We start from the raw sequence: 121,896 nt of genomic DNA, 5'->3' as shown, positions 1-121,896 counted from the left end.
ACATTTTTCTTGCTTACCGGGAGTTCCTGTTTGTCATTTTTATAAATCAGTGTTTATTGGCCTAATTATTGTAAATGCAGAGCCCAATAAAGGTGACTGTGATTGCAATATCTGATAATGAATTTTATAACAAACCTGCTGAGCCTGAAAGCTGCCAGCAGGAAAGACATTATGTCAGGTTAATGACAGAGAGGAGAAATCCTCCTCACTAAGCTTTTTTCCAAAGCATGAAGGATCTCTGCTGGAGGGTGCTGAGGGTCCTGCAGGGCTGGAGCACCTCAGGCTGGTGGGGTCTGACCCTCCCATGCAGCACCCTAAAGTTTTTGGGGCTCCTTTGCTGCTCCTCTGACGGGGAGATGCTTTAGGCACGCAGGATGGAGGGCTCTGAGGAGGTTCAAACCCTGCTCTGGGTGTGCAGGATTCAGGCACAAGAGGTGCTTGTACCTCTACTGCTGCTCCCCCATCTGATTTAATCCCCCCATGCAGATGCTGAACATGAGGCACAGGGAAAGCAGCTTAAATAGCACCTAGAGCTAGCTCAGCTCCAGCTCTGTAAAGAGATTAATGCAAAAAAGTCAATTTTGCCCTGCAGGGGTGGGTTATCCACAGAGATGCTGGTGTCTGCTCTAACCTCATGCCCTTATGGGCTCCCTCAGGGGGTCAGAATCCCCTCCCTGCCAAGCAGGGGAAGCAGCTCCCCTCCTTTTCTCAGTGTGCAGGAGCTGCCCCTCTGTCACCCAGCCTTTCCTGCCCATGCTGGGCACGGAGGGGATGTTTTCTGGGAATGTGCTGCTCCTCCTGCAAGGCCACAAGGGTGGTGAAGGTGTGGGGGACCTGTGGGCTCACCTGCACAGCCTGGTGTGCTGGCACTGCAGGTGCTGCAGCCCCAGCTCGAGCTCCAGTGAGGAGCTGGGGCTGTGCTGGTGTGTGGTGCCTGCCTTGGGACCCCAGGCTCGTGCTTTGTCTTGTGATGGTCCCAGGCAGAGACAGGAGGGTTTGGTTTCATTCACTTGCCTGCAGTGGGAACTGAGTGTGAAAGAATAAAGACTAGAAGAGAGCAGGTTTTCTCTTAAATAACGCAGAGAAACCCAGTGGAGGAGGGTGTACAAATGTGATTAAGCCCTTTGCCCTGTGTTATTTGCTGCTGCATCCCAGCTGTGTCTCGGGGGCCAAGGGAATTGTTTGTCCCCTCAATGGGTGATGCCCACACGGAGCCTCCTCTCCCAGACCACGAGCAAGGGGCTGGAGCTGCTTTTTGTGTACCTTGAGTGTTTGACTGGCAGCCACCGTGTTCGATGTGACTCAATGCAAGAGCAAATTGGATTAACTGAAACATATTTACTGGGATAAGCAGGGGAAGAAAACCTGCACAGGGGTTGTTTGCAGACACTGGCTTCTGCAGATGTGGCTGGAGCCTCCAGGGACTCCCAGCACACAACAAAGGAAGACCCTGGTGTGGAGAAGGAAAATGAGGACAGAGGGAGGGTTGAAAGGGCCACAAACTAGGTGGCCCATCAGGGTCTCCATGGCTGCAGTGTGAGCCAGTGATTTACTGGTGCCACCTGCCACACTTACAAAAATGCTCTTCTTTAGCAGGTAACACTTCCAACAGCACAGTCAGGAAGGGCAGCACAGGGACAACTTAGGAGGTGTTTGCTTGGGTAGGTAAAACCAAGCACTGGACTCATCTCACTGAACAAATCAAGCTGGGTTCAGTGCTCCTGATCACAGTAACTTGTCTCTGCACCTGGAAATGACCCTCGCTTGCACAGGAGGGGACCAGGCAGAGGAAAGGTGCAGGCAGAAGAAGTTCTTGCTGCTAGAGGCAAAAGGTTGGGGCAGAAGTTTTGTGCCTGGTTTCCCTGGCTGGTGCTCAGCTTGCTGCCAGGGCAATATCCTGCCCTGCTCCCTGTTCAGCCCACAGAACACCATTATTTCATTAATCTCGTGTCATCTCCTCCTTGGCTGATCCAGCTGCAATTCTGCAGAAGTAACTTCCCACCACTCCCTGAGGAGACTTCAGAGGCCAGGAGAGCTCTTCCCTCCCTTCCCTGCCTGCAGTGGGCTGTGGGCCCCAGAGCTGCCAGAAGCTTTGAAAGTCTTTGATTCCTTCTAACTCCTCCAGTCAGGGATGCATAAAAAGCAGCTGACACAAAAAAAAACCCTAAAAACCCCCAACCAGTTATTATAACCATCAATCCCTTCAAAATCCCAGGGAATTTAGCAAGACCTGGATGAAGCCATGTCCCTTTCCCAGGCACCAAAACGTCACCTGGCTTTGGTTGGTGCCAGCAGATGCTGTCAAGCAGTGGTGCTGTGGATCATTCCCCATTCTCTTTGTGTACCTGGATGCCTTCTCCCCAGCCTTCACTCCTGGTGTCAACCCTTACTCCAACTCTTAAAATACCGTTTTAATGCAAAATACATGTCCTGGAGTCAATCTCTGTTTCTGTTTAAATGTGGGGGACGAGTGCCCTGCTGAATTTTAAGCACATTATCACAGAAAAGAGTGGCAGTGCTGAGTGAGTGACACATCTCATGAACACAGCAAGGGGAGCAGGGCTGGCATTGCCACCCCCTCGTGCCAGGGCAGCCTCTGTCATCTGCTGGGGAAATGTTTTTCCCAAGCATGGGAGTGACAAATTACGTGATCAATACGTAGGCCGATTGTGGTCTAATCTTGCTTAGCCCCAGTAAGCCTGGGATTGATCCAGATCTAATCTTGCTTATCCTGGACAAGCCCAGGAGCAGATCCAGATCCTAAGGAAATGCATCCTATGCAAATCCCGAGTGGCTCCATGGATTTGCTGGCGTGTTTGGGCAGGCTGGGAGGGGTTTATCGGCGTTATCTCCCCTCAGTGTGTAATGCAATCAAAGCTGCTGATGAATCTTGATGAACTCTTGGCAGTGAGTGTCAGCAGCTCTGGCTGTGGTGCCTGCTCCATCCTGAGGCCACTGCAGTACAATAGAGGGAGGAGGCTGAGCGCTGGCTGGCAGCCAAGGCACCCCCTGCTCCCATTCCACCTGAGCTCAGGGACATTTTCTTTGCTCTGAAAGGTGGCCATGGAGCCACGGATGCCTGCCAAAGCTGCACTCTGTGTCAGCGAGGTTCCTGCTCCCACCTGAGTGTCCTTGGCTTTGTCTTGGGCCCTGGAGGTTTCCAGCTGTGAATTTAGGGAGTAGATGCTGTGACATGTGATGGTTCCCTTGCTTTGCTGCATTGCCCTGCGAAGGCTGGTCCTGCAGCCCATGCAGCGAGCTCCAGCACACACGGGGATGCTGCTCCTGTCTTCCAAGCTGCTTCTGTTGCAAGGCCTTCCTGTGACTCTAATAATTTCAGGAAGGAAAAAAAACCAGAAAGTAATTACCTTCTGGGGTGGAATTTCTCCGGCCTTTACTCAGCCCACTGGGGAATTTGTCAGGAACATGGACTGTGGTTTTGTTCAGCAATTCCTGAGTTATACCAGCACAGGGAAAATGGCATGTCTTGCAGCTTGATGTTTTTGTGATGTCTTTCTTTGCTCTCAGGTTTGAAAGAAAAATACCAGACCCAAAAAAAATCTCTCTTCAAAACATAAAACTTGCCCTTAGCTTAATTCAGTGGAGACTTGAGCAGCTGCTCCTGCATCTCAGAGAAAAAAGGCCTCGTGCTATTAACATGTCTAAAGAAATTGGATGTAGAAATATGAAGGTCCCTCATCTTTTAAGAGCTGCACTCCCTGCCTGGGGCTCCTGCCTGAGCACAGCAGCGCTGTGGGATGCAAATAGGTTTCAGGAGATGACCCTGCTGGGCTGAAAGGGGGAGTGTTGAACCCCAGCCCTTTGAGGAGAGCTGATGAGGGGCTCTCTTCCATCCTCCAGCTTTTGAACCCCCCTGCCAGGTGTATTGTCAGAGGCTGTGAGACTGAATCCTGGGGGCTTGGTGCCAGAGATGAGCTACAGCTGTGTCTGCAGCCTGGACCTGTATTTTTCAGAGTGCTTTGATCTGAAAAGTGCTTTAGCAGTGTAAATATAACCTAGAAGGCTCTCAAATGGCCCAGAAATGTTCTCCAACAAAATATGTTGCCTTTCCCCTTCCTTTCCCTCGAACGGGAAATAATTCCAAATTCATCCAAATGTGCTTTTCTAATCAAAGGGGCCACTTTGTACTTCTGAATCCAAGGGGAGGGGATGGGAACAGGCATAAAACAAAACTCCTTCTCAGCGCTGCGTTTGTGAGCTTGATCTCCCGTGGCTAAATCCATCTGTGTTTCTCCTTTGGCAGGAGCGGGGGGATGTTCCCCCTGCAGCTGGGCTCTTCAGGGCTGCTGCACGGGCAGGAGGCAGTGCTGGAGCAGCCCAGGTTCCTGTGGCACTGTGTGCAGCAGCCCCTCTCCTTATCCTTCCAACTTGATCGGGAGAAATCGCTTTTGTCAATTTTCATTTCAGCTGAGCTGAGCAGGATAAACAAAGGGAGGTGCAGGAGAAGCAGATGGTTTGTCACAGAGCACGGAGCAGTCAGGAAGACTCTGCAGCTTTTTATAGTGTATAATGGCCTTTCCTTACATCTAGTTATCCATCACCATGTAATTCCCAAAATAAACCGAGACTGTGCAATATACGTGAAGTAACCCGAATGTCACAGCAGGTCTGGAATATTCAGCCTGCAGGAGTTTTGGCAGTGGTTGGGAGCATTCACACAAAACCCTTTTGCTGATGGGTATCGGCTCCTCGTTTGGAAAATCCCTGTGGTGGCTGCTGATCCCACAGCAGGGGCAGGACAGCTCTGCTAAGCCTGCTGAGATCCTCTGCAGTCTGGGAGATGTGGCAGGGGCACCAACACTTCACATGATAAATGGGAGCTTTCTGTCTTACCCCACAGTTCTCTCTCCTGATTTCACCAGCCAGGGTCACCTCAGACCTCCTGGGGCAGGAAGGAGATGGCTGAAGCAGCAGGGGAAGGAGACATCTCATGGCCCTGCTCTGCCTTTCCTTGCCTGCATGGGAGCCTCACACTGGTGGAGCTTTGTTATCCATGCAGGAATTGTTGTGGGTGGAGAATGTGTGCTTGACCTTCTACCAGGGCTTGTGTGCTCCCACCACGGGGACAGTTTTGGCCAGGGGTGTCCCCTCTTGCCCTGTGGCATGGGCAGGGCTGGCAGGACGCTGCCTATGGCCCAGGTGCTGCTGTGGCAGGGTGTCCAGCCCAGCTGGGGAGATGTGCTGTTTCCCAGAGCCGCTGCTCTGGGGTGGTGACGCACATGGTGGATGTTTGTTTCAACAGGAACCACGCTGCTGTTTGCAAACCCTTTAAAATCGCTCTCAGCGAGCGCTGCTGCGTCTGGAGCAGTCTGCTCGCAGCAGAAGGGGAGGTCTGGGGCGGTGGTAGGAGCCTGAATCCGTGCCAGGTTTCCATCCCGTGGAGCGTGTCGGGGCTGGAGCAGGGACGTGCTGCAGCTGCCTTGGGCAGGCTGTCCCTGCTCCAGAACATCCCCAGTAAAGCATCCCTGTGCAATGTCAAATAACGAGCAAATATGAAGAAAATCAAAGGATGTTTGAACTTCGTTAATGAACAGAAAGAGGGCTAAATGTTTCCAATAAGCTGTTTGCTGCAGATTTGCTGAATGCCTAAACCAGCCCTGCCCATTCCAGCTTGGCTTCTGCAGAGCCCAAAGCCACGAAAATCTCAGTGCTGGAATGACAGGAGCGGCCAGAACCCACTGGGCAGAGCTGCTGCTGGTGGCTGTGATTTCTGGAGATGGGGGTCTTAATCCAGCTCCCAGGAGGAGTGTTCCACTTCCAGGTGCTGGCAGGAACATCCCCTTGGGGAGGACAGCAGGGGACAGCCACCTCGAGCTGGCCTCGGCAGCAGCCAGGAAAGGGAATGCGGTGCTGGGCTTGGGAGGAAACAGAGCTTAAAGGAGGCTCCCTGGGTGGGCAGCCAGCTCACACTAAAGAGGATGGTCCCCATGGCATTTGTGTGTGCTGAAAAAGACCTAATTAGTATTTATTTGCTTTGATTTGTTCTTTAGAGGAGGCTGAGCAGTGTGCAGTCCGCGGCAGTGCGCGCAGAGCTGGGACACACAGCCCAGAGCAGCAGCCAGCCTTCTTTGCCGAGGCAGATGCAATTTCAGTGAGCTGTTTGCATTCTTCAGGGCTGGAAACCTGATCTTGGTCACGGGCTGGCTGCTCAGGCGTTCCCCCATGGATGGGCAAGGACAGCTGAGCCCTCCACCTGTGAGCTTAACTCCAGCTTAGGGGTGTCCTGAGAGGGGCTGTGAGGGTCTGTGGCTGGTGGCTGGCTCCACTGGGCCCCTCAGCTGTCACCCAGTGCCACCCCTGGCTGCCCCAGCAGCTGACAAACCCACTAATTAAAGTAAACAGTGGTGACAGGTAGGGCTGTGCAGCAGCCCTGCCATGAAGGGCGTGTTGGCACGCAGTGGATCGTGTACTCTGACGCAGGCCCGTGGCTGGAATTGCTGCTTTTCCCTTTGAACGTGGTGCCTGCCTTAACTTCAATGGTCACTTGTTCCCTGGCTGCCCTGGGGCTCTGTGCCCTGCGTGACAGGCACAGCTTGGCTGCAGGAGGGTCCTGGACGCTGCGTGGAGGACCAGGGAGTCACAGAAAGGCTTGGGCTGGAAGGGACCTGAAAGCTCATGTCATTGGAACCCCCTGCCATGGGCAGGGACACTGTCCACGGACGGTGCTGCTGCTTCCACCCAGGTCTTGGGTACTTCCAGGGATGGGGCAGCCACAGCTCCTCTAGGCAGCCTGTGCCACAGCCTCCCCACCCTGTGAATAAAGAAATCCTTCCCCACATCTAATCCAAGCCTTTCCTCTCAGTTTAAAACCGTTTCCCCTTGTCTCATCACTACCTGCTTGGAGAAGAGAAGTGTCAGGAAGATGCAGAGGGAAGGCTGCAGGCAATGACTTTCTCTGGGATCCTGCAGTGATCCCCACTGGTGCCAAGCTGTGTCTCTGGTCCAGCTCTGCCCAGTGCCTGTGTGTCTGTGGCCAGGCTGCTGCCTCCCTCTGCTCCTTCCCCAGAGCTGGGGTGATGGCAGTGCTGTCTCCTCGCTCCCCTGCACTCCTGAGTGTGTCACACACTGGAGCAGGTGTTGCTTTAAAGGCAGCTCCTCCACGGGGTGGGTGCTGGCCCTCCCCACGCTCCAGCCTCGCTGCCAGGGGTGACTCACGGCTGCAGAAACACCAAATCTGCCTCAAACAGCAGCCCAGTGTCTCGCTCTTGTTTACATCACCCGTAAACAAGATGAACCCAGGGAACAGATGCACCTTTTACTGTTAATAGATCAAAATTATAGATGATCACAAAATAACAGTGTACTGAATGCTTAGCTGATCTAAATTACTTTTCCCCTCTATTTCCTTCCATTAGCCAGCAGCCATTTACCCCAGGCAGAGCTCTGTCCCAGGGAAACACCCAAGCTGGATGTGGAGCAGCAGGCTGGGTAAGTGCTGGGTAAGATAGCAGTGCTGATGGACTGAGATGAGATGAAGTGTGAAAATCAGAGGGACTGGGAGATGGGAGATGCTACCTGTCATATTATCTCTATTTCTTATGAAGAAAAAGGCAGAAAGCTGTTTCTGTCTGATCTGTGGTCTTTTGTTCAGGGTATCGCCTGCTCCAGGACAGGATTTGGCCTGCAGAGCAGACAGGAAAGTTTGCAGCATTGGCAACAACACTGTGTGATTCAGGAGCGAGCCCTTAAACAAGATTATTACTCATTTTACCAGGCACAGCTATCCATTATGGTTAATAAAACACTGCATAAGTGATTCTCAGCCTGATCCAAACAATATATCTTGTGGCCCAGCTGGGCTCACTTTTATCCTGAGCCTCACAATCAGGATCTGTTGGCATCAGCAGACACTGAGAGATTGGTACCTGATGGCACAGACAGCCAAGATCTGCCTCTTCCTTTCCAAAGGGATGAGTGATGTGAGCTGCTGGACGGGCTCTGCTGCCACCTCCCTAGCACGTCCTTCTCTGAAGGACAGGGTCCTTGCTGGCTGTGGTGGCACGTTGTCCCAGGGCTCTGGGGAGATCCTCCCCAGGCTGGGCACCCTGCACCCCTGCTCCAGGGCAGATGGGTGGCCTCTCTTTGTGCTTTTGCCCTGCTGGAGCAGCAGCTGCTGTTTTGGGTGCCCACACGGGGATGTCTCATCATCCCAGAGCAAACGAGTGCTGCCTGCTGGGGAAGGGGAGGAAAACCAGCCTGGGCTGCAGGAGAAAGGCTTGGTCATGGCACTCCTGTTGGAAATGAGGCCCAGGGACTTGTTGTGGAGGTGCACCTGATGCAGGGGTGGTGACAAGGCTGCCTGCACATGCCTGTGCTGCAGGAGGTAGAGCCAGCAGCCCTGCCTGCACGCTGCCCCTTGCATCCACACTCCACCTGCTCTGCCAGGCACTGGCAGCAGCTCAAGGAGTGCCAGGACAGCAGCAGGAGCTGGTCCCTGCCAGCATGCTGTTACCCCACAAATAAGGAGCAAGCCCTTGCTCTGCAGTGTTCTGGTGGCTAGCTGGGGGGCTCTGCTCCAGGCCATCCATCTGGCATCTTTTTGAGACACTGTACTCATTTTCCCCACCATGCCAAAACAAATCCTTGCAGACTATTAATCACTGCCTTGGAACAGCATCCACCCAGGTTCAGTTGTGATAAGATATGCCAGCCCTTGTCTGACATGGTGTAGCCATTTCAAGAGGACATAATTACAGCACTTGTTAGCCATTTTTCTAGCTTTTTCTGCCTTCTCTCACAGGTACTGTTATGTGACAAATCACTTTTCCTGACGACCCCAGCTCAAGCACCGCTGCTCTGCTGGCTGTGCTGCGGTGCAGGAACATCAGGCTCACTGCAGACAGTGCAGGTGAGGAGCCCTAACGTGTGCATCTCAGTTTGGCAGGTGAAAATGACCCACGTGGCGATGCTGGGGGAGCGCTGGGGCTGTGATGGGTGCATCCCACAGCGTCCCTGGGTCTGCAGCTCAGGGGATGGCAGGGAGGAGGGAAGTACAAACTGGTGCCTGGGCTGCCAATTGCTGGGTGTGGGATGCGGGCAGGCAGCGTTGGAATGCCCAAAATCAAAACCAGAGCCAGATTCCCTGCCGTGGGCACCTTGGTGGGATGGAGCTGGAGCCTGGTCTCAGCCCCACGGCTGCTTCTCAGCTGGTGCTGGATCTCCATCGGCAGCTCTGGAGCCAGGACAAAGCACAGCAGCTGAGGAATGCTGCTGAAATGCCCCAGCTGATGCTCAGTGCTGCAGCAGGAGGCTGTATAACCCAGAAATGCATCCTGCTCTTGGCCTGCTGGGAAGGAGGCTCGTGGCTCAGGGGTTTGGGAGCTGCCAACATTCTGCCAGTGAAGGTATCTAGTTTGTGCTGGAAGAATTGCAGTGTCTCTGACCCCTTGCATGGGGTCAGCAGCAGACTAAGTAGCATGTAGGAGCAATAAAGGGGGAGAAAAGAAGAAAGAGAAATGCAGAACAAGTGATTTAGTTCTGTTCATGAGTGTTTTGAAAGATGGGATGTGTGTTGCTGGAGCAGCTGTGAGGAGCTGGCTGAGCTCTGTGTGTTATCTGTGGAGCTGATCAGACCTGAGACACTGCACTGCTCTGTTTCACTAAATCACTGTCTTTCCCCAGGTGTCTTTATTCCCCGACCTTCACAATCTGTTTGTCCGCGCAGGGGCCCGCAGACTGGATTAAGATGTGCTGCTGGTAAGCAGGGTAGAAAGAGCAGAGATTGTCCCATCACCTGGGATAACCTTCACCAGCGGGAGGATCTCCTGCAGAGAGAGGCTCGGCTGCCTCTTAATTCATCCGTGGCATCGCTGCCTTGTGAAGCCTGGGGCTGTCTGTTCCTCACGTGCAGGGGAGGAAGAGCTGGGACAGGGAGCAGGGATGGGGAGCAGGGACAGGGAGCAGGGACAGGGAACAGGGACAGGGAGCAGGGACAGGGAGCAGGGACAGGCAGCAGGGACAGGGAACAGGGACAGGGAACAGGGGACAGTGAGGAGGGACAGGCAGCAGGGACAGGGAGCAGGGACAGTGAACAGGGACAGGGAGCTGGGACAGTGAACAGGGGACAGTGAGGAGGGACAGGGAGCAGGGACAGGGAGCAGGGACAGGGAACAGGGACAGGGAGCAGGGACAGTGAACAGGGACAGGGAGCAGGGACAGGGAGCAGGGGACAGTGACCAGGGACAGGGAGCAGGGACAAGGGAGCAGGGGACAAGGAGCAGGGACAGTGAACAGGGGACAGTGAGGAGGGACAGGCAGCAGGGACAGGGAACAGGGACAGGGAGCAGGGACAGGGAGCAGGGACAGTGAACAGGGTCCATACCGAGCAGGGTCTGTGCCGCAGGCAGGCAGCCAGGCCTGTGTGCAAGGCAGCTCCAGCACCGTGAGCTGCTCCCTGGCTCGCCTCCTGCACACATCCCCATCTCCTTGTGCTTCATTTTCTACCCTCCCTCCTCGCTCCTCCTCGCTTTTAATCTTTGCTTAACTTGTTGTGCAGGCAATTGCAGGGCATTTAGCACACGGTGATGTGTGTTTGGGGCCTGAGCTGGAAATACGGCTCATTACCTGGAGTGGGTAATATTAAGCACTTTTCTCTGTTGGCCATTTGATCACAAGGTTATCCTGTTTGATGGTTTTATACCCTGGAATTGATTGCATGGGAAATATTTAGCCAGCATGGCTGGAATGTGTGTTTCCCCACAGGCTGCCAGGTGCAGGTGAGCTACTGCACTGTGGGGAGCCACTCCGGGGTGATCAGCAGCCCTCTTCAGACCTTCAGGTCATCTTTTCTTGCAAGATATGAGATTAAATCAAGCAAACTGCTCAGTTTTTGGTGTGATCCTGCAGCAACCAGCAGGACACAGCCCAGTGGGGTGGGGGAAAAGGCTGTATCACTTACTGCAGCCCCCTGAATCATGCAGTATTTTTTGCTTCATGTCTCAGTTCCAGGGAGACCTGAGAGCCCCTTGCAGTACCTAAAGGCACTACAGGAGAGCTGGAGAGAGATTTGAACAAGGGCATGGAATGACAGAGCAAGGGGAAATGGCTGCACACTGACAGAGGATAGATTTAGGTTTGATATCAGATAGAAATTCTTCCCTATGAGAGTGGGGAGGCCCTGGCACAGGTTGCCCAGAGAAGCCATAGGTCCCCATAGATCTCTGTGGGTGTTCAAGGACAGCTTGGAAGGGCTTGCAGCAACCTGGGCCAGCGGAAGGTTTGTGGGGAGGTTTGGAACCGGAGGATCCTTGGGGTCCCTTCCAGCCCACACCATCCTGTGCTGCTGGCTGTCCTTGCCTTGCTCTTGCCCCGTGCAGGCTGGCGAGAGGCAGCTCCCTCCCAGCTCCTTGCTGTGCCCTGTGCTGCTTCTGTTCACACAGGATGTGCCTGCCTGGCTCCTCAGGTTCCTTCAGAAAGCACCATCCCATTCTTTCTCCCCTTCCCCAGGTTTTGCTGCCAGGCAGGCTGTGTAAATTGGGAGTGGGTCCAGCGGGCTTCCTCTGGACCGACACCAGTGTTGGAGCAGAGAATTAGCCCTGCACCTGTCACTTTTTTAATATAGGCTTTAAATCTGATTATGACTGCCTGTCTGGCTCTGCATTATGTGCTTCATGATTATTCAGCATTATGTAATCTTTGATAAAAGATGCTGCATCAGTAAAAGTGAATTAAACTATTGAGTGATAGGAGTTTATCGAATTCCTCAGAGTGATGTTGTCCTCTCTTTGGCACTTTAACCTCTTCAGTGGAAGGAGTGTGCCAGACGCTGCCCTTGCTAACAGCCAGGAAACCCTGCTGACTTGGGTGGAATTGCAGCAGTACAAATGAAGTTAGATTTCAGCTTAGAAAGACAGTTTTTTATAGTCTAAAGACTCAATATTTTACAGCAGCGCTCTCTTATCTGCATTATGTGCAAACTGCTCACAGAGTTACACAGACAGATGTCTGCAAGTCCTGCAGATGCTCGATAAAGTTTGGCTCTCAGAGGGTGGATGGGCAGAGCTGGCCAGGATCTTACTCCAAACCCTCTTGAGAACAGGCACTGAATTCCTGCAAGATGAAAGGAAAAAAAAGTGTTTCAATCTAAGCTAAATACTTTGTCTTATTTTCCAAACACCCCCCTAAATATATATAAAACTTGTATTTTTCTCTGTTTAGGGCTTCCCTTTCTCATCACACAGTAGATGTTTCATGGCTGAGTGGTCTAGGGATTTTGCTCTGAGTTTTCCAATTTTTTCATTTCCTTTTTCTATGCTACAGGTTTTTTCTTTTTCTACTTCACCGTGATATTAGAAACATTTCTAGGGGAAGAAAAACCACAAACCTAAACTGTAACTCCTGACACTAGATACTTTGAAAAGCTTTCAAGTTGTGCAGAACTGGATAAGCAAAGAAAAGAAAAAATAAACCTACATCATTTATTTTACTTCACCTAGTAGCTAAAAGAAAAAGGTGCTGGAAAGGGGGAAAACAACACTTCAGAACTGAGAAACTAAAAGGAAGGTTCTGAAAAATTAAAAAGATAAAGTTCCTCTTTGATGTTTAAAACAAATTTCAAATTTTCGAACTATTTTGTGTGTGTTCTCTCCAGTTCTGCAGAGAACTGGGGTGTTGGGGCATGGCTTTGGTCCCCCCTGGCTCCAGCAGAGCGTCAGGGCGGGTTTGGGTCCCAGCTGGTGCAGGGAGCTGAGGGAGCCTTGCCTAGGGAGGGATGTAAAGCAGAGACTGAACCCCAGAGCTCACCCTCCCCTGCAGTCCCACAGCCCAGGAGAGGCAGGGATGTGAGCAGGAGCTGCTCAGGCAGGGAATATCTGTGAGCAAGGGCCAACCCCCTGCTTGTCCCTTTCCCTCATCCCTGCACAAGGAATGTTTCATAAAACCCCCGGGCTTGCCAGCCCGCCGATGCCGTGGTTTTAAATATCCGTGTTTCAGATGCTGAGATTTACTTTTTGACAGGCATGAGAGAGACACTATAAATGCTGGGCTGGAGAGGAGTCATCACATCAGTGCTCAAAGAAAGGGCTGCAGTCTGCACCACTTGCTTATAATTCAAAGCTTTCCTTATTCTACAGCGTGTTCTGGTCAGGATCTCTGTCCCGTGCTGGCCAGCCCCAGCAATGAGGTGGGTGAGGACAGGTCCTGGTGCCATCCTGCTCCTCAGCCTCCTCCTGGGCCCCCCTGGGCCCCCAGCCTGATGCTCCAAGGGGATGATGCAGCTCCCCAGCAGCACATGAGCTGCTGCTACCAAACGGGCTTGCAGGGACAGCTCCTGCAGGGGGTTTGGCCAAGGGGAAGGTGGGGAGCACCGTGTCAGCAGCTCCCTCCCTGCCAGCCAGGCCACCAGGCAGTGATGCTGAGGGCATCATCAGGTGCTTTGCAACAGGGCTGCTGGGCTTTGCTAATTGTGTTGCAAGGAGTGGAGCGAAGCTTTTGGATTTCAGAGCCAACGTGTGGCATCTTTATTAATGTGCCTACTTGAGTTCCCTGGGACACGATGTTTTCTCCTTACCCTGGCCATCCATCTGAACTGATAATAGGACTATTAATCCATTTTGTTGACAGCACGCACAGACCTCCAGTGAGGCAGGAGATGGGGAAGAGGTGGGGCTGCATCTGATGCTTGTTTTGCTCCAAAGGGATCCCGTCACAGCCTCTGCCAAGCTGTGAGCATTGGCTGGGGTGAACAAATGGAGTGTTAACCAAGGTTACAGGTGCTCTGCTGCTGGCCAGCTGTGGCCTGGCTTCTCCTTGGTCAACTGGAGAGCATCCTGCAGAAAAGCACTGAGAGATGAGATGTTCTACAGAAGCCAAACCTGGGGACCTTGTGCTCCAAGGCACGTCATACTGTTCAGGTTCTACACTCAGCAACCAGTTATTGTTACAGCTCAGCAAATCAGTTATTCACCCACTTCTGATCCTCCTTTATATCTGTACGGAGGTGAAGTTTCTCTGATTCCAGGGCATTTTTAGCCCTGCCTGGCTATGAGGTGACTGGCACAGCATCCATTGTGTCAGTGCTTTCCTTTATAGCAGCAGAAATACATATATGCAATAAATTTAAAAAATGCAGGTCTTTTATAGGTGTGATCCATAAAGAAATACTTAATGGAAAAAGAGCTGGGAAATGAGGTGCATCCCAGCCCAGCTCTTGCTCCTCTGCACGGCCCCTGACAGTAGCTGATCCCAGGTGCCTTTATATTCAGCCTGATCCTGTCTGGTTTTAAATATCTCAAGCCACAGGACTTTTTCCCTCCAGGGAACCACGTCGCAGCCTCATAATTTTCGCTGTCAGCAGAGGGGATTTTTCCCCTGTGACATTCAACCTAAATGCTCCATTTCTTCATTTCCTGTCATCCCTTCTGGTGATGCCCCTTGTACTCTATTAAATAATTCCTTCCCTCCCTCTCTATTTACTCCAACCAGATCTGTAAGGCTCTTAGTTTGTCTCCCCATGGACAGCTCTTAACCGAGCAATATATATATTTAAGCCTTTTAATCTTCTTTCAGAAATCAGTCTCCCCGTGCCTTTGATCATTTGTGTGGCTTCCCTCTGAACTGCCGCCAACACGTCTGTGCCGAGGGACCCCCGTGCTCGGGCTGCAGCCCCACCTGAGCCCCCGGCCCGTCCCTGCCGCCCCCGGCCGAGCGGGACCCGGGCACCGGGGGCTGCCCCGTCCCTGCTGCCCTTACACACAGCAGCTCCTGCGTCCCCCTTGCTGGCCCCTGGCCCCGGGCCTTTCTCTGGGGCGTTGCTCTGGATCTTGGCGTGGCTTGGCTCGGCTCAGCCATCGCTGCCTGTCCTGCTGTCGCTCCGACTGGCCTTTGCGTCCCAGCCGCGCCCGCTCACATCTGTCCAAGGCACAGCTCCTTTCGCTGCTTCCTGCCCATATTTCTAATCTCACTAGGCCCTTTTTGTGTTAATTTTCTATGCTTGCTGGAGCTCACAGCACCTCCCAGTATAGCATCATCTGCCAAATTCATTAATGTGTAGTTTACTCCCTCTTTCCAGGTCATTAATGAGGGTATTAAATGAGAGCAGCCCTAACCTAGATCCCTGCAGTACCCCATAAACACCTCCTCCTGCTTCTAATTACCCTTTGTTTATGATCCCTCAGCCAGGTTTTCAATCCACATGGCACAGTTCAAGTCATCAGAATTAATTTTTTCACGGAAGACTTCGACAGGGCTTTGTCCCTTCGTGCCATCCCCACCTGCCACCCCTGCATGTCCCACTGCCGCTCCCCCGCGGGCCACAGTGACCTACGCTGCTGCTTTTCGGAGAGAAACACCTGGCAAAGGCTTTTTCCTCTGCCGCTTTTGTCCCCCTGGCAGCAGAAATGGAGGAGCCCTGCGGGAAGGAGGGGGCTCCCCGCGGCTGTCCTGGGTACCGTCCCTCCCCGGGCGGGTGGCAGCTCACGGGGCGGTGTCGGCGGGGGATGCTGTGCCGGGGGATGCAGGCAGTGGATGGATGCTGGCCGGGACAGGTGCCGCTGGTGGCCCCGGGCAGACGCTGTGGCGCGGGATGGGATCACGGGGACGGTGTCTCTGAACGGTGCTGTCCCGGGCACGGTGAGCGGGGATGGATGCTGACCCTGGCGACAGCTGCTGTCCCTCCCAGCCGTGTAGGGCCCGTGGTCGGGCCGTGCCGTGCCCTAGAGGAGCCCCGCCCGGGCCGGGTGTCCCCGTGTCCCGATGTCCCCGTGTGTCCGTGTGTCCCGATGTCCCCGTGTCCCGATGTCCGTGTGTCCGTGTGTCCGTGTGTCCCGATGTCCGTGTGTCCGTGTGTCCCGGTGTTCCCGTGTGCCGGTGCCGCCCCCCGCGCGGCCGCGAGATGGCGCCCTTGTGCCTGGGAAGGCGCGCCGGGGCCCGACGGCGCGGCCGGGCCGGGCCGGGCCGGGCGGGACCGGGCGGGGAGGGCTGGACCGGGCCAGGCGGGACCGGACGGGGAGGGCCGGGCTGGACCGGGCCAGATCGGGCCGGGCCGGTGCGGGGAGGACCGGACCGGGCCACACCGGGCCGTGCCCGCGGGGCGCGGCTCCGCCGAGACATCGCTTCCCGATGCCCAGCACGCAGTGGGACCGGCAGTGGAGCGGCAGATGCGGCGGAGCCGCGCCCCGCTTTCCCCGCCGCCGCCGGACCGCCACCGACCGGCGGGCTGCGGCGTGCTTTGCGGACAGCCGGGCCGGCACCGGCCCCCTTTAACCAGGGGAGGGGAACGGCGTGCTGGGAGGTTTCCGAGCCGCGACCCGCCGGGGCCGCGCCGCCTCCCTCGCGGTGAGACCGTCCCCGGTCCCCTGCACAGCCCCCGGGACCGTGCGTACGGCGCGCACGGAGACAGGAGGTAAGGCACGGGCACACGCAGACGGGAACGCTTTATTTCATTGTTAGGAGGACACGGTGCCGAGGTGCTTTCCCCGGGGATCAGCACGGTGCAGCGAGCGCTGCGGGGCTGCAGCCTCCCGGGGGCGTTGGGCGGTCCCGGGCCCCTCGCCGGCTCCCGGGAGCACTGCCCGGCGGGACGGGGTCCTCCTGCCCCAGAGTGCTCAGTCTCTACTGAACGGACTCGGAGCGCTCCGCGGGACCCGGTGGGATCCGCCACCGCCCGGTGCGCACCCGCTGAAGAGGTGACCACCGGTGACCGCGGCCGCGGAGCCAAAACACCGCTGCGTCCGCAGCTCGCGGGCAGCGAGACGGGCTGAGCGGCTCGGGGCGGCAGGGGGAGCAGGGACAGCCGGGATAACGGGATCCCAGCGTGGACAGCGGCTCCGGCCCGTCCCGCTCCGCTCCGTGCCCGCTCCGCGCCCGCTCCGCGCCGCCCCGGCGGCCCCGCCCCGGGCCCGCCCCCGGCCAACGCAGCGATCCCATTGGCTGCTGCGCCGTGCCCCGGCCCCGCCCCCGAGCGCTCATTGGCTGCGGCTCGGCGCCGCCCGCCCCCGCGCCGCCCGCCCCCGCGCCGCCCGCCGGCGCTCCGGACTGCGGGCAGTGGCGTGCGGCCGCCGCAGCGAGCGCCGGCGGCAGCGGGCTCGGCACGGCTCGGCTCCTCGCTCCTCGCTCCTCGCTCCTCGCTTCTCGCTTCCGTACCGCTCGGCTCAGCAGCCCGCTTCTGCTCCCGCGCCCGCTCGCCATGCCCGGCCCTTCCGCGGCGCCGCCGGCACGGAGCGCTTGAGCGGACGGCGTTGGCGTGTGCGCGGGGGACCGCGGCTCCGGTGCCCGCAGCCGCCCGCCCGCCCTCCGCCGGGGCAGCCCGGCGGGCGCTGTCCGCATGAGCGCGGCGGGCCCCTGAGGCGCGCGGCCGTCGGGGCGCGGCGCGGCGGGCGGAGGGCGCGGCCATGGGGGCTCTCCCGGCGCTGCTGGGGGCCGCCTTGCTGTGGGCCGGCGCCGGGGCCCTCGTCAACCTCAAGTACTCGGTGGAGGAGGAGCAGCGGGCCGGCACGGTGATCGCCAACGTCGCCAAGGACGCCCGGGACGCCGGTTTCGTGCTGGACCCTCGGCAGCCCGCCGCCTTCCGGGTGGTCTCCAACTCGGCCCCCCACTTGGTGGACATCAGCCCCGGGTCCGGGCTGCTGGTGACCAAGCAGAAGATCGACAGGGACCTGCTGTGCCGACAGAGCCCCAAGTGTGTCATCTCGCTGGAGGTGATGTCCAGCTCCATGGAGATTTGCGTGATCAAGCTGGAGATCAAGGACCTAAACGACAATGCGCCCAGCTTCCCCACCGACCAGATCGAGCTGGAGATCTCGGAGACGGCCAGCCCTGGCACCCGGGTGCCGCTGGAGAGTGCCTATGACCCGGACTCGGGCAGCTTTGGTGTGCAGAGCTATGAGATCACCCCCAATGACCTCTTTGGGCTGGAGACCAAGACGCGGGGTGATGGGTCCCGTTTTGCTGAGCTGGTGGTGGAGAAGAGCCTGGACCGTGAGACCCAGTCCCACTACAGCTACGTGATCACGGCGCTGGATGGTGGCGACCCACCCAACTTTGGCACAGTGGAGCTCAGCATCCGCGTCATCGACTCCAATGACAACAACCCGCTCTTCGAGGAGCCAGCCTACACCGTCAGCGTGCCTGAAAACGCCCCACCGGGGACGCCAGTCATCCGCCTCAATGCCTCTGACCCGGACGAGGGCACCAACGGCCAGGTCCTCTACTCTTTCCACAGCTACGTCTCTGAGCGGGCTCGGGAGCTCTTCCAAATCGACCCCCAGAGTGGCCTCATCACGGTGAGCGGTGCCATCGACTATGAGGAGGGTCACGTCTACGAGCTGGACGTGCAGGCCAAGGACTTGGGGCCTAACTCCATCCCCGCCCATTGCAAAGTGACCATCAGTGTCCAGGATGCCAACGACAACCCGCCCCTCATCAACCTGCTCTCTGTCAACAGTGAGCTGGTGGAGGTGAGCGAGAACGCCCCGCCGGGGTACGTCATCGCCCTGGTGCGCGTCTCGGATCGCGACTCCGGGGCCAACGGGCGCGTGCAGTGCAAGCTCCTGGGCAATGTGCCTTTTCGACTCCAGGAGTACGAGAGCTTCTCCACCATCCTGGTGGATGGGCGGCTGGACCGGGAGCAGAGGGACCAGTACAACCTCACCATCCAGGCTAGGGATAATGGCATCCCTTCCCTGCAGGCCACCAAATCCTTCACTGTCAAGATCACCGATGAGAATGACAACCATCCCCACTTCTCTAAGCCCTATTACCAAGTCATCGTGCAGGAGAACAACACCCCGGGGGCCTACCTCCTGTCTGTCTCGGCCAGAGACCCCGACCTGGGCCTCAATGGCAGCGTGTCCTACCAGATCGTGCCCTCCCAAGTCAGGGACATGCCTGTTTTCACCTATGTCTCCATCAACCCCAACTCTGGAGATATCTATGCTTTGAGGTCCTTCAATCATGAACAGACCAAGGCCTTTGAGTTCAAGGTCTTGGCGAAAGATGGGGGTAATCCCTCCCTGCAGAGCAATGCCACTGTCAGGGTGATTGTCCTGGATGTGAATGACAACACGCCCGTGATCACGGCCCCGCCGCTGGTCAACGGGACGGCGGAGGTGTACATCCCCAGGAACGCGGGGGTTGGCTACTTGGTGACGGTGGTCAAGGCAGATGACTATGATGAGGGTGAAAATGGCAGACTTTCCTATGAAATGGTGGAAGGAGACAGAGGATTTTTTGAGATCGACCAGGTGAATGGAGAGATTAGGACCACCAGAGCCTTTGGGGAAAATGCCAAAACAGCCTATGAGCTCATCGTGGTGGCTCATGACCATGGGAAAACATCTCTCTCTGCTTCTGCCTTGATTTTGATATACCTGTCTCCTGCCCTGGATGCCCAGGAGTCCATAGGATCTGTTAACCTCTCCTTGATTTTCATTATTGCCCTGGGGTCTATTGCAGCCATTCTTTTTGTCACCATGATCTTTGTGGCAGTCAAGTGCAAAAGGGATAACAAGGAAATCAGGACCTACAACTGCAGGTAAAGATACCTTTGTTTACGTGCAGCTGCGGGGCTGCTTTGATTTTTGCCATCGCAGTTACTTTTGCGTTTGGGGGTGGTGAAGAGGGGTGGATGGATTCGCCTTAGGAACAAAAGTGAGGTTCCCGTCCCCGTAAGAAAATTTCTTGCTAAGCTTTAAGAAATTGCTCTCCGCGAGGAGAGCGGAGTAACGAATCGACTTAATTGTGCGGCTCGACAATCTGTTGCAGCATCCCCGATTTTCCGTGCTCCATCACAAAACGCGGAGGAGAAGGCTTTAACAGGGGCACGGCTGGTGCCCGTGGGCATCGCCCCGTCCCCGGCACAGCTCCCCGGGCTGGCGAGGGGGGGAGAGCCCCCCGGCCACCGCAGCATCCCCGCAGCAGCCGGTGCGAGCATCCCCGAGGCCGGCTGGCCGTTCAAAGGAGCTATTGTGTGCCCGCTGCGGCTCCTGGGCACGGCCGGCCGCGGGGCCAGCGCGGAGAGCGGCGGCAGAGCCCCCCCGGCCGCCCCCAGCGCGGCTCCGGAGCCAGGCAGAGCTGCCGGGGATGCTGCCGGGGATGCTGCCCGGGCTGCCGGGGATGCTGCCGGGGATGCTGCCCGGGCTGCCGGGGATGCTGCCCGGGATGCCGGGGATGCTGCCGGAGATGCTGCCCGGGCTGCCGGGGATGCTGCCCGGGATGCCGGGGATGCTGCCGGAGATGCTGCCCGGGCTGCCGGGGATGCTGCCGGAGATGCTGCCCGGGATGCCGGGGATGCTGCCGGGGATGCTGGGGATGCTGCCCGGGATGCTGCCGGGGATGCTGCCGGGGATGCTGCCCGGGCTGTCGGGGATGCTGCCGGGGATGCTGCCGGGGATGCCGGGGATGCTGCCGGGGAGGGTTTCTGCGGCTCCGTGCCGTTCTGCCCCGGCTGGATGAGTGCTCCGGGCTCCCAAATGCCGGAGGGGAGGTCAGCCCCGCGCCTGGAGCGGCTGAAAGGCTGATAGGGGAAATCCAGTCCCCTGAATATGTAACAGCCCGGCGATTATTGTCTCTCTTTTACTATTCTCTGTGTTACACAAGTTAGGAGACAAATGCTAACCACACATGAATATCAATCAGATGCCATAAAAGAGCAGCTGCAATGCCTCATAAATGGTTTAATCCTGTTACTAGTGAAATAGCCATGACTTCTCCATTCCTTCGGCACCGAGTCGTTTCAGAGAGGAGGGATGGAAATTAATTTTGCTCTACCTTGGAAACGCACGCTCGCCCCTGGCGATTCAGCGGCGCGGGGGGATGTGCGGGCTTTAAAGTTTTATTTACGCAGAAATAATGCCGGAGAGTCGGGCCATTGTACCCCGTTTTCACAGCGGAAAGTGCGTATATAAGCCTTTTTGCTCGATGGGGGAAAAATCATCTGCAAATAAAGGTCGGTCTGTGCTGTATTATGGGATGTCTAGCTTCAAGTGAAAGCTCACAGAGCAGATTTCTTGCCAGCTCGGCCCATTAAAGGAGGATAGGACCTGAATGGATAAAAATCATGTTGTGGTGGTGCCCCAAACAGCTTCTCACATACGTATAAGCCCTGGGTTTACTGTGACGGCTTAGGGATTAATGAAGTGCGCTTTAATTAAATAATTGGTCAATAGAGAAAGGACAGCAAAATGAATGCCTGCAGGAAATAATTGGGCTCTCGCATTGCCAAACTTAAACATTTAGGTAAACAAAACAATTAAAGCTTCATCAAGCGTTGTTAGACGAGTCAGCAGCATATAGATTGTTGGCACAACAGAGATGCCTGCCTTGCTGTGATTTATTTGCACGCTCAGGGGGGTGCTGGGGCTGTTATCAGTGTGTGTCTGAGCAGGAGTCAGCTGCAGAGGTGGGGAAGCACCAGGCAGGCTCAGCAGCAGCAGTGACCATGGGGCACCCTCTCCCCACGCCTCCAGGCTTTGCAGTGCCTTGTTTTAGAGATTCCTCACAGGAGCTGCTGGAGAGTCTTCAAAAAAACCTGTTAATTTATGAGGCACATATGAGGGCTGTTGGACTTTGTGGCCTTTTCCTGCTCAGGCGATTAGCTTTCTGGAACAAGAATATTTGTCCAAGATTTGCCTTTCCAGATAAACTGTATTATTAATTCATCCCATTATTTCTGCTGCAGCTATTGGATTTTTTTTTTTTTTTTTTTTTTTATGCTGTTAACATAACAAGAAGAGGAGCAAAATCCTGACTTTCAAATGTGTATTTCTGACTGTGCATAGCATTTGATGTGCTTCCCTGGGAAACACCGACTTGCCCAGTGCTGTGCATGTACAGATTCGTGTCAGGGACTCTTGTGGTGCTCAGTGTGGGAAGATGAGCCACAGTCACTCTGAGCTGAGCAGACCCAACTAATGCAAGGTGCAGAAAATTTGTTGTTATTTGCTTGGGTGGTGTTCTGCAGTAACTTTTTTCCTCTGGTGTTTTACAGAAGGCAAACAAGGCGCTTCATCATTCGATTCTTTTGGCAGGTGGGAAGCAAAGAGGGAAGGAAAGGCAGAGAAAAACAAGCTTGCAGTAAAATAAAAAGGTCAAAAAGGATCATTTTTCTTTGCAAAACACACGGTTGTTGTTCTCTGATTTCTAGAAGGTGAAAGCATTTCCCGGCAGAAGGGGATGTGCGTGTCAGGGCGAGGGAGGAATGGAATTGAATTGGAGACGAGATCAGGTATGATCAGGAGACAGTCAAAACACCAGCAATTTAGATAAAGCATTAATAAACAAACAGCCTTTGGAGTGTGAGAGAATTGAGCTTGCCAGCTAGGACTGCTTCTGGGGCTGCTTTATTTACTGCTATGGAAAATGAACTGGGAAAAAAAAAATCTGCTATTCCTTTTGAATTTTCTTTATGGAGACCAAATTAAATCACTTTTAAAATCCTTATTATGCATGGAAATGAATGCAGGTCCCCTTTTCAGTTCACGGATTTTAACATCTCCATTTTACTCTTCTGCAGACTGGACTTTACTTCTACTAACTAAATATCAGCAATTACATACACTAGATCAAAACAGAAGCATTCTTCCTTGCCATTTTTTTTACATATTTGACCTAAAAACATTTTGCATATGAGAATAAGCTGAAGACGGTGTGGTGCCACCAGACCCAAACCGTGACGTAACGTGCATGACTAAGAAGCCCACACGGAGATGGGGGCCAAGCCCTCTGGGTTTCTGCGTCTGTTTTTAGCGGGGCAGGGTTTAGGATGCTCTCAGCTTCTCATTTTCCCTCTGTCCCCCAGAATCGCAGAGTACTCCTACGGGCATCAGAAGAAATCGAGCAAGAAGAAGAAAATCAGCAAGAACGACATCCGCCTGGTACCGCGGGACGTGGAGGAGACGGATAAAATGAACGTTGTGAGCTGCTCCTCTCTCACTTCCTCCCTCAACTACTTCGACTACCACCAGCAGACCCTGCCGCTGGGCTGCCGCCGCTCCGAGAGCACCTTCCTCAACGTGGAGAGCCAGAACAACAGGAACGCCGGCTCCAACCACATCTACCACCACACCTTCACGGGGCAGAGCCCCCAGCAGCCCGACCTCATCATCAACGGCATGCCGCTGCCCGAGGTGAGCGCGGGCAGGAGCCGGGCACCGCGGCTCTGGCGCTGCTGGCACCGAGCACGCTGCCACTGCTGGCCTCTGGCTGCTGGACAGAGCACACGTGGGAGGTTGCTGGGTGTCTGACACCCCAGGGGGAGGCAGGGATGGAGGATGGGCTGCGGGAGCAGCTGGCACTCGCCTGTGGGTTCTGGGGCAGCCCTGATGCGTGGCCGTGGGTGGATGTGTCACCCCCATGTGTCATGTGTCACTGCAGAGACCCTCAGAAGTGGCCAGTGGGGCTGGGCCAGGCCAGGCTGTCTCCACACGCCCAGGAGGCTGGAGGTGGCTGCTTTGCAGGTGTGCTCTGGCTGTGGCCATGCTCAAGGAGGACACACTTGCCTTCACAGAAGTTTTTTTCAAAGGCTGTTGAAAGGGATGCTGGTGGCTGCTCCTCTGGAGGCAGCTGGCTGTGCTGGGGGTGCAGACAGTGCAGGATGCCCTGTTGTGACCTGCTGCACACCTGGCACAGTGCTGTCCCTTCACTGTGCAGGACCCTGGCTGCCATGGGACCGATGTGTGGTACCTGCTGGAGACAGGGAAAGGGACTGCTCTGATCCACACCATCCTCATCAGTTTCTTCTAATTCTTTGGCTTTCCTGTACATCACAGGCATCATTTAATGTTGCTTGTTTGTCTCTCTTTGAATTATTGTTTGGTTTTAAGCAAAACAATCAAAGGTTTGTCATGTTTCATGCTTTGAACAGAATAACAAAGCTGAAAAAGCAGCTGAAATATTTATGGCTCACTCTGTTTTGTGTTCAGGATGGTGGTGTAAATGCAAAATGCTGCTGCTGAAGGCAGTGGAGCTACTTCAGATTCATCCTGGTCCTGCAGAGAGCCGAGCCTGGCCCTCTGCAGGGCTGCTGCCAGGGGCCTGGTCCTGCTGTGGTGGTATTGGCAGAGTGCTTACTGAACCCTGGTGTTTGACTTCCACTGAAGCAGAACCAGCTCTGGGAGGTTGTGTACCAGTGTTGGCCCGTCCCAGTGACCATTGCTGTTGGCATGCTGGTCCCTGGGGAATTCCTGTCTTCCTGGAGTGGTCTTTTGGAGAGGATTCTGGAGTGCATCTCTGGCTGGTGCATCTTTGGGCACGGGAGCAGTGGAGCATCCTGTCAGCCTGTGATTCACCACCACCAGTCACAAAATCCATCACATGCTGGCACTATCCAGAAGTGCATGCTGGCACTGGGAGGTCTCAGGTGCCAGGGAGGATGGAGGGACCATCAGGAGCATCAGAACTCAGCTGATAACAGGCAGCTGCATGCACAAGGCAGTGCTGCCTGTGCTTCTCTTTGGTAGAGCAGCTGGGCTGGGGTCTCATGCAACGTGCCCTCCAGAGATTTCCCTGCCTTGTTCACGCTCCTGTGAGGGAGGTGGGATGCTGTTCCCGTGGCTCCAGCTCGCCCCGTTTTCCCATCCCTTGTGCAGGTGAGATGCACTGTGAGGAGCTGCTGGCTTGCCTGGAGAAAGCAGTTTGTGTGTTGTAACGAGTGGCCAAGTGGCAGTGGCACATTTCCCCCAGGCAGCTCACCAGTCCCACAAGGGATGTGCGAGGGAAACACGTCCTGGTGGGATCTGCTCGCTCTCCGGAGGTGCTTTTGGGCAAAAGGGCAGGATCAGGGTATGGTGTGGAGGAATCCCAACTGAAAGCTGTTTGAAGTTTAGTTCAGGGTGGGAACGTTGATGTTTTTTGGCAGAACCCCAGTGTTAGGCTTCCAGCCGTTGCAGGTGAAGCTGTCTTGCTGGTGGTGTGGGTTCTATTGGCTTCTGAAACTCCCCGTGCCCCCGTGGGTGAGGCTGTTCCTTGGTGCTGGAGTGACAGCCCTGTCCTGGCACACAGGGTGACACAGGAACTCCACAGAAGTTGTTTCCTGGGAGGATCACGGCAGCCCTGAGTCCCTGCAGCCGGTCACTGCTGGAGCAGGCTGTGGAGCGATGCTGTGGCTGTGCAGGGTGCTACTGGCACAGCCCTGGGTGCTGAGGATTTCATAAACAGTCCCTGCCCAGAGTTTACAGAGCCAAACCATTCCCTGCAGTGTTTCCAGTGCTGCTTTGCCTGGGCTGGTTTGAATGGCTTCCAGCGATGAGGCCGCCGTTGTTTCCCCTGGGAGGCTTTATGAGGTGTCAGCATCGGGGAGATATCATTGCTGCTCCACCCAGGAATGACTTTTCCTGATGGGAAGGCAAAGCATGGGTTGGTAGCAGCTAAAATATGAGGTAAACACGTCTCTGGCAGTGTCACTTGGCATGTGATGGTTGTGGCTGGGGGGAAGCGATTGCCTCTGCAGACAGACACAGGCTGCCCCAGCAGCGGAGGGTTTGTGATGTAGCTGGTCTTTAACGTGAGCCTCATTTACTTTAACAGTCAGGAGCCTTGAAATAAAAGTCCCCAAGGATGGCTTGTTTGTGGAGCTTCAGGAAATGTTTCTTCTAATGCGGTGGCAGGTCTCAGGGCTGGGAATAATTGGGTTTGGTGGTGCGTCTCATCTTTCCCTGGTGATCTGGAAAGGATTAAAGGGTGGTGTCTGTGGGGGCTGCAGCCCTGCTCTGAGGGTGCAAAAGAAGTTTGAGACCCTGTTGTGGCCCTGCAGTGATGTCCTGGATGAGGTTGTGACCCTGCAGTGATGTCCTGGATGATGTTGTGACCCTGCAGGGATGTCCTGGATGATGTTGTGACCCTGCAGTGATGTCCTGGATGATGCTGTGACCCTGCAGTGATGTCCTGGGCTGTTGTTGTGACCCTGCAGTGATGTCCTGGGCTGTTGTGGCCCTGCAGTGATGTCCTGGATGATGTTGTGACCCTGCAGTGATGTCCTGGATGATGTTGTGACCCTGCAGTGATGTCCTGGATGATGTTGTGGCCCTGCAGTGATGTCCTGGGCTGTTGTTGTGACCCTGCAGTGATGTCCTGGATGAGGTTGTGACCCTGCAGTGATGTCCTGGATGATGTTGTGACCCTGCAGTGATGTCCTGGATGATGTTGTGACCCTGCAGTGATGTCCTGGATGATGTTGTGACCCTGCAGTGATGTCCTGGATGATGTTGTGACCCTGCAGTGATGTCCTGGGCTGTTGTTATGACCCTGCAGTGATGTTCTGGGCTGTTGTTATGACCCTGCAGTGATGTCTTGGATGATGCTGTGACCCTGCAGTGATGTCCTGGATGATGTTGTGACCCCACAGTGATGTCCTGGGCTGTTGTGACCCTGCAGTGATGTCCTGGGCTGTTGTGACCCTGCAGGGATGTCCTGGGCTGTTGTGGCCCTGCAGTGATGTCCTGGGCTGTTGTGACCCCACAGTGATGTCCTGGATGATGTTGTGACCCCACAGTGATGTCCTGGGCTGTTGTGGCCCTGCAGTGCTCCCGTGGGTGCCCTGGTGCCTCTCAGGGATGCCTGCCCACAGGCTCTGGGTGTGAGGCTGCAGGCAGTGATGGCACAAAGCGTTTGTGAGCAGCTCCAGTGATCGTGGCTGACAGTGGGAGGCTCGGCCCCTGTTAGTGTTTGGGCTTGTTTTGCAGCAGGGAGAGTGGGACACGTTGGAGCTGCAAGGGCATTGCTGCTCAGAGGCTTTGCTGCTGCCCAGAGCTCTTTTTTATCTTCCTTGTGAGCTGGAGGAGAAGTCAGCTTTGAAACCAAAAGGGCTTGTTGTCAGGTTTTGCATGTATATTGCTGGGAGTTGTACCAGGAGATTAAAAATCAAAATTAATAGGAGCCATTAGGCAGCTTCCTTGATAAAAATGCGTGTTGCATTGGGGTGGTGTGGAAAGTGCTCTGAATGCCCAGCCTTTTCGGATCCAAGGGACATGACTTGCATGTAGAGCAGCCACCCTTGGGTAACACTTCCATGCCTGGATTTTGACTTGTTGTTTTACAAGGTAAACAGTATGTGTGTGATGGCTGTATCTGTGTTTCAGAGGCAGTTCTACGTCCCAGATTTGCACTGCTTTGGGAGGTGACGTTTGTTTGCTGCTCCAGGACGGGAATCACCCTGGGGCCAGCAGCTCGCTCTGTCCCCAGATCTCGCCTGGGGCCACCGTGGTGGGCAGCCCAGGGCAGGCATTCCAGAGGAGGTGTGACACAGGAGCAGGACAGCCCTCCTTGAGAGGCTGGGTGTCCCAGGGTGGAATTAGCCCGGAGTTCTGGGCTGGCTCTGGGCTCGGGGGTGGCTCCATGGTGGCCGTGTTGGAAGGGGAGTGGCAGCACTGCTGTCAGCAGAGCGTGGATCAGGCCTGGTCCTGCTCTGGGGCTGCTTTGGTGGGGCCCTCTGAAGAAGAAGGTCAAGGTGGAGCAGCCTCTGATCCAGCAGGACCCGAGTCCCCTGGGAACCCACACGGCCACCAGCTCCCAGAGCCGTGGCCACCCGCCCCTCCCGAGCTGATGGCCACCATCAGTAAGATGGGGAATTACTGGTTTTAGTGATAATCCTGGTCTAATCCCCCAACCTTGATACACTCCCGCATAATCCTCACTCACACTGATTTAGCTGGGGCTCCTGGTGGCTGCAGGGATTATTTGAGGGAGCAACAGTTGCAGGATAAGGCCCCCTTGGTTTCAGGTCTGCTTTGTACTACCTGGAAAGGGTTCTCCTCGCTGTGGGAAATGGTTTTCTAAGCACAATAGAGCAATTTTCGTTTCAGGCAGCACCGGCAGCTTTTGCTCTGGCTATCTGCTGGTGTTAACTAAAGCACATTTCTACAACACACAAAGATTTTTGTTTTGTAAGAAATGAAATCAGCGTGGCTGTTTCTCTTTCTCTGTCATTTCTCTACTTGTCAATTCTTTCTTCCCCTCCAGCTTATCCTCCTCTTCTCTGCTAGCCTTAAAAAGCCCCCAAAGTGTCTGTTATAATCACATTTTGTGTGTTACAACCAGAATGAATGTACTCACTTTAATATGCTGGGTTTGAGGAAATCAGTTTCTGTCTGGTATAACAGACAATTTGTTATAAACCATGCCATTTAGAAGTGAAGGGCCTTGCTTTAGTGCAGCGCTGGGGAAACGTCATGATACATAATTGGAAGGGATTTGGCTTGCTTCTGAGTAATGCTGTGAATAGAGCAGGGGAAAGGGGAAAAAAAGGAGCTGATTTCCAACCCGGAGAAAGTTTGCGGTGTTGAGACAGGCCAGGCTGATGAAATGAGGCTTGTTTTCAGAGCTATAATAATTAAAGCATTATCAGAGATGATGTTGCACTAGTGGGAAGGCTGACTTCGCAGGCAGCGTTGCCAGTCTTGTTTTCTCCTTGGGAGGTCACTGTAACTCAGCACTTTTTTGTGCCTGCGACGTGATGCGCACCACGGCGGGTGAGCGCGGGTCACGGCTCTGCCCGTGCCCTGCCCTGCCTCAGCAGCCCCAGCCCTCATCCTGCAGCAGCCCCCCAGACAGGAGTGATGCTCTCAGCTTCAGCCATCCACCGGTTATCCCCTCCCTGGGGACCGCTCCTGGTCCTGCCTGGGCGGCCAGCATCGCTCTGCATCCCCAGCGAGCAGAGCTGCTGGGGTGGGGACCCCCAAACCTCCCTGTCTGCTGTCCCTGCGAGCCCCAAATCCCAGCAGATCTCTCTGCTAAACTACTCCCAAAGTGCTCTGTGTATCGCTGGAGGTTCCCTGACCTCTCTGAGCGTCGGAGCTGACATTATGGAAATCAGCAGCTCTTTATTCCATTCTGAGGTCAGCCTAACCAAATTATACATCTCTTAATGTAATCGCTCCAAGCTGTTGTATGGAGAAATTCACTTGAATACCTTGCAAGAGAGATAAATATGCCAGCTCCCATTCATGTTTAACCACGCCACGCTCCCTGGGTCTTAGGCAAGCCCTTAGTTCAACACTCTCTGGCTTTTCCTAAGGTCATCAGATCATTTAGGTTGGAAAAGGCATTTAAGACTGAGTTCAACTAAGAACTGAACATTGGCAGGTTCCCCAGTAAACAACACGTTTTGTATTGGTGATTTGGGGCTGCCTCCCCATCCTGGCAGCCCTTTGGGCTCTCCCAGGGTTTTCTAGCCCATGGTAGGGTCCTGGCTGGGAGGGACCAAAGGGGTTTGCTCCAAGGATCAGTGGAGGATTAGGGCTGGTGTGGCAGTAGCTGCTTGTCTGTAACAGCAAGGCCTGCCTGCTCCCATGGGTATGATCACATTGTTATTATGACATACTGTCTATCTCGTATTTGTGATGTACTACATAGAATCACAGAATCATTTAGGTTGGGGAAGACCTCTAAGGTCATGGGGTTCAAACATTAACACTGCCATGGTAACACTTGTATCCCTATGCATACAAAAAGTGTGTATGGAATTATTACATATTGCACCTAATTATGTGAGTATATAATATGTCATATAATAAGATACATCTCATTTGTTTTTATGCTACTGCTTTGGATTTTATGGTTCACTTTTACTGGAAGTGGAGAAGCTCCTCTTGTTTTCACAGATTCATAGAATGGTTTGGGTTGGTAGGTTCCTTAAATATTTCCTCTTGGAAAATTTGAAATTCTGATGCATATTTCTAATGCATAACTCGTGAAGTCTATAAAAAAAGCTTTTGCGACTATATTTACATGGCAGATCAGAATTTTCTCTTAAACTGGGAAAGATTTCTAGTAAGCTTTTTTAAAAATTTCATCAAAAGGATAGTCTTGCATGGTACCTTATGGGCTTTCTTACAGCAGTATCCGAGTGAATTTGTGTTGTATGGAGTGATTTGAACCGTGTGGTTTCTCCCTCTCCTTTCCTTCACGTATAGCACAGCAGAGGCATCACTGAGGCCAAGTGCAGTAGCCTTTGAATAACCTTGTGTGCATCTGCTTGGCTGGGTGGAAGAGCTGTATTTTCCAGCTGCCATTTCCTGAGGTCCCTCCTGAGGGCTTTGAGCTGGAGAAGCTCCTCAGCCAGGTGCCCTTCCAGGTCCTTGGGCTCCTGCCCTCCCTTCCTGTGCCCTGCTCAGGTCTTTACTGAATTCCCCTCAGCCAGCAGGGGCAGAGCCATTGTGCTTCCATCCCCAGGCTCTGCCTGCAGGCTCTCCAGGGATCAGCCTCTGTCCTGGGATCAGCCTCTCTCCTGGGATCAGCCTGGGTCCTGGGATCAGCCTCTCTCCTGGGATCAGCCTGGGTCCAGGGATCAGCCTGGGTCCTGGGATCAGCCTCTCTCCTGGGATCCCTCTCTCCTGAGATCCCTCTGTCCTGGGATCAGCCTCTGTCCTGGGATCAGCCTCTGTCCTGGGATCAGCCTCTCTCCTGGGATCAGCCTCTCTCCTGGGATCAGCCTGGGTCCAGGGATCAGCCTCTGTCCTGGGATCAGCCTCTGTCCTGGGATCCCTCTCTCCTGGGATCAGCCTCTCTCCTGGGATCAGCCTCTCTCCTGGGATCAGCCTCTCTCCTGGGATCCCTCTCTCCTGGGATCCCTCTCTCCTGGGATCCCTCTGTCCTGGGATCCCTCTGTCCTGGGATCCTCTCTCCAGTGATCAGCTTCTCTCCTGGGATCCCTCTCTCCTGGGATCTCTCTCCCCTGGAATCAGCCTCTCTCCTGGGATCAGCCTCTCTCCTGGGATCAGCCTCTCTCCTGGGATCAGCCTCTCTCCTGGGATCCCTCCCTCCTGGGATCCCTCTGTCCTGGGATCCCTCTCTCCTGGGATCCCTCTGTCCTGGGATCCCTCTCTCCTGGGATCCCTCTCTCCTGGGATCCTCTCTCCCAGCCCCTTGCCCACTCTGGCAGCAGCTCCTGCTCTTGTGTCAGGGCTCAGCAAGGTGGGACCCCCAGCCCTGCCCACCCCCCCTCTCCTGCCAGGCTGCTGGTGGGGCTGACATGGCCTTGCTTCAATAAATTATTAGATATTGTTCCCAGTAGAGGCTATAGTTGAGTTCCAATCATTTTCTGTTAATTAAAATACAGGATGGTCTTATTTGTAGCATAAATAGTTGTAATCTGTGTACTTAAAAGTGTAATTATAATTCAAATTCGAGCGTGCTCTGAATTGTCGATGGGTGGGGCGCTCTGCAGGCAGCAGTGCCCTGGCAGGGCTGTGCTGGGTCCTGTCCCCTGGGGCACAGTTCCTGACCCTGCTGTCCCCAGGAGAGCATCACCCAGGGCTCTGCAAAGGAACACTCAGGCTGTTGGCAGCTCCAAATTCCACTGTTCCTTCCAGGGCAGAGCCTGTCCGTGGCCCCTGTTGGAGGCTTTGCTGGAGAAGACAGCACCACATCCCTGCTCCAGTGTCTCCCTCTAGTTCCTTGTCTAAACTCAGAGGGAAGTAATGGCTTATGTCAGCTGGACAAGTGATTAGTGCTGGGCCTTGCTGTGTGTCCCTGTTGAACATGGAATTACAGAGAGTTCTCGCAGGTCTGTGAGGGCTGGAGCGCAGCTGGTGCTGCAGCAGGCAGGTGTGTGACAGCTTTGGCATTTCCTACACCCTCTGATGGAAACTGAGCCAGCCCTGCTCCACCTGGCACCAGGACAGACGGGTCTGGTGGAAACTGTGTAGGGAAAAGTGTGTTGGAGCCCTGTAGGTGAAGTCCTCACCTCAATGAAGTCCTCATTTCCCACCTGTTGAGATCTGGGTGTGAATCCTCCACGTTTCTCACGGGGATCTGGAGCTTGCTGGATTATACCATTGTTTGTAATGGCAGGTGTATGCCACAGGGCAGGTTTTAAAATTCCCGTGTTGGTGGATTGCATTAACCCATCCTAAGTCAGGTATGTAAAATTCCATTAAGTGAAACCCCTCTGGCATTTTCTCACCCGTGCTCCAGCTCTGCAGGCTATGCTAATGCAGTGTGTTTGCTCATCTATTAGAAGGATGATGGCTTTAAAATAATAACATTTATCTTTGGCAACAGACCTACAATAGTGCACACAGAGTACAATTTTGTGAAAGGCTCTGCAGATGTTGCCTCATTCAATCTGGGTCAAAAAGAGTGCTTAGAATCATAAAGGTTAGAAAGAGATCAAATAATTCGGTGATTTTATTGCTGAATAATGTACTTGGAAAATATCATTCACCATTATTAGACTAAGTGAGTACAGAAAACACAGGACTCAATAGTCATTTCTCAGTATTGGCTGATTTTACTGTTTTTATAATGTAGCTAAATTCTCTGTTATTGATTCTAGCATCGATTATCGATCTGGAAATGTAAATGTAAGTGATGGCAGGAGCACACGGAGCTTGGACAGTGAGGGAATCAGGCTTGCTCTTGCCTGCAGTGCCTGGTGGTGGGCAGCACATGCTGCAGCAGACTGGTGCTGGTTTGGGGGAGCTGGCAGGGTTTTGGGAGCTGTTTTCACAAGCAAAGATGAAAAAACAGGAAAACACCCATTCTGTGTGTTCTTTTCCGTGCCTGAGAGCTTATGTAAACTTGCTGAGACAAACCCAGATGGGCTGGGACGCCGGCAGCAGGATGGGGCTCGGAGCCCGCGCCTGCGCCTCTGTCACCTGCTCCCTCCTGGACTTTTCATATTCAGATTCACATCTGGATGCTCTGGCAGGGACCCAGCTTTGGCGACGTTCAGCAAGCAAATCCTCACTGGCTGGTGGCTCTGATGCAGCAGCCGGACCTGTGGGCCCATGGAACACTTCTCAGGCATTGGGGAGTGCTTCCCCTGCCTCCTTGCTCAGCCCCAGGGTGGCTGTGTGGAGGGGCAGTGCCTGGGCTGAGCTCTCCCTGTGCAGCTGGCTGGGGGGATTGGGTCAGGGAGAGAGCAGTAGTGTCCTGTCCAGGCTCTGTGTCCCGTGGTGAGCCCCAAAGCAGAGCTGGCAGCATCGCTGTGGGAGCCACAGGGCTCCTGCCGGGCTGGGGCTTGCTCAGCCACGCCGTGGGTTCCTTTGTTTGGGGAAAAAAACCAGATGAATTTTGGAATACGTTCATCTCTTGTTCTCTGCACTTAGTTGTTGTCAGCATTAATATGCCATTAACACATGCTCATTAGGAGGAGAATGATTGTACCCTGCAGAGTATGGGGGAAACCTTCATTAGGCACTAACATATTGAACTGAGCTGCAGACTTCACTTGGGAAAACTGGGGAATGTTCTGCTCAGCATCAGGTTTCCCTCATTTCTCCTTTTGGTCTGATAAAAGCACCTCATCTTCTGGCATGTACTTTTGGCTACAAATGGGGAGGATGTGCAGGTGAGCCCAAAATCCTTTGGGGAAGGTGCCCAAATCCTTCTGGGACCTCAAATCCATCTTTCCCCAGATCTCAGACATCCTCATCATCGCTTATTTTGCCATGCAGAGAGAGGACACAACCCCATGTCCCCCCTCCAAGGGCTGTGTTGGCTCTTCAGCCTTAATGAGATGAATTCTTCACGGAGCTGGGCGATGCTCGGGGAACAGATTTGTTGAGAAAGGAGGTGTCATTTCTACATCCTCGCTTTTCACACTGTAACGACGTTTTAAGCGTTCATCTGGCCTTGCTGCCTCCAGTCTGCAGCCATAACCTGCCATGTGTGACAGGGCAATTGCTCGCCCTGGTAATGATTACAGCAGAGCCCGCCGTTGTTCCCTTGTTTGCTCGGCGCGTGGCAGCTCCAGGCATGTGCATGGTGCTCTCTTAAAGTCAATCAATAAGAATAATTGCCAGTCCAGGTGGGGGTGAGGGAAGAGGGGGCTGCAGCAGACAAATATTTGCTGATTAAGACCCTGTTTAGGTGCAGTGCCTCTGATAGGTAGCAAGGGATGGACAATAAGGGCCATATGTGGTATTTAATTAGAATTTATTCTAAATGGAGTGATTTCATGGATTTCCACAGAGCTGGCAGCTGTCCTCTGTGTTACAACTGGAGGTCCTGGCTCTGTCCCTGCCCCACTGCCCTCTGCCCTGGGGTTTTGCAGGGTTTTTCAGTGTCAGTGCAGCGTGGCCCCATCCTCTCCTGCCTCTGTGTAGGTACAGCCAGAGGAAATCCCACAGGTGGCTTTTCACCAATAAACCTCAGCAAAGCTAAAATGACATTTGACCAGCCTGGGTTTGCTGTTGTGAAGGTAAATGAGGGCAGAGCACAGGCAGGTCCTGCAGGAGGAGGAGGAGGAGGCTCCTGCAGCCAGCAGCAGCCTCAGCAGGATGGGTGCTGGGCTGAGCAGTGCCCCCAGGACAGCCCCTGGCTGCAGGGTGTGCTGGAGCTGCAGCTCGCTCTGGAGACACCCAGACTGTGAGCTGGAGGCCTTCTTCCTGCAGAGGTGAGGACAGACAGGGCTGGGACCGTCCACCCCAAGCTCACCTTGCCTTTGGTGATCTAACCCCCCTTTTGTCATTGATCCTAAACCTGATGGAAGCATGCCAAAACCAGACAGGGGATCCACGATCCTCAGTCCTTGGCAGGGAGGGAAATGAGGCGGTGAGGTGAGAGACCAACCTGTGACAGGTCAGGCTTGGAAGCTGTTTGGTGTCTCCCAGTGTCTCTGTTAGAGGAGCATCTCCCGCGGTGCCTGCTGGCCGCGGTGCAGGAGGTGTCTTGGTGGCTGTCCTAGCTCAGCCCAACCCATGGCTCTTCCTCCTCCGAGCTCCCTGAGGTCTCCCTCTCACCCTGCCACGCTGTCTGCAGGCAGAGCAGCCACGGGCTCCCATCTCAGCACAGCTCTCCGTGCTGGAGACGTGGCTGTGTCCGTTTGCTGGGTGCTGCCTGACTCGTGTAATCACCATGAGAAATGCATCATTCATAAACTGTTTAGCGTGACCTTTTGTACAGTAGCACTAATTATTATTATCACAGAAGCCCAGTAAACTAGACTAGTAATTATCAGGGATTTATTTGGATGGACAGCTAAGCTATTCTTGGCAAGTTAGTCAAAGCAGTTGTCATGACAGCCACGCAAATGTGTCTTATGAATTGGGTTAATTAGGGTAATTAATAACTGTTGTTTTGCCCTTTTTAACAAGGTATTGCTGAGACACTATAAAAAATAGTAATTGTACCTAACAGAGATGGTCTTCTTTTAGCAGCAACCTTCACATCGCAAAATAAAAGTAGTAAATACCTGTTGGGTTGTTGTTTCACAAAGAAATGTGTCATCCAACCTTGTCTTTGAGGAAAAGCAGGGGTTTAGAGGCTCTGCTGTAATTTTTCTGCTGTGCTTCCTCTCCTGGGCCGTATTACCAGGAGATTGATCATCAACATTACTGATATTGTCATTATTTATTGTAATGCTGTGCTGCACCGATGGGTTGTCACGGAGAGGTCTGTGCCATGCCCGTGCTGAGGGCAGTCCCAAGGTGCTCCTGTCAGTCGGAGCAGGCTCCACAAGGACTTAAAGCCAATTTTAAAGTTGTGACCATAAATTACAGCCGTTCTGCTGATGCATCGCCACCGTCGTCATCAGGACAGCAGGTGCCAAACCGCCGCGTCCTCGCTCGGCAGAGCATCTGCTTCCTTTGAAAGGAGCCTTTTGCTGAATAAATGCATTTGGTGTTTGCAGAGTCGTAGAAGATCCTGAGTTGAAAGAGACCCACAAGGATCGTGGAATCTGATTCCTGGTTCTCTCCAGAAACAAAACCGTGGCTGTTGTGGTTGTTGCTGATACTGAGTAATGGTGGTAACTAACTGCTAATAGCCAAACAGCATCAAAAAGCCTCAGAAGGAAGGAAAACATAATCCCCATCTCCAGGAGCAGCCTGGGCACCCTTGGTGGCCTTGCAGGCTGTGCTGGTGATGGCCCTGTCCCAGTGGGCTGGCTGCTGTCCAGCACAGAGCGCTGTCTCCCCAAGGGCTGCAAGATTTGGTGCTGATTATTAAAAATGACCCAAGATTATGGATGCAACTGAGGAATATTATGTAATTTTTGTAGAAAAATGACCTGAATAGATGAGTGAAGGCTCTGGCTGGTTCTTCAGCTGCACTGAGCTCTATTTATATCACCTCTGGGCTTTCGAAGCCTTCTTTTAACTAAAGCTCATTTGATAACACATGTCTTTTAGAAAGAAAATAATAATAATAATAATAAAAGAGGAATGAAAAAAGAAGGAAAGGGAAAAAAAACCCTAAAGAATAACACCTCTATGGAGAAGGTAGGGTTTTAATGAAGAAATATTTTATACTATTCTCCTACAACCTTAGGGCTAATAGCCTGGAACTGGTACTTTGGCTCCTTAAAAAGCCCAACAAGACAAGCCAATTACGGCCTCTGAAACATTTTTATTTTTAGTTCCTTGTAATAGCAATTTATCCTCGGCTATGGTACATTAACTGGAAGGAACAAGAAGTAGTAAGGTTTTGGCATCTTTGTAATAACCAAGGGGCTGTGTTTACCAGGCTGTTAATAACGTGGGGTGGCTGTGGGCAGGGGAGGGGGCAGTGTGGGGATGGAGAGGGGCATCCAGCCAGTGCCAGACTGAGATCCCCATATCTGGTGAGCACTTCATTGTCATTCACTGCCCTGCAGCCTGTTCTGGGAGAGCACAGGCTCCTGCTAGCTTGAGTTCCTGTTTCTGCTGGCCCAGAGCTGGCAGCGTGGCTCAGAGGGGAGGAAGGGCTGTGCACAGGCTGCTGGTGTGTCCCCAGGGATGCTGGAGCTGGTGGCACCTTGGGGAGGCAGGGGGCTCTGAGCGGGGCTGAGCTGAGCAAAGCCAGGCTTCACATCCCCTCCCCGTGCAGGGTGAGACAGCGATGGCAGTGGGAGGAAGGCCTGCTTCAAGCCTGCTCAGATTTGCTGCCTGTCTCATGGCTGCAGGGTAATTTTGTGGGCTGGAGAGCTACGTTTTCTTGCCCAAGTAGGGAAAAAAAAATTTAAAATAGGGGAAAACTGGTTTTGATACAGAGTTTTGTTGTGAGCGAAATCCCCTCGAGGCTCAGAGTGGGAGCTGCCTGAGGCTATCCTGATTGTGAGCCTTCCCCTGCAATTCCAGATAAACAATGTGAATGATAACACCATGAGCATGCAATACAGCGTTTGTCTTGGTTTGATTACCTGCCAGAGTGGGGGGATTTGAGCTGAAGGCAGGCAGGAGCTGCTGGTGCCCATCACCGTGTGCCAGGGGCACGCCTGGGACCAGCTCTGGCCTCTGGTGATGCTGTGGGAGGAAGATGACTTTGGGGAGGGGATGTAGCTTGGGAAGCTCTGTCTGCTTGCCCAAAAATCAGAAGAAATGGGGTTTGCACTGGAAAACGGGGCAGGGCCAAGGTGCCTGTGCCCCCTGACTGCCCCAGGGCCTGTGCATGCTCAGGGTGCAGCCCCGATGTGCAGAGCTGACACCTCACGCCTTCCCTATTTTTAACTCAGATGCAGTGATTTTGGGTTTTTTTTTCTTTTTCCTTTTTTTTTTTTTCTTCTTCTTTTTGCAGTGACAAATCTGTAATTTCTCCTGTTCCCTACAAAACGCATTGGTCTGACCTGCCACTCCAGAAGGTGAATGACAGGGAGTTTTATTTAGCCCTAGAGATGGGAACATGTAAAAAAAGGTTCTTCTGTTACATTTGTTTTCATTCCTAATGGCAGGAGGCAGGGAAAGGACAGTTCTGGAAGGTTTTTTAACAAATCTCTAAGTCGTGCCCCATCACCCTGGGCCTGCTGATTAGATCCAGATTGTTTCTCGCACTGCTGAGGGAGGGGTGTAGTCTGTGCTGGGAGCTGCGTGTGTGGATCCATCACACAGCTGAAAGTCCCAGGTACAGGTAATGGGAAAACCCCCTTGTATGAGGTTTATTGGCTGTTACACCCCTGCAGGGAGTTTTCCTTGGCATATCTAGGCAGGATATGATATGTGGCAGAGGCTGTGCCCCGGGGACTGGCGAGCTCAGCCCCTGCCCATCCGTGGGCACACGGGAGGGAGGCACTGCCCTGCTGCCCCCAGATCCCTCCTGGCCCAGCCAGGGGTGAAGCACTGTGTGGCTGCCAGAGCATCACCAGCCTCCTGGCTGCTCTTGCTCCATGTGAAAACATGTTTGTATGCTCCTCCCTGGAAAGCCTGCCCCACTTTTGGGTCAGGATTTTGCTTCTCAGTAGGTTTTCAAGGGTGGTGCCAAGCAGGTTTCTGCTGTGATGGTTCCATCGGAGGGACCCCTGTGCCACGTCCCCCCAAGAAGCTTTGGGGCTATAGATACCATGTGAATGTAAGGCAGGTGTTTTAGGATTGCATTTTTGCTCCTCATAGCCATACTGTTGATTTCTGATCTGCTGACAAACCCAACGGGGTGACACAGTTTGTGGCTTTGAGTGGTGTAATTTTGGCTTTGTTGTGTGTTGCTGCTCCTGGATTCAATCTGGGTTTTTAATCCTACACTTTTTTTTCAAAATCACATCTCAGCAGCAACTTTTCTCTTGCCTCCCATCCATTTTCAAACAAAAAATGACAAAGCCTGCATTTATTTGGGGAGGGGACAGGAGTTCAGCATGGATTAGTGGGATGCTTGCATTGTAATACAGTCTGACTTGATAGTGCTGCTTAGGCTGACGAGAGGAGTGATGCTAAGGGATGAACTCTCCCAGTGATTTCCCTGCAATGCTTTTTATTTCATCAAGAGAAAATGGAGGATGGACTCACTGAGTTCCTTCACTGTTTAATAATGTCCATCATAACGAAATGTCCTTTATTTAAGCTGCAGTAGTAATTAGAGGCTTGGTGGTGTTATGTAGCCATAGAGTCTGGCTCTGAGGAATGTTCATTGTACCTCATTAAATTTGGAATTACTACTTAAAAGGCCAGAAATAAATATTCTGTTTATATTTCGGGGATAGTAAATCTAAATGGATGCTGTGTTTGCACATCCTCGTCTCTGCCTGTTCCTGCTGAAGCGAGCGAGGCACTGCTCCAGTAGGCTTAGGCAGCAATCAGTGTCTGCAAAGCAGCCTAACCCCAAACCAACCCTGGTTTCATTGATCAGGTGCAGGAAAATGATCTGCTGTATTACATCTAATTATAAAACATCAATATCAGATACTAAATGCGCTTGCTTTCTGAGACGTTGGTTGGTAGTTCACAGTTTGCAGTCTCCTGCATGAGAAGCTCTGTCAATGAGCTGGGTGTGGGGAGAGGCTGCAGAGGGAGATGCCAGAGGTCAGGTCCTTTCAGCTCTTCCAGGTGACTGCCTCTTACATGCTCTTCCAGAGCTGAATTGCTTCGTGCTTTCCTTCTGTCTTGCCTGGGGCTGTTGGCAGCTAGAGGTTATCCTCTGGTCCTCTGCCCTTCCCCTGGCTTGTGCTCCAGTGCCCGTGGAGTGGCTGGAGCTACTGATGGCCACCCGTGGCCAGGTGAGTCCTTTCCAAAGGTGCTGGCCCTGCAGGGGTCTCAGAGGCACAGCTTGGCTGGCAGGGGACAGGCTGGTGGCTTCCTTGGTGTGACCTGGCCATCACTCCCCGCGCTGTGTCTGTCTGTTTGCCCATTCTCCCCCGTGGGGGAAGCCCCAGTAGTGGTTTGGGTGGAGTTTGCACTGGTGTTTAACCCAAAGCCTCAGGCTGCTGCTGCTCTCAGACCTCTGGCAGGCACCATGCCAGGAGGAGCCGGTGTGGGAGAGTCAGGACCTGGGAGATGGGGCTCAGTCTGGCATCTCCCCAGCTCTGGATGCTGCAGGTGCCGTCCGTGCCAGAGCAGGGCTGTGGTGAGCAGGGAGAGGAGAGGCAGAGCTCCTCGAGTGGGTCAGGCACTGCCTCTGGTCACAGCTGCTGGCCCCTGACCTGCTCTAGGCAGCCTTGTCCTCACTGTCCTCCAGTAACACGGGGCTAATTACCTTCCATCCCACACTGGGGGGAACACGGGGCTAATTACCTGCCATCCCACACTGGGGGGAGCACAGGGCTAATTACCTGCCATCCCAAACATGGGGGGAACATGGGGCTAATTACCTTCCATCCCACACTGGGGGGAACACAGGGCTAATTACCTGCCATCCCAAACACGGGGAAATCCCTCCTGACGTCCTTCGTGATGTGCTCCCAGCCCCAGCTGGGTCTGCTGAGGCTCCTGCTGGTGTGCAGAGGGACACCAGCCATGTTCCTGGGTGTGAGAGCATCAGTCCCAGCCATGTTCCTGGGTGTGAGAACATCAGTCCCAGCCGTGTTTCTGGGTGTGAGAGCATCAGCCCCAGCCGTGTTCCTGGGTGTGAGGACATTGGGACACCAGCCATGTTTCTGGGTGTGAGGATCAGCCCCAGCCGTGTTCCTGGGTGTGAGAGCATTGGGGTCCCAGCCGTGTTCCTGGGTGTGAGAACATCATCCCCAGTTGTGTTTCTGAGTGTGAGAACATCATCCCCAGTTGTGTTTCTGGGTGTGAGAACATCAGCCCCAGCCTGGCTGTTCCTCTCAGGCCCTGGGGCTCGATTCCAGTGTTCTGTGGGGTTTCCTACTCACCTGCCCCCCGTGGGAAGGAGCCTCAGACTGCTTCCTTATTTCCCATGGGCTAAATAAGCAGCTTGCTAAATGATAATGGCTTTCCCTCATTGCTGATGCGTACTTCATTTGACCTGGTCCCTACTTTGAAATTTTCGCTGTTTCCCAAGTGCAGCTGGAGCGTCCTTATTTAATTTGCATGAATTCTGTATCACCCACAATATAATTCAAACCATGAGAATTAAATGCTGGTGAGATCTCCTAATAGGCAGCATCAGTTCTATTGCAGATGCTGGAGCCTGTGGTTGAGTGGCCCATGGAGAACAGGACTGAGGATACAGAAGGACCAGGAGAAGCGGTCTTACAAGCCCTACCCTTCCCACCAGGGAGGCCCAGTGGATTTTTGGGAGCAATTTGCCATTTCTGTGTTTCCCAGTGATGCCTGCAGCACAGAGGGAAAGGCAGGAGGCTGGTGCTCCGGGTGGAGATGTGCAGCTTGATGCAGAGGATGAGGAGCATCGCGTGTTTCTGGAGGATTTTGTGAAACCCAAAAGGAGAGATGCACATTGCAGCCTTGGAGAAAGGTCCGCTTTGTTTTTTAATAATAAAGGGTGACATGCAAGCTTTATTAACAAGGCACATAGGGGGAAAAAAGGCTCAAGGGATAACCCTGAAAAAGTGGTGCTAAATGTGTCATTTTTATGAAGCTGATTTTGTGAAGAGTCCCTACATGCTTTGGCAGGAGGTTGCAGCAGGTTTACAGTAATTTGTGGAAAGACAGAAATGTTTTCACCCTGAAGTGAGAAGAAGGGCACAAAGCCCCTGCGTTGAGATGCTTTGGAGCTGTCTTCTGAGGCAGATGGATGGATGCCTGTCACTTCAGGTCGGGAGAGATGGGCCCAGCTCCAGACAACCGTGGACTTGGCTGGGGGCTGATGTGTGGACTGAGGAACCAAACCCTTTGTCGAGAGCCTGGATCCACATGCTGTGGAGAAAGCTGGATTTTCACCTCTGTGGAGTTTGGTTTGAAAAATAGCCCACATCTGAAATTGCTGAAAAGAGGGAAGAGTGCTAAAGAAGCAGATGCCAGACGTGTCCTGGGGCTCGCAGGCTTCAGGGACAGGGCTGTGCTGATCCCAGCCTGCTGGCATGGCCCAGGACACGTCCCTCCTGTGCTGGGCACTGACCCCAGCCAGCATCCTCTGCCTCTCCAGCACTCCACAGAGCTGCTGGTGCCCGGAGTTGCTGCAGCCCGCTGACCTTTCTGCTGGCACTTGCTTTAGTTCCTCTTAAACCGCCTTTGGATCCGCCAGGGTTTATTTCTGTTTCTGAGGCAGGGAGTGAGCAGTCGTTAGAGCAGTGCCCTGGTGCTAACAGACCTTTTGCTGTCAGGGAAGTCACCCTGTCGATATCCAGGTCAAGAAGAGTTGTACTGACGTTTGTACATCTTTTCTTTATTTTATTTTTAATTTAATGGAATTGGCAGTCCTCAACCAAAAGCAACCGCTAGGGGAAAAAAAAAAAAAGTTTAATATTTCCCTCCTGATTGCTCGATTCGGAGTGTGTCTGTTGTTATATTTATGTTTGTGTTGCTAAGGCAGTGGTTCAAAGCATTTTTCAAACTAGGCAGTGGTAAGCTGTATGCCAAGCCAGGGCTCTTTTTGATGGCATTGACACCAACACGTCAGCATCTGGAAAGCAAATCCTGGGCCTGGAGGACAGCAGGGTGTCTCTCCTTCAAGAGAAACGCAGGCTGAGGGCACAGGCTTCATGCAAGGTGTTACTCAGCGTTCCCAGTGTCTGGAATGGATTGTTTATTCATGGCACGGAGGCTGTGGGGCTGATCATGACGAGTGTGAGCATCCTTTCTTCAGTTACAGCGAGCAGGAGAAAAGGGTTGGCAGCGTGGCTGGGAGGTCCTCGCTGTGCCTGGCTCTGAACATGGAAAGGAGAGGCTGGACTTGGGGCTGGGCTCCCCTTTGATTTCTACAGGAGTGATGCTGATTAGTGAGAAAGTGACAGTTCATTTGCTTTTGCCAAAATAATGAAGAAGATGAGGGCCAGCCTCTCAGTGATGCACTTGATGAAGAGCACACTTTCATCGGTGCCAGCCAGCCTTGCCTTCTCCCTCTTTTTTGTGCTTTGACTTTGTTCTTTGGGTCTCATTAAGAGAGGAAGCAGATCCTTTCCCAATTAAAATGTTGACATGTTGAAGACATTCTCCTTTCCCATCATTTTGCCTCTGTTTGTAAGTGGTTGCACCTTGCAGGATGAACTAGAATTAAATCAAGTGAACTTTGATTGAATAATGCAAGCTGTAAAGCAACCCTTCTCCATGAAAACTCTGGTTTCTTTTTTCATTTTTCTATTGTGATCCCCTGCTCTGCATGGAGATGACCTTGACAGATAATCCCATGGCTAAGTAAAGAAACTGGGCTGGAGGGAGTGTGCTAGTGTGGGAAGGATGGGCAGCCCAGCCTTGTGCCAGCTCTCACCTCTGAGGGTGCACACCCAGGGAAGAGGATTTCCCATCCCTGTGGCCCTGTCACTCCTTGTTTTGTCTGAAATCTGGGAGTAATTATCATCACTTGTGCTGTGTCCAGTGGTGGGGAAATCCCCAGCCTGGGAAGAGATGCTGTGCCCAGCCCCTCGGGAACCCTGGTGTTCTGTGTGGATGCCGGGTCCCATCAGTGCTGCAGAGCATCCTGAGCAGGGGCACACAGGGAGCAGGGAGTACCCAGGAGGGACATTGCTCCAGTCCATCCAACACGAGTCACGGCAATTTCCTCATCAGTGAACGAGTTGAGCCAGGATATGGTCGCTGGTTTTGGTTTGAAATCAGTAGCAAAGCTCCCAGGGATGTTGGTCCAAGGGGGATTTAGCACCAGCTGTGTTCTGGCCATGGCAGTTTGATGGCAGCACGTGTGGTGTCTCCTCAGCCTGGGGATTTTGGTGGCAGTCTTTCCCTGTGGATGACCTTGGGTATTCTGTGGCCCCTGAAGCCTTGGTGATGCAGTGTCCATCCAGAGTGGACATCCAGAGTGTTTTAAAGCTCTTCAGTGTACCTGTAACTATTGAAATTTGCTATCTGCATCCTCTCAGCCAGCTGTTCCTCTCCTGGTTTTCCCAGAGCTGAACTGTGCACATGTAGGGGTGGAGGTGATGGGTGCAGGGGCTCTCCCTGCTGCTGGGTGTGCTGGTGGGGCTGGGATGCAGGGACAGAGCCAGCTGGGGCTCTGGGCTTGTGGGAGCTGTTCCCAGTGCTGGGTGACAGAGGGGGCTCCCACTCTGTCAGGATTGTGCCAAACTGGCTCCCATCCCTTCTGCCCTGCACTGCTTGGCTGCTCTCAGCTCATTTGCAGGCTGGGGTCTGCTGTGAGGCTGCCTGGGGGGAATGCTGTGGGGTGGCAGTGAATGCTGGGGATGGCAGTGCTGGCACTGATGGACGAGCACAGCATCAGGTATTTTCTGTGCTATTTAGGTTCTTGGCTATCATATGCTTTGAAAATGTGTGTGTGTCTGTTTGCTCCTGAGCTGTAAGCATCACAGGCAGGAGCACGGATGCAGGAACTGCAGGGACCAGTAGTTTGTGCAGTAAATCTCCAGCGTGACTCTCCAGCAGTAATTACTGTGTGAAAGTAATAACTGAGCTGTGCTGAGTGCTAGGCCAACTCCCCCAGCTCGCTGCTCCTCGCATGTTTCTCTCTGGGAGGTTCCTGTTTGGTAAATTAGATATTGTGCTGTATTCCAGAAAAGGTTACACTAAACCAGAGCTGCCTCTGCTTTATTATCTTGGCAGAGCCCTGTAACCTCTGCCGGGGTACGATTGGATTTCGCATTGGGCTCTGCTGCAGTGGCCCCACTCCCTGCATCCTGCCATTGTGATGACGTTAGCAGCAGACTCTGCTTGCCTTTATTTATTGAGACATTAAAGATGCATGCATTTATTTTTACCATGTTCATAATTGCCATAAAAACAGGCCATAGTATCCCAGAGCGACTCTTTGGGAAGGAGAACAGCCACAGGCGAGGAGCAGCGTGGCAGAGGGAAGGCAGGGCAGGGCTGTGGTGGGGCAGGTGGATGTTCCTCATTTGTGTCCTGGAGGAAGGGGAGCAGAGCACAGACTGCTCCTGCTGCTGCTCAGGAGGCAGGGAGCATCCCCAGGGCCAGGGGTGGGGCTGCTGGGAGCCCAGCTGGGATCTGGGGGGACTTTAGCTGGACTGGAGGGACTGACTTGTACAAGATCCTGCATCCTCAGGGCTCCCTGAAGTGCAGGAAAGGTCCTGGCCAGGCTGTGCAGATCCCACCATGTTCCACCACTGTGGTTGACCAAGCATCTCCCATCACATCCTACCATGCACCTGCCACTGCATCCTCTGCACAGCTCCCACCCTGGTCTCCTGCTGTCCCCCTGCTCTCTCCTCTACCTTCTGGCTGCTTCTCTTGGTTCCTTACCTGCTGCTGGTCCCAGAATGCCAGGCCTGTGTAATCTGAGGTTAAAAGACAGTGTTTCAAGTGCAGAACGAGTTAGTTTTGCTTGCAAATAAAAACTCCTTTGACTTTTCTCCCCTTCTTTTACTCCCCTCCAACTTTTAAGCGTGTCACCCATTGTTTGCTTTTTTATTAATAATAGAGCCCACTGTCTCTGCAAATGAAATGATGTAAAACAGAGAAAAGTGCCCACATTAAATTCTCTGGCAAGGGATTACCTTGCTGGCATTTACATATCTGTGCAATAAATATTTTAACATGTTAATTATACACTAATAAGAAAAATACCTTTTGAACTTTCAGTCAAATTGACACACACAGAACTGAGTCCATCAGGGAATTAAAAGCAATTAGTTTTGTAACAGAGCATAGTCACATTGTTTCTTTTCTGCAAATTGTTCTGTGGTCACCAGCCAGCCTTTTTTTGTGGTGAAAGTTGGTGGAAAGACTGACAGGTACTGGAGTTTTCCATGCCTGGCTCTGTCCTGCTTGCAGGGGCCTGTGCCATCGTGGGATGCTCCTTCCCTCTCGCAGGGTTTCATCCTGGCCCTGCAAACCTGACTCTTCCCAGTCATGGAGAAATCAGACTTGTAACCATCTCCCTTTTCTTTTCCTCCTTCCAGACTGAAAACTACTCCTTTGATTCCAACTACGTGAACAGCAGAGCTCATTTAATAAAAAGGTATGTAGGCTTGCTTGAAGGGCTTGGCTTTGCCCAGCCAAATCCCAAGGGTTTAATGTTCTTTCATACTGTGTTATGTACAACTTGCTTATTTTAATATGCAAAACTTTTCAAGAGTAATAATTTGATTTTAAAACAGTACTTACTTCCCATTAAATCCCATTGCTCATGGTTTGCAATAAAGGAAATCTTTTTTTCCTTCTCTTTGGATTCTTCTCTCTGGGAAGGTGCAGTAAGTGAGGTGGAGTGCTGTTACCCTGACAACTTTCAAATTCTGGGAGTTTATTCCATTTGAATGCACAGGAATAAAAGGATAGATTTGGGTGGTGAGATCTCCCTGCCATGTGAGGCAGGGAAAATTAAAAAGCCAAGTTGTTTGGGGGCAGGTAATTTGGTTGGATGCAGCTCACAGTTCTAGCTCGCTGTTTTAGTTTGAATACCAAGGCAAACAGCGCTTTGCTGGGCTGACTTTTCCATGTGTGAGAGGAAACAATCAGTTCAGCTGCAACCTGGCAGTTACCCCTGGGGAAACTGAACCCTTTGGGTTGAGTACTGCTCTCCTCAGAGCCTAGCAGTGGTGAGGGAATGTCTCTGGGAATTTCAGGTCGGGGTGACCCAGCTGAACCCCCCGGGCTGAGGGGTTCAGCTCTGAGCATCACCCCAGCAGCAGGAGGCTGGGAAGGGCACTCACACAGCACCATCAGTGCTCCTCAGCAGGAGGATGAGGATTGGGGTGCAGGATGGGCCCAGCAGCTCCTTGCCCATCTCCCTCCTCTCCCCATGTCCCGGCCGAGGTGTGGGGAGCAATCCGTGCCCAGCGGGGCTGCACTCGGCGGCTCTGCAGAAGCCACCACTGAACCAAGGGTTTCACAGACAGCAGAAGCCAACCCTGAACTGTTGAGATCTGATCTGAGCAGTAAAAATATCCAATTATCTGCCTGGCTGAGATCCCATTTGTTTACATCTCAAAAAGCTGAGCAGTGAGGGAGCTGCGAGCGCATTGTTGGAGCCGCGCGGGTTCAGCAGGTGTATTTGCCTGCGTGGCTCCTGGTGTTTAACCATGCTAATGTGACTGGGAGAGTTGACTGGCCTGTGCCACGCTGCTCCTCGCCAGAGAGTCTTCAGGCACACTGAAAAAACCCCAAATCTATTAATCTTTCCTCGTTCACACCTAAGATAAAGGCAAGCAGCGCTCCAGCCTGCCGCAGCGGGGCTTGCTCCGAGGCTGTATTGTTTGGGAAATGCTGCTGCTGCCGATTCCCCCAGACCTGCCCATCCTTTAGAGAAGTGTCAGCCGTGGAAACGTGTGGTGTGGCTGCAGCATTACGGTCTGGCTCACTGCAGGGAAGATAAATGCCTTGTAACACGGCTTGCATTACGAGCAGCAGCTCCGTGTAGGACAGCGGCTCCCCTGGCTTTCTACCTTTGTCTTGTATCTTAAGTACAACGGGTGCCAGGAATGCTGTGCAGACATCTGAGAACAAAAAATATTTTCTGTAACATACTGTGGCATCATTTTCATCCTTTGCCTTTATGAAGATGCTGTATCTCTGCTATCTTTGGTGAGTGAATCTTCTCAAATCCAGCACTTAATTAATCTATTTGTACTTTTCCTGTGTTGTCTGCTTGCCTCTCTCGCTCATCTGCACACACACACACAAATGAATTGTAGATTTGTAGTGCTTTCTTAACTTAAAAATCTTTGATGTCAGCTGGAATCAAAGTCAGCGGCTTCAATAGGGACATCTTTATTTAAAAGGTAATGTTTGAAGGTTTACCAATTTATTATATGTATTTCAGAGCTCCCCCCTCGTGTGCTTTTGCAGAGCATCAGATGGTAGGTGGTCTGCTTGGTTTCCGTGGAGACACAAAAGGGCTTTTCAAAGTAATAAAAATCTCCAGCTCTTTGGGGCTTTGAAGCCCAGGCTGTGTCTGTCACTGACGTTTCACACCAAACCAGCCAGTGAGAAAGTTTGGGGAAGTGGGTGCAAGTGGATCCTCCCAGTGAGTGCAGTTTTCCTGTGCCAAGGCTGGGAGTGGAAGGAGCACAGGGTGGGTGTCCCCAGGGACGCCCTGAAGGCTGTGCCACCTGGGCCAGGTGTGTCTCAGGGTGTCCCTGCTGCTCACAGCACTGCAGGGTCCTGGGGCACGGCCCCTCTCAGGGGGCTGGGTCCCAGTACAGCCAGAAATGCAGCTCTTCAGAGAATCACAGAATGGGGTGGGCTGGAAGGGACCTTAGAGATCACCCCCATGCCATCCCCTGCCATGGCAGGGACACCTTCCACTGTCCCAGGCTGCTCCAAGCGCTGTCCAACCTGGCCTTGGGCACTGCCAGGGATCCAGGGGCAGCCACAGATGCTCTGGGCACCCTGTGCCAGTGTCTCACCACTCTCACAGGGAAGAATTGCTTTCTAATATCTAAATCTCAACTCTTTTCTTCCAGTTTAAAACCATTTCTCCTTGTCCAATCACTCTCTGCCTGTGTAAAAAGTCACTCCCTCTTTTTTGTATGTCCTATCACTATTTGCACTTGTAAAAAGTTACTCCTTTTTGTAAGTTCCCTTTAGGAACTGGAAGGGGCTCTAAGGTCTTCCCAGAACATGGTCCAGGATGAGCAATCCCAGCTCTCTCATCCTGTCTGCATAGGAGCTGCCCTTCTTGCATCCCTCTGGCCTGGGGCTGCCTTCCATGCTGGGGCTGCTCAGCTCCTGGGGGAAATCTGGGAGCAGCTCAGTCCTTGGACATCCTTGCAGAGGCTGTCAAGGATGTTTGGCTGTGTATCAGATTTCCTTAAAGCTGCATGAACTTGGACCCAGAATCGCTGGTTTATTTTTAAAAATAAAAATGCATCATCATGATTAAAAGACATTCCTGTTTCCGGGAAGACTTTTGTTTTTAAGCTTTAAGTGATTAGGATTTGGCTTATAACCTAAAAAACTGGGCTTTAGATCTTGTGTAACTTCAATATGAGGTAGTACAACTCGGGAGAGCCAAGATGTGGAAACAGCTCATTTAATGTATATTTTTTAAATTTTATTTCAAACTCTGCTTCACTCTGAGCTTCTGTAAGACCTAGGGCAGCCTGAGGGCACCCACAGGCTGACCCCACACCAGGGGCAGGAGCAGTCTGCTGTGTTTTGGGGCTCAGAGGGGTGTTCCCCACTCTCTGTGGGTACCCCTGGCTGCCGTGGAGGGCAGGGAACTCCCACCCCAAGGTCTCGCTGCAGCGCTGTGCTGGGGCCACCTGGTCCCACCCAGTATGTGACAGCTGTGTTTCCCCAGCAGCTCCACGTTCAAGGACTTGGAGGGGAACAGTCTGAAGGACAGTGGCCATGAGGAGAGCGACCAGACGGACAGCGAGCACGACGTGCAGCGGGGCCTCTACTGCGACACGGCCGTCAACGACGTGCTCAACACCAGCGTCCCCTCCATGGGCTCCCAGGGCCCCGAGCAAGGTGAGCCACTGCTGTGCCCTGGGGGTGCCCACTGCCCCCCACACTCCCACTGGGGCTCTGCTGCTGCCCTGCTGGGGGTGTGCAGTGAGGATGCTTAGTGCCCGCTGGGGATAGCGCCGTGCAGAGTGCTGGGGAGGTGTAAATTAATCTTCACACCACACCTGTGGGGTAAGGGAACAGCTGGGATTATCCTCTATGCACAGGCAGAAAACCCAAGGCCCTGAGCATCTGCCTGAGTGAGCGCTGGAGTTGGGATTAGGGCTGGAATTAGGGGTGCAGTGCCCAGGGCTGGTCCCTGCCCATCTCCCCTCCCGAGCACCGATGGTGTGTGCCCTTCCCAGCGCTCCTGTCCCAGCCCTGGAGCTCTCAACTTTCCCAAAGGTCGGCAGAACACGTAGACAATTAGTCAGGTGTCCCACAGGGGATTAGCTCAGGCTGGTGGGTGAGGGTTTGCATCTTTTCACCTGCACAGGTGGCAGCTTTCAGCTCTTACCGTCCCCACGTGCAGGGATGAGGTCCTGCTCTGAAATCAGACTGGTGTTAGCTAGAGGAAGGAAGTCAGGGGAGTTCAACTGAGCCCGAGTGTCGTTTGTACTTGGCCATGAATGTCGCTTTTAATGTCTGAGGGATGCAAACATCCTATGCAAACATCCTGTCTTTTTCAATTAGGAAGCCTGAGTGCGGTTTGGTGCTCCGGCGCGGGGAGCCTCGGGGCACTTGGCTATATCTTGAGATAAGCTGTAGCTGAGGCTCCACTGGAAACCCCACTGCTAAAAGACTTAAGGATATGAAAACAAAATGCTGTGATTATGAACTGGTCTTCAGCTGTTTAATTCAATTCATGGTAAACATCATTAAAAGCCTTTGTTTTGCTGTCATAGAAGAGTCAAACGGGGGAGAGAGAGTTCTTGCCATCTGCGCCACAGAGTGTGGGATTTTTCTGGAGAGAATCTGATCTCTGTATTAATTCTCGATAGAGTCTGTTAAATGGCCATAGTTAACCCTGTGAGACTCCACAAGGAGGGGAACACAGAGGTCACCTACACATTCCACGCTGCCAGCCACACTAATTGGAGAGGGATGGCATCTGCAGCGATAATGTATTTCCAGACAACCCTACTGTGGCCAAAGATGAAAAAAATTAAACATTTATATAACTGTACAGTGGCAGTTTAATTCTCTGCGGACCAGCACCGTGTCAGAGAATGCAGGCTGATAGCTATCATTTATTATTCTTCTATTACAAAGAAATGCTTTTTCATTTCGATCAGGAGAGGGTTTCCTAAGATGCATTTGTAGTAAGGGATGACTGTAGAAGCAAAAATGTTCATAATTGATTCCCATCCTGGTGAATGGTCTGAGCAACATCTGTTAATTTTTTGTCACATTTCTTCAGCACAAAACCCAATCTCAATGGGCTGCAGATAGAGTTTTACAGGGATTACATTTCTGATAAGTCTGTGTGCTGGCTCTGATAACAATGCAAGTAAGTTAGAGAGGCTGAGTTGGAGGCAGAGCTCATCGGACGAGTCAGGTGGAAGTAAAATGGTTCAGTCCACATGAGCTCCTCACTGCATGTAAAACACACCCCAAAATCAGGTGTGTTCCAGAAGGTGACTTCTGAAGGCAACCTGTCTGTCTCCTGATCCTGCAGTGGCCAAGGGGCTTGGTGCTCCTGGCTCTGGTTTGTTTTTGGGAGGGAAGCAGCGTGCTGGTGCTGCACCTGCAGGCAGGTGTGCTGCACCTGCAGGCAGGTGTGCTGCAGCCAGCTCTCTTGTCCTGTGGGACCCTCGTGAGGAAGAGCTCGGGGTAACCCTGTGAGGTGGTCAGGGTGCTGGTGGAGCGATGAGAGGAGCAGTGCAGGCGGGGGAGTGAGTGGTTACTGTCACAGAAGCTGAAAAAAAGGTTAAAGAGAGTGTTGCCTGAGCTGATTTCTCAAACAGGAACTGCAGAAAATAATCAGGAAAATCAAGAAGCTGAAATGATGGTGATAACAGCGGTTCCCACATGATTAAAGCAGTGGTTTGGGCTTGGTAATTTTTACCTGATTTTGGGGCAGAGTGGCAGGATGGGGAGGAAACACAAGAAATTCATTGACAAGGATGTGCAGGACTATTGGCTGACTACTGCTCTAAACACACAGTTCTTGTCTGAAGAGCAGCATGGCATCTCATGTACCCGTGCTCTGCTTTTGCTTGTTGTCCCTGCCCAAACTGCATCTTGTGTAATCCCAGAGAAATGGGGTGGGGTTTGCACATTGATGGTAATGATCTCTGCTGTGGTTCCCCTGAGGCCAGCCTCTGCTGGACACGGACCTCAGCTTGTGGCACCACGAGTCCTTCCTGAGTGGCCAGCCCTCACCTGAGTCCCAATAATTTGTGAGTCTTTATCTGCCCGGTGGGTAACCCCGGATCTGCCAAGGCTGGTTGGCAGGAGTCCTGGTAGCTGGGTAGCAGGGGATGATCCCTCTGTGGTGGCTCAGGGTGGTCAGTGTGGACCTCTCTGGCCAGCCTTTGCCCACTGGGATGCTGCATTTCCTGCAGAGGGAGGTGGGCTTGGATGGGTGTGAGCTCCTTTGTCTTCTGAAACCAGTGGCACCAGTGGTGAGTGCTTGGGTGTGAGAGCCCCGGTTTCGCTTTGCTGGTGCCACTCTAGGGTGGGAGTGACACCACCTGCCAGTCCCGCTGGCAGGAGCCCTTTCTCCTCCTTTGGAAATGACTTAGATTTCCAGAAAAATGCCAGACCATAGCATGGAGACCGTTGAGCTTTAGTGGGTAGCAGCAGGTCATCAGCGATACTGCCTGGAGCTCAGCCACGTCGCGTATTTTGGGAGCAGGACTTCTGCCCAGTCCCTCTTTACCTCAGGATCTTAATTATTGATTATAAATTCATCTGATGAAAAGATGGCTTTAATTGCTCTAATATGTGCCCAATTTGGAGTTCATTATAGCCCAGGATTGTTTTCCTTCCCTTGCTAATTGACACCGAATGGGATGCAGAGGAAGGCGGGCGCTGGTGCCGTTCCACCTTCCGCGATTGCCTGGCTGCCGGTTAATTGTTTGTTTATTTGTGGAGGTGTTAAGCGCTGCTGGAAGTTTATATGTGCTGCTCTCTTCCTAACGACGGCCTGGGCTGAACTTGCAGGCGGATTTCTTTGAGAGAGGGGTGTTTTCAAGCGGCCGTTGGATCTCCTCGGTGTTTTGGGATGGCTGGAGAAGTCTGCTGGAGGATGGGGTTAAATCCCGGGGTCCCCCCTCGTGTCTTGGCGTGTTTCACCTCAAGATGGGGTGGATTTTCTCCACGTCCTGGTGTAGCCATGGCTCCAAGTGCAGCCCTGGAGGAAGGCCTGGCTTCCAGGAGGAGCTGAAGCCGTGTGTGCTGGCGGGAGCGCTGCCATGGGGCTCTGGCACCTGTTCCTCCCAGCAACGCGGGGAGAACTCAGCGGGAAATGTTCCCCAGCCCTGCAGACTGTGGTGGTGGTTTTCCCTGGAAATGGCAGCGTGGACCAGATGTTTCACAGGGTAATTGAAAATTCCATTTTATCAGAAAGCGTTTGCTGTCAAAAAGTTTTATCTTTACTTCAACAAAGAGGTTGATTAGATCCCTCAGGACCTGAATTAGCATCTTTGAGGCTGGATGCTCTGTTTTGTGATTCAGGTAGTTATTCCTCCCTTGGTTTTGCTCGTACTGGTACTTTTTTCTTTAAATCCCTCTGCCCTCTTCCAATCATTGTGTTTGTGCAGGTCTGGCTTGTTTTCTTTGTGTGGATGTGCACAAGCACCTAGATACACTTAAATGTATTCTACTGCCTTTTTCACCTTGCCTTGAGCTAGAGCCATTCTTGTACTCTGTAAGTCATAGGAGCTCTTGCCAGCACAGAAATCAGAAAGGAAATACTTGGAATATCAGTTTTTAATGTTAGAAGCAACAGATTTCACACTTGTCTTAATTCTCAGTGCTGGCCAGTATTTTAGCCATCAATTACAGAAAGAAAATCATTGTTCCAATGAAGCAGTGATTCACTGTTTAAGATAAAAATAAAAATAGAAAATACTAAAATAATAAGCACACACTAATCATAAAAAAGGCAGTGTTAGAAATAGTCACCACAGCCATATAATAGTGAAAAAGCTTTAAAATCAAAATGAGAGGGTTTTAAGCAATGTCAGTAATGGATCTCTACAGAGAATTGCTTCTAAAAGCATCACTTCCACTTTTCTGGTGCCAGATCAGCAGTAAAGGTTCACGTGAAATGTCATCTGCAAAGACCTGATCCCGCATACATTTCCACATCTGTGTAACTTTGCTCACAGGGGAGATTTAATTGTGTCTGAGACCCATAAACTCCAGCAAGATGAAGGGTTCTTTGAATAGAAATGGGTTATATTTAAATAGTTATGTTAAGTCTTCTTTATACTATCGTACAGTATAGAAATAAGATTTGGATGTAAAGGAGAAATGGGACCGTGATATTCACTGAAACTTTTCTTGCTGGTTGCATCCCAAATTATTTAGATGTATCATCATTTAGGGGATCAGGTTTTATCTGGAATATTCCAATTGGTTCTTAGGCTCATCTCCATAGTATCTGGGTGTATTTCAGTTGTGACTTGAGAACATGACTAATGGTATTAACTGGAGGCAAACACAGGTATTAGAAACCGTTGAATTTTTTGTAAGCTGATTTCCAGCAGTCGTTCTACCTACATCCCCCTTTCACTCTGCAGAAAAGCCTTTCTGTAGAGCAGCATGTACATAAAGACCTAAGTGACATATTCTAGGGCTTTGGAGGCTGCATTTCTCTGGAAGTTTCTACAAATTAATAAAAATACCTACTGTCTTGTATTCATATATGCAGCACAAGACACAGAGTATAACACTGGTATGTGAGTGACAGCACATCCCTTAAGATGGATAAATGCTGTAAGCTTTCTTTACGGGGCAGTGTCAGTGATTACAGCTCCTCTGATTTCTGTATTACTGCACAGCTCTGGTAGAGCAGCCTCAGTGAGCTCAGTGCTGCTCCTGCAGTGGCCGGCCTGGAGGGAGCAATCAGCTCCTCACAGCTCTCTGAAAGCCCCGAGAAGGATTTTTTCTGACAAGTGGGTAAGCTGGTCTTTGGGAAGAAGAGTTGATTGTCTTATGATTCCCACACTCTTAAATGATTGCGTGTTGAGCATCCAAGTCAGCTCCGTGTGGACGTTACTGATGCTTTGTCCACGCTCTCTCCATCCTCCCCAAGCTCCTGCTGACCTTCCCTAACCAGGATTGTTGAGGGGCATAATATCTTTAGTTAGAGCACTGAATGTAGCTCATCTCCTCCTTCAGAGGGAGATGTGGGTGGGCAGAGCTGGGCAGAGGGACAGGCGGCCCCGCCGTCGAGCTCAGCTCCCTTCACCCCCTGCACGTCGCAGCAGAGCAGGGCTGGGGTGGCTCCAGGAGGTTTAATCCCTGCCTGGCACAGACAGATCCCTTGTGCTGCTCTCCCTTAGCTTCCCAGTAACACAGCTTGGAGAAGTCCTTGCTGGAAAGGGCTGGGGGGCAGGGGTGACACTGAAGTCATCTCTAGCAGTAAGTGAAGCCAGTCCCTCCTTGCAGCAGCAGAACTAAATAACAAACAGATGTGCAACCTCCTTTGTTTGCATAGGAAGCATTGTCCTGTATCCCACGTTCCTGGCACTCTTCCTTCAGCTTTCAGGTTCCTTCAAAGATAGTTCTTGCAGAGTCTTCATCACTGAAATTATTCCATTCAGGGTCATGGGAGTTATAACCTTTAGATCATCAAGTTTTTTCCACCTAAGCACAGAGAACATTCACCAGATGTGAACATTTTGGCAACTTGGAGAGGAAAATTAAAACTTGAATCCATGCCCTGCTGTGTAGGTTTGTAATGGATGAATGATCAGCCCAGAAATTTGGAGAGTTTCTACTGTTTTATTGTACATTTTAATGAGATTTTGTCAAATTCAGTCATTGCTTACCCATATTTTTGCTGGGTGACTGGAGAGCAATTTGTAGGAGATATGAAGAAGAGGTATTTCAGATTAGACAATTTCAGCTTCTATTTCTGCTTGGCTTTGTTAACTGTTCCTAAACTCCAGCCCAAGGAGAACCTTTGCAGAGATCTTTGTCTCAGGGTTCAGCTGGAGATGGGATGGTTCTAACCCTGGCTCTTCCAAAGCCTCCTTTTCCAGAACCACTACCCAATACTTGGATTTTAAGATATTTTAAGATAAATAAACAGTTCAGGCAAACTTGCCACTTCCTTTTGCCTTACAGACAAGCCAGAAAAAGGCTCATGTGGCCTCTTTTCCCCCTTTGCCAGTAACTTCTAAGGAAACCTTTAACACTTTCCTTCTCCCAGCAGTTAAGACTGGCAAAGTGGTCAAGGTAATGGCCATCAGATTTAACAGTAGGGAAGGTATATGAATAAAACCAAGCCTTCTGCTAACACAGCAAGCCAGCACTTCCCAATCTCCTCCTGTAATCAATCCACATCGTTAATGACTCTGAAAACAGACTGAACTGCTGGGGCTGGCACCAGGAAACTTGCATTACAAACTAACCATCTCTTATTAACCTTTCGGTGTTTCCTTCACAACACTAATTAGAGCCAAATAAAACTACTGTTTGTGAAACTCTTAAGTTAAAATATAATTTTCAGAGAAAATATGGTAAACTCCAGAGCTCCTGTTTGCTTGGCCTTTCTTTTTAATTATGATAGAGGATGGCTGTTACTTGTTTAACAGAGGCTTACATGATTAATGCTGCAATGTTACTGTAATTAAAACAGCAAAAAAAGATGTGATTGGGACCCGTATAATTTACAGACATCTCGGCATTCTGGTGGCAGAGCTACTCTAAGTGTTGCAAAGAGGAATCATAAAAATTTCTCCTAATTAAAATTGCCAGATTGACTAAACAACAGGTGACTTATGTAACTTGAGCGACTCGCGCTTGGGGTGAGAAATCATCTGAAATCAGTGAATTATACAAAGCTGCCTATTATTCTGCTAAATGGGAAAGTGTGTGCTTACCATGGCAACCTGCAACAATTTTGCAGCCGCTGGAAAATACAGGGCCCTTTATTAAAGGAATAATCAGCAGCAGCAGCGGGGTGACCCTGGGCAGGTTTGGGGTGCCAGCCCTGCCTGGGGGCTTCAGGTGTGAGCAGCAGCTCCAGAGCGGCTGACACAAGTGGGGTGCCTGTTGTTTTTCCCTCCAAAGCGTGGTGCAATTCCATTTATATGTGTGATGATGATAAATTATGTGGACCTCTGTTAATTAGCTGTGCAGAGCTGTAGGGCAGGGACTGTGTCTCCCCTGGGTGCAGGGGAAGGACCAAAATATGGTGGTGTGGGTGAGTGGCTGAACTGCTCCAGTTCCTGCAGAAATCTGCTGAAGGGAGACACACCACTGCGTTTGTATGTAGGTTGTTTTACTAAATGGTCTATGTAATAATATATAAGTCAAAACTCTGTAATAATTGGCACCAAACAGCAAAGAGAACTCGCAGCTTTTATCTGTCTTGAGGGAAGTGCTGCCACTCAAGACTCGTGAGTGCTATATTTTATTTCTCATACAGCATATATGAATGTAAGACTAGATGGTTTTAAATGGGTCACAGAATTATGAAGAAGTTTGGCAGCCTTTCCTCCCGGTGCACGCAGGTACGTGGGGAGCAGGCGGGCTGGGGAGCAGGAGCGTGGGCTGTGCCAGGCTCTGGCTGGGTGTGCTTGCCTTTGCACAGTCATTTCCCCTTCCAGCCTGCATTTAACCCCTGTGTCTGTTTGGAAAGTAAGTTTTTTGTAGCAAGTGTTATATTATAGATCTGTGTTAGTCACCACGTGTATAATCACAGTACACACAATGTGGCCAATGTTTTTGATGAGTATCTGTAATGGTAGTGATCCCTTTCCCCACTCTCAGCATTAGCACTCCTAATGTTTTTGTTTTTCAGCAGAAACCCCTTCTTGTTCCATTTTCCTTATTGCATTTCACCCTTTTCCAGTTGTGAAGAGCAGCTTGCTTTGTAACCGGCTTCTCGTTGTGTTCCATCACCAACATCCCCAGCTGGCTGGGAGTGCTGGCACACGCCAGCAGGTGACAGGTGGTCACTGCTGTGCCACCTCAGCTTTGGGCAGTGACAGCCACCCCTGGGGCAGGGCACTGGAGCTGGGTGGAGATGGGCCAGGCTGGAGGTCTGGGTGTCATAAACAGGGGGACATCTGGGTGTGTGGAATGAGTGGTTGTAGTGAAACCAGAGCTTTAGCCCAAAGAAATCCTGGGGTAGCGTCAGTCCCTGCAGGAAAAGGAGCATAAATTGAACCACAGGGAAAAAAAAAAAAGGAAAAAAAAACAGATGAAAAACCCCCTCTCTGAATTGAAGCAATAGGAAATGAAAATTGCTGAGATATACTGTCATGTGGGTAGTGGAGCTACCAACCTTGTGCTGCAGTAATTACCTCTATGCATGCAATTTGTGCTCGGCTACGACTGATTTCCCACATCATCCAGTGCCCAGGCTATATTCAGTCAGTCCCAGCTGGAGAGAACTATCTTGGATCATTGGGTGAGATTTCACCACAGATGCTCCCTGGCATCCCGGGAATGCAGAGCTGCCCTGGCACACGGCTGGGCAGTCCCAGGACACGGCTGCCACGTCCTGGGGGGCACTGAGCACCTGCAGCTGCTGGGGGTGGAAGGCAAGGAGCTTCTGGCACTTCCTGGGGAGCAAACTTGGCTCTGCTGGGTGCGTGCTGGAGAGGGAGCAGGTTTTGTGGCTGTTCTGCACTGCTTTCTGTGAAAAATGAAAGAGTGACGAGCATCGGTTGGAAATTTTTGTGAGAAGCCAAGGGAGGTGGGTGTCCTCATCTCTTGCAAACCAAAATAGGTCGAGCACTTGATTCCTTCTGACTGCTTTGGAAGTGTTGGCTTCAGTAAAGAGACGAGGCAGAGGAGGAGCTGGTGCGAGCTCGACGCACGGCGTCTGCTCGGGCACGTTCCCAGTCAGAGCCTTCAGCAGGCAAAGGCGAGGAGCCTCCGCACCTGCCCCAGGAGAGGAACTTCCTCAGCTCAGCTACCTGTGATCCTGGCTCAGCTACAGCTTGGGGAGAGGTTATAAAGGGGCAGCTCTTGTGTGGGAAGAGGAATTTGGCTAGAAACCTGAAGTTAAAATTGTGCGTGGTAGTAATACAGGAGCTGTCAGAGAAGGTGTTTTTTGGGATCAGTAGCTGCATGATTGGAGGGTGTAAATACCTTGGAGAGTCAGGTACACTCAGGTGTGTCCTGGAAGGTCAGTATGTGTGCACTGGGCTTGGATTTGTTTTTTACTCTCTGTGTTTGTCAGTCCATCATCATCATCACAGAATGCTTTGGGTTGGAAGGGACCTTGTGGATCATCTACTTCCAACTCCCCTACAATGGGCAGGGACACCTTCCACTATCCCATGTTTCTCAGAGCCCCATCCAGCCTGGCCTTGGACACTTCCAGGAGTGAGGCACCCTCAGCTTCTCTGGACAACCTATGCCAGGGCCTCACCACCCTCCCAGTAAAGAATCCATTCCTCATGTCTTGTCTCACCTGGGGGTCTAAAGCTGTTCCCCCTTGCCCTGTCACTCCATGCCCTTGTCACAAGTCCCTCGCAGCTCTCCTGTAGCCCCTCTGCACGTTCCAGCAGGAGCTGTGTGCTCAGGATGTCCTGCTGGTGTGCAGGGAGCCAGCCCTGCAGCCCAGGAATGCCGACAGCCTCGTGGGTGAGTCCCTGTCCTGCATCTGTTCTGACAGGAGCCGCTCTTGCAGCCGCTCCCTGATGAGCTTTGGTCCCTCAGATGCATTGATTTACAGACCTTTCTGTGCAGTGCAGCTCTTCTCGATGACAGGCCATGAAGCACATGATAACTCAGCAGCCTAAATTATTCAAGCAAATTGAATGTGTTTGGCTTGTTCCAAACTTTTGTTTCCTTTCAGTGCTGTCAGGAGCACAGGTAGCCCTGATGCTTGTATTGCAACTCATTCAAGTGCCAAGGAGACACAAACAGCTCGAGTATAATCCATGTTTTACCTCGTTTGTCGCTTACTTCCACCTTGTCGTGCTTTTTCTGGGCACTTCTGTGCCTCATAAAAATGTTTATCTTGCACCTACTGATTGCTCCCCTCTGGTACACTGCAGGGTTCTGGGAATTCTCTGCGTCATGTCATGGAAAAGCCCCTGTAAAATCCAAAAAAAAATTCTGTGTCTGTTCCACTCTTTAACGGAAGTTTATTCACTCATGCAAATATTTTGACCCATTAGTCATCACTGTAGGATCCAGAAACCTCATCTTAATGAAGACAAGTAATTAAAATTAACAATTCTACCTGGCAATTCCCTCATTGGCTGACCTCTGCTTTGTCAGTCTTCCTCCATTGTTACTAGGTGGATGTGTTAAATTAATTCACTGTAAAAATCCACACAAGCCCTTCTTGGGGCAGCCTTGCCTTGCAGAGCTGTGGCAAGCAGATGGAGATGCCTTGTCAGTGCAGACATGTCTCCTGGCCTTCAGGACACTGTGCAGGAGCTCCTGGGCATGGGTGAACAAATTGGCTCCCACCCTCCAAACACGTGTCTGGACATTTAGGACCTCACTCAAAGCCTTTAGAATCCACCAGGATTCTTTCAGCTGAGACCACTGGGCTTGAAATAGGACCCGAGAGAGATGGCATCCTCAGGGGACGTGCTCTGAACCTTGCTGGAGACTTTGGTCATCTGAGGCTGTGTTCAGAAGTGAGCTGAGGGAAGAGGAGATCTCTGCTGCTGAGCATCTCCCTAATTGAGTGAACAAGACAGAGCCTTGGGAGATGGAGCTTTGCCTTGGAAAATTCCAGCTGCAAATGAGATGCATGATTTTAGGAATTAGAATAATTACCCCCTGGAACAGGTTCCCAAGGGATGTGATATATTCTGTATCACTTAGAGTCTTTAAATGGCATTTGCATGTTTTTCGGAAGAGCGTGCCTAGTCACTCAGAGCGAGGGGCTGTGCTTGAGCAGCGTGACAGGGCTGAGCATCCCGGGCTTGCAGGGGAGCAGAGCAGGGAGTCACGGTGCTCCTGCATGGACTGGGCTCTGCAGAGCCCTGGGGCACTGGGTTCTGGCACATCCTGGGGAGCAGCTCAGCACTGTCCCCTTGGCCGGTGCAGGAATGTGCAGAACTGAGCAAGTAACGCTGGGGATGATTCAGGAGCCAGCTCCCCCAGCCAAAATCTGCCTTCTCTTTCCAAACACACGCAGTCCCTTCCTCTGAATCAGATGTCCCCAGGCGCTGAGCAATCCTGGCTGTATCAGTGTTTCCAGGACCTTCCCTCCCACCACTCCCTGAGTGATGAGAATATTTTTGAAGATCTCATTTCCTGGCCTTTCCCTTTCATCTCTCAAAACAGCAAGTAAATGAACAGCCCTTTAGTTTTTAGTTACTGCTCTGCACCCAGTGAGCTATCAGAGGCTGTTGACAATGACTTTTCTCTTTTCCATGCTCCTGCCTGCAGGATTTGGGGAGATAATTCATTTGGTCCTGGTGCTTTGTCAACTTTCAGCAGTTGTAATTGCCTAATGATCAGTGCTGATGCTGTTAAGCCTGTTAAAACTTTGTCCTGCTGAACAGCCAGCCTGTGCCTGTCTCATCATGTTGTGCCTGCTGTGCTGACTGGGGCTGCCTTTGATGCTCTCACCCTGGCCCCAGCTTTGGTTGCTGCTTCCCACCCACCCCAGGCGATGGATGGATGCAGCAGGGTGCTACCCACGCTAAGGAACTGCACCTGCAGTTACAAATAGCTGAAGAATAATCCCACAGAGAGTCAGATGCTTTCCAGGATGAATCCCCTCTCGCCTGTGCCGGCCCCAGGCAGCCTGGAGCTGGTTGGTGAAGGTGGTCTGCTGTCTGTGCCCTGGTGAGAGCAGCTCTCTGGAGGAGGTTCTCACTGGTAGGGCACTGCTGTTTAGCAACCTGCTGCCATTTCTGCTTTTCCATCTCTCTTGTGCCTTTTCCACCCTCATTACCATTTTTTTATTACTCTAATTGGCTGCATTTCACCCTCTCGCCTCCTTTGCTGCTCATCCGAGGTGCCCAACTGGCTGGTGCCATCCCTGGAAGCCCCTGTCGCTCATCCTCGCCTCTTCCAGGGCTGGTTTTTAATGGCACACACTGAACATTAGTGCATTACCATCCCTTTTCCAAGAACAGTCTCCATCCACTCTTCTCTCGTCCCCCAGTGCCTCATCCAATTTAATTAATTATACTTAGTATATTACGCATCCTGTCAAAGTTTTTCCTTTCCGAGGTTTAATGGTTTTTTAATTCTAATGCATGCTGCATGTGTAAGTGTTTCAGCAATGAGGCGAGCGAGCAGTGGCAGAGAGGCAGCATTACATCCCTGTGCTGCAGACAGCCAGGGTGGGTCCCTGTAGAGAGGCTCCAGCAGAATTGCTGCAGGACTGTGCTGCCTGCCTTCCCTCTGCCTTCCCCGTGCTCAGGGGGAGAACCAGGCTGGCTCTGGTGCAGAGGGGCACGTTTGGGGTGAGCCCACTCGCTGCTGGGGCATCTCTGTGGAGCAGGAGCCCAGCGCCGGCTGCAGCCCCGTGCTGAACTCCAGGCTGATGAGCCTGACTCTTCTCCTTGTGCTGACTGTCTGAAAGCACCAGTGACATCAGGCATTTCAGCCTTGCTTTATCCCTCTGAAGGAGGGTGGTGTTGAGGATGCGGTGGGGACCAGACTAATCAGGTAACGCCGGCTGGGGCTGGTGCCTATCGCTCTTTATTTCCCTGTGACACTTAAAAGGTTTGGTCAGGAAAGTGGTTCGGGAGGAATGACTTTGTGGGGTCCTGTGCTGACTGGCTTTGGGTATTTCCAGATAAAACCTGCACAGACTAAGAGGGTTGTGGGTTGGTGGTTGTTTTTTTTCCTGCCTGTCAGTGTTGCAAAGTGCTTAGGTTTTGAAAATCCAGCTGGGCTGTGTCTGTCTGTCACACCATCACTGGGAGTAACGATGCTGTGGTGCAATTTAGCTGACAGCCCTGTGAGCTGGGGCCAGGAGCCAACACAATCCAGCCTGACCTCGGAGCAGCGCTGCAGGAATGTGCCTCGGGAAACCAGAAATGCTCGGAGGCTGTGCTGGGGCAGAGCCATCTCCTCACCCTGGGGAACAGGGGCCTCCCACCTCTGCATTGGAGCCACAGCAAGGGCTGTGTGGGACCATCCCAGAGGGGTGTGCAGCCCCCCAGGTTGCACTCAGAGTCCCTGCCCAGGTGCCCATGGGTTGGCAGCAGCTTGGCCAGGAGGGCTGGAGCTGTGGAGCCCGACTGCTTTCCTTGCAGTGCGTGTGCAGGCCATGAAAACACAGTTATTTCCCATTCCTGTTGTTCAGCAATCTCCCTGTGGCTCTGCATTGACACCCCCAGACATGCTCCAGGGCTCGTTCTCCATCTCACCCCCGTGGCTGTGGGGCCCACAGAACAGGGTGGGGTGGGACAGGATGGGACCCCAGCTGGGCTGCTGGAATTGAGCTTGTCCGTGACTCACAGGTAAAGTCATTTCCCCAAGCTTATAAAGAGGTTTTACATTTAACTATTGACCTTACAGTAGTTTTACATGCACGTTTGTCTGCCCTCTGGATTAATGAAGGTAAACTTAATTGCCAGAACAAAGTTTTATCTAATTAAATGGATCAGATTCTCAGACTTTGGCAATTCTGTCATCTCTTCTGCTAGCCTGGGGCCAGTGTAACCCACAGCTGGCATTTCCCTGGCATTGCCTCGTTGGTGTGGAGCTGGATTTGAGCCCTCTCTGTAGCTCCATGGCCATGCAGAGAGAGCAGGAGAGTCACCCAGGCACTCCTGGGTGCAGGACAATATAGAGCAGCTTTTGCAGACCTGTCCCTGTGGCTGTCCCACATCCCTGTGGGATTTTCTGGTTTGCCCCCCCAGGCAAACATCTCGTCGTGGTGCATCCCTGTACTTGAGAGTAGAGATCCACCAGCATGGAAAAACCCCCGTGTTCATCTGAAAAAGACTCAAAGTAGAGCAGCAGGGAGGGGATAATGCTGAGCTCCAGGGTGGAGGCATGAGAGGTCAATGTCATGATGAGAGATGGCCAGCAACCAACATTTCGGTTTTCTAAGAAAAGGCGTAAAATTCCCTCGCTCTCTCTTGATGAGGGGGAACGCCCCATTGTGCTGGGAAGCCTTCCAGCTCCCTCCACTCTTCTGAGCTGCACACTTTTAGAAAGTACAAAGAGCTTCTCATAATGTTTTGCCTTGTGGGTACGTCTATGATTAATTCCGTGCAAGCATTACTGGTGCAATAACAATACTGAAGGTCCTAAAACTGAAAAAGGAAACACATTTGGCTCGTACTTCATACACAATCACTTACACTTAAGCTATTGATAGTTGATTGGGATCTGTAGACTGCTGGGCTGGTGCCACTGGGTTTCTGAGCGCGCTCAATGGCTGGAACAGACAGCGAGGCTGTAGGTTTTGGCAAGCTGTAGGTCTCATTAGTCAGGCTGACTGTATCTGACACGAGAGATTCCCATCCACCAAGATGAAGCTCGCTTCCCTAGGCTTTGGCTGACGTCCCAACAATATTTACATGAAGGACAACAGAGGATCAGTGTTAGATTAAGGCTGTGAGTTTCCAGTAGGCAGACAGTTAAATATTCTATTGAAATACTCTTTTGATTATTTAGATAATAATGAAGTTTATGCATGTCCTTGAGAAATCTGGGGAAAGGCAGTTGTTTTATGCTAAGCATGCAAAGATGTGTTTAATCTTGATAATAGGAGTAAATTATGTATCAGCGTTTATAACCTCGGCTCCTTTATTTCTCACTTGTTGTGTGGAGCCACCAGAAACGTGGCAGGGACGGGGGAGCCGTGCTGGGGGGGTGGCAGCAGGAGGGGCAGGCAGCCTCCCTGCAGCACCCTGGCCTTCACATCCCTGTGGGAGAACCATCAGGAGGGGCTCTTCTGTTTTGTCCTGCCCAAGGGAGGTGCTGGTTGAAGTAAGACATGAACCACGAGCCCCGCGAGGAGAGGGCAGGGGTGTGCTCTGACAGGAGCTGGCCCAGCACAGGCATCCAGGAATTGCTTCTTATCTCCCCCAACTGTAATTTCTGTTTTGTTGGATTTTTATCAGAATCGTTGAGTTGCCATTTTCTGACCGGTGCCTGATTCTGAATAGGACAGAGTAATAATTTGATTTATTGCTGCTGTTGGAATGTGGCTGCCTGGCTGGTCCTGCCTTTCCCTGACAGAATATGTGAATTTGCTTTGTCTATGACAATAGCAGAGAACAGTAACCTTTGGATTAATTTGTTTCAGTGACTAAAGTCCCATTAAATGGAAGGCAGCTGGTGTCAGAGGCATAAACTGAGACAAAGTTTTGCTCCCAATTGTGGGAAATGTGTTTAAACAGACTAGAAATGTTTCCATCTCTGCAGGGTATAATATACTCAAATGGTTGCATTAACATGAAAAGAGTATAAGGAGGAGTGTATTTAGGACAATCCCTCTGTATCCGGTGCTAATGAAATTGAATTCCAGTAATGAAGTCAGGGCTTGCATCCTGTGCCCATGCAGCCTTAATGGGAGCGGCGCCCATCAGCTGTGGCGCAGTAATGGCTCGAGATGGAAGAGGTCCATCAGAGCCCAGAGTGCTCTCCTGTCTCTCCCAGGGCTGGATCCCACATCCCAGAGCAGTTAGGATGCTAATGAGCCCTGTATGGAGGCAGGAGCAGTGGAGGTTCGGAGGTGAAATCCCCGCCGCTCAGGGGCCGGCGCGAGCTCCACGGACCACTTAAGGAAAGGATTAATTGGAGTTTAAATGGTGTGTTCCGCCAGCCTTCTGAAAGGGAATTAATTTTTCCTTGTGAATGAGGTGGGGACTGGCCTGCGGTCCTGGATAAAGGGGAGCAGCCAGCATTAAATTGCATTCCAGCCCATAATACCTGCTGGGTCTGCTGTAATAGCACATGGCACACCCACATTCCAGCTCCTTCTGCTTCTGGTGATGCTTCCCACAGCCTGCTTCTCATCCCAAAGGCATCAGCATCCCCAGAGAAGATCCTTTGCATCAGGTCTGTCCTTCCTTCCCCTCTGGCTTGCAGCTGCCCAGGCACCCAGGCCTGGCTGTGCCTCAGCCCTCCTTGGTAAAACAGGAGTTTTACACAACAGGGACAGTTGTGCAGAAGAGAGGGGGTCACTGGTGTGACACGGAGCAGGGGAACAGGTGAGTGCGTTGCTGGTGGCTGGTGTAAATCAGGGGCAATCCTCAGCATTTCCTGGGATCTGTCTATCTGCAGCAGCTGGGATCGAGCCCCCTGCACACCTCTGCTGACCATTGCACAAACACTGCCCATGAGCTGCGTGCAGCCATGGCTCCTTAGCAGCAATTGCCCAATAAATTAATCTAAATCACAGCCCTTGTTCCATTAAACTAATTCCAGTGCTTTGTCCAAGCACTGTTGACCTTCTCTGTTAGGACAGGCAATCCAGGATTAAAAATACAGCATTTTTAGCTTGCATAAATCCTGAATAATGGTGAAAGAGAGGGAAAGAAAGGCTTCTTGTTGCAGTAAAGAGCATTTGTCACTGTCCCTGGTTATTAGTATCCTCTGAGCATTGTGCAGGGGAAGCCACGCCAGGATTACATTGCTGCATTGACTGGAGATTTCTTATTAGGAAAGGCGAGGAAGGCTCTGTAAAGCCCATAGGTCAAAAATATAATACACTATTCCCCACCTCTTGTTTCCTGATATTACGCTATTAGAAGAGATAAGGGAGAGGTGCAGAGTCTTAATTTACAAGAGAATGATGAGCCATGGCTGGGGACTGTTTGTATTTTGCTGGAGCTTATTATTTTATCTGGAGTGTAATGCGGTGCTCAGTGCCCCGAGCTGGGAACAGCCACTCCTGGAGGGGTGGAGGGGACTCTGCTGTGCTGGGGGTGCTGCACAGGGGCTGTGGGACAAGCCTTGCACCTTGTGTGCGTGCACCCCCGAGAAAATGAAGGTGCTGGAGTTGAAAAGAAACCCTGAAGTAGCTGGAAGAGGAGTGTTAAATAATGCAGTTGCACATTGTCCATGAAAGATGGCTAACCATGAGTAAACATCCACAACAGTGTTTGATCCCTTCGTGTTTACTATTTATTCATATTTATTATTCATAAATTCTGTCACAAATGTTGGGCCTGCACCCCAGTGAGACATTTGCATTTTATTTTAAGTTTGATCCCCCCCCCCAGCCCCTCAGTTTCATGAACTGAGATTTAATGATTTGCTTTTCCACATTGCTCCCGTGCTGGCTCTCCCTGGTTCTCCCCTTCTTGTTTCAGGAAGAGATTTCTAACATGGAAAAGTGATATTTGAATAGATTCCCCTAAGGCAATCAATTTACTTCTAATTTGTCTGGAACTAAGCTTTTCTTTGTTGCAATGAGAAAGGATTGAAACTGCTGTAAAATTTATTAGCTTCCAGGAAGATTTTGAAATGAATTTTTTAATGATCGTGCTGTTTGCTGTACCCAGGAGCAGTGTCATCGTGATTACAGTATAATCATGGGGTTGCTGAAGAAACACTGAGATGTGGAGGTAGAGCCAGGCTCCTGCACCAGGGAGCTGTGGCACTGCCCAGGTGGGAACGGGGGCTTGGGGCTGGGGCTGCTCACCCTGGGCTTCTTCCAGTCCCTCTTCTGCTCCCCTTTTCGTTTTCAAGCAACTCCTCCGCTCCTCTTCCTTGCTCCCCGTGTAATAGCACAGATGAGCTCTACTTACTCACCTCGGCAGAGCTGCTCTGACATGGATTGGATTGAACTGAGCGGCTGTTTGGAAATGGAAACTCCAGGGACTATTGTCATCGCCCAAATTGCACCTTAGATTGTATAACAGCACATGTCATCTGGCCATTTATCAGGAATATTACATTCCCAGGCACTTGCACCTTGCTACGATTTAACTTTGTCTCTTTGGCCAGCGCTGCAATTCCACTGGAGATAATTCAATTGCAGTGAGAGCTGAGCGGAGAGAGCTGCGCCTCGCTGTGCCGCAGGTGCGTGGGTGCTGGACAGGAGACAGGGGATCTGAGCACCATGGACACTCCTTAACCCCCCTGTAACGAGGGAAGAGCCCTTGCTGTGTGGAGCTGGAGGCTCTTGCTGCAGTGGCCACCACGTGTCCTCTGCCAGCTCCTCCTGGGCTCTGGCTTTTGGGCATCCTCCCTGTGTCCCTGCTCCTCTGAGCAAGAGCTTGCACGGTGGGATTGGGAAGTGCTGAGGGTCTTGGCTTGGTGGGGGGGTTTTATCTCTCCCAGCAGGTCTTCCTGCAGCTGCTGGTCCTTGGCACAGGGGTGGGGACAGCCTGTGTTGGCTCACCGTGCCCTGTGTGTGGTGGTTATTACCTGGGCTTTGCTCCGTGCATCAAGAACATTTTGTCAGTGCAAACAGTAACAGTTGTATTGACAAGGGCAGTTCTAGGGCTGTGCAAGAGTTTCCTGTTGTCCTGTTTCTGGTTGTTAAAGTGGTAAAGAACAGGACAGAGCAGCACAGTGATGGAATGTGAACGTGAATGACCATCCTGGGTGCCATCAAGGCTGGGTGAGTCAGACTGAGCTGCAAAGGGCAGCACCAGGAGCTCCCTGCCTGCCTCTGCTTGGGGCAGGAGGAGGGTGCAGGGACCAGCCCTGGGGTCAGCCACTGAGGAGCTCAGACCCTGCTGTGCATGGCTGTGGACCTGGAATAGCAGAGGAATGGTGTTTCCATGTATCAACAGACCTTGCTTGAGGCGTAAAAATAGTATTTTATATCAACTACAGGGCTGGGACAGTGATGGATGGGTGGGTAGCTGAAGATCCCCATTCTGCCGTGGAGAAGAGACGGCTGCTTGGGGCTCTGTGCTGGTCCTTGTGTCTGCTGCCAGGTCAGGCTGCTCTGGGCAGCCTAGGCACATGTTGTCCCCGAGAGCAGGATGGTTCCTGGCTGCAGGGCATGGTCTCAAAGCTGAGATGTGTGCTGAGCACAGAAGCAGAGTGACAGAATGTGCCATGGAGCTACCTGTTGGCTCAGGTCTGTGGATGATGGTGACTTGTTCCCCTCTGCCTGTCAGCCTGGCCTCTTTGAGACTTGTTAACATTCCCTTCCTAATACAAAAGATTGAAACAGTGCAATTTAAATTTAATGTAATGCTTTCCAGCTCCTTTCCTCCCTGCACTTGAGCTGCTGCAGGTTCTAAACAAGCATGGTGATGTCCAAAGCTGATCATCTCCCTGGCAGAGAGGTGCCAGGCCAGTGCCCTTGAATGAACTGCTCTAAAGCACAGGTGCCTCTTTAGGCTTTGAGGAATATCCACTTGCAGTGGTCAGGGAAGATCTCCAATAGTTTCTAGCTGTAAAATGTGCCAGTTTGGAATAAATGGGTCAAGGCAAGCCCAACCTGCCTGTGCTCCCTCTGGAGTGAGGTTTGCCTTGGCTGTGGCAGTCCCATGGATCCGGGGCTGAGCTGTGCTGCTGGGCAGGGAAGGTGAGGAGAAGCAGCTCCCCTGTGCCTCCCTGTGCTGGACCAGCCAGCCCAGCACACTCCCAGATCCAGCTTTTCATGTTTGTGGAGAGACTGAAGTGATGTGTGCTCCAGCAGCACGCCCAAGGTCACACAGCACAATAAATCAGTGTCTCATCGGGGATGAGAATCCAAGATATTTCTGTAGCCCCTCCAGCCATCACCAAGTCCTCTGCTATCACAGCCAGACTACACAACTTTGTATGCCTGTAGCACCCTTTTGAAGTTAAGCTGTGGATAAATAGGGAGACAGCAACATTTTCTAGGCAATTTTTCTTTTTTTCTTAATATTTTGCTCAAGTACTTGAAATTAACAGAATCAAAGTATAAGATCATGGGCTTTTAGAGCTCGGTGCTGGTTGTTCTGTGTGTAGGGCTCTGGGCATCCTTCTCTCAAGCTGCTGTAAAGGCAGCTGCCAAAAGGCAGACCTCCGCCCCTCCACCCAGCCCTGTGCTCCACATCGCTGGCTTGCTGCTCTGATGTAGAGAAAAAGCTGATGTTTTACCCATATATTTTTCAATTAATTGGCTTCTTCTCTCTTTTTTTAAAAAAAACCCTTTCCTTGTTTTTTTTTTCTTTTCTTCTTTTTTTTTTTTTTGAGGTCTGCCTTTTACTCGTTTATTCTCTGTAAGTGTTAAGCTGCTCATATTTTGGTGCATTGTGTTATGTGCTGAGAATTTTTATCAGCTGCCCTGGTGCTCGCATGTGGTGGAAATACCAATGTGTGTGAGGAGCGGAGGTTATGCACACAGATGTACAGAGCATCAGAATGAACGGCTCGCAGACGGACGGGGAGGAAACCCGGGCTGAGTCTGCACCTTTGCCTCCTTCCATCCATCAAAGGCGGCCCCGGCCGAGCGTGGGCTCGTCCGGCTAATGGCATTAGAGCTGAAATTGCTGCCAGTGTGTGCAGGTTATGGGAGGAAGGAGCCACGTCTCTGCGTGGGGAAAGGTTGTGCTTTATGAGGGCTGGCTGCAATTACAGGCTCTTATCAAATGAAGGAAAAGCCGAGACTGAAAAGCAGCCAGGATCCTGCGGCGTTCGGCAGGAGCCACGGTCGGATGCTCAGCAAAGGCTGGGCATGGTGAAACTGCTGAATTTGATTTCCAGCTTTGCACTTGGCTGAGCCTGGCTGTTTCCCCGAGCCTCAGTTTGTCCATCTGTGATGTGGGGGTGAAGCTGTGCAGTCCTCTGGGATTGACTGACAGCGCAGGAATGCACGCAGGCCCCGGGCACGAGGCTTTGCACTCGCCTGGGAGCCCTTGGACCTACTCATGGAGGGTCCTTGGAAGGGGTTAAAGCACCAGTCCATATTTCAGCACTGTAAAGTGGTGGTGGGACGGCAGCCCCAAGTCGAGAGAAGGAATCTTTATTGCTCCTGTATGAATAAAGCCCCAGCGCTGGGAATGACACATTTAATCTTCAGTGGAGTGGACAATCTTGGAGATTTATAAAGCCTCTGTTGTGTGAGAGGTCAGCTGGGGATTAAGCAACAAGTTAAAACACACATATACAGCAGAACCACGAAGAACCTTCCCTCCTCCCCCTTTTCTTTCCTCCCTCTGTTCCTTTCCCCTCTCTGCAAAAAGTCAAGCTTAAATGTCACGTCAAACCAAGCTTAAAACACGGTGGCTTTTAACACTGGTCACTAAACCCAGGAGCCACTGGTTCTGAGGGCTTGACACACGGACAGCCCCGTCGTGATGGATTTGCTGCCGTCACTCCTTCTCCAGGCTTCTGTTCTGGTGCTGACAGGTGACACACGACCTATTGGAGATGGAGCTGCAGTCCGTAGAGCGGCAGTTTGAGGCGCAGTCAGGGCTGGAGGTGTAGCTTTGGGGTGGGATCTCCACGGCTGGGGAGGGGGGCAGAGCTCAGCGCCTGGCTCGGCGCGGTGTCCCCCAGGCCGGGCTGTGGGCACCCCATTGACCGTGCCTCGTGTTTTCTCCCCGCAGAGCAGAGCGAGGGTTTCCACTGCCGGGAGGAGTGCCGCATCCTGGGCCACTCGGACAGGTGCTGGATGCCCCGCGGTGCCGTGCCCAGCCGCGCCAAGTCCCCCGAGCACGGCAGGAACGTCATCGCCCTGTCCATCGAGGCCACGGCGGTGGACGCAGAGCCTTACGCAGACTGCAGCACAAAAAGGACCTTCGCCACCTTCGGCAAGGAGGGCGGCGAGCCCCCGGCCGAGGAGCGGCTCGCCAACCCCAAAGGCAAAAGAACGGTGGACTCGGCTGCCTGCAGCCCCAAGGTGAGCGGCGCCGTCCGCGAGGCCGGCAATGGCTGCGAGGCCGTGAGCCCCATCACCTCGCCCCTGCACCTGAAGAGCCCCTTGTCCGGCAAGCCGGGAGCGCCCTACGGGGCCGGGCACTGCGCCGGCAGCCGGGAGCCCTTGGGGAACACTGGCCCTTCCCGGCCCTCCGAGGCAGAGCCCCGGGGCGCGGACAGCGAGAGCAGCGGGCAGGAGGGCAACCCGCTCCTGCAGGAGCGCCGGGAAAAGGACTCGCCCGGCGCCCGGAGACTAAAGGACATCGTCCTCTGAGCAGCGCTCGGCCGGAGGAGGACGAGGACGAGGGACCGCACGACTCCCAGCGCAGATTGTTTTTATCGCTTACCAATGGTTCACAGATTGCTGTATTTAAAAGCTTTCCCTAAATGTATTGTTTATAAGCGAAGCTATCGTTAATGTGACAATCGCACGTGTCTCGCCAGGCGGCAGGGTGTGTGCAGCCGGAGCGGAGGAGCCGCTGTTCCGCTCCTGCCGGGAGGCGGCGGGTGGCAGGGGCACAGCCAGACCCCCCCAGTCCTCAGGAGCGCTCGGTACCCCCTCCTCGGAGTTTATATATTTTTGTATCTCAAAACGAAGATAAATTTCCATTCCTGGAGAGAATTGAGTGGCAAATTCCTTATTCGGACACCTTTAGTTACCACCCCGGCGGTTTTGTAGCGGACGAAGTCGCGGCTGTTTCTTGTGTGGGACTGTTCAAAGTGGCAGTCGGGTGAGTTTCGGTTCAAATTCACCCAGCACGAGGTTGTTTGTATTTTAAGGTGTTGGTGTTTTGCTATGGACACCCCTGCATTTATGAATCCTTTTGCTGTCACATACTTACCTGTACTATTATTGTATTTGATATTGCAAATTACTGTATGTCTAGTGATGGCAAAAGGCTTTCAGGCTTAAAAAAAAAAAAAAAAAAGAATAAAAAAAAATAAATCACAATCATCTTACTTAAACTTTGGGGAGCCTGCAGTTTGCAGCCCCCGTGGAGCAAGCGCTTCCTCCAGCCCCCACCATTGCCTGCAGCCTCCCCCGGCTCCTGCAGGAAAAGGACAGGGCGTTATGGGAAGGCATTTTTGGGAAAATCCTGCCTGGATTGCAATTGTCGGATGCACTGTGCTGAACTTTTCCCCTTACCCGTTTCTTTTGTATAATTTCGAGGCAATGCATGGAAAGGTTTTTTTTTTTTTCCAGAAGTTGGTTATTTTGGTTTTTTTCCAGTTCCCAGATTTAGATATCCCTCGCCTCCAGTCATTTCCAAGTCAAAGAGATGGAATTATTTTAAGAGATCTAAATTAACTTCTCAATTAGACACACACACTTCCAAGTCAGCGTTTCCTAGCCATGATTGCACCAAGAGTGTGTATGTAGGTATGACATCATGGCATGGATTTTAGACTGTTCCGATTTCTTTCTATCCCTGCATCATAAATAAGTATGGAATGAGCAATAGTGACGTTAATTTAGGGGCAGACAGGTAATATGTAACAACTCTACTAATTCAATTAATGTGCCTTCTTAATGGAGAAAAAATTAAAGCAATTCTTTATTTTTTTTCTCATAATTAAGGACTTTTTTGTGTGGGTACAAATCTACTCATATAAAATTGATTTGAAAATTGAGCTACTTTAATAGCCATTTTGTAGAAGGGAGAGAGGGAAGGGATTCCACAGCTCTCTGCTCTCTTGCAGCGATGATTCCTCAGTGAGGTATGAGTAAGGTAGGAGGATTTCAGTTAGTGTATTAATTATTATTATTGCTATTATTATTAACCCTTCACTGGGCAGATTTTTCCTACCCTCAGTAATGTTTCCTAGAATTTTAAATTGATTATGGAAGGAAAAATATATAGCTCTTGCCAATGTTTGCTGTACCAGCAAGTTGAAATTAGTGGTTTCTAGAGAAAGTCTTTCTAGGTCTACATATCATGATAAAGTATTTGTTACTTGATTTACTTAAATGAAAAACAACAAGAAAACAAGTTCCAGTTGTTATTATCCTCAAAATAAAATTGAACTCCAGCCATTTATTTCTTCAGGGCAGATTTATCTTGCCTGAAGCCACAGCTGGTCCGAGATAGATCCAGAGTCAGCCTGTTCCCCCTGCCACTTGCTAGGGCCAGGAATTGGGAAAGAATCAACAAAAAAACAGTTGTCTCGTGAAATTTGTGATGCTTCCCTCACTGGTGTGATGACTACCTCATTCAGCTCCCGTCCCACGTGTTACCACGATGTCCTGCATCCCTCCAGAAGGCAAACTGGGGGTTTTCTCCCCTCTTCTGGATTCTGAGCCCATTTTTCAGGGATATGTTGTTTCTGTTTCCTGCCTGTGTACTGTTACTGCTGTCATTTCTTTCTGGTTTTTTTCCCCAAATGTGTGTTTTATTACAACACAAGCGAAGGGGAGAGGGGCTGGCTCGGGGCTGTTGGAGTAACTGGGTGTTCTGTAACTGTTAAGCTGAGTTTATTCTGATGTTACCTGGTTTTGTCAGCTCTGGGAGGTTTTTTCGGGGGAGGGAAAGCGCAGAGCCTGCGATGCCCCATCTGTCAGGTGCTCCTGGTTTCACAGAACAACGTGTCCATGTGTCCCCAGCACCACCCCACACCTGTGCCAGGAGGGGACCCGGGTTCCCCATGGCCCGTGGTGGGGAGTGGGGGTCCCCTGGTGCCCCATCATCATCCCCAGCTGCCTGGAAAAGCACCAGCCCTTAATTCCTGCCGAGCTTTGCCCCCTGCCTGCAGAGCTGCCACCACCAGCCTCGTGTTCTGGATGAAAAATAGATGCTAACTGAAAAGGAAGAGAGGGAAAAAAAAAAAAAACAACAAGAAAAAATAGAAACATTTCTCTAATTTACCCAGAGGAAACGTTCCTTGCCACTCTGAATAAAAGCACAGCCGAGATAGAATGTGAAATAATTCTGTATTAAAAGGGGGCATTAAAGAGGTCAGTAAACCCTTATGCCTCCAAGAAAATCATTTAAACACCAGTTTTGTGGGCTGACCCGGGCTGCAGCGGGGGATGTGAGCGAGGGGCCCTTCCCTGGCACAGCCTTGCTGTGCAGGGCCAAGGGGAGACCCAGGGAGCAGCTCTGGCTCTGCTGCCTTGGCCCTCTCCAGAATATTTTGGTACTCCTGTCACTGTCCCTCTGTGTCACTCGAGATGAGTTCAGGCTCCTGGGCAAATCGCAGTCTCTTGGTTTTTTTCCTACTTGCATCGAAACTGGCCATGCAAAAAATGTTCCGAGCTGCAGGGTGGGCAGGAAGGCTTTTTGGAAGGGTTCCAGATGTAATTATCGTGCTTTTTAATAACTTAAACCTGTCCTTAGATTTGGTTTAGGAAAAATCGCTGGGATCTGTCGGTTTCCTTCAGGCAAACTTGCTCTGCTCCAGGAGAGCGGCGAGCAGCGAGGATTCTCCCCCGAGCATTACGAGGACCCCGACTGGAGCAGCTCTGGGGCTGGGGGCCAGCGCCAAGCTCTTCCCTTGGAGCCCCTGGCCTTCCCCTCGAGCTGCAGGGCTGTGCCAGGAGGGATGGAGGAGGCCTGGGGACACAACTGATGGCTGGAAAAATCCCCCTCCAAGCACTGTCTGCTGAGGTTGTTGCCGTTCCCTGTTTGTTGTGAGCTGGAGGTGGCCTGTGGATCACACTTTGTGCAAAAGTGAATTCCTTTTTTTTTTTAAATTTTTTCCAAATAGGAAACGAGTTGCTTTTGTGAAGAATACACTGTCTGATGAATATGTTGAAATTATTCTTGGGGAGGGGGGGGAAGGAAAAAAAAAAAAAAATCTAATTTTGAATGGAAACACATTTGTCTGTCATTGGGGAAAATTGATGGTCTTGTTGCTCCAGCTGCTTTTGCAGCTATGGGTAATCTCTGATCCAACCTGTGAGCTGCGGTCCCCGCCGGGGAGAAGCCCAGCCGCTGCGAGCTGTGCCGGGACTGAGACGGAGCCTCCGCCGCTGGCAGCTGATGTTCAGCTGCTGCTGCCTGGGCTGGGGGCTCCAGACACCCTCAGAGCCGGCTCCAGACACCCTCAGAGCCGGCTCCAGACACCCTCAGAGCCGGCTCCAGACACCCTCAGAGCCGGCTCTCCCCGGCGGCCGCGGCACCGAGCGCGGTACGTCTCGTCATGGTGTCTCCGTTGCCGAGTATATGAAGAATAAATTGTTGTATATGCTGATATGTATGTTATGTACATTTTCACAGTGATTGAATCATTGTAAACAACAAAATGGAAAAAGGAAAAAAAAAAAAAAAAAGAATCACCATTCTGTCTATTTTATGAAGATGATAAAGCAGCTTTATTAAATTATTATGATTCTGTTTCCAAATGGTGTACCTGCCACATTGGGATTTTTTCATCTGATGAGAACTTTGTTTTCCACCTAAATGTGATTTTCTTTTCTCTGCTTTGAGCATCTAATGCATTTTAGTATTAAAGCAATTATTGAATAAAATGGAAAGTAAGTGTTTGGTTAAACACGCCTCAGTGGGTTTGCTTTGCCAGGCTCCAGGTGCTGCTCCTGCAGAAGCCAGCGCACGGCTGGGTGCCACCCCAGCCCTTAGGGGGCTCTGGCCGGGCAGTGCTGGCTGTGACACTGCTGATAGCGGGAGCAGAGAGCTGGAGATGGGCTGTGCTCCGACAGCACCGGTGGGATCCCATCCCTGGTCCCCTGAGCTCCCCACCCTCCCCAGGAGAGGGTTCCTGGGGCTGGGCAGGGGTCTGGCTGTCTCTCCCCCATGGCAGGGAGTTTCTGGGGGTGCTGAACTCACCCCGGGGTTCAGAGCCCTGCTGTGCCCCCGGCTGCAGCGAGGGGCTCAGCCTGAACACCAGTGGGAGAATAAATTAGCAAAGAAAGCAGGCAGCCCTCACTGGGCAAGGTTCAGAGCTGCTTCAGAGACATGGATCTTGTTCCTGTTTCTTCTGGACATTATTCTATATTACGTTTGATATTAAACTTGAATATCTAAATAGAGCCAAATTGGATTAAGAAGCAATGACTTATTGTACACTCTGACTGTTAAGCCCACAAAGACAAGAATAAATAAATTGAAGGAATCAAAGGCGTGAAAGCACAGAGAAAAAAATATTGAACATCTCTCTTTTTGAAGCAGGGCTCTGCTCAGGGCTTGTTGTGGGCCCAGAGGGGCAAGTGGTGGTCCCTGTTCTGCTGTTCTGTTGTCTGGATCCAGCTTCTGCTCCCGTGTCTGGTGCTGGTGGGGAAGGTGCTGGCCCAGCTGCCTGCTTTCCTTGGGCAGGAACCAGTGTCCAACTTCCCCAGCAGCCCCAGCAGGCTTCCACGTGTTTAACTTCAGCTGCTTTTTGTTTTGTGGTGTTGTCCTTTCCTCCTGAACGTGATGTAGGCGAGCATCCCCGAAGAGCCGTGGCAGAACAAACACAGGCAGGTGCACAATGACAGAGCTCACCTCTGCTCACAGCCCTGCTCCCTCCTGCCCAGCCCTCCCCTCTGCAGGACAGCTGGCTCTTTGGGGACAAGCTCTGGGCTTTAGGGTGGGCATCACGCCACTGGCGGGGTCTGGGCAGCTTCTGTGGGGACATGGCTGTGATCAGTCACTGCAATCCAGCCTGGAAGATAAAACAACCCAAGAAAGCAGCACTGTGGCGCTGCTGTGGAAAACCCTGCCGTGGCAGTTTCCATTAATACAGATAAAAAATTGAGACACAGGGCAAACAATATTAACCCCATCACTGATCAAGCTTAAAAGCTTTTCCCAAGAAAAATTGTCTCTGGATTGCAGTTAAATAATGGGCAGGGGGTGGCTGCCTGCAGAAGCCTCTGCCATGGTGCTGGCAGGTGCTCCTGCCAGGGCAAGGGAAGGTGGCTGGGATGGCAGCAGAGGGTCAAACACCAGGCTGATGCCTTGCACAGCTTTAGGACATCAGGAGCTCCAAGTTGGTCCTGTGCTTTAGGGGAAAGTGGCACAGAAGCAGATCATCAGCCTTGGCAGAGGCCAATCTATGCTGCCTGAGGGTGATGAATTGTCTTCCAAGGCAAAAATAAAGAGGAATTATGATAATAAAACCTCCAAGGGAGAAGCTTAGTGTAAGGGTTTTCAGCTTCCCAGACAGGAGGAATGGAGGCTGATTGGTGGGAGCTCATATCCCCAAACGTGGAGGTCACTGGGGCAGGGTCCCCCTGTACCCTCAGGGCTGCCCATCACCTGGGCCAGCCTTGGTGGATGTGAGACCCCAGCAGGTCAGACCTGCTTGGCCACTGCGGTGCTGGTGCAGCTTCAAGGGGCAGGGACCACCTTGGAAGGGCTGGATGTGAGGTGGGGATCTGGGCAGGAGGCTCCAGGGGTGGGGACTGCAGCAGCTTCATCCTGGCACTGCCATCAGAAACCTCCCTTGGTGCCCATGTGGAGAGCAGGCAGAGACAGGGCTGTTTTGACTGAGAAAGGGAAAATTAGCAAACAACAATCTCCAGGTTATTTTTTCCCCTTTTTCTTTTTTCTTTCTTTCTTTCTTTTTTTTTTTTTTTTTCCCTTTCCTAACTCTCCTGATGGGGAAAGAACCTTTTTTTAAACTCCCCTCTCTGTGTCTGCTGCACACCAGCTCAAAGGCTGTTCTTTATGTATTTGATTCTCTGTAAAATTGATCTTATTCTCTTTGGAGGAGTTAGGTTTAAATCACAGGATGAAATTCTGGCCACAGTGAATCAATAACAAATCTCCTATCAACCTCAGCCTGGGGTAGAGACTTTGGTCATGGAACTTAAGTTCCCTGCTTCCCAGTGGGAAATGTCATCTGTTGATGGAGGACATTCTTTCCTTGCTCAGCAAGTGAGTCCCAAGGTCTCCATTAGAGCACACTGGTTCTCCTGTCTTCCTGCTCCAGCCCTGCCTGCCTGTGCTTGGGACTGAGAAAAGGGATAAAGTCTCCAGCTCTAAATTCCAAGGGAAAGCCTCCAACCTGCTGCCATTTGCCTTCCTGTGGTTCCCCCTGCAGCTCTGTCAGGAAGGTGCTGGTGGGTGTGAAGGCCCAGCACAGCAGTGGCTGGCCTGGCTGGGTGAGGCAGGAGTTTTGCTCAGCTGGCAGTGAGCTCTGGCTCTCTACCCTCCCTCCTCCATCCTTAGTCCCAGTCTCCAAACCCTAGCATGGCTCTGCATCCTGCAGTGCCTCACCCTGGCTCATGGCCTAGGGAAGCTGTCCAGCATTGACACTCACAGCCATGCTGAGAGGGCCTCCCAGAGAAAAGAAAAAAAGAATTTTTTACTATTTATTTTTTTTTCTTTTAATTTTTCCTTCTTGTTGCCATAGTAAATTCATCCACCTCCTTGAAGGTGATGGGGGCTGGCTGGACAGCCATGACCCTGCCAGGGGAAGGGTCACCCTGGGTCCCCTGAGCTGCTGGGCTGGATGGTGGCAGGGTCCTCCCTTGGCAGAGATGTCCCCCACTGCAGAGATGTCCCCTCTGCCCACAGGTGTCCCCCCTGGCAGAGATGTCCCCTCTGCCCACAGGTGTCCCCCCCTGGCAGAGACATCCCCCCCTGGCAGAGATGTCCCCTCTGCCCACAGGTGTCCCCCACTGCAGAGATGTCCCCTCTGCCCACAGGTGTCCCCCCCTGGCAGAGATGTCCCCCCCTGGCAGAGATGTCCCCTCTTCCCACAGATGTCCCCCCCTAGCAGAGATGTCCCCTCTGCCCACAGATGTCCCCTCTGCCCACAGGTGTCCCCCCGGCAGCCCCTCTCCCCTCCGCAGTGCAGGTGGAGGGAAGCTCCCCCGAGGCAGACGGTAGAGCAAAGCTGTGTGTTTATCGGAGGATAGCGGTGGTGTTCAGCTGCTTTTGAAGTCTCCAAGGAGAGCTGGGATATTCCTGATGTGCTGTTCAATGAGTCACTGCAGGGCTGCTGGCCGGCGTTAGGCGCTGGATGCGGGAGCGGCAGCGGGACCGAGCCCGCCGGAGGAGCGCTGGGGATCCTCAGTGGGTGATGTGCAAAGTTTATTTTAGCCTGAGCCGGCCTGGAACCGCTGCTCCTCCACGATGGAGGAGCAGCCTGGGATGGTTTCACGTTGGTTTTGCACCTCAGTTTCTCATCTGCAGCTCAGCCCCGGTCCCTGCCCGCCCCTGGCTGTTTGTAGCGAGCCCTGCCCGCTGTGCCTCGACCTCCCCAGCATCCCATCCTTTGGGCCCTGCCCAAAGCCCTGACAGAGCCTGGAGCTGAGTTTTGCCCCAGCACTCAGTGCTTGACACCCAGATAACTTTTTTTTTTTGTTTTTTCCTGGTCCTTTTCTCGTGCTGAGCCATGGAAGGAGGAGGCTGAAGCAGTGCCTGGTGTCCGGGAGGTATTCAGTGTTAACAGAAACATTGACAGGTCAGAGTGTGTTTCTTAAATGCTCCTTTTTCACTTTTGCTCCTTCCCCTTGGACTCCCTTCCCACCAGCAGCACCTTTAGCATTTATCTCATTCGAGTCCTCTAAGCAAATCTTATCTCTACATTTATTGCATCTTTGGGAATAGTAATTTTCAAGTCAGCTTTCACATTACTCCGTATTTGTTACTAGTCCTCTGTCGAGGGAAAACCTGGCTCTTTATTAGTTCTCTGCCTGATACAAAACATTTAATTTGAACAGAAACCACCAGGAGAGAGATACATATTGCTTTTCATAACCAAAGTGTCAACATCTTGACCAGACTGTAGCTGAAGCAATCTTTACCATATGGTGGATTTTTATACTTTAACGTCACATCTGCATCCCCGCTGCCTCTCCTTTCATTCCAGAGATGCTGTGCTGGTGATAAAAGGCGCTGTCTCTGTGTCCTTCCACAACACAATCACAAAAGGACCCCTCAGCAGATAAGGAACTAAACCAGAGATACAATAGCTGTGGCTTCCCACTGGCTTTCTGCTCAATAGCTTTCTGCTATGCAGTTAACAAAAAAAAAGGAAAAAAAAAAAAAAGAAGGAAGAAAAAAAAGAAGAAAAAAAGGGAAAAGAAGAAAAAGAATAGCAATGAAGGAGCATGTGTTGGGAAAATAAGCCCCAGTAAATCCCAGGGAGGGCACGGCTGCAGAACATGCTGGGAATAGCGACTAGAAGTGGGCTGAAACAAGATGAATCCGTTTTTTTTTCCAGATTCCTGGTAAATGGAATGCTCCCCACAGCTTCACCAGAGCTCAGCGACTTTCCAAGTATTCAGAGTTGATTTTTGGGAAAATGGGGCTGTGCTAACGTTGAGTTTTATTGCAAGGTAATGCAAAAACCTGTATTAACCTCTGTTGGATCCTGATAGGAACAGGATGTACAAAGTTTCTCGCTTGAAAGCCTGTTCAGAGCCCGGTGCAGAGGGGAAAGCTGTGTGTAGCTGTCGCTGAGCAGCAGGCAAAGGTTGTGCTCAGCGCTCTGCTGAGCAGGTCAGGGTCTGCTGGCAGCACTGAGAGAGCTGTGAGCATCACCTCTGGTGTCTGCTGCTCCTCATCCCCCCAGTGCTGCTCCCCATCCCTCCAGTGCCTCTCCCCATCCCTCCAGTGCCTCTCCCCATCCCTCCAGTGCTGCTCCTCATCCCGCCAGTGCCTCTCCCCATCCCTCCAGTGCCTCTCCCCATCCCTCCAGTGCCTCTCCCCATCCCTCCAGTGCCTCTCCCCATCCCTCCAGTGCTGCTCCCCATCCCTCCAGTGCTGCTCCCCATCCCTCCAGTGCTGCTCCCCATCCCTCCAGTGCCTCTCCCCATCCCTCCAGTGCTGCTCCCCATCCCTCCAGTGCCTCTCCCCATCCCTCCAGTGCTGCTCCCCATCCCTCCAGTGCTGCTCCTCATCCCCCCAGTGCTGCTCCCCATCCCTCCAGTGCTGCTCCTCATCCCTCCAGTGCTCCTCCTCATCCCTCCAGTGCCTCTCCTCATCCCTCCAGTGCTGCTCCCCATCCCTCCAGTGCTGCTCCTCATCCCTCCAGTGCTGCTCCCCATCCCTCCAGTGCTGCTCCCCATCCCTCCAGTGCCTCTCCCCATCCCTCCAGTGCCTCTCCCCATCCCTCCAGTGCTCCTCCCCATCCCTCCACTGCTGCTCCCCATCCCTCCAGTGCTGCTCCTCATCCCTCCAGTGCCTCTCCCCATCCCTCCAGTGCTGCTCTCCATCCCTCCAGTGCCACTCCCCATTCCTCCAGTGCTGCTCCCCATCCCTCCAGTGCCTCTCCCCATCCCTCCAGTGCTGCTCTCCATCCCTCCAGTGCCTCTCCCCATTCCTCCAGTGCTCCTCCTCATCCCTCCAGTGCCTCTCCCCATCCCTCCAGTGCTGCTCTCCATCCCTCCAGTGCTGCTCCCCATCCCTCCAGTGCCTCTCCTCATCCCTCCAGTGCCACTCCCCAGCCCTCCTGAAGGATGCCAGAGCTTTTTTCCTTGAAGAGTGATGTGAGCATCAGACCCCCCCCTGGCAAGTGAATTTCTTGACTACAGATGTGTGTTTCACTGCACTGAGGATGCAGGGGCTCTGCCCCCAGCTCTTCCCTTCTCTCAGCTGGGCTGGGCCAGAGCTCCTGTGCTGCCACAACGGGTACTTTCACCCTGGCATTTCCTTAGACTCTCTTTCCTCTCCGTCCTCTTTCCTACCCTGTCAGGTTTCACCACCAGCCTCCCCGCAGCGCTTTCCACATCCCCGCTTTGCAGAGCCTGTGGGCTCTGCTTGGGTGCAAGGAACACCAGGGCTGGGCTCCGGGCTTGGCACGTGCCCCAACGCTTGCCTCAGCACTTTGCATGCCGCAGAGGATTTTATTGTATTGCTTTAATGGGAAGTCATGCAGCTCTGAACCCCAAATACACAGCTCTGTAAGAGCAGTGGCTGGAGGAATCCGCAGATAATTCAGTCCTGCCTCCCTTAAGTGAAATAGGATGTTAATACAATACAGTGGAGAATCGCTAATACAATCCTATTTTTATACTAGCACTTTCATGTCATATTAGAAGAAGATTCGACTTTTAGATCTTTTTTAGCAATTTAGCACAGTGAGGATTTCATTATACTGACAGAACTATTGACAAAAAGAAACACATTAGAATTGGGAGGATAATGGTCCTGGGGAAGAGGAAGTTTTGCAAGGCTTTTCATTTGAAACTGGACTGGGCAAAGTAACAGGCTCTGTGCTGAGGGGAATAATCCTGCATTAGCAAAGGGGTGGACTGGCTGACCTTTTAAGTCTTGTCACAGACTAATAGAAGTCGGAGATGGAAGAGACTTTTAGGTCACATCAAACGCTTCTTCCAACCCAGTGCAAGATATATTATTTCTCGATATATTTGATGGTGTTTTTTTCCACTTCTAAAAGTTCCAAGTCACGAAGCTTTCTCTCCTAAGGAGCCTTTTTCACACTGTTTTACCCAGTAAGCGTGCGCTTAACTTTGCGCACTATCATTAATTCCCCTGAATTAAAGTTGTTAAATCCTGCCGAGACTTAAATTGGATTACTCGCAGCCTGCAAAGTTAAGCACCTGCATAAGACTTTGCAAGAGGGAGGTTTAACAGATCTTAGCATTAAGTTCTTCTCACTTTTCCACCTTAATCTTTATTTTACTTCACAGTCCTCTCACCTTTCCCTTGCCTGGTTCAGCTCAGCCTCTCCTTCTCCCTCCTCCGGATGCGCTGACAGCTCTCACCTTCCCCGAGGTCGGAGATGCCGATTTCTTCTCCTCCCCAGCCTGACTGTGGCTCTGCAGGAGTGGGAGAGATGGGGAAGTGCCTTGCCAGCAGCAGCGTGGCTCCTGGCACTGGATTAAACTGGGAGAGCCTTGCTGCCGTGAACAATTCAAGTGTTTTTGCCACCCCCTGCTCCAGGGCTGCTTTGGAGCAGGAGGAGAGGGGAGCACGGGGATGGGTGGGGAACCTCACTTGCTGTGGGTCTGTGACAAGAGGAGGAGAAGCTTTCCTGTTCCATCTGCTCCCCGTCTCCTCGACCAGGTACCCACTTTCCACGCCGAGAGCAGATGTTCCTGCTGGAAATAGGCTTCCCTTCTGAAGCCAGAGCCATCACTTTGCATTAGAGCCTGCAAGCCTGCTTCCTGCCTTATAGTGCTTTCCCTGCTGACAGGGTGTGAGGCACAAAACATTTTAAATGAAGATCTTTACAATTGTGAACATGCTGCAATAAATATTAATGCTAACTTGTTAAATGGCGAATCAGCAATTTATGTAATGGCTGGGGATGTCTCTCCTTACGTGACACACGGCAGCTGGGTGCTGCTCTGTGCTCCCAGCCTGGCTCCTGCTGCCTTTCAGAGATGGGTGCTGCCCCTTCTGCTGCTGCCCAGGGGACGTGGGCCCTGCTGCTGGGCCACTCTTGCCTCCTTTAGGGGCTGCAGCTCTTGTGGGGAGGGCTTGAAGCTGCTCTGGCTGGCTCCAGGCATTTTCCTGTGTGAACCATCCAGGAGGGTTTGGGGGCTGCCCCACAAATCCCACTTCAGCCCAGGCTCCCTCTGTTCAACCAGCTCAAAGGGGCAGACGGGAGCCTTGTGTAACTTGGTTCTGGGGGGTGCAGATGAGCTCTGGTGGAATTGTCGATATCATTGAACGAAAGGCTCCTCAGAGGGTGACCTGTTGCTGTTAATTAACATATTACATTAATATGATGGAGATCTGAACGGGCCAAGCAAAGCAAATGCTCAGGTTCAGCTGTTCCCCTGGAGAGCTCTGGGGTTGCAAACAGAGCTCGTCCAGGCTCCAGTGCAGCTCTCTGGCTGCCTCTTGCCTGCTGAACAGCCGTGTATTGTCCAGGCAGGAGGGGGATTTTCAGCACAGACAAAAGCAAGGCAAGTTCCTTTTGGAGATTTTAAGCTTGAGTTCATCCAGAGGAGACAATTTACTTCTCTTTGTTGTTTCTAGCATCATTCATCCCTTCTGTTTGTGCTCTGGAGACGCTGAGCCCAGGATATCATCTGAAAGGAGTTTCTCTTTCAGGATCTTTGATGTTAGGTTTGTTATATGTATATTTGAAAAGTACTTCTGCAACGACAAAGCTGGGTAGTGCCCCTGCTGGGCTGAGGTGTGTGTGAGCCCCAGCAGCGAATGGCATTGATGAATCCTGCAGCGCTGCATGCTCCTGCTGCTGCATCACTGCATGCTCCTGCATCACTGCATGCTCCTGCAGCACTGCATGCTCCTGCTCCTGTATCACTGCATGCTCCTGCTCCTGCATCACTGCATGCTCCTGCAGCGCTGCATGCTCCTGCAGCGCTGCATGCTCCTGCAGCGCTGCATGCTCCTGCTGCTGCACTGCATGCTCCTGCAGCGCTGCATGCTCCTGCTGCTGCATCACTGCATGCTCCTGCAGCGCCGCATGCTCCTGCATCACTGCATGCTCCTGCTGCTGCATCACTGCATGCTCCTGCTGCTGCATCACTGCATGCTCCTGCATCACTGCATGCTCCTGCAGCTGCAGCACTGCATGCTCCTGCTGCTACATCCCTGCATGCTTCTGCTGCTGCATCACTGCATGCTCCCGCTGCTGCATCACTGCATGCTCCTGCAGCACTGCATGCTCCTGCTGCTGCTGCACTGCATGCTCCTGCTCTTGTATCACTGCATGCTCCTGCTGCTGCATCACTGCGTGCTCCTGCTGCTGCATCCCTGCATGCTCCTGCTGCTGCAGCGCTGCATGCCAGGGCTGGCACAGGGGACAGCGTCCTTCTCCTCATCCTCAGCTGGGGACCACTTTGGGGTGGGCACTGCTGTGTTATAAATACAGATTTTATTCCTGGCTATTTGCAAATGTTAAAATGAATGCTGTACATATGATGTTAGAAAACTTTGCTGTATTAATATAGTTTCTTTTATTTCTGCTATTAATGAAACTTAGAAATAGTAGTGTGCTACATATATATTGTATACATTCGATGTATGTATATAATATATATGTAAATGTATGTGATATATATGATATTATATTTATATAGTAGTGTGAAACATATATATTGTATACATATGATATTTGTATATAATATATATGTAATTTATATATGATACATATATATTATATTATATTTATATATCATATAAATATAATATTAGATATATGTATCACATATATATATTACATATATATTGTATACATATCTCATATGTATATAATATACATGTAATATATGTGATACATATATATTATATTATATTTATATATAGTAGTGTGATACATACATATTGTTCACATATGATATATGTATACAATGTATATGTAATATATATGTGATACATATGTATTATATTTATAGATAATATAAATGTATTTATTTTATATATTTATATATTATATATATTTATTATATAATTTTATATACATTTATTTTTTTATATTTATATATTTATGATATATAATATAATAGAAATATAACATTATTATATTTCTTAAGGTATAGCAAAGTATTAAAGACTGCTTTCATTCATATAACCCCAAAAATGAAAAGATAATCAGAACTCACCCCATCCAAAAAATTCCTAGATTATCTTATCCAGATGAAGATAGCAGTAACCAGAGCTCCAAGGGAAGAATTTATTGAACCTCTGTTTTCAAGAAGTGTGAGACTGAACAAAGCCAAAAAAAGATTAATCTACTGTGGGGGGGAAGTTAAAACTAAGCAAAAGAACATCTAAACTTAAAAAACCCATTTGAATCATGCATAAAGATCAATAAATATACAACAGAGCACAGCTTCTAAGAAACAAGTCTTTGTTAGCAAGGTGTGCTCTTGGCTAAATGCCAAGACACCAGCCATATTTATTCATTGGTTTAACTATTTGCTTTATTTCTGTCTCCTGATTGTCTTTCTAGCAAACTTTTTTAATTATACCAACAATTCTATTATTTATATAATTTTTATTTCTATTATTTAAATTTATATAATTTTATTTTAAATTTAAAGACACAAGTGCGTCCCCTGTGTGCCCAGCGGGTCACAAGTGTGTCCCCTGTGTGCCCAGGGGGTCACAGGTGTGTCCCCTGTGTGCCCAGGGGGTCACAGGTGTGTCCCCTGTGTGCCCAGCGGGTCACAGGTGTGTCCCTTGTGTGCCCCGGGGGTCACAAGTGTGTCCCCTGTGTGCCCAGCGGGTCACAAGTGTGTCCCCTGTGTGCCCAGAGGGTCACAGGTGTGTCCCTTGTGTGCCCAGGGTGTCACAGGTGTGTCCCCTGTGTGCCCAGGGGGTCACAGGTGTGTCCCCTGTGTGCCCAGGGGGGTCACAGGTGTGTCCCTTGTGTGCCCAGGGGGTCACAGGTGTGTCCCCTGTGTGCCCAGGGTGTCACAGGTGTGTCCCCTGTGTGCCCAGCGGGTCACAAGTGTGTCCCCTGTGTGCCCAGAGGGTCACAGGTGTGTCCCCTGTGTGCCCAGGGGGTCACAGGTGTGTCCCCTGTGTGCCCAAGGTCCAGCCGTGGTGTGGGAAATGCTGCAGCGCCCCCGAAGAGCCTGACGAGTGAAGCTGGGCTGACTTGGGGTGCAGTATAGTGATTTCAAACAAAAAAAAAGCTCTGCAGGTGGCTGTCCCCAGCCAGGAGGGCTCAGCTGTGGCCTGGATCTGGCCTGGATCTGGATTTGCTTTGCACACCTGCCCTGCAGAGCACAGCTGGAGCACTTCCAGCTCCTGCCAGGGTGCCACTGACAGTTCTGCTCTTTAGCACCTTGCCACCCGTGAGCAGAGCTGAGGCTGCCTGGGCCAGCCCAGGACTCAGCTGGACTCAGCTCTGAGCCCAGCTCAGGACTCAGCTCAGGACTCAGCTCTGTGCCCAGCCCAGGACTCAGCTCAGGACTCAGCTCTGTGCCCAGCCCAGGACTCAGCTCTGAGCCCAGCCCAGGACTCAGCTCAGGACTCAGCTCTGTGCCCAGCTCAGGACTCAGCTCAGGACTCAGCTCTGTGCCCAGCTCAGGACTCAGCTCTGTGCCCAGCTCAGGACTCAGCTCAGGACTCAGCTCTGTGCCCAGCTCAGGACTCAGCCCAGGACTCAGCTCTGTGCCCAGCTCAGGACTCAGCCCAGGACTCAGCTCTGTGCCCAGCTCAGGACTCAGCTCTGTGCCCAGCCCAGGACTCAGCCCAGGACTCAGCTCTGTGCCCAGCTCAGGACTCAGCTCTGTGCCCAGCCCAGGACTCAGCCCAGGACTCAGCTCTGTGCCCAGCAGGTTCTGGGAGAAGCTCTTGGACACAGGTCCCGAGTTTCCCTGCTGCAGATCCTGCTGGCTTCCAGCAGGCAGAGAGAGACACGGGATGCCCCGAGCCAGGGATGGCAGCCAGGCTGCCAGGCGTGCTTGCCAGCTGATCCACTCCCCATTGGTGTGTGCTGTCTCTTTTGAAGCAGCTTGTGCCCCTGGCTACCGCAACATCTGGCGGTAATAAACTGTTCCGTGTAATTGTGCTCTGGGTGGAAGCGGGTTGTCCTTTTTCCTCAGTTTAAATGTACTCGTTGTGGCACGGGTGATAATTTGTGGGGTGTTCTTTTTGCCACAGCCTGTGCTGCTGTGGAAGACCCGACACCCATGGGGACGTGCTGAGTGCACCGAGCAAGCCAAGGCGACCCAGCTCGTGGCCCTGCCAGGCTCTGTGTCCCTGTTAGATGGGGCTGAAATCTGCTTTTGTTTGCTAGATGCTACATAAATAAAATCCAGATCTGTCACATTTGCTGTTAATTGGCTTGCAAGGGCTGCTTGTTTGAATTGTGGAGCTCTCACAGAAATGGGTGACCTTTGGCAGCACTAATGTTTCCAGAGAAATCCCCAAAGCTCCGTGCCTTCCGTCACTCCTGCTGTGAAAATCTGCTGAGAGGAGCTGCTCCCCTGCTCTCCCATGCCTTCCCCCTCTCCCTTTCTCCCATGCCTTCCCCCTCTCCCTTTCTCCCATGCCTTCCCCCTCTCCCTTTCTCCCATGCCTTCCCCACCACTGCACTCAGCTCCTCTTCAATGATACATGCCAGGAATGCTGCTCGTTAATTAACAACGACTTAATTAATGAGCAGCAAAAGTCCAGTGCTCAGAGTTGTTAAGAAAGGGCACTGAAGAATACATTCTCAACTTTTTTGGCTTCTGGGCTGTTTCTGAGGCAGCATTCAGGGCACTGGCACATCTGTAGGTGTTTCTCAGGCTGGAGAGGAGCAAAAATTTCCCTGCAGGAGAAAATCCTGATGTGGCTTGGATTGTGATCTGCAGAGGACCCTGATGTGGATGGTGCCCTAAATCTGCCCCACAGCACCCTAAACCTCCATGGAACTGCCTGGAGCTCAGCAGGACTTGTCATTTTTTTTTTTCCTAGCAGAGTAGCTGGCTGTTTCTTTCCCATCCATCCTTGCAATGTCTCTTATTATTCCTTTATTTGTATTGATTTTAGTTCACTGGAACCTGAATTGCTGGGTGTGTAAATTGCTGGAGTCTGGCTCTCCCTCCCCTGTGGCTCTGACCTGGGGTGTAATCCCCAAAATAAAATCCCCCCGGTGGGTCAAGGCCCCCCTGCCAGCCCGTCCGTGGTGCCCCTTCATCCTTGCAGGTTCTCCCGAAATGCCCCGGGTTCTGCTGCTGGCAGGGAGTTTTGGGTGATGCATGCTCAGCCCTGCTATTTGTGCTCTCAGTTACCAGCTTAACCATGGTGATTTACATGGCAACCCGATGAGGCCTGGCATTTCAGTGCCTTTATGCATTTAGCGGCATCAGCTCCCGTGTAATTTAATTGTCTGTGTTTTAAACATAAATCAGCAAGCCGTGGGCTGCAGCGGAGCGAGCTCCTGGCCGGGCACGGAGGCTGCTGCAGGTCCCTCCGGAGAGACACTGCCCATGGTGGTGTCCCCGCTCCTGGGGGACACAGCAGGGGGAAAAGCGGGCTGTGGGTGCTGGAGCTGGGTCAGCCTCCCTTCGGGACTGATCCTGGGAACGCTCACACAGGGATGTGGCTCCTGAGCCCCGCTCTGCAGCCCCCCAAAACCCCTCAGAATGTGACACCGCACCCACTCCCCTTCCAGACAGGTTTTGTTTGAACTTGGCCAAGGGGCTCAGAATTCATTAGGCACTGTGACTAATAGTTGTGACTCAACCAGCCTCATTTCCTGAGGAAATTGGCCTAAATGCTTCCCCGCAAGTTCATGGAGAGCCGCTCCTCTCAGCAAGGCTTTGATCACCCAGTGTCAAGCATCTGGGTAAAATGGTGTTTGGGTTTCCCTGCCCTTTCTTTGTGCAGTGGCCCCCTGGTTTGAACAGGGTGAGAGCAGCTCCTCTGCTTCCTCAGGGCCCGGGGAGAATGTGCCAGCAGTGTGGGAATGAGAAGCAGGACGTGTTAATTGGGCAGTGTTTGTGCTGGGGGACAGGCTCCCCCCTTGGCGCATCCTCGCTGACACCGGGGGTTTCTGCCGGCACATTCCCACTGCCACAGCTGCGTCCCTGCGAGTGCTGCTGGGGAGCAGCGCCAGAATCCTCCAGGGCACTTGGCCCTGCTGTCCTCCCATCCCTGGGAAGCCGCTGTGCTGGCCAAGGCCACTGCTTGTGGTCACAGCCAAGGCCGGGATGAGCTGCGTGTCCCTGCCAGGTCCCTGGGCTGCGGGAGCACACGGGCGGGTGATCCCATGGATCCCTCGCTGGGTGATCCCATGGATCCCTCGCTGGGTGATCCCATGGATCCCTCGCTGGGTGATCCCATGGATCCCTCGCTGGGTGATCCCATGGATCCCTCGCTGGGTGATCCTATGGATCCCTCGCTGGGTGATCCCATGGATCCCTCGCTGGGTGATCCTATGGATCCCTCGCTGGGTGATCCCATGGATCCCTCGCTGGGTGATCCTATGGATCCCTCGCTGGGTGATCCCATGGGTCCCTTGCTGGGTGATCCCATGGATCCCTCGCTGGGTGATCCTATGGATCCCTCGTTGGGTGATCCCATGGATCCCTCGCTGGGTGAGCTGCAGCTGCACCCTCGGACAGCCAAGCTGATGCTTTCCCCAGACATCCCCCAGCCTGTCCTGCCTTCCGTCCACTACAGGCACTGCGGAGCTGGGAGGGGAACTGGGATGGAGCTGCTCGTGTGGCCACCCCAGCAGCCCTTGGATTCCTCTTGCACTCCCCTCCTTCCGCCCTGGCCGGCTGTCTCCAGCCCACGGGAGAAGCAGACACCAGTGCTGTTTTACCCTTCTTTTGCACTCTTCCACAAAGCGTTTTGCAGGCTCTTTGGAATGTATAAATCCTCCCATGCAGGGTAAATCAAGGACCAGAGGGAGGTAAAAAATAACTTAGGGAAAAAATAAACCCTACACTGCCAGGTCTTAGCAGATGTATGTCAGGGTACACGTTATACTCCTACTAGGTTGGAGCTACGGCAGTAAGGAGATTCTTTACACCAGCTTTTTGTAAGCTTTTTTGTATGGGAATGCTCCCTGCAGTGTAAAGCAGCTTCCCAGAGCAGTTATCTCCTGCAGCAGCACGGCATCTCCACACCTGGCCGGGGCAGCCGGGGACTGGGAGGGTCGTGCTGCACAGCTGGGCACAGCTGGGCAGGTCCTTGCAGAGAGAGAACTACCTGGGCACAGCTGGGCAGGTCCTTGCAGGCAGGGCTGTGTGGTCAGAGCTGGGCAGGTCCTTGCAGGCAGGGCTGTCTCAGCATGGAGCCCGGCTCTGCAGGTGGCAGGAGCTGCCTGCACGTGCTAGGAGCAGTGTGTGGAGCTGATTCCCATAGTTAATTCAGCTCCATGGTTTACTCTGGAGGAGGTTGGTATTTTGGGATGCATCAGGTGAGTCAGGGTGAGCCAGACGGTGACCTGCAGACACCTTAGTGGGCTGGGGTCAGGAGGGCACAGGGTTGCTGGGGGCAATTTATTCCCTCAACGACACTCACAGTCTGGAGGCTTGAGCAGAGAATTATCTATTTTTGTGTGCCGGGTTTATGCCCACGGAAAGACTTGTCTCCTGTCCTTAGCACTGTCCTTAGCAGTGCAGGAGCATGGGGCTTGTGTGGAGCAGAGTGACTCTGTCTCCCAGGATGGGCTGGAGGTGTGGGAACAGACCTGTGCTCTGAAGCCTCCTCTCGCTGAGGCTGTGCTGTTCCTGGCTGGTGCCAGCTGAGGCTCTCCTCGGTGGTGCCCGAGGTGCTGCTCCCCTTCCCTTACAGGAGAGCTTGGCAAGGTGGAGCAGGCTGGGGCAGGAGCTCCAGCTGGGAGCAGGGTGGGCTCTGGGCAGCTGGAGTCAGCCCAGCAGGGGCACGAGGCACTCACAGCAGAAGGATTATCCTTGCCAGCAGTGGGCTGGAGTCCTTGTGGAGCCGCCACTAGGGCAGAAGGAGGTGGCACTGGGTTTTGTACAGACACTCAGCTCCAGACAGCATGAGAGAGATGCAGAGCCTGCATCCCCCGACAGACAGTGCTGCCAGCCACGCTCAGAGCTGGGTGATCTGGGTTGGCTGTGGCTGAGGGATGCTCTGATCCCCGATGTACAATCCCTGTCTCGCTGCCAGGGTCAGAGCCATCTCCCAGACGGAGCCTTTGCTGTGTGACCCGGGGTCCTGGGAGCACAGGGAGGGCGGTGGGCACAGCCACTCTCACTGCAGCTGCTCCTGGAGCCTGGGCATGCACAGAAAACTTGCCAGGCTCACTGCCCTTCTCATCCAGCAGCTCCTGGATTATTTACGAGGAGCCTCCGCTGTAGGAATATTTCCCATAATCAGCATCGGGCTCATTTTCACACTTTTCTTCTGCTCTGTTTGTTTTATTCATTTTTATCATGCGAGTTCCACTCTTTGCCTAGCCCTGACCTGTGCTATGTGCTCCCTGTCCTGGCCAGGCTGTGTCCCTGTGTCCCTCTGTCCCCGTGTCCCCGTGTCCCTCTGTCCCCATGTCCCTCTGTCCCCGTGTCCCCATATCCCTGTGTCCCTGTGTCCCTGTGTCCCTGTGTCCCTGTGTCCCCATATCCCTGTGTCCCTGTGTCCCTGTGTCCCTGTGTCCCTGTGTCCCTGTGTCCCTGTGTCCCCATATCCCTGTGTCCCTGTGTCCCTGTGTCCCTGTGTCCCTGTGTCCCTGTGTCCCCATATCCCTGTGTCCCTGTGTCCCTGTGTCCCCGTGTCCCCGTGTCCCCGTGGCTTTGCTGGCTCCTGTCAGAGGTCAGTGCTGGGCTCTCAGTGCTGCCGGCAGAGTGGGGCAGGGACAAAGGGAAGGGAAGGATCCTCTTCCAAAGGCTGGGAAGGAAGGCAGCTGGCCAGTGAGGATCGGGCAGGGGGACAAGGGCTGGGAACAGTGGGAGCTCTGCGGAGCACAGACACCACCCTCCTTATCCCCCCTTTGCCCAGAGTCACCCCACGCTAGCCAAAAGGGAGATTTTATTTCCCAATGGCTCTTAAATGGTGTTGGAGGCTGTGTATGCAGCCTGAGGAGCAGCTCCTTGGTGAGAGGAGAGAAGGTGCAATTCAGGAATTTCACTGGGAAATCTTCCTGAGCAGCTTCTGTCCTCAGTGGGACCTCACTAAGCTGCTTGGAGGGTGGAGAAACGTGTGCCTGGTGAAAGATGGCTCTGTCAGGAGTGAAGCAGAGGAAAATAAACCTCTTAGCCAGATGAATTCCACAGGTCTGGCACTGGCTGCCGGCAAATACTGAGCTAATGACTTGGTTTTTGTCATGTACCAGCCATAACTATTCCAGGGACCTGCCAGAACGCAGGTGGAGAGCAGGGGCAGGTTTTATCTTAGCACACTCATATTTAAAGGTGCTACTTTGTGATTATGTCAATTTGTCCTCCTTTTTCCATTTGTCTATCGCTCTGTGATGAGCATCTGTTTGTGTCACAACAAGGAGCTGTTGATGGCACTCGAGCCGAGCTGCTTTGACCTGCACTTCACGGTGCACAAAGGCTTTTCTCTTATGGCGATTAGCTCTGTGGTGCAATATTAGGCTCTGTCTCCCTCCTTACGTGCCTTTTGCAGAGTCTGTTAGGTGAGGAGCTTCAAAGAGCCTTGCTGGAGGGTCCTGTGGCTGTCTGACTCAGATGTGCTGCTGCCCTCATTCCTCCCGGAGCAGGAAATCATCTGACTCAGTATGACTCCATCAGGAATGTGCAGAGGGAGAAGAGATGCAGGGAGAGATTACCACGAGCAGCTGGGAGCTAGTGCTGCTCTGGGTGAGATTGGCTATTTGGAAGGGCAGCAGCAATGCTGTGAGGTGGAGGGATGTGGAAGCAGGGATTCAGGAGGAGACAGGGAGGGGTCTGCAGGAGGCTTGGGGTCACCAGGACTCCTCTCTCTGCCTGTTGCTGGCTGCTGCTCCTCCATCCTGCAAAACACAAACCACAGCAGCTGTGGTCCCTTCTCAGCACTGAGCTGGGAAAGAAATCCAGAAGCTCCCAGACTGTGAAGGCAAATGGATCAGTGCTTGAAGGTCCTTCTGAGCTGTTTCATGGACTCTCCCATAGATGGGGATAGCATTTTTCCTAGATGGAGACAGTATTTTTTCCTAAATGGAGACAGTATTTCTCCTACATGCAACCCCCTTGATTTCATGTTGTTTGGGACTCCAGCTTCCTGGAAACATTTGTAGAGTGTCTTGTGTATCCCCAAACATCTTTGGGCTTTGCCATTGTTGTCTGAGCTCCTGCTGCCACATGGACCAGAGCACAGGGTGTCTGTGGGCTGAGGTCCCACTGGGCAGAGGCGCTGACTGACCCAAACTCGAGCTTCAGCACAGATTTTGGGACCTGGGTATCACACAGTGAAGGCACAGTGACCTCACAGGGACCACTCTTCCCCCGCTTATGTGTGACCACAGAATTAGTCTCATCTCTTCCCAACTCTTAGCTAGAAATCTGGAAAGGCTTTCCTCCCATCCCTCTCCTTTGATAATTAATTAAATAAATAGAACCCTTGAGCAAATGAAATGTCATTTCCCATTCAGGCAAATACATTTGGGTTAGAAATCTAGGTCAGAATGTAAATTATCTTGCTGCCTACTTGAAGGTGAAGTCCCTGAAATGCACTCAATTTAACTGAAATTGGGGATTTCCCAGTTTTTGCAAGCACTTTATTTTCCTTCTAATGAATACAAGGAAAAAACTTTTCTGAAACTGCCAGGGGATACAATCTATCTCGAATGGCTGTAATATTGTATAATAAAATAAACCTTAACACCCCATGCCTTATGCTCTTAGAGGCTCTGTTTTGAGCACGACATGTAGGGTGTTAAATTTGGTGGAAAATCTGACCAGAAGTCAGAAAACCAATTGTATTTTTTCAAGACAAAGAGACTTTCGTTTTGTTGCCATAGAGAGGAGGGACCCACGGGTGCCCCTCACTCAGGGCCAGGGGTCACAGAGCATCTCCCAGGGCTGGTGGCACCTCCCCATGCCGAGGTGTGAGGATCAGGGACAGCTGCATGGGAAGCTGGAGGGAAGGGAACTTTTCCCCAGTGCTCCCATCCCCTGGGCTCTGCCCTCCCTTTGCCCAGCTGAAGTGGTCCCAGCCCACCCAGTTTAGTTGTGTGGAAGCACCAGTGGAAGGGAACACAGGAGGGAACACAAATTCAGTCTGGTGTTTGATAGGAAAAGACAAACACAGTATTACACTGGGGCTGAGACCATTTGGACAGCAAAAACTACATTAGCACTGTAAATTATTTGTCGGAAGGTACAAGCAGGAACACGAGCTGCAATCAGTTCTGAGGAATTCTGTGGCAGGAGCTCTCTGCTCTCACTGCCCCCTCCCACCTCTTATCCAGGGAATTCAATCCTTGAGTGTTTCTATTTACCACACAGTCAGTGTTTGTTTGTCTCAGTGCTAACATTTCCTTTCTTTTTTTGTCTTTAATCAGCTGCAATTATTCACTTATATTCATGGGTAGCGCTAATATAAAAATAGGTGCATTATGAATATTAAATTCCTGAAAACAAAGCCCTGAATTAGATGATTTCTGTGCTCTGTGTACGTAGGTTTTTCTGCTTGGAGTATGCAGTAAGCCATGTATTTTTCCTCTTCTTTTCTCTTTCACAAGAAGGGTTCACAGGGGGAAGGAGATGGAGAAATTCTGGTGCCCTCTGAATGTTGCTGTGAGGTGCTGCTCACAGGGAGTCTGCAGGGGGGAGCCTGCAAAGACGAGCTTTAAATTGCTTTCAATCTGAATTGCAGCCGGGAGGATGAGGGTGGTGGGGAAACGCCTGCTGCTGCCCTGCCCGGAGAGGATGTCTGGGTTAGTTGCCATGGCTGAGCCCTGGCCAGGGGAAAGCCAGGCTCCTCACCTCCCCAAAGGCACGGCAGAAGGATCAGTCCCTTGGCATCCTGCCTGCCTTTCCAGGAAATCTCATTTTGAGGCTCCTCTCACAACCTTTGGGCATGGTCTCACACAGGGAGCTCCCATCACCGGTGGTTTGGGGCTGCTGTAGAGTGTGGGGCTGTACAGGGTGGAAGTTTTTTTGCTCTAGATCACCAGGAGACAGAGTGGGATACCTAGGACTTAGGGGATTTGGGATCTCTCCCTGCTGCTGTGAGGCACAGCACCCTCCTGTGTTCCCACCGTTGGTGCACTGGGGAGAAGTTGGACTTGCTGCTGTTGCCTTTGACCAGGGCTGCTGCCCTTACTGCCCTGGAAAGCTTTTGTGGGCAAAGTCAGGATTAGACACCAGCTTTTTGTCCTCTTCTGCCTCAGATTCCCTTGTGTTTGTTGAAGCTGGGAGCCGGTGCCACAGCCTGCTGATGCTGCCATTGCTCATATCCCACGTCTGTGTCTGGGTGGCTGGCTCTTTACATTTTTAATGGTATTTTGTATTGCTTTTCTTGTACTGCTCCTGGATATTTTGCAGTCCGCATCTTTGTGGATGGATGCAATGAATCAATAGTGAATAATAATCTGAGTCTAGAGGGAACAGAGTTTGCAAAGCAGCTCACCATTCACACTTGCTGAAAGCATGGTGAGAAATCACCAGCATAAGGCCGAGTAGAGAGAAAATTACCTGGGAGAGGGACAGAAGGAAATCCAATCTCTGAAAATGAAAATAGATTTTTTTAAAGTGCTGTGTAAAATTATGCATTTAATTCTTTCTCTTTTAGTATCAAACCTTACAGCAGATTGTGTCATAGCATCCTCCTTGCTGCTCCCTTTTGCTGACTCTCAGGAGCAGGGGTGTTAGCCACTTATTTTTCCCGGTACTTCTATAGTTTTCTATCTTGTTCCTTAAAGGATTGGATTTGGGAGGCTTTTAAATCACTGCAGTGATCTGGGGTGACGGGTGCCTTTGCCATTTGAGACCTGCAGGCTGTCCCAAGGGGAAGGCTGCCATCCTTAGCCGGGCTCTGCTCAGCCCTCGACGCAGGCTCGTTCCCGGGGCTGTGCCTCTCACCGCTGTTCCCCCTGGAGCTGAAGATGGACTGTGCCTCTCAGGCTGCTGTGCCCTGATGGATGTCCCCAGTGTAAATCAAATCTGTTCCAGGGCCTTGAGCTGCTGTCCATGTTTATCCCCTCTCCTGCTGCTGCCCACTCTCCAGCCAGGACGATTGTCTCAATCTATCACAATTACCAAGAGGCTCCAGCTAAATAACTTCGTAAAGATCCACTGGGAAAATTCATTGGTTTGAGATCTTAGAAATAGATTTTATTTACAGAGAATCCTAGAAAAGAGCTGGGCCCATGTGCCTGTGTTCGTGGGCAGTTCAGCTCCATCGGCCAGGCTGCCCTTGCCCTGTGGTGCCCCAGTCCTCAGCACCCTCCAGCACTGGGAAACTTGGAAAGTCTTCTTGGAAGAGGATTCAGTAAGAGAATGGTTTGAGCTGGAAGGGACCTTAAAGATCACCTAGTTCCAAGCCCACCACACCTGTCCTTGTAGGATTACAGAGGGATGATTAACCCCACCTTTACTGGGAATGAAGGGATAGGAGGGATTTTATGTCCTGGAGGATTTGATGGCAGTGCCTCTATCCTGGGCAAAGTTTTCCAAAGCCTTTCCTGTCTGGGCTGCCCATACTGCATTTTCAGAACTGATGTTAGCGTCGGAGGGCTGGCCAGAGATAGGATCGTGTTACGGCAACATAACAAATCACCTGCTGTCAGCAGAGCCCTGATACCGGCTGTGGATGTGCTCTTCCCAGTGATCTTTCACTGACATTTAAACTAAGCTGTTTTAAGGATTTAAGAGCAGTCATAACAGGTCATAGCAAAGGGCCAGCCAGCCTGGGAGGGGCTCTGGCCCCACAGCTCTGGGAAGAGCGTAGGAAGAGCACAACTGCCCCGTTGTCCCCCCGAGGGCTCTCACCACCCCCAGCACTGCGGTGGGCTGGAGGAGCTGGAAAGGGATGGGATGGGATGGGTTGGGATGCTTCAGCCCACGAGGGAATTTTCTCCTACTCATTTCCTTTCTTTTCTTGAACTCAAGTAAATGTTAATCATCTGTACAATCCTGTGGTGAGATATTTCAGAGCTTAACCCCATGCTGGGCTTAGGGAAGTTTCCTGGTTCAGTATTTGATGTTCCATGGATAATTTCTGCTGTGGTTTGGGGTGTGCATACAGAGGATGGGTATTACATCCTCTTTATGTACACAGTATATAAATTATATTGTGTACATTGGGCTGTACACAGGTAGCAGAGGGTGGCTCGTACCCCAGCCCACATCCCTGGGCTCAGCAGGGCTGTGGCTCCTAAATCCCACACATTTTGGGGCCTAAGCCCTGCGTGTTCCAGGAGGCTTTACACACTGGCTGAGGCCCAGCGGGTGCAGTCAGGGGCTCTGTCCCCCAGGGTGTTTGGCTGGGTCAGTGTGTGCTGCTGTGAGTGTGCTGGTCAGAGCCAGGCTGACCCCGCTCTGGCCGTGTCCTTGCTGCCAAGTGTCCAGGCAGAGTGGCACAGAGAGGGGACAGTCACCAGTGAAAGCTGTGTGGGCGGTCATGGCTGAACAGGCCGCGCTGACCCTGCGCTGGCTGAGGGAACGCGCCCGGCCGCTCTGGGAAGGGAGCCGTGCCTGCTCTGTGGGATAACGCTTCTTCCAAGAACTGAACTCCAGTTTGGCTTCCTCCACCGCTCCCATTTCACTGCCATTAACTGTGTCTGTGCTGAGTGACGGGGCAGCGAGCCTGGGCAGTGTCTGGGCCTGGCCCTGCCGGGACGGGGCTGCTTGGGGCAGGGGGTGCTCAGAGAGGGGCCCAGCCCCATGGACCTTCCTTCCCCTGCTAATTTAAATACCGTAATCTCCATTTAGCTACTGCAAATCCCTAAATATCGTAATTTTGATTGCCTCTCTGGCAGTTTAAAGGATTATATCTAGGTTATTTTTAGCCCAGATCATTTCCTTGATCTGATTTCCAGGCTGTGCCCAGAAGGAGCGTGAGGCAGGTGGGATGCAGAGGGAAGCCGTGGGGGCTGAGCATCCCAGGCGAGGCTGCAGCCACAGCGGGGGTGAAGGAGAGGCCTCCAGGGTGCAGGCACAGTATTTCCATCTCGTGGAGAGTGAGGAGTTGCATCATTGCAGCACAGCTGGGCCCACGGAGGTGGGCTTGGTGCTGCAGAGTGTCCCTCATCTCCCCATGGGTTTGGCAAAAAACCCTGTGATTTTCTTTGCCTCCTTCTCCAAGCATGTTTAGGACAGACAGGAGGTGCAGGGCAGCCTTTGGCTGCTCTAGAGCACCCTTCCTCTCTCCTGCAGCTCCCTCCAGCTGGCACGAGGTCCCCAGGCAGTCTCTTCCCTCCCAGCCTGAGGAGGAGCGTTATCTCCCGTGCTTCAAAGCCAGCATCGCCGGCACAGCGAGCCCCCTTGCTCCTTTCACTGAGGGATTTAGCTAATGCTCTCTCCAATCCATTTTTCTTCCCTGCAGCTTAGTGTGGATTTCCATCCCCATCTCACCAGCCCACTTAGGGTGTGCAGCCCTCTGCCAGCCCCTCCTGTGCTGAGGGCTCCTCGGAGCCCAGGCAGGGCTGAGGGCACTGAGCACCAGATGAGCACTCTGTGGGCCAACTCCAGAACCAAGAGAAGGAGCTGAAAATGGACAAAAGACTCTTATGGCACGTTTAGGCTCCAGAAACCGTGCTCATCCCTCCTGTGTGTGTCTGCACATCCTGGGGGGCTCTGGCTGGGGAGCCCAAGGAGGAGCAGCAGTGTGGCAGCACCAGCCATGGCTCTCAGGCTGGTGAGCCTTCCCTGGTGATGGAGCAGGAGGTCTGGATTCATCAGTCATGTCACATTACATTATGTGATGCAACGCAACATGGCATGACTGATGCAACCCAACGTTAAATGTCATAGAGCAATGGATCAGCTCAAGGCTACGGTAATTTTATGTGCCCATTTAATCTGGTATTTAAAAACAAACACTCATAGCAATCTGCATCACACGCTACATTTTGCAAAATTGAGCAGCAAATCTGTACCAAGCAAATTATATAATTCTGTCATCTCTCAGCCTTGTGTACATGTGTGTGAGACTCAAGGGGAGAGGGGAAAGGCTTTGGGGACAAAAGAATGTGTGTAAATGTGTGAATGTGTGTAAATGCTGCAGTCAGGTTTAAATTGGTCTCTGACTTCTCTCTCAGCATGACTAGAGCTGTTACAGAGTGCCCACGGGTGGGGTGTCCATCCTCAGCCCGTGCTCTAGGCAGGTACTGGGGCATGTCCCACTCTGGTGTTCAGCCACTCTCACCACCTGCAGATGGAGCAGCCCCTGCCACCACCCACTCCAGGCAAGCCAGGCTGCTTCACATCAGTTCCTTACACTCTTAAGCTGAACATGACAAAGGGTTTTGCCTGGAGGTCATTCTGGGTGTGCTTTCCTGAGCTAAGGTGGGTGCAGGGGTGGGGGATGAGGTTCTGCCCCCCAGCACAGCTGCACCCACAGCTGTCTGCAGCTGCACAGCACTTCAGCGCTTCCCTCTCCCTCGTGACCTGCAGAGGCACCTGCCCTGTGTCCCACTGCACAGGCTCTTCTGCAGACTCACTCTTGCCATCTTTCAAATCATCTTGGTCTTTTGAAAGGGAAAAGCCTCCCCTGTTGTTTTTCCTCCCAGCTCTGTGTCTGTGTGGCCTTGGTTTGTCTCTGCTCGGAGGAAAAAAAAATCCCTTAAGTGCTTGCTTACTCCAGCCCAAGTGAGGGAAACACTTTGACATGAGCTGAATTTTAAGCAGGTGCTTAAGGGCTGTCCTGGGATGCTTTCCCAGATCAGACCAGGGCAGCCCTCTCCAGAGCAGGGGCCATTCCTCCTTTTAATGGCCAGAGCAACAGTAACAGTAATTGATGTTTCCCCAGCCTGTCGTAGCACTGCCAGATTTTATGACCAAAAGAAGGACTTTGGTCCTTCTGCCTTGTCGGGCTCCTTTGCTGTTCCTGCCTGGGCCAGGAGGACAGTTCTGACTCTGCCTGCCCTGCCCAACCTGCTGGGCAGCCATCCCTGGCAGGGAATGCTGCTTTTCCTTAAGGGGAGGAAAAAACAGTCAAACCAAACCAAAGGAGAGGGCCCACGTGGCCTGCCAGGTGTCCCTGCACCTGTGGGTGTTTTCTGGTGGCATGTGCTGAAGATCTGCCACTGCCATCAATCCATGTGGATTCCTGCTCGTTCCATCCATCCCCAGCCTCTCACCATTTCAGCTCTTGGTGTGCTTTGCAGGGCTCTTGTCTGCATTTGCAAAACAGCCTCATGTCAGAGCATCCCTTTCCCACCCAAAGATGGACTGCCAAGGTCTGGAGGCCGGCAGGACTGGGAGAGCACCGGCTTTCCCATCCAAAGCTCTCCCTTCCAGGGCTGCTGCTCCCTAGAGAGCGTGGCTGGGGCAGGAGAGCTCAGCACAACACAGACCCGAGCCAGGCTGGGCTCAGATGGTGCCAGGCACGCTGGCTGCTGAGCTGGGATCTGTTTGTGCACAGAGCTTTCCACGGGGGGCCGTGTTCTGCAGCACTCGCCAGGCTTTTTTCCCTTTAATTTCTGAAGCTGACTGGCAGCGTGCAGCCAGGTAGGGCTCCAGAGCTGGGCTGGAGTGAGCAGCTCCAGAGAGGATCTGCAGCAGCCGACAGCACAGCCAGACACCGAGGCTGTCTGCAGGGTGTGTGCTCAGCAAAAACATCTCCGGGGCTCTGGAGGTGGGGAACAGGTAGATGCTTGCAGCCTCGGAAGTCTGTTTTTACATCTTGAATCAGAAACATGCAATGAAAAATTCATATTTCAGTTCAGATCTTATTTTTGGCTCAAGATCAGAAAAAAAAAGTTAAGTGGGGAATCTAATGTGCATTTATATTTGCGTAACTCGCTAGCAGTGGAACTGCTTTGTGTCTCACACAGCTCATGCCAAAGTGAAGGATTTGCTCTTTCATTTTCAGCCTGGGGTGAAATTTTACAGTTGAGATTATAGGATCCTGAAAATAATTGTTGCCCCAACTTTAACTCTTACATTATAAATGAGGATGCATCATACTCAGCATGACTGGGAATTACAGAAATTAAGGATGAAAAAGACCTCATCTTCCAGCCAGTGCAGGATTATTTTGTATGGTGTATTTGATTTTTTAAAGCATTCTCTCTCCTGTTGTGATGGCCATTTTCCTTCCAGAGCAGTGCTGTTAATGAACACCTCCATTTCAGGAAAAACACAACGGTGGTGTCCTCATGCTGTTCTTCTCCAAAAAAAAAAAAGGCAAGAGCAGTTTCTTTGCCTTGCTCTGATATTCCTCTGGCCCAGGGAGCTCAAACATATTCATGGCTGAGGTGAAGCTGAGGATTGCTGGATGCCAGGGCTGCCAGCATCTGGCTGGCACCATGTGTGACACATTGTGTGTGTCAGTGTGTGAGCCTGGGAACAGGGAGACTCCAGCTCCATCCCCAGCTCTCCTCACTGTGCCTCTGACTGCTCTGCCACCCCCACCACCCTGAGCTCAGCACTGGTGCTGTCCCCACCTGGTCCCCACTGTCCCTCCTGCAGGACAGCACCAGGGAGGAGCACAGTCAGAGAGCCACAACTCTGGGGACACTGATTTTCTTCCCAAGCTTGTCAGGACACATTTCTGTCTTGGAATGTATAACCAAAAGCTGTAAAAAGGAAGTTTTCTTTCTCTGCTTTCTTTTCTCCCTCTTTGCCCATCCAGGCTGGCTTCTTTCCACCCTCCTTCCACTTCTCTTTGTTGTTGCTAAAAAGATTAAACTTGTTTGACCAGGTTCTGAGTCAGCACAGTTGTAAGGGGAAGATGAATGAGGCTCTTTAACCCTGCTTATCCTTCCAAATGCCCTCCTCCTGGAAAGAAACACACACACGTATGCTCCGGGAAACATCAGTTTTAATGTTCCTTTTATTTTTAAGTCATTCTTTCCCCCAGTCTTATTTCTACTTCTGTCAGATAATGGGACTGCTCTCACTCCTGCTGCTCCCTGTGCTGAACCTTTCTCTGCTTTTCTGTGTTGAAAGGGCTCTCCCTTTCTTCTGCATCTTCTGCAGTAAGCCAGAGCAGGACGCGTGATCCTGAAAGGCCAAAGTACCTTTGTTCTTTTGTCCCCAAAAACCTTTCCCCTCTCCCCTTGAGTCTCACATCTTGATCCTTTTTTTCCCTTAGTCCTCAGAGGAGTCTGCTTTCAAAACCCTTTTATCCTGGCAGTGAAAACTGGAAGCGTGAAGAGAAAGATGGGAGACGGTAGCGAGAGATGGGGCTTCACCCAGGGAGAGCAGGTTTGGGATGGGCTGGGTGCTGCTGAGCAGTGAGGAGACACACTGGGGCACACACTGAGCTGGGTTCCTGCGTCTCCTCACGTGTGGGCAGTGATGTGTCCCATCCCTAAGCACTGTGAGGTGCTGGCACCTGCAGCATCCCAGCACCTGGAGCACAGAGCACCTTCAGAGCCCCTGGGGTGGAGCCCGGCTGGAATGAAACTTCAGGGCAGGATTTCAGTCCTGCTCTGTCTATTGCTCCCTGCATTCCTGTTTGTTTGACATTCTGCCACCAAAGTCCACAGAGCTATGGGAAATTTCTTAAGTTTGAGGTGTGGAGAGGCAAATATTTTCCTTTCCTGTTTGGGGAATAAACAGAAGTAAATGGTGCATCCATAATCCTGGAGTCTGCTTTACAAATGCCTTGTGGTGGTATTGCGTGTCATTCATGTAGGTGACTTTTACAATGAAAAATCCCATTTAAGCCTGACCTTTCACGTTCTGGAACATAATAGACTGTGCAACCAAATCACATCCTGCTGGCGGGGACACCAGTGAACTGGAATATTAGTTTTGTAAGGGAACGGGACACTGGAATCCTGGAAATCCATTTGTCAGAAGTTGTGTTCCAGGAAACAGTCAGGGGGGTTTTGTGCAGTGCAGGGCACAGAGGCTGCCATGGTCTGGAGGAGGTGAAAATCTCCCTGCTGAAAGGTGATCAGAATTTGCAAACAGCCTCCTAAGAGACTCTCTGCAGGGGTGTGCTTGTCCCCCAGGGACCAGGAATGAAAATGCAGAGAAGGTAAATGACGGAGAAACAAGATCTGCTCTTGTGCACATCACTGGGCTGATGTGAATTGTGCCTGGATGAGATGGGATGGGACCAGGTCTAGTTCTCAGTCCCAGCACCGCTCCCTGTCCTGTCTGGGTGGGCAGCAGGAGGGGCGGCTCTTGCAGATGGGCCCATTTTGGCCTATTTCCAGCTAAACAATTAATTATCAGTGCCATGCTCCTCACGGGGCTCTTTGTGCAGCAGCTCCTCATGTTGGCTGATGAGGCTGCAAATTCCCCCGCTCCCTCTGGCTCACGGGGCCGCAGCGGCTGCTGCTTGAAGCATTTATGTTAATACACTATCAGGCAGCCACATCCCATGGCTTATCATTTTCATCAAGTCTTGGTTTTATGGTTGAAAGGAATTACTTTCAAAAGACCATTACCACCTCCCTGTTTCTCATGGCCTTATGCCTACCTGCTGTTAAGCTTTTATAAAGGCATATTTTTTTTTGTGTAAAGCTCATAAAAGCTACTACTCAAGTCCCATGCTTGAGAGTCCACTTCCCTCAGTGGCTGCCTGGACTGGGTTGATGGTGGCTGGTGCTGCAGGGAAGCTGGGCAGTGCAGGGGGAGCAGCTGCTGCTGTGAGCCCAGGAACGCTTCTGCTGAGGATGCTCCAGCTCCTGCTCAGCGAGGACAGGGGGACACGGCTGTGCTTGGCCAGCTTCGGGCAGGGAGAGGGCAGGATGCTGCTGCTGCTGAGCCTCTGTGGTCCTGCTCATCCCAAGCACAAATTTCAGCACTTCCTTTACGTGTAGGTTCCCTTAGGAGCCGAGCTCCTCACTGCTGTGCTGGGCAGATGTTCCTGTCCTCGGGCTGGGCCACAGCTTCTAGGGCTGGGGCAGGCAGTTCCCAGAGCCTGCTGGCAGGCCAGCATCTCCTTTAGCATTCCTGCCACATCCACCGCTGCTTTACTTTTTATTTTTTCACTGGTGAGTTGAAAAGGGGCAGGCAGCTAGTCACAGTGCCTGATAGTCACTTGCCAGTAACATAAAAACTCTTATGCGCCAATATATCAATCAGCGTTATGTGTCAGCCTTGACTACTGCATTCAGCTTCCATCACCCAAACAAAATCATGCTGTAGCAGCTGAGGAGGAGGCTAATACCGATGGCTGGAGGCATGGCTGGGCATACCAAACACTGCTCGGGAGCTGGGTGGCCGAGCTGAGTGCGGAGCCAGGGGCAGAAGAAGCTGGGGAGATGCAGGATGTGGGCAGGGAGGGGGTTTGCCCAGCAGTGCTCCCTGCCCGTGGGGACAGGTGCGGTGCTCAGGGCAGGGTGAGGGTGCCCCTGGAGGGTTCACATCACCAGCCAAGAGATGCCCGTGGCTGCAGGCAGGAACGGCTGGGGGTCAGTACCTGCAGACCCCCGGCCTCCTCCTGCTGCCCTCCACGCCTGCTCCTCCTCTTTCCATCCAATCAGCATAATTACAGCTAGTTCCAAGGAGGAAATGGTTTCCAGAGGGGCTCTGTGTGCTGTCCCCATGTCCCATTTGCTCCTTGTTAGAGCTCTGTGCCAGCCAGGGACAGCAGCTATGACCTGGTGCTGAGAGTGAGGGGCTGGGGAGCCCCCCCAGCCTCTGCTGGGCCAGGCAGGCACGACTGACAGTGAACACTGAGTTATGTTTTGGATTAAAAGTGCATAAAAATGTAAATGTGAGCGGGGCAGCCCGCAGGTCTCCATAACCTGCTGGTGAGGAGCTCGGTGTTCGCAGCCTCTGGAGAGGAGAGGGGCAGTGGGGGCTCCCTGAGCACCCCCTTGCAGACCACCCCTGGCCCCAGGCTGCTGCAGGACACTGGGCTGGCCTCGGTTCTCCCTGGGGTGGTGACCCTGCGAAGGAGAGAGAGGCTGCAGTGTGGGTGCTTTCACAGCAGCAGAAACCTCCAGGCTCTGTGTTTCTTCACATTCGATATGCGAGTGGCCACAGTATCTCCTGATTATTTAATTTGACTGGAATAAGAGGTATTTGTATTCATTTCCAGAGATGATGTACAGACCTGATCTTAAACTGATTTAGACAGTATTGTACATCATGAAAAATGAGAATGGGGAAATCTAATGTATGGCTCTTTTTTTTTTTTTTAAAAAAAAAGGGCACTTCACAAACCTGCACGGAATTACAAGAGATAGGCAAATGCTGTCACAAAAGTCTCTCTTAAATGACAAAAGGACATGAAGAATAGCACTGCTCAGCAGCACAATACAAGCTCCAATAATACCATCACATGCTTCCTCTTGAGTAGTTTGTAGTAGGAGGGCTTTGACTGATGTCCTGTGTCAAATCTCCCCGGTCCCTGGAGTTGTTACCGGTGTCTCCTGTGCCCTCAGCCACAGCCCCTGACCCCTCGGGCAGGCAGCTGGCTTTTCCAGGTGCCTGCACATCCCCTGGGCACGCTCACCCCTCCGTGTCTACGCTCCAGGTCTGGACTCATCACCAGGATTCATCATGTGCCTGCATTTTGGCTGGACCAGGTACAATGCCATAGAATGGCAGAATGATTTGGGTTGGAAAGGACCTTAAATATCACCTAGCTCCAACTCTCCCACCATCCCTGAGGTCTGTGTGGGGATGATCAGGACAGTGAGCCTGGAAGCTCCTGCATCCTGGAGCTCTCTTGGGCATGTGTTTGTCCGGGCAGCCCGGGTTCGGGAGGGTGAGTGGGAGAAGCAAGCAGGCAGAGGTGAGACCTGCTGCTCTGCAGGTGTTTTCACAGCATGGAACACACACAGATACTCGGAGAGAGAGGTGCTGCTCGGTGCTGGGGGGCTGCAAGCAGGAGAGGTGATGTCCGTGGCTTAGTGACAGTACTCCAGGCCAGAATTAAAGCACTGGCTGTGGCTCGGGGTGCTGTGACCTCTGCAAGGGCTGATCCTGAGCAGTCATTAAAGCTGATGTGATGAAGGGGGAGAGGCTCGAGCAGGTGCCCTGGCAGGGTCGGAGCACACACCCTCACTCCCCCACCTCTTGCTGGCTGATTTCTGTAGCTTCTGCTCTTGTCTTCCTTCCAAAATCCTCACAGAGCAATTCTGGGAGCTGCTAGGAAACAGCCGTGTGATTGGAGGTGGCTGTGTGCCTGTCAGAGGTACAGCAAACAGATCCCTTGTGGGAATCTCTAGGATCAGTTCAAACCTTTCCATGGCAGTACATATGTTTGGATGAGGGCCATATTTTGACCTTGACTGGATGGGAGGTTTTAATTATCAGAGCTGGCTGAATAACACAACATTTTGCCATGGGCAATCTCTAGGAATTCATTTCAGCATTGCTTCCACCTTTTGGGCTCTGTGTGTATGTACACATAAATAAACCCACTCCAAAGAAGGTGTTTTCACCTAAGTCACGTGCTGAGGGCACTGTGATATTATTTACACCTCTGTGTGCTGTTTCTGTACTGTGGTTTTAAATATAACTCACACCTTCCTGTGTGGCTGAAAAGAAAAATGTGAGATCCCAGTTCCAAGGAGTCACAACCCTTCAGTCAGTGCCACAGGGTGGTTTGGGGGTCAAACCTGGATTTGCAGCTCTCCTGCATGGTGGGAGCAGAGCAGCCACTGCAGGCGGTGTGACTGTGCATGGCCTCTCCCACCCCACCTCATCCCCAAACTTTGTCCTCAAAGCTGTCCTGCCTCCTTCCCAAAGTATCCCAAAGTATTTCCTGGGCTGGCCCTCCAGAAAACCAGGGAAGCACTGCGAGGCTTGCAGCTTTGAGCTCTAAGAGACGTTTGTTGCTGCTCAAATAGATAATAATCAAATGAAAACAGCCTTTTGTCGGCTCATGGGAGTGTTCCATCTTTGCGGTGGCAAGAAGTGATTTAGCCATTAAGGTTAATGCTCGTCTTCCTGCTGTCTGCTGGAACTCTGGGCCAGGCAATGCAAATAGCTTAGCCAGTACTTTTAAAGGTCATTGTGCATGAAAAAATAAAGATCATGCACCGCTCATGGAAATGTCCTCAGTAATCACTGCCTTCTCGGGGGAGGAGGATCCTGGAGCGTTTATCTCATCCCACCCAGACTTCGGTGACAACCCTTGAATTTTCGGCAGCTGGAGCTGCAGGTTGGCATCACCTCCATCACTGGTGTCCCCCCCGTGGTTTGTGTCCCGGCTGGTGGTTCCGGCAGTCCCTGAACACGGAGGATGCTGGCTCCAGGCACAGCACCACCAGCGGCGGGGCAGCTCTCACCTCTGGCCACATCTGGCTTTCCTGCAGGAATCCTTCGGGTTCACATCTTCCTTTCTTCGCCTTCCCCACAGGATGTCTTGCTCCTAATTTATCTAAGAGGTAATTTTAATCCTTCTCTCCTCAGACAACTGGCTACCTCCATGCATAATTAATTTATTAACACACTAACCTACTTTAAGGTGATAATCTCTTCAGGGTCACAGCGATCTCAGCCTGGCCCTGTGACAGGAGTTTTCAGAGAGCCCAAATTCCTTGGCATGATGGGGCATCCATCTGGCCAGTGCCTGTGGCATTCCCTGCTCCTGCGTGGGACCGGCAGGAATCAGCCCTTTCAGCAGTGCCCTCCAGCAGCTCCTTCCTCAGAGCTTCCTGCGGGGATTGGGAGTCCCCGGAGGAGGAGAGGAGGCAGCTGCTGCTCTGATGTGGGTGTTGAGCAGCAGCTCTAATAGCCTCCCCTCTCAGGCAACTGAACTGCATCCTCTGCTCATTACTGCAGCCCTTCAGAGGAGAACGAGAGCAAGAGAACAGATCCCATTCAGTCTCGCTGTTTCCAAACAATGCAAAGAGGACGAGGACTCCTGTGTTTGTAGTGAGCTCATATAAGAAATAAGCAATAAATGAGGAAATCCTGGTGACCCGCAGTGTGCCCCAAGCCCTAACGTTTTTGGAGTTCGACTGTCCGTGGACAGAGCTGCAAAGTGAAATGAAAGCAGCTTTTAAAGTCTTTATTCTTCTCTCTGCTGTGAAATTCCTGCCTCTCTTTGTCGAGTAGGATCTTTGTTGGTGTTTTCTTTGTGCCTGGAGTAATTTCTGTGTTGGCAGTCTGTTGTGCTGCTTCCCGGCGCTCAGCCGCTGTTCTCCTGGCACGGAGCCTCCTGTGCCAGGGGGACACCGGTGGGGGGACACCGGTGGGGGGACATCAGGCACACCCCCAGACCCCGCAGAGAGCAGCCACCAACCCCTGAGGCTTTGTACAGCCAAAGGGAGTCACAAACCTCACAGCCCATCCCTGTCTGGGGAGGTTCAGAAAGGGTCGGGAGTCACAAACCTCACAGCCCATCCCTGTCTGGGGAGGTTCAGAAAGGGTCGGGAGTCACAAACCTCACAGCCCATCCCTGTCTGGGGAGGTTTGGAGAGGGTCGGGAGTCACAAATCTCACAGCCCATCCCTGCCTGGGGAGGTTTGGAGAGGGTCGGGAGTCAAAAACCTCACAGCCCATCCCTGCCTGGGGAGGTTCGGAGAGGGTCGAGCTCCAGCCGGAGGTGGGAGGGTGAGCAGGGCATCACCCAGCCCAGCCCAGGGCTCTCCTGGTGCCTGCAGAGCTACAGTCCCACAAAACTTGCTGGAAGAAGCAGTCGTGCCTCCTGAGAGAGAGCCAGAGAGCACTCGGCAGGATTTGGAGAAGGTGTTCCACGCTGTATAGAAAGGATATTAATGAATATGAATAAATATTGGTATTAATTATCTCAGCCTGCTTGAAGCTTCTGAAAAGTGCATGTTTGGGGCCCTGGAAGATGCGAGCTGGCTTTAATTCTGCTGTCACTGAGCAGGGCGTGCTGGCAGCCTTGCACAGGAGCTGATGTTTCTGCAGTGTTGGTTGTCCAGGGGGTCAGGTGAGATTATGCACAGTGGGAGAAGTGAAACGTGCCCTGCACGTCTGCAGGAGAGCAGGGGTTGAAACCTGTGCTTTATAACTCCTCTGGCTTCTCATCTGTAAACTTGCAGGCTGGCATGGGAAAGCAGGGGAGATAATGAAGGATGGTGGGGAATATTCCCAAAGAAATCTGCGTGGCTGAGGTGAGAACAGAGGCAGGGTGCTTGGCTGAGCCAGAGGCTCTGCAGAGGGTGAGGGAGCAGGGCAGGGGGTGCCTGGGGGCTGCTCACACCTCCAGAGCTGCCAGCTCCTGCTCCTCAGCTGGCAGTGAAGGGAGGTGAGGAGGTGCCCAGCCTCTACCCACCCTCCTCCAGAGGGGACCTGATGCAGATCCTCTCACTGCTTTAGCCCAGCTGGGTGATGAGTTCACCCTCCTGGACACCCACGAGCCTCTCCGTGCCATCACAGCTGTGGGATGGCCCTTCTGTCACTCACCCCCGTGCCTCAGTGTCTTGCTGTCACTCCGAGGCATCACAGCCAGGGTAGGCGACATCGTTTACTCCTTTTGCCCCTCTGCTCGACCATGTCTCCTGGGTGTTTGGAGAGGCAGCCCAGAGCTTGCACACAGCTTGGCTGTGTGACTGTGAGCTGGTAAATCAAGCAGAGACATGTCACCCTGCCTTGGGATGCTGCAGTTGTCCCTGGCTGGGCTGACAGTGCCCTCTGTGCTGTCCCCAGTGGCTCTGGGGCCATGGTGCCGTGCTGGCATTAAAACCTGGCTGGAAAACTTCCAGCCTCTCTGGAAGCAGAAATGGGGGATTTAGTCCTCCCCTTCTCTCCTCCCTCCCCATCACATTTCCTCGGAATAAAGCTGCTTTAAACTTCTTCCCTGGCTTGTCCTGCTGAGGCGAGTTGCATCTGCCTGTCATGTCACGTTAGTGTTCTCTGGGAGCCACGCCATGACATCCCAAGCACACTGGCATACCATGGAAATAAAGTTGCTCTATGTGAAAATGGAAAAGTCGTCGCTTTCCAGAAAATAGGCTGGAGAACATCAGCTGCAAATGGGAAGGGAAAAAAAAAAAAAGGCTTGTCTGAGTGGATGAAGGGATAGCTTTTAAAAGGCAGACCTGGCTTCCACCGATGTCAATGGAAAGCCTTCCACAAACGTTAATGGCTGTGGAGTCATGCCCTAAAGCATTATATTTTTTGGGATGATGTCAAATTGTAGCATCTTAAACGAAGCTTTTGTGTTACTATAATAAGGGATTTTTTTTATCCGACTACTTAGGTTAGGTCTTTAGTGAAGTCACTTCACCTCTCCCTGCCCCTGAAAACAGCTTTCATGAAACCTGTGAAACTTTATCGAGTGCTTTGAGATCTATAGGTGGAGTAAAGCTATTGGGGATGTATTGTTATCACTCTCACTAGAGAATGATTTGAGGGAGGAAAAATGTTTGTGATTCTTTGGAGGGATCTGCAGAGGGTAGAAAAAATGAGTGATTTGTCCCCTATTAAAACATTGTGAAATACTTCAACACTGGAATAATTTCCCTTGTGCTTTTAGAAACCCCCTGAGTTCAAAGCATCCACCCCCTGATGCTCCAGCCTAAGCTGTATCTTGTAATCTCTGCTGTACCCTTTGGGAAATCTGCCCACGGCTTTGTGTACACAAGAGAGACTCCACTAAGGAAATTTTATTAAGAAAGACATTTTTTAAAGTGGGATTTAAATAGTAAGCTACACTCTCTCTGTCAGCAGTTCTCTCCCTTCATGGTGGATCCCATTCTGGAACAGATATCCATCTCCTGTCTGGCACGTAGGCATCTCTGCCAGCGAGGGCTGGCTGCAGACACGGAGGGGCTGCTGTGCCCTGCTGCTTTGGGAGGCTGGCACCCCCAGCACCGCCAGCCCCCCGTGGGTGCTGCCTGCTGGGATGGGTGCTGGGGAAGGGGAGCAGCTCCTCCAGGGTGTTTCAGGTCACCTCCAAGCCTTGGCACGTCTGTGAGTTACCTCTCTGCTCAAGGACACGCTCTGGAACGGGCTGGAAGCTCATTTCATTGTTCGTGGTGGTTGTTGTGCGTGGGTCTTGTGGGGAGGACACTCAGACTGCTTCCCTGAATTCCCACTGCAGTCACAGCACAGAGGCAGCAACAGCCAGCTGAATATTGTGCATTCTTTTTGCATTGCTCTGATAAATACTGTCTACAGGGTATGTTGCAACAAATGTTACAAGTCCCCAATACGGCATTTCAGAGGCAGTACACAACTTGATAATCTCATTATTTGCTACTCCTACACAATATAAGAGCCTCATCACATCAGCCTTATGTTTTGCTGCAATAGAAATAATTAATAAAAATCAAACTGCCACGTATAATGTCTTTAAAAAGCAATAGAGAACATGCAGAATCTACACTGAAAACAGCTCTAGGACTAGACCTTCTGAAACTTCTCACCTGGAAAAGGGAAGAATTGCTTTGCATTCAGATTCACTTTGAAAGCTGTAAATACTTTATGGCAGTTTACTTGCAGAAAACGGTGAATTTTTAAGGGCTTATTTGTAAAACATGAATTTTGAGCTTTTAGGAAGAGCTGTTTTTCCCAGGTGCTCATTGCCAGGGTCACGGGTGGCTGAGCAAGGCACAGTTCTCACTGCAGAGCCTCCCTCCCTCTGTCCCAGGTGTCCACAGCCACCTTCCCACGGCAACCCGCACACCTCAGGATTTAACACAAATACATCAGAGCACAAATCCACCTGGCCATGTTCTGAGCTGCTCCCTCGGCTGTGCTAAACGTGGAGGGATCCTCTCCACCAGGCAGGAAGGCAGATGGGGAGAACGCTCAGACTTCCTCAAGGTGCCCTCACACGGACTCAGCTCAAGCAGGGAAATGACGGCAGCAGAGCTGTGAGGTGCTCGTCCCTGCCTGCCAGCTGGCCCTGGAGGACATCGAGTCACACACGATGCTGGGGTGGAAGGCACCCCCAGCCCAACTCCTGGCCCTGCACAGGACAGCTCCAAGGGTCACACGAGTGTTGTCAAACATTTCCTGAGCTCTGCCAGGCTCGGTGCTGGGACCGCTGTCCTGGGGAGCCCATTCCAGAGCCCCAGCTCTTCTGGGGGAAGAACCTTTTTCTTGTATCCATCCTAAACCTCCCCTGACACAGCTTCAGGCCATTCCCTCAGGTCCTGTCCCTGGTCACCAGAGAAGAGATTGGTGTCTGTCCCTCCTCTTTCCCTCCTAAGGAAGCTGTGACTGCTCTGAGGTCTGCCTCGACTCCTCCAAGCTGAAGGAGCCAAGTCACCTCAGCTTCTCTCGTGTGGCTTCCCCTCCAGACCCTTCACCTTCTTCACAGCCCTCCTTTGGGAGCTCATCATGGTGTCCTAGACCTCACCAGCATGTTTGGGCCACGCTTTGAGCCAGCCTAACTCAGGCAGGAGTGCATCCATCACAGCATTCCCCATCCGGTGGCTGTGGGATTATTTTCCATTCGGATTAAAGTACTTTGGCCTCCCTGGCACTGAGCAGCCCAGGCTGGGGCTGGAGGTGCCCAGAGGCTCCGGCTGTGTCTGAGGATACCCCGAGGGGTTGGCATTGCTAAGCACCGTTTAAAAGCAGTAGCAGCAGCAGGAGCTCTGCATTCATAATGAAAAATTCTTCAGCAAGCAAAGCAGTCTGAGGCCATAGAAGGGAGCCTGCCCAGTTGGGAGTCATTTGCAGATGGTTCTGGTTCATTTGTTGGCTGCTTTTTCTCGGTCTCCATCAGCCACCGCTTGCCTTGGCTTAGCAGCACACTCGGAGCACATTCCTTGCTTTAAGCACCTGAGAAGTCCCATTGACTTCAATGGAGCGACTAATGCTCCTGATTAAAGGTAAGTAACTGCTTCGGTGTTCTGCTGAATCTGAGCCTTGGGAATAGAAATAAATGGGAGGATCCTGCCTGCACAGGGGGGAAACCTCTGCGGAAGTATTTGCTCTGGAGGTAAGGCAGATTTCCTGCCCACGGTGACTTTGGTGATCTCCTTTTGGAAGCTGTCCACACGGAATTTGTGGCTCCAGGCTGAACTCGGACCCTTCACTGGCCAAGGAAATTTCCTGTTCCACAGAACCCGCAATGTAAAGTCAACAATGAGTGAGTAGGAGCAGACACAGAATGTTTTGGAGGAGGAAGAGGAAGGTCAGGAAGCCGCCTCACCTTTCGGAGCACAAAGAAGGTGTCAGGGTGACCCTGCCTGCCACCAAAGCGGGCTGGGAGAGGCAAAACCAGCCCCTCCCGAGCACTTCGTTTGAGGCTGGCTTCCTAAAGCCCCAGGCTGGTCCTCTGCAAAGGCTCCCAGGTGGGAGCAGCTCTGCCATGAATCCCCTGCCTCTCTGAGAGCGTGAAGTGCTGCGAGGAGCAGGACACAGCTAATGGGCTCCTGGCCTCGGGGGACTGATGGGCTGCCTAATAACGACATGGATTTTGACATGGCAGAGCAAATAAGAATTGGCAGGCATTAACCTCAGACATGTCCGCTACCTAGAGAAATCCAAGCCCCTCTCTCACTCCTCGTCCTGTTTAGCATATAAATGTTTAATTCCATTAGCATCAGCAGCGGTGGCTGCTGCTCAGCCGGGGAGCGGCCCGGGCGAGCCCCAGGAGCTGCTGCTCGGGAAGGGGGAGCCGGTGGCTGGCCAGGAGCCAGGATCAGCCCCTGCCCCAGCTCCACAGCATTGGTGACACTGCTGTGGCTCCCAGCATCTGCCTCTTGTTTGTGCTCCCCCGCTAATTCAGCATCAGCCGCTGCTGCCCACTCCACAGGCTGTCTCCTCCCTGACACATGGCTTGTGCATTCCATTTCTGTTCACAGGAGGGATTTTCCTTCTTTATTTCTCTCTCTCTCTCCTCCCCACTTCCACCACTTTCCCCTCCGTGCCCAGGGTGCAATGCCTGCGTGCCTTCCAGGAGAACAAGGTGGCAGGGGCTGCTTCCAGGATGGAAACAGGACAGGGCAAGAGCTCCTCACGAAGAAATGAACCATGTTGATTCATCTCCTCAAGTCTCCCCGCTCTGCTCTCCTCACTAAGTGGCGGTGGCAGCAGCAGCTTGGTGTTCAGTGGTGCATTTCCCCGCCTTCGACCCGGCAGCCCTGCACCTCTGGAGAGAGGATTGATCACAGGAGGACAGGAAAGAAGCAGACCCGATGTCTGGTGCAATTCCTTGCAGAGCTTGTAAATCTAATCACCGAGGTGGTATTCTATTTTTCTTTCCCTTTCCCCCTTAATGTTTCCCTTTAAACGAGATATTAAAAATAGGAATATTAATTTGGCAGATGGTGCAATTGGGCTTTTGGCAGGAGTCTGCACACTGTGCTGCGGAGTTGCAGACCTCCGTCTCCACGCTGGAGCTCTGAGTGATGCTCTGGCTCCTCTCCAGGCTCTGCCTTCCTCCAGCTCCTGCTCCCTCCTCCAGCTCTCAGCGCTGGGGCAGAGGGAGCTCTGATGGGTCCCTGCTCCAGCTGCAGCCAGGGTTTCATTCCTGACAGTTCTGAGTCACCAAAGCGTGGGGAGCTCGTTTCTGATTTAATTTGGGCCAGGTCTGATGGTGGTGGGAGCACTGTGTGTGTGGTGCTTTGGTTCTGTCGGGGTCAGGTGAGCCTCAGTTCTGAGTTTCTGGGGTTCCTGTGTACCCTGGGATTTCTGCAGCATCCAAGAATCCCTCCTGGGAGGGTCTGTGGGGACTGGGTGTGATAGGTAGATGCAAGCAGAGCATTTCCAACCAGAGACTTCTCTGGGCACTGGGACCAGGTTTTTTCTTTTTCTCTCTTTTTTGTGCTGTGTTCTGGTTGTTCTCAGCTCCATCCAAGAGGAGGGTTCTGGTGTTCCATTGCTTTCCATTGCCTGAATTTTCGGAAACACTACAGAGTAAAGTTCCCCCTAAATTTTCTCTGCTGGAGCTTTGGCCCAGTGCTGCAATTTCACCAGGGGCAAAATGAGCCCTAATTAATCCCAGCATCTGTGTTGTGTCCCTTTAGTCCATCTGTAGCACCCTGTTGTTTAACATGTCCCTGCTCATGCTGTGTCTGAGCCCAGCCTGAGTTTTGGGGCTGTACCTCAGCAGGGTCCTGGGAATGGCAGGGAACAAAGGCAGAGCCAGGCCTCGCACTCGCTGCTCATTTTTCACATGCACACAAAGATTTTTTGTTTTCCCAATTCTTTTGGCATTTTTTTTGTCATCCTTTGAACTCCTTCTGGCTTGTCTGTCTTTGTTAGAACGTGCTGCCCAGATCTGGGTGTGTTGCTTCAAACAGCAGCCTGACGAGCGCTGGGAAGAGCAGAATAATTACCTTGCAGGGATGCAGCAGCCTGGTGGTATTGACTTCTGTTCAATCGATCATCCCCCCAGCCCACTCTCTGCTGGATAGCTGTTTGGCCAGATATCTCCATACAGCCTCTCTCCTTTTGTTTATTCCTTCCTATGTGTTAATCTTTTGCATTTGTCCTGCTGAATCTCTTTGTATTGATTGCAGGCCACTTCTTTAATTCATCAAGCTCGTATTGTATTTTATTCCTGTCCTGCAAATTATTTGCTACCCTCCCATCCTGGTAAAATGCTCAGATTTCATTAGCATACCCCTGGTTGGGTTTCCAAGTTGTTAATAAAACTATTGAATCGTATTGACCTTGCAGGGCGCTCAGTGGGACCCCACTTAACATTTCTGCCCACTGGACTCTGACCTGTTGAGGTACATGCACATGTATTTTTAATCAGCACTACATCCTTGCTCCCGTAGTTCATCTCATTTACACTATGTAAGGAGCCATATGATGTTTTGATAATAAAAATTATGATCTGTGTAGCTCCAGCCTCCCGCCTGAGGATCTTGCTGGTGATAGATATAGCATCTGACACGGCTCTCTCTGAGCCCTTGTCTGCTGAGGAGCTGCCCATAACAACGAGCAGCATTTGTGTAAACTCTGAAATTAAAATATCCTATTGCACTGTCAAAAAAAAACCCTCCAGGGCCTTGATCGTGTAAGGAGACTCCCCCCGTTCTCCAGAGCTTCCCTGCCCCACACCCTGGCCACGCTGGGGCTTGAATTTCTGAGCTTGTGGCATCAGCCAGGGCTGTCCCCGAGCCCTGTGGGTGCTGGCCACAAGTGAGAGCACCAAGGAGCACTTTGCAGGGCAGGGGCTGTGCCAAGCTGCTGCCAGGGGATGAGACTCCCTCTATAGCCAGGGGATCACCCAAAGGGTCAGGTCTGGGGCAGGTGGTGGTGTCTCACACCTTCCCTGGCTGTCCCAGCCCCTGGGTGGTCTCAGCTCCCTGCCAGATGCTCTGTTCTGCAAAGGAGTTCATCTTTAGCCTGTTTTCCTCGCTCTCCTGGGCATAGAAGTTACCTTTAACTAAAGGGAGGGGTGACAGAGGAAAAAGACCTCTCACTAATTCAGTGATGTGCTTTTGAGTGCCAGAACCAGCTTGCATTTCACACTTTGGGCGGCTGCTGCTGCCAGGGCTGGGTACTGCTCCATTGGCCATGGCCAGAGAAGGCTTGCAGGGCAGTGCATCCTGAGAGCATCCCTCTGCTTTGGTCCTGACTGCTCTGAGCCATCACCAAAGGGTGGAGAGCTCGTTTCTCTTTTAATTGCAGGCAGATTTGACCCCAGTGGGAGAACTGCATGTGTGGAAACACCACGGAGTCTTGGCCAGCAAACATCAGCCTAGCCCTTGACATCTGATGGACAATATGCTCCCAACACATGAGAAAATTAAACCCTAATAGAAATGGATCCTACTGATCTGGAGAGCATTTTAGAAAATTTGGGGATAAATTGCTCTGGCAGCCTCTGCCTGGATGGGGCTTGCCTGATTTCCATCCCTTCAGTTTATGTGTGGCACCTTCCCCAATGCACATGCTTCATTTAATGCCCTTTTAATTTTATCTGCTGTTAGAGGGAGGCTGAGCTGTGCTTATCCTGCTTTCCCTCACCCTCCTGGGATGCAGCACGCTTGTCCCCACCTTCCCTCCTCCTCCCCGAGGTGCTGGGGACACTCCTGGGGTCTGTGCCAGGCCATGTCCCACTGCTCCTTTCCTCTGCAGGGTGTCTGTGCTCTGGCACTGCTGCTTGTGCCTGTGACAGCTCCTTTTCCTGCTAACTGTTATTGAATTACAGAGCCTCTTAATTGTCTCCTTTTCCTTGAAGACTAAATCAAAGCAACCCTTTAGTTCATTAGTCTCCTTGCTGTCTGTCAGAACTGACTTTTTTGACTGAGCCTGTCAGGCTGTGCTCCTCCTCCCTTCTCTCCCAGTGATTCGGAAGGAATTCACCTTCCAGTGGTGTTTTTATACCTCAAAGTTGTATTTTGGCCCCCGTGATCACCAGTAAAAGCCACCCACAGCTGTGCTGGGGGATCAAGTGAGGCCAGGGAAAGGCTGTCCTGTCCCTGTCCCTGTCCCTGTCCCTGTCCCTGTCCCTGTCCCTGTCCCTGTCCCTGTCCCTGTCCCTGTCCCTGTTCTCCATCCCTGGCTCAGCTGAGCTCCCAAGGATTCCGTGCAGCTGCACGTGGGGAGGGCTGGCAGGATCTGGCCCGTGGTACCTGACATATGGTAAGGCAAGATATCCTTCCTAGCGTGTGGAACCAAAAATTATTCCTACAAGGTGCAGAGTTACATTGATTGTATTACTGGATTATCAAATGATTAAAGCCATTAACAATCCACTCTTGAGCAATCAACGTAACAATGTTTAGTTGCCTTGCAGTAACAATTAAAAGATGAAGCAATTTGCAATAATTAGGTAGTATCTGGAAAAAAGTAGTCCTCATTAAGAGAAGTTAAAAATACTTTTTCTTATGGTTGAGATGAACCTAGCAGTCCAATTTTGCTCCTTCTCACCCTCTTTCCTTCCCCCCCCCCCCCCCCCCCTTCATTTTAAGAAAACAATCTGTTCTTTTTTAGCCTTTTATTCCAGCAAAGATCAAAGGGGCTGCAGTGGCTGGCTGGCTCCCTGGGCACTCAGGGGATGGTGGGAATTGAGGGACCACGGTGCTGGGGTTGGGAGCTCCTGTTCCCAGGGATGCTGTCCCGAGTTTGTGCTGAGCTGTCAGGCTGCTCTGCTGCCCGGTGGGATTTCAGGCCACAGAGCCTCAGCAGTTTCTGTGCAGGGGAGGGTTTGGGAGCCAGCACTCGTTCAGGCCTGGCTCTTCCCCTCCCTCAGCCCTCAGACAGGAGCAGGCATCACCTCCAGGCTGGCGTTGTCCCGCAGCTGCTCGGGTGCCAAGCAGCAAGGCGCAGGCAGAGCAGGCTTGCACAGGGCCAGCAGCAGGGCCCAGGGGATGTGGGGCTCTCCTCGTGCCTCTGGGCACTGAACCCCCTGCCCTGGCTCAGAGCTGCTGCCCCAGCTGCAGGCTGCTGCTGCATGCCCAGGTGCTGCAGGTGGGCTCACAGCAGAGCTCCTGGGCGTGACAAGGCAGGGCCTCCTCAGTGCTCAGGAGCAGGGAAGCGACCAAGAGCCCAGCACTGATTTTCTTTGTGCTTATTTAGCTGAATTCAAGCGTTTTGAGGTAGTGAATCAGGATTTTGGAATGCCTGGTGCTGGTCATGCCACAGTTCACTGGCTCTAAAGGAGACCTCATCTATGTACATTCCTAACGGGCTTTGCTGGGACTGGTGGCTCAGAAGATGCTCCATTTTCTCACACAGTGAAAAAGCAGACACGTTCCTCTTCTGTGCCCTGTCTCCAGGCACAGACTTGGGTGATATTTCTTTGTGTTCAGTGCCATCAGCCACAGGAAAGAGGAGGAAGGGTGTGGGATGTGCTTTGCAGACAGGCTCTGTAAGAAACTTGGGTGTGCAAGTGCTGGTCTCTGCTTATGGAAGTAAAAACAAATCCAGTGCTTGTGTGTGGAAGTGAATATCCACTGTGGAGGGGCACTGGGGAACTTCCAGGAACAGGTTTGTCAGATCCATAGATCATGCAGAGATGGGTATGTTACTTCACTGAAAAATAATCTCCTTGGTGACAGTCCAATCATCCTGTCTGGAAGGTTCTGCTCCAGAATTTCAAACAGATTTTCTACCTGAAGGTACAAGTGAAGATGTTCAGGTCAATAAGTAATTACAGACATTGGGATCTGGCTACTACCCTGGGATTCCCTCTCCTGCCCTGGCAGAAGGAGCTGTGGCCAGGATCTCCTCTAGCTGGCAGCAGGCAGGGCTTTGATTATCTGCTCCACTCCAGTGGCAGCTGGGCTGTGGCCTCTGAGCCACACTGGGACACATGTCCCTGGAGAAATGCCATCTGTCTCCACGGGGGGCTGGAGCTGATGGTGCTCAGGAGCTCCTGGGTCAAGTGGAGAATCAAAAGTTCAGAACACCAGCTTGGGGTGGAGTGCACACAAACAGGGTGGCCACGCTTGCCTGCAAGACCCTGGAGCAGAGAAGTGAAGGGACACACACACACACACACACACACACACACACACTTGGGTCTGTGGGGCAGCACCTGGGCTTTAGGATTCCCAGCACCGTGTGGAGCCCATGGACAGAGCTGGGGGAAGGGTCTGGATTGCCACTGGTGATGCAGCACCAGTGTGTCCTCCTCTGCTGTGTCCATATGGAGAACCATCTGCTGGGGGATGCAGGCTGTGCCTTCCCCGGAACACGCAGCTGCCGGGCTGCGCGCCGCCGTCGGAGGCACAAGAATTAGAAATGATATCAGATACTGTAAAGTTGTCACGAACGATATGAACTGATAGGAGCCGATGTTCTTTAGCAAACTACTGCTGTCACAAATAGAAAATGAGAATGGATTGAGCTACATTAGGACTGTGAGAGTAAATCATCTGCAGTTTCTGGGATATTTAGAAATACGAGGATACCCTGAAGGTATCTTTTGCTGTTGAGAAGACTGGAGTGAAAAAGGCATTTGGATAGTGGATAGACAGGAAAGATGGGGGCACTGTGATAATTTATATAGTCATCAGGAGCTGAACAGCATTTGCAATAAATGCTCACAAATACCTGAGATAATACTCCTGCACACGTTGGCTGTGGCTGGTTTTGGCCTTTGGTGTCGCGGCTGGAGCAGGGCTGACACCAAACAGGGATCGTTCCATGTTCACTGCAGGGCAGTAGATGTAGCTCAGACACGTTTGTTCTCGTGTCTGATGGAAGATGAACATGGATTAGAGCTCAGGTGTAGCCACAAGGACCCGGCTCCATACATCACTGTCACCGGTGACGCTGTTGGACGCCGCAGGAACGCGTCACCCGTTTAGAGCTCCCACAAAGCCAGCCCTCCCTGCAGGATCAGGGGGGATCCCGGCACACGGCGCCTGGAAGGAGCTGTCAGGACAGCTGCAGTCTGTCTGCTCACACCAGAGCCCAGGGGCAGCTCAGCAGCGTGGCCAGAGCTGGGCTCTGAGCAGGGTGTGTGGTGGCCCAGGGTGTCCCAGCACGGGCCGTGGTACAGCAGGGCACAGCCTCCTCTGCCTGGCACGGGCTGCTGGCAGCCCTGACTGGAGAAGAGGGGATGGAATGCAAGAGGAGAGGGACTGAAGGATGTTTTGATGTTTCTCTTGACTGTCATTCAGCATTTCTTAAAAAAATCCTGCCGGTTGCACATTCAGATGAAAACCCACTATTTTTCTACTGCTGTCCTCCTCAGCTGCTCCCAGTTTTTTCTCTAAATATGCCAATGTATTCTCTTTCCCCCTGAGAAGTGTCTGCTATGAATCCTGCCTCTTAAGGGACCCCATCCCTCCACAGTGCTTCTTGTTTGGGGTGCCCACGGGCTGTGAGTGCCCAGGCTTGCAGGGTCAGCGCTGGCACCGTGTCCGTAGGGTGTTGGCACGGCTGAATTGTGAATTTGGAGTGGGTGGAAGCCCAGGGCTGAGGCTGTGGCTTCACTGGGGCACCTGCTGCTGAGCCAGGGCCTGTGGGCAGCACGGGGAGGGCTCACAGGGCAGGCTTTGCCCAGCAGAGGTACCGAGCTGGGACGAGCACTGCAAAGGCTGCTGACAGACTGGCGTGAGTCTTGCTCTGTATTTATGTTGCCAGGTATTCCGACTGCTTCCCAGAGTAATGGACCCTGCCAAAATAATTTATTCCTGATTTCAACAGCGTGTGAGCATCTTTCTGCTTTTATTCACAAGTAAAAGTTATGTGGAATGCTGTCTTACAAGAACAGGAATATATTTAGTGATTCAGGTGGTGTTATAAAGCATGAAAATGAAGCTCATGTTGTCAGTCAGTGGTAGGCTAAGATGTATTTATACCTTTGGTCATAATTTCTTTGCTTTAAAATACGTGGTTCAGAGTTTGAAGTTGCACAGGAAAAGCAATAGCACTTACAGGGGAAATGTAACAGAGATGCTTTAAAGACAAATTCAGTATGTGAGTATACATATGTATATGCAACATATATTTTGTAATATCTATTTATCTGTCTATAATGTTTTTAACCAAATATACTGTCAGTGCAAAACAGAGCCTTGCTCTTGTCTGAATTTCTTAGGAATTTTCAAACTCTGAGCCTGTCATACAAGTCCTGAATTGGCCACAATTAGTAAGGCTGAGGTTTTTATTTTAATGGGCTAGACACCCTGCTGTACTGGGCAACACACAGCTGCCTCCAGCAGCTCATGGTGCTGCTGCAAATTAATAGAAATAGGTTATTTCCATTTTGGAAATGGAGATAAATTATATATTTGGTCCTATCCAGGAAATCTGCAGCAGAGTAGAAAATGAAGCCTCTGTCACCAAGTCCCCTGCAAGCTCTGCAGCCATGACCCTGTCCCACCTCTTGTCTCTATCAAAGGTTTCCGAGTGTTTTTAAGTCCCCAGCTCAGTTTGGCACAGTTCTGTGGTGCTTTTATGCCAATCTTGAAAGCAGTAATTATATAATTGCTTGCA

At 52.0% G+C, this 121,896-nt stretch overlaps 1 protein-coding gene and 1 long non-coding RNA gene across 2 annotated transcripts; one reads left to right on the top strand and one right to left on the bottom strand.

The window, feature by feature from the left end:
* The first annotated feature begins 17,342 nt into the window (after positions 1-17,342).
* On the top strand, positions 17,343-71,796 carry PCDH19 (protocadherin 19). The gene is made up of 5 exons (XM_086850064.1): positions 17,343-19,489; positions 22,754-23,081; positions 45,482-45,540; positions 48,826-48,995; positions 70,535-71,796. Exons 1-5 carry the CDS (start codon positions 17,349-17,351, stop codon positions 71,116-71,118), a joined length of 3,282 nt encoding a protein of 1,093 aa, XP_086706190.1. The 5' UTR covers positions 17,343-17,348; the 3' UTR covers positions 71,119-71,796.
* On the bottom strand, positions 22,031-25,844 carry LOC147650616 (uncharacterized). Its single transcript, XR_015276114.1, has 2 exons — positions 23,861-25,844; positions 22,031-23,640 (listed from the first exon to the last, which is right to left on the bottom strand). It is a non-coding gene; the product is annotated as an uncharacterized LOC147650616 (long non-coding RNA).
* Positions 71,797-121,896: the final 50,100 nt, after the last annotated feature.

This window comes from Cyanistes caeruleus, chromosome 14 (genome assembly GCF_971803275.1).
Source record: "Cyanistes caeruleus chromosome 14, bCyaCae1.hap1.1, whole genome shotgun sequence".
In the NCBI taxonomy this organism is placed as follows: domain Eukaryota; kingdom Metazoa; phylum Chordata; class Aves; order Passeriformes; family Paridae; genus Cyanistes; species Cyanistes caeruleus.
Note: the sequence above shows the minus strand (reverse complement) of the source record. Positions and strands in the feature narration are given on the sequence as shown.

Coding starts and splice junctions, on each gene's coding strand:
- PCDH19 (XM_086850064.1), top strand. CDS start 17,349: ATGGGGGCTCTCCCGGCGCTGCTGGGGGCCGCCTTGCTGTGGGCCGGC. Junction 23,082..45,481: donor ACGGCATGCCGCTGCCCGAG/GTGAGCGCGGGC, acceptor TCCTCCTTCCAG/ACTGAAAACTACTCCTTTGA. Junction 48,996..70,534: donor CTCCCAGGGCCCCGAGCAAG/GTGAGCCACTGC, acceptor TTCTCCCCGCAG/AGCAGAGCGAGGGTTTCCAC.